General features: G+C 54.3%; 4 protein-coding genes across 11 annotated transcripts in view; 2 read left to right on the top strand and 2 right to left on the bottom strand.

The window, feature by feature from the left end:
* The window catches only part of SLC2A8 (solute carrier family 2 member 8), a gene marked incomplete at both ends in the record, with an annotated part of 12,112 nt that extends 5,850 nt beyond the window's left edge, over positions 1-6,262 (top strand). Inside the window, 6 exons of one of the 3 annotated variants that reach the window (XM_080709669.1) lie at positions 2,411-2,610; positions 3,325-3,390; positions 3,489-3,597; positions 4,154-4,324; positions 4,598-4,743; positions 6,125-6,262. In XM_080709669.1, the coding sequence (XP_080565795.1) occupies positions 2,411-2,610; positions 3,325-3,390; positions 3,489-3,597; positions 4,154-4,324; positions 4,598-4,743; positions 6,125-6,262 (830 nt within the window). Of the gene's footprint in view, positions 1-2,410; positions 2,611-3,246; positions 3,391-3,488; positions 3,598-4,153; positions 4,325-4,597; positions 4,744-6,124 lie in introns of all 3 variants that reach the window. The other 2 variants (XM_080709668.1, XM_080709670.1) reach the window with 2 other exon arrangements.
* Positions 6,263-25,467: 19,205 nt separating this feature from the next.
* RPL12 (ribosomal protein L12) lies at positions 25,468-29,334 on the bottom strand. Its single transcript, XM_080708688.1, has 7 exons — positions 29,248-29,334; positions 28,783-28,856; positions 27,082-27,180; positions 26,621-26,702; positions 26,029-26,115; positions 25,649-25,761; positions 25,468-25,511 (listed from the first exon to the last, which is right to left on the bottom strand). Exons 1-7 carry the CDS (start codon positions 29,282-29,284, stop codon positions 25,506-25,508), a joined length of 498 nt encoding a protein of 165 aa, XP_080564814.1. The 5' UTR covers positions 29,285-29,334; the 3' UTR covers positions 25,468-25,505.
* A 3,003-nt stretch (positions 29,335-32,337) lies between these two features.
* Positions 32,338-69,138, top strand: LRSAM1 (leucine rich repeat and sterile alpha motif containing 1; the record flags this gene model as incomplete). 6 transcript variants are annotated; one of them, XM_080708775.1, is made up of 24 exons in its annotated part: positions 32,338-32,409; positions 32,766-32,822; positions 34,355-34,399; positions 35,273-35,350; positions 37,628-37,696; positions 39,867-39,951; positions 41,243-41,364; positions 47,033-47,123; positions 48,341-48,471; positions 49,234-49,263; positions 49,613-49,735; positions 49,992-50,131; positions 51,535-51,579; positions 53,646-53,716; positions 55,296-55,395; positions 56,870-56,957; positions 59,542-59,616; positions 61,024-61,104; positions 62,468-62,563; positions 63,546-63,644; positions 64,988-65,119; positions 65,842-65,923; positions 66,498-66,643; positions 69,013-69,138. In XM_080708775.1, the coding sequence occupies 24 exons, from the start codon at positions 32,338-32,340 to the stop codon at positions 69,136-69,138; spliced, it is 2,184 nt and encodes a 727-aa protein (XP_080564901.1). The 6 variants fall into 6 exon arrangements, with proteins under 6 accessions (XP_080564901.1, XP_080564902.1, XP_080564903.1 ...); XM_080708776.1 differs by lacking the exon at positions 32,766-32,822; XM_080708777.1 differs by lacking the exon at positions 35,273-35,350.
* A 4,033-nt stretch (positions 69,139-73,171) lies between these two features.
* On the bottom strand, positions 73,172-133,457 carry NIBAN2 (niban apoptosis regulator 2; the record flags this gene model as incomplete). The annotated part of the gene is made up of 14 exons (XM_080709549.1): positions 73,172-73,752; positions 73,993-74,104; positions 74,289-74,396; positions 74,550-74,666; positions 75,579-75,734; positions 76,627-76,814; positions 79,462-79,624; positions 79,711-79,815; positions 80,308-80,423; positions 86,673-86,840; positions 88,277-88,382; positions 90,880-91,008; positions 96,202-96,332; positions 133,403-133,457. The coding sequence occupies 14 exons, from the start codon at positions 133,455-133,457 to the stop codon at positions 73,172-73,174; spliced, it is 2,235 nt and encodes a 744-aa protein (XP_080565675.1).
* Between the last annotated feature and the right edge of the window lie 6,216 nt (positions 133,458-139,673).

Here is a 139,673-nt window from a genome sequence, read left to right as displayed (position 1 = left end):
ACTGAGTTGCAGAGGGCCTCACTAAGTAGCTGCGGCTGCCCGTGAACCGCGATCCTCCGGTCTCAGCCTCCCAAATGCTGGGATTACAATCGTGTGCCACCACGCCTGGCCCAAAAAATTTTAAAAGTACCAAAAGAGAGCTTCTCCTGTGAAAAGTCTCCTCTGTCCCCATTACTTGGTGGCCCAGAGAGTCTGTGCGCCCCCACTCTCCCAGCCCGGCCCTGCACGCAGCGGCCCTCAGGGAGGTGGGCAGCCAGCACCTTATTCTTTGTCTCATGGCCGCCCACAGTGATGCACTCTTAGCAGGGCACAGTCTGAGAACCGCGTCTTGTCGTCTTGTGGACGTATAGAGTGCCACCTCCACAAACCTAGATGGCCTCAGTCCGCCTCAGGCATGCCTCCTAAGCCTTATGTGAGGAGACAAGGGAAACTCCAGGTCCGTGAGGCTCCCGCTCAAGTAACACAGTGCCCTGTTTTGTAGCAAACCTTTTTTTTTTTTTTTTTTTTCAGTACTAGGGATGGAACCCAGGGGCATTCTACCTCTGAGCTACACCCCCAGTGCTGTTTTTTATTCTTTATTTTGAAACAGGGTCTCACTGAGTTTCAAAGGGCCTCACTAGGTAGCGGAGGCTGTCTGCGAACTGCGATCCTCCTGCGTCGGCCTCCCAAGTACTGGAATTACAAGTGTGTGCCACCACGCTCAACTAGCAAACTTTTCTGGTTTTTTTTTTTTTATTTTTTTTTTAGGTACTTGAGGATGGAAGCCAGGGGCATTCTACCTCCAAGCTATATTCCCAGCCCTATTTTTGACTCTTTATTTTGAAATGGGGTCTCAATGAGTTGCAAAGGTCCTAAGTAGCTGAGGCTGTCTGTGAACCGCGATCCTCTGGTCTCAGCCTCCTGAATGCTGCCTCCCGAATGCTGGGATTACAAGAGTGTGCCACCACGCCCAACTAACAAACATTTTTACTTTCTTTCTTTCTTCCTTTCTTTATTTATTTATTTATTTATTTATTTATTTATTTATTTATTTATTGTGGTACTGTGGTTCCTGGAAACCCTCCTACCTCCAGGCTACACTCCCAGACCTATTTTTATTTGGAAACAGGGTCTCTTAAGCCAGCACGGCTGGTTTTGAACCTGCGCGATCCTCCTGCCTCCGCCTCCCAAGCGCAGGGATTACAAGCGTGCGCCACCATGCCCGGCTAGCAAACATTTTTAAAAGTAGCAGTACACTCTAAAATTGTGAGCCAGAGCCGGGCATGGTGACGCACACTTGTAATCCCAGCGTTTGGGAGGCTGAGACCAGAGGATTGCAGTTCATGGACAGCTTCACCTACTTAGTGAGGCCCTCCATAACTTAGACCCTATTTCAAAATAAAGAATAAAAAATAGGGCAGGGGGTATAGCTTAGAGGTAGAATGCCCCTGGGTTCTGTCTCCAGACCCACAAAAATAAAATAAAACTGTGAGCCAGGCATGATGGTGCACACCTGTAATCCTTGGATTTGAGAGCCCGAGATAGGAGGATCACAGACTCGAAGCCAGCCTCAGCATCTTAATGAGACCCTGCTTCAGAATGTAAAAATCTGGGGCTGGGATGTAGCTCAGTGGCAAAGCACTTGCCTTGCATGCATAATAACCTGGGTTCTATTCTTAGTACCGAAAAAAAAAATAAAAATAAAATGCAAAAATCTGGCTGGGAGCCGGGCATAGTGGTGCACGCTTGTAATCCCAGCATTCAGGAGGCTGAGACCTGGAGGATCGCGGTTCACAGACAGCCTCAGCTACTTAGTGAGACCCTCTGCAACTCAGTGAGACCTGGTTTCAAAATAAAGAATAAAAAATAAGGCAGGGGGTGTAGCTCAGAGGTCAAATGCCCCTGGATTTCACCCCCAGACCTAAAAAAAAAAAAAAAAATCTGCCTGGGAGTGTAGCTCAGGGATAGAATGCCCTTTGTTCAGTCCCAGGACCACAAAATATATAAATAAATAAAATTATGACAAAAAGTACATTATAGCAAACACACAACCAATAACAATCATTCCTCGAGTATTACGTACCGTAGGTAATTGTACGTGCTACACATCTGTACAACTGGCACCGCTACGGTACCAGGACTCCGAAGCGTCACTAGGCAGTAGGGATTTCTCCGCTCTGTTCTGTCCTCTATCACATATGCACTCTGTCATTGACCAGAACATGACTTGGACACGAGCCTGCACTTCACTGCACAGACGTAGCCTCGTGATGAACACACTGATGTTCCACCATGATTACCAGAGCCGCGCGTCTGTGTTTATAAATTGTGATTGCAATGACGGTGTCAATACCGAGCGTGGTGGAGGGGCAAGGGCGGCATTTTGAAGCGGGGGGTCGCCCGGCCTCGCTGATGGCTCCCCCACCCCCAGGCTGGGTCCTGGAGTGGCGCTGGCTGGCGGTGCTGGGCTGCGTGCCCCCTTCGCTCATGCTGCTGCTTATGTGCTACATGCCCGAGACCCCGCGCTTCCTCCTGACTCAGCACAAGCGCCAGGAGGCCATGGCCGCGCTGCAGTTCCTATGGGGCTCGGAGCAGGGCTGGGAAGAGCCCGCTGTGGGGCCCGAGCACCAGGTGAGAGCTGGCACCGCGGCGGGAGGGGAGCGGCAGCCAGAGCAGATAGCCTGGCCCGTCCCCGAGGACACGGCACCTGTGGGTGCTGGCCTGTCTTAGAGCGGGCTGGGTTTGGCTGGATCTTGAGCTCAGAGGCCACCAGGAAAGTCTCAGCCCTGATCCTTACTGTCCAAAGAAGACAAAGGCCACGCCTGGCGGGGAAGTAGAGAGGAGAGGACCGACTTAGCCAGGGGACTGCAGGGCAGGGGTGGGGGCAGATAGACCCCCGCTTCCCACTCGTGGGACTTGGAACAAGCCTGGTGGCGTCCTGGCACAAGCCTGGTGGCGCTGAGGAGTCGATGCAGTGGGCCGTCGGGGCCAGGCCCAGGGGAGCACTGGGTGCCTGGGAAGTGGCTGGGACTTAGAACCGAACGTTCTCTGCCCAAGTAGGGGAGTCTCCTCACGGCTCCCCAGCCAGTCAGGAGGAGCCGTGGGAGGGACCAGGTCACCTCACCGATGCAGAGGCTGCAGGGCTTGTCTGTACCCCTGACCCCGAGCCACAGGTGGGTGGGGACAGGAAGGCCTGGGACACTGCGCTCAGCTCATCGGCCCCTCAGGAGGGGGCGGGAGGGCATGGACGGCTATCTCCCTGCACAGGGCTTCCGGCTGGCCCTCCTGAGGCGCCCCGGCATCTACAAGCCCTTCCTCATCGGCGTTTGGCTGATGGCCTTCCAGCAGCTGTCGGGGGTCAACGCCATCATGTTCTATGCAGAGACCATCTTTGAAGAGGCCAAGTTCAAGGTAAGAGGCCTCCACCCGCCTGCCTCACCTGGACAGGCCTGGGGAGGGAGGCAGCCGTCCATGGTCAGCCCGCTGACCAGCCCAGCCCCTCTCCCCAGGACAGCAGCCTGGCCTCGGTCATCGTGGGCGTCATCCAGGTGCTGTTCACAGCCGTGGCGGCCCTCGTCATGGACAGAGCAGGGCGGAGGCTGCTTCTGACGGTGTCAGGTGAGGCCTGAGGGCGGCCCAGCCCCGTGCTCTGCACCCCAGGCTCCCACCCAGCCCTTGCGAAGGCCGCCCTGCTGGGAGGAGGGCCCTGAGCGCTGGTGAGGACTGAGCGTGGACTAGGCTGTGACGGCGGCTGCTCCCTGAGCTGCATGTTCTTTGGTGAACACTCAGGAGCCGCCCACACGCCCAGCTCAGGATGGAGAAACTGAGGCAGGTAGTTGGAGTGGCTCAGAAGCTTGTGGTCCCCAGGGCAAGTGGCCTTCCGTCTCTGAGCCTCCATCTCCCGGTGTGTGCAGTGGGGATAGCGGCGTCCCCGCACAGGGCTGGTGTGGGGTCGAGAGGCGATCCATACGTGTGAGGCCCTGGGCCTGAGCCTCGGCTCAGAGCCGGGTGCCCGCTGCCTGCTACGGAGGGAGCGGCTCGGAGACTCCTCCGAGCTTGCTGAGGGCCGAGGCGCCAGCAGGGCAGCGGGCGCGGTGCTGTTCCGTCTGGGCTCCGGGGGCCAAGGTGCCAGGGTGCTGAGCGGCCCGTCCCCTGCGCCCCGCCCTCGCCGCAGGTGTGGTCATGGTGTTCAGTACCAGCGCCTTCGGCACCTACTTCAAGCTGACGCAGGGCGTCCCCAGCAACTCGTCACACGTGGACCTCTGGGTGCCCGTCTCTGCAGAGCCCGAGGGCAGCGCGGGGCTGGCCTGGCTGGCCGTGGGCAGCATGTGCCTCTTCATTGCCGGTGAGGGGCCGCGGGAGGCTGGTTGGGGCACCGTCCTGCAGGCCCCGCGCTGCGTTGCCAGCCTTCCCCTCGCCCTCTGTCCTCAGACCTCCACCTCTGTGTCTGGCCTGACCACATGCCAGGCCCTGCTGCGTCCCTTCGCTTAATCCCCACGACAGCCCGAGAGGCCCATCCTCTCCCATCTCATAGAGGCAAGGCCCAGACCTTGCAGCAGGAGGGCGCAGCGCAGGCCCCGGGCCGGCCTCTGTGGTTGACGCCGACTTGCTCCCGCAGGCTTCGCCATAGGCTGGGGGCCCATCCCCTGGCTCCTCATGTCTGAGATCTTCCCTCTGCACGTCAAGGGTGTGGCCACCGGTGTCTGCGTCCTCACCAACTGGCTCATGGCTTTTCTGGTGACCAAGGAATTCAGCAGCCTCATGGTGAGTGCGGGCGGGCTTTCCCCTCTGTGCGGGCAGCGGCAAGCCCCTTTTACAGTTTGTACTTTTGTTGCAAAAGACTCAGAGTTAGCCGGGCACCGTGGTATCTCAGCACTTAGGAGGCTGAGACAGGAAGATAGCAGGTTGGAGACCAGTATCAGCAACTTAGCAAGACCTTGTTTCAAAGTGAAAAATTTTAAAAAGGTGCTGGGAGTGTAGCTCAGAGGTAGAATGTCCCTGGCTTCAATCCCTAGTACCAAAAAAATAGACTCTGGCCTTGTGCGCAGGCTGGAATGCTGGCCATCTTGACCAGGGGTCAGGCAAGGAGCCCAGGCAGTGGTCCCTCAAGAGTGCTCCTTCTGCCTTGGTGGGAGGACGGTTGATGAACACTGGGAGCACAGGCCAGGGACCCGGGGTCTATAGGAAGTTACGGGCCTGGGCTCCAAACCCACCCTGGGGCAGAGGGCTTACCATCGCTGAACCTGAGCCTACTTCCTTGGCTAGAAATGGAGGCAGGCAGTAGCCCGCTCCTCTTAAGGTTGATGGGGACGTTGATTCAGCTGCCGTCTTGCCGCCTTTTTGTGGTGGGCTAACAGGTGTGGTTCCTGCCTGCAGCTTTCCAGCCAGCGGGTCTGGAGCAGACAGGAAGCTCTGATCATGCATTCATTCATGCGTTCATTAGTTCTCCAGGCCTCCGGGCACACACCGCATCCAAGCCCATGCCAGCTACCAGAGGCAGTGGTGTCTGAGACGACAGGGTCCCTTTTATGCTGTGGGCAGGAGGGCAGGGCGGGCAGTGAGCGTGGCCACTCGGCTGGCCTGGAGTCGGCTGGAGCTTGGGCAGCGCTGCGGGAGCAGGAAGGGAGCTGGGGGAGCTGCTTGCTGGGCGTTGGGAGGGGATAGAGGAGAGGCGACAGGACCTGCTGGTGACTCGGGTGTGCTACCTGTCCAAGAGAAGTCAGCAGGTGCCAGAGGGCGAGGGGCTAAGAGGAAGGAGCCTTTGGCCTGCTTCTAACCGAAAGGGGGCTGCACACTCCCCTCTCTGCCCGTGCACCCCGAGGCCACACCCGATCACGCCCATCCCAGTGGCTGACAGCTCACCCATTCCACTGCACCCCGAAGCGAGGATCCCCTGGGCCCTGGGACCGGGAGTGTAGAAGGTGGGCCTGCGTACCCTGTGCCCAGGAGCAGGCCAGCCGTCACTTGGTAGTGTGCCTCTGGCCTTAGGGCAGTCACTCCACTGCCATGAGCCTCAGTTTCCCCAGCCACACCACACGGGCACCTTGCACCAGACTCGGCCAGCAGCTGGCTTGGGTGTCCTCTTCCGAGCTGGGTGGGGACACGAGGGCCGCCGGGCCGTGGCACGGGCCTCCTCTCTCCGCAGGAGGTCCTCCGGCCCTATGGCGCCTTCTGGCTCGCCTCTGCCTTCTGCACCCTCAGCGTCCTCTTCACCTTGTTCTGTGTCCCTGAAACGAAAGGCCAGACTTTGGAACAAATCACAGCCCGTTTTGAGGGGCGATGACGGCCCCTCTCCCCACTGGGCTGGCTGTGAGTTCAGAGCAGAGCTGCTGGGGACGCTAAGCTGGACCTGGGCCCGAGCCTGGAGCGCCTGACGCCCAGGCCGGAGCAGCAAGAAGACCACGCCTCGGAGCCCCGGCCCCCGGGCAGCCTCCTCCTGTGGGCTCTCCCAGCTCGGCTCCGGCCTCCAGGGTGTTTCTGCTGCTGCGCTGGGCCCAAGGCGCACCTCAGAGGTGCTCTGCAGTCCATGGCCGGCCCCCCTCAACATCCCTTTAGGACACCCAGGAGTGGGGGGAGGGCCCCATAGCTCCTGTGTTCTGTGGCGTGTGTCTGAAGGCTGCGTCGGGGCATCGCCTGCCCCTCTCACATGGCTGCGGTCTCAGGATGGAACTTTGTTTGCCAAATAAAGATCTGACTCAGAAATTAAGTCATACCCTCTCTGTGTGGACCTTTGAGGAGGGCGTGTGCCTGTCACTTCTGTGAGCCAGGCCCTCCGGGGCCCTGCCAGAACATTCCGTGGATTCGCCTTCGCGGGGTCAGCCATGCGCCTGGAGGTCTCTTCTCCCTCCTCTCCTGGGCTCAGTGTCCTGAGTCATTAGCCATCAGCTGAGTCTCAGCCAGCCCTGGCGGTGCCTGCTTATAATCTCAGTACTTGGGAAGCTGAGACAGGAGGATTGCAGGTTTGAGACAAACCTCACAATTTAGTGAAATCTTGTTTCAAAATTAAAAAGTTGCCAGGCGTGGTGGCGCACGCTTGTAATCCCCGTGCTTGGGAGGTGGAGACAGGAGGATCGCGCAGGTTCGAAGCCAGCCTCGCTAGCTTAGGAGACTCTGTTTCCACATAAAAAAGTATTAAAAAATAGGTCTGGGAGTGTAGCCCGTGGGAGTGTAGCCCAGAGGTAGAAGGGCTTCCAGGAACCCCAGTACCACCAAAAAAAAATTAAAAAGTTAAAGAGCTGAGATGTATCTCAGAGGTAGAATACCCCTGGATTCAATCCCCGGTACCACACACACACACACACACACACACACAAATCTTGAGTTTCAAAAAGTAAAAAGCCTCTTTCTCTTTAATTATAATGGAGCCAAAGTCTTTTACAATTAATTTTTATTATTCATTAAGCTATGAATGTTTATTATAAGAAAATTAGAAAATAAGCCAGGAGCCGGGCGTGGTGGCACAGGCTTGTAATCCCAGCATTTGGGAGGCTGAGACAGGAGAATCTGGGTTCATGGACAGCCTCAGCTACTTAGTGAGGCCCTCTGCAACTCAATGAGACCTGGTTTCAAAATAAAGAATAAAAAATAGGGCAGGGGCTGTAGCTCAGGAATGCCCCTGGGTTCCAGCCCCAGACGCGAAAAAAAAAGGAAAAAAAAAAAAAAGAAAAGAAAAAGCCAGGGGAGGTAGTGCACACTTGTAATCCCAGTTCTTGGGAGACAGGAGGGTCACAGGTTCATGGTCAGCCTCAGGTACTTAGGCTCTTCACAACTTAATGAGACCCTATTTCAAAAATAAAGGATTAAACTAGGCCTGGTAGTCCACACTTGTAAGTCCCAGTATGTGGGAGACTGAGACAGGAAGATAGCAAGCTTGAGGATAGCCTTGGCTACTTAATGAAGCCCTCTGCAACTTAGACCTTTTTGCAAAATAAGAAAAAATAGGGCTTTAGCTCAGAGGTAGAATGTTCCTGGATTCAATCCCCAGTACTGGAAAAAAAAAAGAAAAAGAAAAAGTAAATTCAAAAATATATTTATTTAATAATAAATTTTTTTATGGGACTGGGGATTGAACCCAGGGGCATTCTGCCTCTGAGCTATGCCCCCAGCCCTACTTTTATTTTGAAATGGGGTCTCACTACTTGCTGAGGCTGTCCTTGAACCTATAATCTTCCTGTGTCAGCTTCCCAAGTACTGGGTTACAGAGAGACACACAGTGCCTGACAATATGAATTGTTTGTGTATGTGAGGTACTAGGGCTTTTTCTACTCTCAGACCTATTTCATACTTTATTTGGAAACAGGGTCTCACTAGTTGTTGAGAGCCTCACTAAGTAGCTGAGGCTGGCTTCGAACCTGTGCGACCCTCCTGTCTCAGCCTCCCAAGTGCTGAGTGTGTGCCACCGTGCCAGGCTATAAGTTATTTTTAATCCGAGCACGATGATACCTGCTTGAAATCCCAGTACTTGGGAGGCTAAGACAGGAGGATCGTAAGTTCGCAGCCAGCATACGCTACTTAGTGAGGCCCTCTGCAACTTAACCCTGTTTCAAAAATAAAGAATAAAAATGATGTTGGGGGTGTATCTTGGAGGTAGAATGCCCCTGGGTTCAATTCTCCTGAACCCAGAAAATTAGTCTGTGACTTCTTGATCTCCAAAATGGCAGTCCTTAGCCAGGCATGGTAGTTCACGCTTGGAATCCCAGCATTGGGGAGGCTGAGACAGGAGGCTCACGGTTTGTGGACAGCCTCAGCTACTTGGTGAGGCCCTTTGCAACTCAGTGAGACCCTATTTCAAAATAAAGAATAAAATTTTTAAAAAGGGCTAGGGGTGTAGTTAGGTAGAATGCCCTTGGGCTCTATCCCATCTAACACACACACACACACACACACACACACACACACACACACACACACACACAATGTCTATCCTTCATTAAAAAAAAAAAAATTTAAGTGCTTGGGCAGGTGTGGTGGCACACACCTGTAATCCCAGTACTTGGAAGGCTAAGGAAGATTGCAGGTTCAAGCCAAGTCTCAGCAGCTTACTGAGATTCTGCACAACTTAGTGAGACCCTGTTTCAAAATAAAAAATAAAAAGGACTGAGGTGTAAATCAGAGATAGAATGCCCCTGGGTTCAGTCTCCAGTACCACACATACACAAAAAAGAATTTAATTTCCTTAAAAACATTATAGCCAGGCGTGGTGGCGCACGCTTGTAATCCCAGCATTCAGGAGGCTGACACAGGAGGATCGCAGTTCGCGGACACCTCAGCTACTACTTAAGCCCTTTGCAACTCAGTGAGACCCTGTTTCAAAATTAAAAATTTTTTAAATTGGCCGGGCGTGGTGGCGCACGCTTGTAATCCCCACGCTTGGGAGGCTGAGACAGGAGGATCGCACAGGTTCGAAGCCAGCCTCGGCTACTTAGTGAGGCTTTCAGCAACTTAGTGAGACCCTGTTTCCAAATAAAATATAAAAAAGGTCTGGGAGTATAGCCTGGAGGTAGAAAGCCTCTGGGTTTCACCCCCAGTACCACACAAAAATAAAATGAAATAAAAAATAAAAAATAAATAAAAAGGGCTGGGGGTGTAGCTCAGAGGTAGAATGCCCCTGGATTCCATTCCCATTACCACAAAAAATATAAAAGTGACAAGTCAGCGGGCGTGGTGGTGCACACTTGTAATCCCAGCATTCGGGAGGTGGAGACTGGAGGATGGTGGTTCGAGGACAACCTCAGCTACTTAGTGAGGCCCTTTGCAACTCAATGAGACCCTGTTTCAAAGAATAAAAAGACTAAAAACTAGGGCTGGGGGTGTCGCTTGAAGGTAGAATGCCCCCGGGTTCCATCCCCAGTACTCCAAAAAAATTTTAAAAATCAATGGAAGGCTGGGCATGGTGGTGCACACTTGTCATCCCAGCGCTTGGGAGGCGGGGACGGGAGGATCGCACAGGTTCGAAGCCAGCCTCGCTGGCTTAAGAGACCCTGTTTCCAAATTAAAAATATAAAAATATGTCTGGGAGTGTAGCCCAGAGGTAGAAGGGTTCCATTCCCAGTACCACCAAAAAAAAAAAAAAAAAGGCAGACTGGGTGCTTTAGGTTGCGTTGACCACACGCTTCCAGGGCAGACAGACTACAGACAAGGCCTGGCCAAGATGACTCCAGTCTTCTGAGAGCAAAACACACACACACACACACACACACACACACACACACACACACACCAAGATCCACGGATGCCGAAGTCCCTTCTACAAGCACTGAGCTACATCCCAGCCCTTTTCGTTTGTATTTGATGCAGGTCCTCACTAAGCTGCCCAGGCTGTGCCAGCCTTGCCCAGGACCTGCAGTTACAGGTGTGCTACCACATCCCGCAGGGGGCAGGGATGCGTGCCATTTTATTGTTTAGTAGTTTTCTATTTTCTTTCTTTTTGTTTTATTTTATTTTTGGGGGGACAGTACTGGGGATGAAACCCAGGGGCATTCTACTTCCAAGCTACACCCCCTGCCCTATTATTTATTCTTTATTTTGAAACAGGATCTCACTAAGTTGCAGAGAGCCTCACTAAGTAGCTGAGGCTATCCTCAAACCTGTGATCTTCCTGTCTCAGCCTCCCGAATGCTAGGATTACAAGCGCGCCACCACGCCCAGCATTTAGTTTCCATTGGGTATTTTCCATTGGACCTTTGGGCTATTTCCAATTTTTTGGTTATTATTTTTAAAAAGCACCACTGCTATAAACATTTGCAAACAAAATGTGGAGTGGAATTGCTGGGCCCTGTGGTCGGTTTGACTATGTTAGAAGCTGCCAGGCTCTTCCCAAGCAGGCGTGCCGTTCTGCCTTCCCACCAGCAATGGGGAGCCTTCTAGTGGTTCCACACTTGCATGTGCTATTATGAATAAAACTACTTACATATCTTTTTTCATGGTACTAGAGGTGGAATCCAGGGGTACTGTACCTCTGAGCTACACCTCCAGCCCTTCTGGACTGCACCCTCAGCCCTATTATTGTGTGTGTGTGTGTGTGTGTGTGTGTGTGTGTGTGTGTGTGTGAGAGAGAGAGAGAGAGAGACAGACAGACAGACAGACAGGCAGACAGACGGACTGGGGATTGAACGTAGAGGCATTCTACCTCCAAGCTACACCCCCATTTTATTTTATTTATTTATTTTGTCTCTCTATTTGCCGAGGCTGTGCTTTAACCTGCAATGCTCCTGTCTCAGCCTCCCAAGTACTAGGATTACAAGCGTGCGCCACCACACCCAGATCATTTTTTATTTTGAAACAGGATCTTAAGTTGTTCAGGGTCTTACTAAGTTGCTGAGGCCGGCCTTGAACCTGCTATCCTCCCATCTCAATCTCCCAAGTAGTAGAATTACAGGCATGCACCACCACGCCGGGCTCACTCTTTTCTTTTTCTTTGTGTGTGTGGTACTGGGAATCAAACCCAGGGGTGTTCCACCTCTGAGCTACAGCTACACCCTCAGTCCTGTGTGTTGTTTTGTTCTGTTTTGAAGTGGGGTCTTGCTAAGTTGCTGAGGCTGGCCTCAAACCTGTGATCCTCCTGTCTCAGCCTTCCAAGTACTGGGATCACCAGGCTGCTCTCATGAGCATCTTTACCAACCTTTCCTTCTCTTGCCTCTCCATTTCATAGATGGTACAGCGCCCTGGGTTCAGTCCCTGGTCACACACACACACACACACACACACACACACACACACACACACACACACGGTGGTGGAGGTGAGTTACCTACAGTGGAGGTGGAGGGGGGTTGGTGATGGTGACGTGGAGACCAGGCAGGTGATGAGGCTGGGGACAAAGATGGCGGAACTGAACAGACCCTGCCTACCTGAACAGAAGTCCTCACAGGAGGGCACCTGAGAGGTGGATCTCTGTGGCGGTGAGCACCTGCGGACTGCAGGCGATTGCGACTTCCCACTCAACTGCGCCCTGTGTCTGAGAGGAGCCGCTCTCCTCCAAGGCCCAGGAGCAGGACCTTAGGCTCGGGCACACAGTAGGTGTCTAATGCCTGGGCCAGCTGTTCTGCTTGGTACTCCAGGCCACAGCCGGCTGACCCCACCTCTGCTCGGGCCACCTACACTCAGCCACCCGCAGAAGGCGGGCCTCGTCCTGATGAGTCTTCCCGCTGGACTCTCCAGCCTCTACACACACCCCGGCAATGGCCCCGAGGACGGCCCAGCCCCAGCCTAGACTGAGAGGTGGTAAACGTGTGGCCAGGGACTATGTCTCTGCGGCTTAAAACGCCACCTTGGCCTCCTCCTTCCACTGTAATCCCAATGCCAGGAGCCAGGGCGGATGGGGGATGAGTGCCAGGGAGCTTAGTTCAAATTCTGGCTGCGCTACCCACGGCCTGCGAGGCCTGGAGGAGTCACTCAGCCTCCCTACAGCTCAGTTTATTCACCTATAAAATGGACATCCTGGTGCCGCTTCCCCGTGGGGTGGTTGTAAGGATGAAAAGAGATGACTAAGTATAGCACTTGGAACTGGGGGTGGCGGAGTAAGCACTCAATCCACGTTACCATTGTTGCTGGGAAAGCGTGGGGGAGCCCTAGGGAGGCCAGGGTGAGCCCCGGGGTGCCTCGTAAAGGGACACGAGCCTGGTAAGCATTCTCTGTACCCCTATTTCCCAGCTGCTCCCTCAGCAATCCCTTCCCACACCACCTTCTGATTGCTACCAGCACCCACCTACAGTGCCAGTGCACCCACATACTCTTTGTCCAGCCCCTTCGTCTCTCTCGGAACCTTCCGGTCAGTAAGTCCTTCAGAGGAGCGAGAGCCAGCCCCTGCAGGAGCCCAGGCCAACACTATCAGGAGCAGGACCGTGGAGGAGAGGGGCAGCAGAAGCTTCGCTCTACCCAGCCCCGGGTGGAAACCGCCGTGCCCACTGGTGCCCGTTACCACCATGGTCTTTCCACTCCTGGCCCCAGATTAACTTTCAGATAAATCCTCGCTTCTGCAGAGCTGAGGGCCTTACCGCCCTCCAGCGGCCACGGGAAGAACTGCACCTGGCGCATGAGACCCTCTGCTGCCTCCCAGTGGCCGTGGGTGGGATTGCAAGATCGCAGCCGGCAAACTGCTGCAGACTAGTGGCCATTATGGAACTAGCATCTCCTGGGCCTGGCGGAGGGCTCAGTCTCACTAGCTGAGATGGGACGCTGCCTTTGCTGCCTGTGCCCCAGCAGGTCCACTCTGCCTCTGGTCCCCGTCGGAGCAGAGGCTGATTGGTTACTACGGCACAGACTCTCGTCTTGCCTCTGGACAAAGCAAGCTTTGCAGGCGGTGAGGCAGGAACCTTCCTGTTTGCACTGGGTTCCGCTCCTCTCCCTCCGACCTCACTGACCACACCCAGGGCGCAGATTGCGGGCTCAGACTGCTTCTCAAATGCTGCTCAGATGACCCCAGGTGAGGCTCACTGAAAGACGAGAGGGTCTGGTGTGCACTGAGGGAACATCTGCAGAGGCTTCTACGAGGCCTTGATGGTAGCGGGGAAGAGCAGGGGACAAGAGGGGTGTCTAAGGGGCGGGGACAGCACGTGCAGGGTGGGCAGTCTCGTGACACTGCCTCCCCGTGTCCTCAGGGGATTCCCTGCTTTAGCTGGTACATGGATTGTAGCCCTGCTGCCACAATAGCTGACTAGAGGGGAAAGCATGGGGATAGTCAGCCATTTGCTGGACCCTGGTCATTGGCAAAATAATGCCACCCCCAAAGACGTCTGCGTTCTAGTCCCTAAACTTGATTATATGGCAAAGGGCAATTAAGGTTGAAGTTGGAATGTTGCTAATAAACTGACCTTAAAATAGATTCACCTCAGTTATTTGGATGAGCCTAATATAACCACAAGGGCCCTTAAAAGTGGGAGATACATGGTGGCACACGCCTGAAATCCCAGTACTTGAGAGGCTGAGACGGGAAGGTCATAGGTTTGAGGCCAGTCTCAGCAACTTAGCGAGGTCTTTGGCAACCTCGCAAGACCCTGTTTAAAAAAAAAAAACATAGGGCTTGGGCTGTAGCTCAGACGTAGAATGCCCCTGGGTTCATAAAACGCCCCTGGGTTCAATCTCCAGAACCAAAAAGAAAAGAAGAAAACGGAGAGGGTGACCAAAAAAAGAACCAGACAGATGGCTTGCTGCCTGAGGTTGTGGACTTGAAGACAGAAGACTCTCTGAGCCCCGGGAAAGGCAAAACAGAATCTCCTCCGGGCCTTCCTGGAGCCGCGTTACGATGTCGATACTTTGACTTGGGCTCAGTGAGACCCATTTCAGACTTCTTGAACTCCAAACTTGTAAGCTCAGAACTGCAGCCCAGGGTAGAGAAGGGCTTAAGAGATTTGTGAGTGTGGCTTGTCCGATGAAGAAAATCCCAGTAATATCCACTGAAAACCCACAGAATTAAGGAAGTCAGAGCCAGACGTGGTAGCGTGCGCTTGTAATCCCAGCATTTGGGAGGCTGAGGCAGGAGGATCACAGTTTGAGACCAGCCTCAGCTACTTAGTGAGGCCCTTTGCAACTCAGTGAAACCCTGTTTCAAAATAAAAAATAAAAAGTAGGGCTGTGAGGCTGGGCACGGTGGCCCACGCTTGTAATCCCGGCATTCGAGAGGCAGATACTGGAGGATCATGGTTCATAGCCAGCCTCAGCTACTTAGTGAGGCTCTGTTTCAAAATAAAGAATAAAAAATTAGGGCTGGGGATGTCGCTCAGAGGTAGAATGCCCCTGGGTTCCATCCCCAGTACTGCAAAAAAAAAAAAATTACACTGGCAAAACACCAGCTGTGACTGGACAGAGATAGAACAAAATGGAGGGAGGGAGGCCTCAGGGACCCCACACTTGCTTCTGCTCTCCAGACAACTGATTCCCCTTTTTAAATTCTATGTATTAATTTACTCATTATTCTTATAGTAGTGGGGATTAAACCCAGGGGCATTCTACCTCTGAACTACACCCCCATCCCTAATTTATTTTTTCTAATTTTTTTTTTTTTTTTTTTTTTTTTTGGTACTGGGGTTCCTGGAAGCCCTTCTACCTCCGGGCTACACTCCCAGACCTATTTTTACATTTTTATTTGGAAACAGGGTCTCCTAAGCCAGCGCGCGCGGCTGGCTTCGAACCTGTGCGATCCTCCTGTCTCTGCCTCCCAAGCGCGGGGATGACAAGCGTGCGCCACCACGCCTGGCTATTTTTTCTAATTTTGAAGCTAGGCCCGGTGGCACATGCTTGTAACCCCAGCACTTGGGAGGCTGAGACAGGAGGATCGCACAGGTTCGAAGCCAGCCTCAGCTACTTAGACTCTCAGCAACTTAGTGAGACCCTGTTTCCAAATAAAATATAAAATAGGTCTGGGAGTATAGTCCAGAGGTAGAAAGCCTCTGGGTTCCACCCCCAGTACCACCAAAAAAAAAAAAAATCTGGTATCACTAAATTGTGCGGCGCCTCACTAAATTGCCTAGACTGGGCCAGGAATCTGCGAGCATCCTGTCTCAGCCTCCCAAGTACTGGGATTACAGGCATGTGCCATCACGCCTGGCCATTTTCTTCCTCCTCCTCCTTCTCTATCTTTTTTTTTTTTTTTTTTCTCAAAAAATGACCCTGGAGCCCAGGGTCATTCTACCTTTGAGCTACACCTCCAGACCTATTTTTTATTCTGTGTGTGTGTGTGTGTGTGTGTGTGTGTGTGTGTGGTGCTGGGTATGGAACCCAGGGGCTTTCTACCTCCCAGCTCTACTCCCAGCCCTATATTTTATTCTTTATTTTGAAACAGGGTCTCACTAAGGTGCTGAGAGCTTCACTGTAGCTAAGGCTGGCTTCGAACCTGTGCAATCATCCTGTCTCAGCCTCCCGAGTGCTGGGATTACAAGCGTGCGCCACCACACCCAGGTTATTCTACCTCCGGGCTACACTCCAAGACATATATATAATTTTTTTTAATTTGAAAACAGGGTCTCTTAAGCCAGCACAGCTGGCTTCAAACCTGTGCAATCCTCCTGTCTCCACCCCCCAAACGTGGGGATTGAAAGTGGAAGTCCGGTGCATGCCGGGCGTGGGGGCGCACGCTTGTAATCCCCGCACTTGGGAGGCAGAGACAGGAGGATTGCGCAGGTTCGAAGCCAGCCGCGCGCGCTGGCTTAGGAGACCCTGTTTCCAAATAAAAATGTAAAAATAGGTCTGGGAGTGTAGCCCAGAGGTAGAAGGGCTTCCAGGAACCCCAGTACCACCACCAAAAAAAAAGAAAGAAAGTGGAAGTCCGGTGCAGAAAAAAACCAAGGCCAGCTGTCGGAGATAAGCAAGCAAGCAAGCAAGCAAAAGCTGTATTAAGACAGCCCAGTTCCCTTTTATATCAGGCAGCTGGGGATTTTTTGAAAATAGGAGGGGGCTTCCGCTCGCAGCGGAAGATCGCACAAAGTAGGGGGTGTTTACTGATTGGGTGGTTCATCCAGTGAGTGTGTTATCAGGGGACTGGTTGTTGGGCATCCCCTGGCCCCCTTTGGCTGGCTATGAGGTAGCCAGCACAATTTGGAAGAGAAGCTGAGAGGCGCATCTTTGGTGTGACTGGGTTGCCTACCCTAACAGGGATTACAAGCGTGTGCCACCACGCCCGGCTCTTCCCCTCTTCTTAATGACAAAACACCTCCACGGTGGAGTTGGTAATTCGAAAATCGCTTGACAAGTAAGTGCCAAGTGAAAAATTGTCCAAGAGGAAATCTCATCAGTGCTCTGGGGAAAGCCCATTGAAACACTCCTACCTGCACAGGGACGGCCCTGAATGCCCTAAATGAGGAATCGCCTCTTGAAATAATACTCATCAAACACTCGTAAATGTGCTTCTGCCCCTGATATTCAAATGATCTCTATTCTCACTTGCTGAAAGATTTGTTTTGTGTTTGCTGATTTTTATACTGGGTTCCAGGCCATGGACCCGTGGTTGCCCTGTTCAGACTGAAGGCCTTTTTTTTTTTTTTTTTTTGGTGGGTCGGGGGGATGGAACCCAGGGGCATTCGACCTCCAATCTACACCCCCTGCCCTATTTTGTATTCTTTATTTTGAAACAGGGTCTAAGTTGCGGAGGGCCTCTGTAAGTAGCTGAGGCTGTCTGCGAACCTGATCCTCCCGTCTCAGCCTCCCTAATGCTGGGATTACACGCGTGCGCCACCACGCCCGGCTGTGGTCCATTTTCTTTACTCTTCTCAAACTTTAAGTACTGTAGTCCTAGTATTTGAGAGGCTGTGCCAGGAGGGTCGCAGGTTCGAGGCCCGAGCTGGATAACTTGGTGAGTAGTGAGTCCCTGCTTCAAAATAAAAAATGGGCAGGGCGTGGTGGCACACGCTTGTAATCCTAGTATTTGGGAGGCTGAGACAAGAGGATGGCAGGTTCGAGGACAACCTCGGCAAGCATTGAGACTCATCAGCCTGATGAGACTGTTTCAAAATAAAAATAAGAATTGAGGGTGTAGCTCGGAGGCAGACACATCCCCCACACACCCCACTTTAAGTACGGCTCAAGAAGGCCATGGTGGTGGCTGATGTCCTGAACTGAAGCCTGCTAAAGGACAGGACCCAGCCACCCGAGACGCCAGCAAGTTCAGCGCCCAGCGCCGGCGTGCGCCTGCGCCTGCGCCACGCCCACCATTCCCAGGATCCTCGGCGGCCGGGTCGCTACAGGTCCCCGAGGCCCCTCGCCTGGATTCTGGCGGATACGAACGACGTGTCACCAAAAAAAAGTGATGGATAATAGATCCTGGGAGTACGGTGAGGAAGTGCGGGTCACAAGCCTGGCGATGGGGATTAAAAGGCTCTGCCGGGAACGGAGCCCGGAGACTTCCGGAAATGGAGCCCCGTGGGCGGGGCCAGCGCGCGGCCGGAAGTGACGCGCTCCGTGTGCGACGCCTCGCTCGACCGCCGCCCGGCCCGTGTGTCTGCGGCTACGGTGGCGCGCTCCCGCCCGGAGTTTCCTTGGAGCCGGCAGCGCCTTTCTCGCCCCCTTTCTGCTCGGGGCCTAACGGAGAGGAGCTGTGGCCAGACGGACGGAGTGCGAGGCCCGGCTGGCAGGCCGGGGCGGACGCCGCAGCTCGCACGGGGCCTCCGAGGGGAGGCTGGAGAAGGCTCCGGGGGGCCAGCGTCAGAGAAGCCCCGGGAGCGGGGCCGCCCGGCGCCCAGGGGCTGCTGAAGGCGGTGGCGCGCGCTGGAGGAGGATTGATGTGGGGAGCGATTTGCGAGTTTCTGGTTCCAGTTTGCTATTGCTGCAGTGTGGCCGGGACCAGCCCTTAGCAATTTAGCGAGGCCCTCAGCAACTTAGGGATATCCAAAGTAAAAAATAAAATAGGGCTGGGAAGAGCTTGAGAACCCCAGGTCTGGAAGGCTTCTGAGACGCCAGAGTAGAAGTGGGCTCCTGGGAAGGAAAAGCGGACCTCTCCAGGGGCCCCTTTATTGTCTCTTTCCAGCCCTTCTTGAAGTAGCAGGAATGCTTGAAATCCCAAGACAGTCTGAGGACAGGTTCCGCTCAGTAGGATTAAGTCCTGGAGGATAGGGGAATTCACGTTCTGAAAGCCTAGATTGTTGTTCAAGCTGTGGGGTACCAGCCGAGTCTCTTAACCTGTGTTTCTCCATGGCTGGACAAAGAAGCATTAACTACTTTGTTTACGTGTAAGAATTGTAATCAAATTTTAAAGCACTTCAATGCTGTACAGAGCCAGGTGCGTATAAAGTCTTAACCACCAAGGCCTGTGCCGTTCTCTAGATCAAGGGCTTCGGAATTTGGTCTTGCACTTGAAGAGTGAAGAGTAATTTCACATCCAGCATTTTTGTTGTCTTCACCCAAAGACCTGGGAAAGCAGGTTGGATGGATATCAGCCTCTCCCTGCTACAGATAAGGTACAGCCAGGCGCGTGGTAGCGCACGCTTGTAATCCTAGTACTTGGGAGGCTGAGACAGGAAGATCGCAGATTCTAGGCCAGCCTCAGCTTAGACCGTTTCAAAACAGAGAATAAAAAAGAGGGCTAGAGGTATAGCTCAGAGGTTAGACTGCCCCTAGGTTCAATCCCTAATTCCGCAAAAAAGAATGATAAGGTACAGTGGGGCTAGATACAGCTTAGTTATGGAAGGTCTATGTAAAGGCCAGTCCAGATCTTTTTCCTTCTTTTATTCAGATATGTCACATGCCACAATATTCATATGATACTTATATAAAGTGTACAACTTAATGAGTTTTAGTATTTTCAGAGTTGTACGACCATAACTCCTGTTTAGTTCCAGAATATTTCCATTATCTGGAAAAGAAACCCCATGTGCATTAGCAGTAACTCCCCATTCTGCCTTCCTTGAAAGTCCCTGACGACTGTTCACTTACTTTCTGTCCCCATGATGTCTCCTAGGACATTTCAAATAAATGGAGTCATACAATATGTGACCTTTTGTGTGTGGCCTGTATCACTCAGCAACTTAGCAAGGTCCTCCACAATTTAATTAGAGCCTATTTCAAATTTCCCTGGCACCACAAAATAATGCTGGGTTTGATAGCACACACACCTGTAGACACAGTACTTGGGAGGCTGAGACAGAAGGAATGAAAGTTTGAGGACAGCATTAGCAAGTAGTGAGAGTCTCATCAACCTAGGGTGACCCTATTTAAAATAAAATAAAGCCGGGCGTGGTGGCGCACGCTTGTAATCCCCGCACTTGGGAGGCTGAGATAGGAGGATCGCGCAGGTTCGAAGCCAGCCTCAGCTGGCTTAAGAGACCCTGTCTCCAAATAAAATATAAAATAGGTCTGGGAATGTAGCCCAGAGATAGAGGGCCCTGGGTTCCATCCCCAGTACCACACACACACAAAATTAAAAATATAAAATAAAAATAAAGTGGGACTGGCAGTATAGCTTGGAGGTAGAATGCCCCTGGATTCAATTCCCAGTACCAAAATTAAAAAATAACAAAGGAGCCAGGTGTGGTAGTACACGCTTGTAACCCCAGTACTTGAGAGGCTGAGACAGGAGGATCGCAGGTTTGTGGCTAGCCTCAGCTACTTAGTGAGGCCCTGTTTCAAATTAAAGAATAAAACAGGGCTGGGGTATAGCTTAGAGGTAGAATGTTCCTGGGTTTAATCCCCAGGACCACAAAAAATAAAAATTAAAAAACAAGGATTGAGGATGTAGCTCAGAGGTAGAGTGGCCCTAGATTCAATCCCCAATACCCCCCCCCCACACACACACACACAGAGCAGCAGCAGCAGCAGCTGGAGTTTAATTTAAAGAATGTTCTTTGATATATTGAGTTAGTTTTTGTATATGGTGTAAACTAGGTGTCCAACTTTATTCTTGTGCATATAAAAGAACCGCTGGAGCACCAAGTTGCTTTACCTCGAGCCGGGATCTAAGGTACCTAGGCTGACCAAGACTTGTGACCCTCCCCTCAGGCTCTCCCGTAGCTGAGATCACAGGGTCACGCCATACTTGGCACCTCTTTTCTTTGTGCTACCAGGGATTGAACCCAGGAGCATTCTACCTCCTAGCTACATCCCCAAGCCCTATTTTTTTACTCATTTTGAAACAGAGTCTCACTAAGTTACAGAGAGCCTAATAGGCTGAGGCAGGCTGTGAACCTATTCTCCCGCAGTAATCTGTGTCCTTATGCCACTACCAGTTTTACTATTGTCTTATAAAAGTTTTGATATTGTGAATTGTGAACTCGCTGACTTGGTTCTTTTTCAAAATTATTTTGGCTGGGTTTTTTGTCCCTTACATTTCTTGCTGTACTGGGAATTGAACCCAGGGGCATTCTACAGTCCTAGACCTATTTTTTTAAACTTTGAAACAGGGTTTGAGTTGCAGAGGGCCTAAGTAGGTGAGGCTGGCTGCGAACCTTCTATCTTCCTGTCTCAGCCTCCCAAGTACTGAGATTACAAGCGTGCACCACCACGCCTGGCTTCTATATGAATTTTAAGTTTTGAGATCAGTCTGTTGACTCCTATAAAAATGCCAGTTGGGATTCTGATGTAATTGCACTGTCGTGTCTTTCATTTTGTTTTTCATGGACTGAGATTTTTCTGTATGCAGTCACATAATCTGTAAACAGTTTTATGTCTTCCTTTCCAATGTCTTTCATTTCTTTTTCTTGCTTAATTGCCTTCGCTAGAACCTACAGTATAATACTACATAGAAGTGATGGCAGACATTTTTCCTTAGAAAAGGCTTTCAGCTTATTGCCATAACCATGAGGGTTAATGGCACATCTGATGGGAGTTGAGACATCCTACTTGTGTTTTTTTTTTTTCCCCAGGTCTGGGGCTGGAACTGAGGGGCATTCAGACCGGGTCTCACTGACTCACAGAGGGCCTCACTAGGTAGCTGAGGCTGTCCGCGAACTGTGATCCTCCAGTCTCAGCCTCCCAGGTTTATAAGTGTGCGCCACCACACCTGGCTTGTTGAACGTTTTGTGATGCTGGGGATCAAACCTAGGAACTTGGGTATGCAAAGCAAGCGCTTTGCCTGCTGCTGAGGTGCATTCCCAGCCCCGGTGTCCACTTCTTTTAGTGTGGTGCTAGGGATTGAACCTAGGGGCTTTCTACCTGAGCCTCTTTTTTGTGGAACAGGGTCTCCTACAATATACTGAACCTAATCTTAAACCTCAGCTTAAATTTATCTTAAACTCTCAGCTTCCCAAGTATTGGGACTAGGACTACAGGTGTGCACCACCACACCCAGCCTCCAGTTTTGGTTTCAGTGGTTTTCTCTATTATGATGTGCTGATTTTGTTCTGTTCAGCCAACCTTGTAGTTTAGGGATAAATCCCACTGGTCCTTCACAACCTCTTAAGCAAATGTCTTTAATTTGGGAGATAGCTGGGTGCTGCACATACCTGTAATTCCAGTAGATTGACCAGCCCAATTTTATCAAGACTTCGTTTGGTTCACATCACACCCCAAAACTAGTCACCGTCTTCGAGGAATATAGCCCTTTATAAACTTTATACTTACATGTCCCATTTTAGCCATTTCTATAATCCTGTGTTGGGGGGGGGGGTCTTGGGGATGGAACTCAGAGGTAGAAAGCCTCCCCCAGCCTAAGTATCTGAGGCTGGCTTCAAACCTCTACGATCCTGTCTCGGCCTCCCAAGTGCTGGGATCGCAAGCTGCAGCCATTTCTTTAATTCTCATAGCAGTAGCAGTTTTAGAAGCGATTGCCATCTCCATTTTTATGGGAAAATGGGATTTAAAGTCACGATTTGCATACTGCTGCTGAGGGGCAGATCTTGGATACTTAGCTGACAAATTTCCATCCTGGTGCAGGCCTCCAGGGTGAGCTGTGTGCCTGCTGGGCCCTTCAGTGAGCACAACACTAAGCGGTACTTAGTCTCTTTGGTGTCTCCCTCCTAAAGGTATGGCTGCTGAGCCCCAGGTAAGCTGGAGCTCACTCCCCAATTATGCTGAGCTGAGAACTTGGAAAATAAAATTACCATTAATCCTATTGTACATGCCTTTCTGTATTCAATGCAGATTTCCTTTGCTTTATAACTTTTTTCAGTTTTGCTCAGGAACTGTCTTGTACCCTTTTGATTATGTGATCATCTGCTTATTTTTCCCTTCTGATATTAGGGCTCAAACCAAGAGGCATGCCCGAGTCCTTTGACTTGGGAACAAGTCCCGAGGATAGCCAAGCTGTGATCCTGTCACAGCATGTGTCCTAGCCTTAGTTGACCTTCCTCAAAATCTGGAGTGGTTTTCTGCCATACTAGGGATGGGACCCAGGGGCACTGTGCCCGAGCTACATCCCCAGCCTTATTTTTGAAACAGGGTTGCAAAGGACCTAAGTAGCTGAGGCTGTCTGTGAATCTCCATCTTCCTGTCTCTGCCTCCCAAATGCTGCATGGGCCACACCAGCTTGTAGTTCTAGGTTTTCCCAACCATCCCATTGATACTGTCGGCCCGACCAGGGGCCTGTGTTTGAGGGCAGCGCCAGTGCCCCATCACTGAATTATCAGTGCAGTCAGATGGCAGGCTATGGGCTGTGGTGACCGTCTGTTCAACCTCAAACTGTTCAGTTCTTTGGCTTTATCTCATTACCCATAACTTCCCCTTTGATGGATTTGGATTGGAAGGGCATCACATGGCAGTGAGTAGAAAGAAATCCACAGGAAGTCATTTTAGGATGTAGCTTTCAGGAGCCATTTAACAGAGGTCCCACCCCCAAGCTGGGCATAGGAGGGAGCAGCTGGTGAAGGTGGGTGTTTGGGGGTCCTGGGCAGAACGGCCACTGCAGGGGTGTTCGTAGCTTCACCAATGGCTTGTGTGCCTCACAGCTGCCCCTATGCCCAGCCATACCTTTTAATGCATTTTACCCAGGAGAAGATACCAGAAGTCTAGAAACCTGGTCCTGTTGGGTAGAGACCATTCCACTTATATCCTGGCACCAGGGTTGCAGATTCTAGACTAAGCCTCAGCAACTTAGACCCTTTGGAGATAGAATAACTATTTTTAAAGGTTCAACCCCGAGCCCCTAAGGACCTCATGGCTGGTGGGCATCTTATTTTCTACCTGCCTGCCCTAAATCCTCCCCCAAATTGACTAATAGAAACTTTTTTCCTTGACGAGGACTTCCTGCTGCCCAGCCTAGAATGAGCTCATGGTTGGAGCCCAGGGATACTGAAGGGAAGGGGCTTGAGCAGTACCTGTCCAGGTACCTACTGGCAGGTGCCTACTGCCTACTAGGAACCCTGAAGGTCATGTTTCAAAGTTTCACAGCTTAAGCTGCATGAAGCTGGGATTTGAGGTTCCATTGGATTCTAGGATCCCCATCTCACCTTCTTAAGGTGTGGGGTACATGCGGTAGACATTACCTGCCCCTGGAAGGATATTCCACCTCTTTGGGAGAATGTCATCTTTGCTGCCTTGCAAAGATGGGGTTTGCCTCCCTGAGGATCTTGGGTACCCACTTTTACCCATTTAGTCACCTAGTGCATTGTGTGGCAGACTTACTAAAGATTCCAACAAGTGGCTGAAAAATCATGGTGCTGGGCATTGGTCATGAGCTCCTTAGGGGCTGGGAGTTGAACCTAGGCACACACCCAGCCCTATTTCAAATTAGGGTGTCACTAAGTCACAGAGGGTCTGACCTCCCAAGTACCACCCCATGCACTTGGCTGTATTAGGTTGTAAGGGTAGGCGGTGGGTAGGCCTCCTTCCCCTTGGAAGTTTAAGGACAATGCACATTCTGGGTAAGAAGCATTTCTCTCCAACTTTTTTCCTATTTTTTTCCAGGCTGGAATTGAATCTCCAACAGAGCTGGCCCTTTGAGATCATGCCATATGCTGCTCAGAGCACAGGAGTGGGAAGAGCTTCACCTGGGGAGTGATGCCTAGCAAACCCGAGGCCGTCCCAGGAGAACCCAAACACCTAGCCCTCCTCTTAAAGCCCTATGAGCACAATGTGTGGGAAGGCTTCTAATAGAGGTCCTCCCTTAGCAAAGGAGCCACACTGGTGAGGCCCTGGGAGTGTAGTGACCGTGAGACGGCCTTCAGGTGGAGCTCAGCATTCCTTAGACTCCACGGGCTCCGTGCAGGACAGTGACTGGGAACAGGGTAGACTCACAACTCATCACTGTCCAAGACAGGTGGCTGGGCAGAGCCCTCGTACATGTGGGGACAGTCACTGCAGCCCAGGGCCACATGCAAGAACACCTTACCTAGTCACTGGTAGCTGCTTGTCTCCAGTAAGCATCTATCCAGGAAGTCTAACCAGAGAGCTCTCTGGGCCAAGCACTTGGTTGGGTGTACTCCACAACAGGTATTATTAGCAAATGCCCATGAGGACCAACCAAAAACACTAATCAGAGAAATACAGGTATCCAGTAGCAATGAATGCAGGTGAATGGATTCCTGAGGTGAACTTCAAATACTACATGGGGCAGGGGGTACTTCCCTAATGCTGGAAGAGGAAAATACAGATTCAACCAGAAGACCCTGCTAATGAACTCACCCGTGACTACACCCCAGTCTATGGGAGACCAGAACAAGAGTAAAGAAACTAGAGCCACTTAGTGGGTGGACAGGAGGTCATGAGTCCCACAAAGGCTTGCACAGGGTCAAAGATCATAGAAAGGAAGCCTTGGGACTAGGAAAATAGTAAGTTTAGCCAAGTACTACTAACTAGAGACAGGCTAGTACATACATTTCACATTTGAGGGCTCTGCTAATGGTCAGAATTCTTTGCCACATCTGTGGGTTTCCAACCCTGGCTCTGCAGAGACTGGGATGTGGGCCCCCAATCCACCCATAGATTAAGTTGGTACCAGATGGATCTATGCTATAACTACAAGTTTTCTGGCTAAAATGTTTGGGTATTTACATAAAGCACCTTTTCCTTTCCAGGTAGCTTTTCTGAGCTTGTCCCACATAGGGGAGAATTTGTTACCCAGAAAAATGCAGTACTTCACGGGCTCTGCCACCGTGGCCCCACTGCTCCCCACAAGGAAGAGACCCACTGGTTTCCAGATGATCCTTTATTGATAGATTTTCCTTTGTATCTTAACTCTGTGGAGAGGAAAAAAGCAGCAGCTCCATCAGTAAAAGGGCATTAAAAGACCCGCCCACTCATAGTCCAAGAACACATTAGCTGCCTCCCACCAGCTTTCACCCCTAGAACCAAGTCAATCGGCCAAGCCACTTACCGCTGGGCACTCCACTGCGCCGCTGTTGATGTCATCTATGATGTCATGAGGGTGGCGACCGTCAACATTGCAGCCCACCGACTGGGCAGTCCCCAGGATCTCTTTGATGGTGCCTACAATAAGGTGGCATAATAAGGGTCCTTGGTCCCCACAACCCAGACTGGAAATACTCGAGTTTCCCAGGAAGAGGAACTAGTGCTCATGTTCCCATAGTATAAAAACGTGCAGCTCAGTCTAGCAGCATATTAATGCAACATCCCCATGGGTCTGAGCCGTTCTCAACACACTGTACCCCGACCTTGGGCCAAGTGCCCTTCAGGTGCAAGAGCACCAAGCACTCAGAATACCCTGGCTATGGTGGGTATGGGGCTTGCTCTTACCAGAAAGCTCTCTGGCTAAAGAGCGGTGTCGCATCTGTCGGGCAATGTTGACGATCTCATCAAAAGTTATATTTCCACTGTGTTTAACTGCAAGAAACAGTAAAAGGCATCACAACTGAGGCCCATGACAGTATGGGACTCAACAGAATGGCCCTTACCCGATTCTGGGCTGTTCCCATGCTTTCGGCACAGAGTTGTCCACATGAAGAGCAGCCCTGTTTCCTTAGCTGGGGTTACTCTCAGCTCACCACTGGATTGCACCGGCCAACAGAGAATGGTCAGGCGCAGTGGCGGGTGGCTATGGCAGAACCACATCTTCCCCACTGGACACTGCAGACTTTCTCCTTAAGTGTGCACCGCCGGGGCTAAGTGTCTGAAGTGCATCATTCAGCTCAGGGGGCTGTGACTGCACTGTTCTTAGCTGCCTGCCCTGCTGTCATGCATGCACCAAGCAGGATCTGCCCTCCACACATCAACCGTGCCCCGGTACATACAGGGCACTTTGAGTCAATCCTCATGCCAGCCCCAGGTTTCAGTAAGGGGAAAATAGGCAGCCATGTACCAATCCTCAACCACTAAGAAACCAACTTACTGTTTTTCTGCTTCTTCCTGTCTCTGGGCGGCTCCTTGAGGGCTTTGATGATCAGGGCAGAGGCAGAAGGCACCACTTCAATCTGTGGAAGACATTCTGGCTGTCAATAACTCCTACCACCACTGCAGGACTACCACACTCCTGGCTGGGGTTACACTCATGTCAGTGACAATGGTCCGCCCAAGTCTTCCTAGACCCACCCTGGAGGGTAGGGGTACTGAACCAGGGTCAATGGAACCCAGAACTATACCTGGCCTTTTTTATTTTGAAACAGAGTCTCCCGTAATGAGTGGCTGGGGCTGTCCTATAAACTACAATCCTCATGTCTCAGCCTCCCAAATACAAGTCTTACAGAAGGGCTTCACCACACCCAGCTATGTCCATGCTCTGACAAAGCCTTCACAAAGACAAAACTATACAGTTCAACACATAGGAAGCCCCACAGAACAAGTCCTAAGTACCTGGGCTTGTCTGTTCTGAATGGTCAGCTTCACTGTGATCCTCAGCCCCTTCCAATCACCGGTCGCTTTGGCAATGTCATCACCAACCTTTTTTGGAGACTGTAGAAACAAAGTATGTAAGCACACTGTTCCCCAATTTGCACAGTAGCCTGTCCCACTCACTTGCTAATAGCCCAAATTTTCCTTATCCAGCCTTTTGTAAGGTGGGATTGAAACTCGGGCATTCTACCTCTAAGCTACACTCCCAGGTTCTTTTGAAATGGGGCCTCTCAACTTGTGGAGCCTGACCCAAGTTCTGGGATTACTGGTGTGTAGCACCATGCCAAGCCCCAGCCCACTTACACAGGTTCTCACTAAGCTGCAGCTGGCCTCGCTAAGTTGCTGAGGCTGTCTGCAAACCTGTGCCTTCCTGTGTCCGCTTCCCCAAGTCCTGAGGTAACAGGCACCAAGTTCTTATTCAGCCTCAATGAGGCAGGCTTCCCAGCTCAGAAGGGGCACATGCAAGGGACCTGAGGTGCCTGCCCCAGGAAGGCTTGACTATCACCTCAAGTTGCAGGCTTCAAGCCGCAATGCATCTAAGTACCTTATATATCAACCCTCAAGGACCTGTAGGAAAGAGGATTTTCAACCCTGGGTATGTTAAAAATGTCAAATGAACTAAGGGACGAAGACACTGGTTAGACCAAAAGGAAGCTGCATTGGGGAAGGGGATCGCTGTCCAAGGAACACAGGACTTAATGGCATTCACTGGACGGCGTAAGAGGCAGGTGAGGCTAATAACCAGTAAGGTCAAATAGGGTGACCACCAGGTTTATGGAGTTGGAAATGCAAGCCTCTCTGCTCACTGCGCCGGTAGAGTGCTTTGGTATTAATTTCCAAACTGTATAGTCAGGACCTGGGCGCGTCGCAGCACTCAGGCAGAAAGGGAAGGCAGCTGTGACCATGGAGGGTTCCCTCGCCCTGTGCCCCTAACGACTAACCTGTAGTAAACGCAGAGCCTTTAGCCCTAAAAATATAGGGAATCAGTGTCCGTTTTCCTCCTCCCCTGTGACCTGGCCTGGGTATATATAGGAAAGGTAAACGTGTGCTGCTTCTAAACATCCCTAGATGAGCAACCAATACTGCCCAATAGAGGCAAAGGCCAGGTAGATTGTTGACCCCCCGCATTTAGTGTCTGGAAACAAGGAGGCACCATCTGGTCAAGAAATAAGTTACTAGCCCATTGCCTTGGTGACAATGATAAGCTACCAATACGATATTTAAATGCTGGGGTCCCGGAAAGCAGTCCGAGTTCTATTTTCAGGCTCTCCAGCATTCTTGCTAGCACACTTTCCTATTTCCTACTGATTTTGTAATAAAAATTTGTTAAAGCCGCACCAAGCTGCCTATTCGTTTTTTCTGTTCAACAAACTTTAGTTGAAGAGCCCTCTGCACCATTTATCCATAACACTAGGACTCCTACCCACACCCCACTTCACCCCACCAGCCCCAAGCGAGTAAACTAGGCTCGACGTAACTACGCACACCTGGCCTCTTCCTCCCAGCTCGGTAACACCAAAGGCAGCAGTTAGGGGACAACAGCCACGCGCCCCACTTCCCCCCATGACTTTCCCGTGTTACTAGAACCACTTCAGAAGCTCCAGCCCTAGCTTAACTTTCCTCCCACAGTAAGGAAAGGTCCTTCGGCGGGGGATGACTTACCAGACCCAGGGGGCCGATCTTGGGGGCCAGGGCAGACGTGGCGCCGACCTCGCCACCGGTGCACCTCAGGTACACTGGGAGAAAGAAGGATTAGAGCCTCCGCGGAGGGGTCCCGAGCCGCAGCCCCCTCCCCGCGTCCTGCAGAGGCTGCTCGCCCGACCTGCGCCCCTTCTCCAGCCAGCACCGAGCGCCTCGGGCCAGGCAGGCGCCCGCTTCCCCTGGGGCGTGGGCAGCGCCGAGCCGCTGCCGCGGGGTGCAGAGCTCCGGGTGCAGCCTTACCCTAAAGCGGACTGCAAGGCCGCTACAGATCGTCCGGTCCTCCCTCCCATTTACACGTGGGGAAGCCGAGGCCCAGAAAGGGAAGGGCCGGCCAGGGCCGCAGAGGCAGATGGCCTCTAGGAAGCGGCCCGGCACGGGAGAGGCGCGGGCTCCATCCGCGGCCCCGGCCGCGGCGAGGGCACGCACCGACTTTGATTTCGTTGGGGTCGAACTTGGGCGGCATGGCGGAGGCGGCTGGTGTCGGATGAACCCGGATTCGGGACGACCGAAGAAAGTTGCACCGTGACCTCCTCCGAGCCGAAAGACCGGAAGGGGCGCCGCCGCGCCGGATATAGACAGGAAACCTCGGGTCTCGCGAGAACTTGTGGCTCCGCCCAGTCTCTGAGCGACGCCCTTGCCGCCATGTTTCTCATGGGCAGGCGCCCTAGGCTGACGGCTGGAGAGCCGGGTACCCGCGGTGAGCTGGGGCCAGGGATTCGGAACGGGGGTCCGGGGCACACAGCCCAGGGACATTCGGAGAAGAGGGGGCTGCTCCTGAGATCCTGGGCCCGGCTGTTCCCCATGATCTAAGGTCACTCCCGGGTCCCCGGCACCCAGTCCCAGGGCCCCGCCCCTCCCTGAGGGATCCGCACCCCCATTCGGGGACCCCAGTACCACGGCGACCCTAGACCCCTTCTAGCCCCTCCGTGGTGTGTACGTCCAAGCAATCTGTTCAGGTCTAAGTCTAGTCCAGTTAGTAATTCTGCTACCCGCGGTTCCGAGTCTCGCACTTCGTCACCCTGGTCTGCATGACTGGTCTGCATGACTTTCTGCATGACTTTCTGAGATTCTGAGCTCTGGTCCCCAGCTCCTGCGTTCGGAGACGACTCCGGCTCCGAGCTGGGTGGCTACGACCCTGCGTCCATGAACAAGTGTTCCGAGTGATCAGCCTGCCTTCGGGTCCACCGGGGGTCGGAACAACGGGGACTTCAACCGCGAAACCAGGTCGGCCACTGCCCGACTCAGCCGAGGAAGGATGGGTGTGGTTCCCCCCTCGGACTGGAGGTCGGGAGGGAAAAGATGAGGGCTCCGGGTCGGGAAGCAGATCGGAAAGTGCTGATCTGGGTCGGATCGGAAGCCTTGTTCACTGGGAGGAGGTTGGGAGGACTGGGGGTCCTCCCCACCCACCCCTCGGGAAGGGGGTGAGCAAGGGCTTCTCCTTAGGGAGCAGAAGGGAGAGCGCTGGTCATCATGAGCGGTGAGAGGGGGCTGTTTAGACCATTCCCCATCGCGGTGAGAGAGGGCTGGTTAGACCATCCCCCATCCCTGCAGGTGGGTGAGTGACCAGAGGGCTCTGAGCTGGCTCCGCAGGTCTGGCAGCCTCTCCAGACAGCCCACGCCCAGGGGCGGAGACCCGGGAGCTCTGCCCCGCCCTCTGGGGACCCGGTGGCTGCTTCGCTGACCCTTTTCTCCCTTCCCCCAGTGGACGCTCTGAACCAATGTTTGTCATTGGTGTGGCGCTCTGTGACTTATACTTACCGAGCAGTCATATTGTGCTAGATGGCTTCAATATATGAAATCATTAGATCCTCAGACCCCTAGGCCAGTGCTGGTAGCATTATTACTCACTTTATAGTTGGGGACACTGAGTCTACGGGTGGTGAGCCAAAGTGAAGCAGTTGGTGGGTGGCAGACCTGGATTCAAACCCAGCAAGACTTCATCTCAAAGCCCAGGCTGGGAATTATACAATTCCCCGAATGCTTGCTTCCTCGCCCGTGGCTGGCCCTTAGTGAGCCTTGAGCTAGACTGTGAGGCCCTGGGCAGGCAGTGAGCACCTGGCTTCCAATTCAAGACCATGTAGTGTGTGTGTGTGTGTGTGTGTGTGTGTGTGTGTGTGTGTGTGTGTGTTTATCTGAGAGTCGAGGAGTTGGGCCAGCTGCACAGGACCAGGATTTGAAAGGACAGGGCTCCAGGCCAGGTTTGCTGAGATTCAGGCTCTATAACCAGATCACTAACCTTAAAGAGCTTGAGTTTTGCTAAGCAAGATGGTGCATGCATGCCTGGAATCCCAGTACTTGGGAGGCTGAGACTGGAAGATCACAGGTTCGCAGCCAGTCTCTGCAACTTAGTGAGACCCTGTTTCCAAATAAAAAATAAAATAGGGCTGTGGTTATAGCTCAGAGGTAGAATGCCTCTGAGTTCGATCCCCAGTGCTTCCCCCCAACATACTGGTTTCTCCACTATAAGCTGGCGTGTTGGGAGAGTCAGATTGATAACGGGGAGGGTAGCGGGGTGCCTGCAGGTTGTTGTTTGGTTGGTTTTTGTTATTGTTTTTTTTTTTTTCGCGGAGTGTTTTATTTGTTTTGCAGTCCTGGGGATCGAACCCAGGGCACTCTATCACTGAGCTACATCCCAAGCCCTCTTTTACTTTGTACTTTGAGACAGGATCTCAGTAAGTAGCCCTGGCTGGCCTTGAACTTGTGGTCCTCCCGCCTCAGCCTCCACAGTAGCTTGGGGTTACAGGCATGCATCACCACGCCCAGCGAGGATTGCCTTTGATCTTTGTTTTACTCATAGCTGTCTTTGGTTATGATGTGGCTGAGCTCCCCGAGCCACGTCTGACTCTAGTTTGGTCCTGCTAATGCTACTGAACAGATCTGGGAGGCCTGAAGTAACCTATCAGCTAGCTGTTAGAGTCTTCAAAGGGCATCCTTGGAAAGCACCTAAAAAATTCCCTGAGAAGCCGGGCGTGGTGGCGCACGCTTGTAATCCCAGCATTCGGGAGGCTGAGACCTGGAGGATCACGGTTCGCGGACAGCCTCAGCTACTTAGTGAGGCCCTCTGCAACTCAGTGAGACCCGGTTTCAAAATAAAGAATAAAAAATAGGGCAGGGGGTGTAGCTCAGAGGTCAAATGCCCCTGGGTTCCATCCCCAGACCCGCCAAAAAAAAAAAAAAAATTACCTGAGGTGGAGGAGAGATGGGGCCAAGTTGCAGAAAGGGGTGATGCCAGCCTCTCACAATGGGTCAGCAACAAATGCAGGTGTAAACCAGGTCCCCGGCCTGCCTCTGTACTCGCTCCACCCCACCTGCTGCTCATTTTTTTATCCCCAGAGTACCTGGTGGATGAGGTAGACCCAGCCATGCCCACATGGAGCTCATGGCCCAGCAGCCCAGCGCATGCTGCATGTTGCCGGGCTGCCTGTCCTGGGTGTCAGGCCTGTGGCACACGCCCCAGCCCCTAACTTCTCTCCTATGCCCCAGTGTCCTGAAGATTGCTCCGGAAAACAGGGGAAGATGCCACTCTTCTTCCGGAAGCGGAAACCCAGCGAGGAAGCGCGGAAGCGCCTGGAGTACCAGATGTGTGTGGTGAGGGAAAGTGGATTTCCTCAGGCTCCTCCCCAGCTCCTCCTCTGCCCCATGAAGGGGGCTCTGCGGGGCCCAGACATGCCGTGCTCCCTCCAGTCTTCCTCCCCGGGCCCCTGCCATAGGCACTCCCCTGCCAGGGCTCAGCGCACTTGGCATTACTTGTTGGTTTTTCTCCCCTGCTGGACCTCAAGTTCTAGGAGGGCAGGGGTCATTGTGCCCCCAACAGCAGGGACTAGTGGAACCGGACAGCAGTCATGGTCCCTTGTAGCTCTTTGATTCTATGTTTCTTTACTTATCATGTCTACTCCACAAGGGGGTTTTGTTTAAACACTTTAAAAAATTATTTTTCTCCTTAGGCAAAAGAAGCTGGGGCGGATGACATTCTGGACATCTCAAAATGTGAGCTCTCAGAGGTAAACCGAGGGTAACATATGGGCCGTGACTTTGATCTGTATTGTTTTTTGATCATGTGTACTCTAAAAAAGGCAGCTCTGGAGAGATGTGATGGTCCATGCCTGTAATCCCAGTGTTTGGGAGACTGAGACAGGAGGATCACAAGTTCAAAGCCAGCCTCAGTGATTTAGCAAGATCCTGTTTCAAGATACAAAATAAACTGGGCATGGTGACACACACTTGTAATCCCAGCATTTAGGAGGCCGAGACAGGAGGATCATGGTTCGCGGACAGCCTCAGGTACTTAGAGAGGCCCTTTGCAACTCGCTGAATAAAAACTAGGGCAGGGGGTGTAGCTCGGAGGTCGAATGCCCCTGGGTTCCATCCCCAGACCCGCAAAAATAAATAAATAAATAAAAAATAATAAATAAGGGCCGGGCGTGGTGGCGCACGCTTGTAATCCCCGCGCTTGGGAGGCAGAGACAGGAGGATCGCGCAGGTTCGAAGCTAGCCGCGCACGCTGGCTTAGGAGACCCTGTTTCCAAATAAAAATGTAAAAATAGGTCTGGGAGTTTAGCCCGGAGATAGAAGGGCTTCCAGGAACCCCAGTACCACCCAAAAAAAAAATAATAATAATAATAATAATAATAAATAAATAAATAAATAAAAAGTGTAGCTTGGAGAGAGATGCCTCTGGGTTTCACCCCTAGTACCACAAAAATAAAAAAATAAAAAATAAAATAAAAAGAGCCAGGTATGGTGGCACATGCCTGTAATCCCAGCATTCAGGAGGCTGAAATAGGAGGATTGAAATTTGTGGACAGCCTCAGCTACTTAGTGAGGCTGTCTGCAACTTAGTGAGACACTGTTTCCAAAGAAAAAATTAAATAGGGCTGGGGTGTAGCTCAAAGGTAGAATGCTCCTGGGTTCAATCCCCAGTACAAAAAGAAAAAAAGAAAGAGAAAGAGACCAACAGCACTAATCAAGAGATGTTTTCTTGGATTCCATATTTGTCCAAAAACACTTGAGCTAATCCTTCAGATGAGCATTATCCAAGAATCAAGGAGCCCAGTTAGAACCTGTAGCCACAGATTCCTGGGGCCTTGGGAAGAGTCAGGCATCAGCGCTTGGTGTGCTGCCAGCTGATTGGAGGGGGCTGGCCACGCCCCCAGCGACGCCCCACCCCATTCCTGTAGACAGCTACCCTGCAGCTCTGTGCCTCCTTGCACCCTCCGCGGGTCTTCCTCCTCACTACAAATGTATTTATTTATTTATTTATTTATTTAATTTTTTATTTTTATGTTTGTGGTACTGGGGATGGGACCCAGCCGAGCTACACCCTCAGCCCTATTTTTTAGTCTTTATTTCGAAACAGGGCCTCACTGAGTTGCAAAGGGCCTCACTAAGTAGCTGCGGCTGTCCGCGAACCATGATCCTCCTGTTTTAGCCTCCCGAATGCTGGGATCACAAGCGGGCGCCACCACGTCTGGCCTCGCTACGAATTTTAAACTGGCAGGAGAGCAGGCACTTACTCTTCTTTATCTTATCTTAGATTCCATTCGGGGCTTTTGCAACGTGCAAAGTTCTACAGAAGAAGGTGAGCTGGTCTGCATTCTCAGAGACTTGCCTGCCCACGCCTCAGCTGGCTGGTGTGAAAGCACACGGGACTCTAGGCTGTCCGGAGAGCAGCCTTTGGGGGGTGGACAGCCCCTGGGCACCTCAAGGCTTGCGCAACTTCCTCCAACTCTGACATCTCTGTGTCTTCATCTGAGAAATGCAGGCATTCATCTTTCCACTTTCTCAGAGGTGTTATGAAAATTAAATGAATGAAACAGAGACAGAGAAAGGTCAGAGGATAATGGCTGAGCGTAATACATGCTCGTTAGCCCTGGGCTAAGGACTTTATGTCCATTTGCTTATTTGTTACAGCAGCTCCCAGGGGCAGGTTCTTTGTTCTTCTCTATTTTCCATGAAGACTCTGAAGCTGAGGAAGGTTAAAATTAGAAGAGCCGGCTGGGCACACTTGTAATCCCTGTCCTTGGGAGGCTGAGACAGGAGGACCGCAGGTTCAAAGCCAGCCTTGGCAATTTAGCAAAACCCTCAGCAACTTAGTGAGACCCTGTTTCCAAAGGAAAAATAAAATAGTGCTGGGCATGTAGCTCAGAGGTAGGATGTCCCTGGGTTCAATCGCTAATATGGAAAGAAAGAAAGAAAGAAAGAAAGAGAATTCAGGAGAGCCAATCCTTTCTCGGGATGGAAGGTAGGATTAGACCTCTAAGGCCCCTCCCACCCATGAAGTTCCAGATCTGAAGGCCATCTGGTTCTCATTCAGAAGGTCCCTGATTCTAACAGTGAGTGGCCCCTGTTGTGCGTCCGGGCCAGCAGGGACACCAGCCGCGGCAGGTGCCTTGAGCCTCCCCGCCTGCTGCTCTTCTGCCACCTGACGTCTTCTCCATCTTTGCCTCCGCAGGTACTGATCGTGCACACGAACCACCTCACTTCCCTCCTTCCCAAGTCCTGCAGCCTCCTGAGCCTCGCTACCATCAAGGTACTGGGGCGCCTCCCCATCTGTCAGGGACTGTGGGGTGCTGCAGGTGGCACTGGGCTTCCCTACCCCCCTCGGGTCTCCTCCACTAAAATGTATGCCCGAGGGCCCGACTGTAAAAAATGGCCGGTCTGGGATCTGATCCACGCGACGCGCTGTGCATGGGGCGGAGTGACGAAGGTAACCACACTAGGCGGTTTGTGTGCTAGGGAGAAAACTAAGTCCTAAATATGTAGCATATAAACTAGCAGACAGGGTGGAGGCTGATGGTCCCAAGTAAGCAGTAACAGGAGAAGCCAGGCATGGTGGGGCACACCTGTAATCCCAGTATTTGGGGGGCTGGGACAGAGGATCACAGGATCCAGGCCAGCCTTGGCAACTTAGCGAGACCCTGTTTCAAAATAAAGAATAAAATAGGGCATGGTGGCGCACACTTGTGATCCCCGCACTTGGGAGGCAGAGACAGGAGGAGCGCGCAGGTTCAAAGTCAGCCGCGCTGGCTTAAGAGACCCTATTCCCACATAAAAAAGTATAAAATAGGTCTGGGAGTGTAGCCCGGAGGTAGAAGGGTTCCATCCCCAGTACCACCAAAAATAATAATAATAATAATAATAATAATAATAATAATAATGAATAAAATAGGGCTGGGGGTTTAGCTAAGAGGTAGAACGCCCCTGGGTTGAATCCTCAATATGAAGAAGAAAGAAGAAGAAAAGGAGAAGGAGGCGCAGGAGGGGGAGGAGGAGGAGGAGGGGAAGGAGGAGGACAGAGGGACCCAGGGCATGGTGTGATCAGTGTTTGAAAATCCCTCCTGACCATGGGCACCTGACGGGGCTGGGACGTAGTCACAGTATACGCAAGATGCCACCCCAGGATTATTCCGCACACGCTAAGAGGGAAGGCTGCCGCGTGGACATCAAGTCCTTTTGATGATGAACTAGCTCTGGTCTGTGGATAGTTTTTAACTGGTCTCTGTTGTTTGGGTTCAACGTGCTTTTTTGTTTTTTGGTTTTTCGGTGCTGAGGATTGAACCCAGGGCCTTGCACGTGCTAAGCACATGCCGTCCCACTCAGCTATTCTCCCAGCTCCTGTATTATTTCTGTATTCAGAAAACAGAACACTTAAGCCTGACAGAGTAGTGCACACTTGTAATCCCACTACTTGGAAGACTAAGGCAGGAAGATCACAACTTTGAGACTGGCCTGGCAGCTTAGCAAGATTGTCCAAAAAAGTGTGTGTATGTGTGTGTGTGTGTACATATATCCTTTACATTTATGTTATGTATGTATATTGTATATATACATAAACATATGTATATACATAGCCTAGCCTGTCTTTGCTCATTTTATTTGTTAAATTAACAAATTACAGTTAAAGCATAGGAAAGGGGTGCTATGCTCAGTAGTAGAACACTTGCCTAGCATACACAAGGCCATAGGTTTGATTCCTGTCACTGTGGAAGGGAGGGAGGGAGAGGAAAACATAATTTCACACTCTACAGAGCCACTATCTATTTCTCTATATAGATGTATTTATATATACACTATATCATATATAATTTTATATACTTTGTATATTATATTTTTTTGGGGGGATGCTAGGGCTTGAACCCACGGCTGTGTGTGTGTGTGTGTGTGTGTGTGTCTGTGGTACCAGGGATGGAACCCAGAGGCCTTCTATCTCTGAGCTATACCTTCAGCCCTATTTTATTTTATTTTTTATTTGGAAACAAGGTCTCACTAAGCTGCTGAAAGCCTCACTAAGTTGCTGAGGCTGGCTTTGAACCTGTGTGATCCTCCTGTCTCAGCCTCCCAAGCACTGGGATAACAAGTGTGCTCCACCATACCTGGCTTCTTTATTTTTTTTTTAAACAGGGTCTCACTGAGTTGCAAAGGGCCTCACTAAGTAGTAGCTGAGGCTGTCCACGAACCGCGATCCTCCTGTCTCAGACTCCCAAATGCTGGGATTGCAAGCATGCGCCATCACGCCCAGCACATTTTCCTTTTTATCATGGCCATGCATACTGTTTTAGGCATGTATTTTTGCTTAACAGTAAAAATAACTATTTGATAGACAAATAAAAGAGGGAAATGATATAATAATTTAAAAAAGAAAATGAGATGGGAATGCTGGACCCTTAGTGGGAGAGGAAGGGTTGGTTGGCCCTGGTGGTTTCAACACCAGAGATGTAAGGTGGCTCCCATCACCCCCTGGCCTCCGAGCCCAGAATTGCAGGGGCTTTCTCAGTCAGTGGCTAATGGGGTCTTCCTTCTTCTGCAGGTTCTGGACCTCCACAGCAATCAGCTGACGGCACTTCCCGATGACTTGGGGCAGCTGACAGCCCTGCAGGTAAGACCACAGGAAGCAGAAGCCCACCATGAGCAGGCTGCCCTGGGTGCCAGGACCGCCCGCCCCGCTCGGGGCGGGGGCATCTCTCTATCATTAACTTTATTCTGAGCTTCCAAGGCTTTACAGACGAAAATCACCCAGTGAGTGCTCATCTTACTAGTGCCGGCCCCACAGTCTGACTCACCTCTCACTGCTAGCGGTCCCTGCACTGGCCGAATGCCCACTGTGCCAGCTGGGCAAGCCTGCCCCTGGCATTATGCCCATGCCTCCCCGCCACCCCTTAAGGCCAGCATCAGTGCTGCCCTTGTTTTACAGAGAAACAAGTAGCTCCCGTTGCCCTGGGGTTAAAAAAAAAAACACTCACTGGGTCCCAGAAGACCCCATATAGGCTGGACATGCGGCTCAGTAGAACCTGCTTAGCACCTACAATGCCACGGGTCCCATCCCCAGCCCTGCAAAAACAAAAAAAAAGTAGATCCCGTGAGATGGATCCCAGTCTCTTCCCAGCCTCCTCTCCTGTTCTCTCCCCTTTGCTGGCTGTGATCACCTCCTAAAACCCTCTGTCATCTGTCCCCACCCTGGCAGGCCTCCCTTCTGCGGCACTGGCCCTTCCTGGGGCTGTTTGTGAGCGCCTCCTTCACCTCTGAGCCTGGTGTCTCTGTGAATCCTGCCCTGGCCTCCCTCAGTAGATCTCCTTTGCTCTCCCCTCTGGCTTGCAGCCTGTCATCATTAATTATGCATTCCCTGCCTGGCGGACTGCCCCAGCCCCCTGAAAGGCCACCTCTCTGGGGGCAGCCCCTCCACCCGGCTCACTGCCTGATCCAGGAGGAAAGGAAAGAACAGTTTCAGTAAACAACCCACAATGCCGAGGCTGTTAAACATTCCACAGAAGAGAAAGCTGAGGTGCAGAGATGGCCGAAACTTGTCCGCGGTCATACGGTGAAAGCGTGTGGTTGTATGGTAGTAACTGTCGGCCCTTGGAGCCACAGCACGCACCTTGGGATAGGATCACAGGGGACTTTTTATTTTTGCAGTCCTGGGAAGGCTCTTTTTAGATATTTATATGTTTTTGTAGAAATGCTGCCTTTGAGCCGGGCGTGGTGGCTCACACTTGTAATCCCAGCATTCGGGAGGCTGAGGCAGGAGGATCGTGGTTCACAGACAGCCTCAGCTACTTAGACCCTTTGTAACTAAGTGAGACCCTGTTTCAAAATAAAGAATAAAAAAATAGGGCTGGGGGTAGCCGGGCGTGGTGGCGCACGCTTGTAATCCCCGCGCTTGGGAGGCGGAGACAGGAAGATTGCGCTGGTTCGGAGCCAGCCCCGCTGGCTTAAGAGACCCTGTTTTCAAATAAAAAAACATAAAATAGGTCTGGGAGTGTAGCCCGGAGGGAGAAGGGTTTCCAGGAACCCCAGCACCACCAAAAAAAAAAAAAAAAATAGGGCTGGGGGTGTAACTTGGAGGTAGAATGCCCCTGGGTTCCATCCCCAGTACTGAAAAAAAGAAAAGAAAAGAAAAGAAAAGAAAAGAAAAGAAAAAGAAATGCTGCCCTTGTTGTTTTGTAACTTTTGGGTACCTGACAATCAAACATAGCCCTCCTTTGGTTCATCAAATATTTATGTGCCACATCCTTTTTAATAGCTACTTAGCTTCCGATTGTATCCATTTTTAATGCCTACTCAGGCCACCCTGTTGGCCTGGCTCTCCTCTCTGCCCTCCCTGGAGGGAGCATGGCCTTGGGCGTCCACTGAGCCCAGTCCCGGCTCCAGCAGCTTTGGCCCGAGCCTCCCACAGACCACAGCAGCCTTCTGTGGCTTGGCGCCCTGTCCCCTTTCCTCCATCCCAGGATAAGCAGAGCCTCCCTTGTGCTGCCTCCCATGCCCGACTCCCTCAGCCCGTCTCCCTCGCTGCTCAGGGCAGATCCTGGTCATTCCCAAGTCAGCGGAAGCGACGGCGCGTCAGCCCGAGCGGCCTTGGTCTCAGCCTTGCCCTCTGGCCCCTCTGGCTTCATCACTCTGAACTCCAGTCTTCTCGTATCACCGATGGGATCATGGTGACCTAGACCTCCCTCGCCGGCTGCCAGAGGAGTGTGCTGTGCCTGGGTGATGCTACCCCCACGTAGGGTGAGGGCTGCAGAGGCAGGCACTGCCATCTTTCTCCTCCTCTTTAGGTACTAAATGTGGAAAGCAATCAACTGGCATATCTCCCCCGCTCCATTGGGAACCTGGTCCAGCTCCAGACCCTCAATGTGAAAGGTAGGGGCCTGGAAGCCCTGTCCACGCTGTCCCAGCCAGGATCCACAGGAGCTCTGCCTGGGAGCCATTGAGCCTGAGGGTGACACTGTAAGCCAGACTGGCCTCCCGCTAGGTCCAGCCGTCTCCATGGAAACCAGACACAGGGTGCCTGGGTGCCCCGTGACTCCTCCGAGCCTGGGCCTTGTGGGAGGAGGGCAGTGGTGGGACCGCCATGCTGAGAGTCAGGCCTTCGTGCCAGGAGCCACAGCGGTCTCTGAGCGGCATGGCACCCCTGTTCAGCCGGCATCCAGTCCCCGGGCGAGTCTGCGGGGAAGCAGAGGCCGCGGGTCCCCACGTCACACATGCAGGAAGCGAGACGCCAAGAGCCGTGACTTGCTCCTGAGCACCCGTAACGCAGTGACGAGCCGGCTGGGCGTGGTGGTGCGGTGGCCATGCCCGTGAGCCCAGTGCTTGGGAGGCTGAGACAGCAGGTTCGCGGCCAGCCTCAGCTACTTAGTACGGCCCTCGGCAACTTAGCAAGACCCTGTTTCAAAATTAAGAATAAAAAGGGCTGGGAGTGTAGCTCAGGGGTAGAATGTCCCTGGGTTCAATTCCATTGGGAGGGAAGGAGGGAGGGAGGGAAGGAAGGAAGGAAGGAAGGAAGGGAGGGAGGGCCAAGATCCTCGTGCAGCCTTCCTACCCTCACAGAGCACCTGCCTCACTGCACCCCAGCGCCTTCGCTCCCTCCGTTCTCCTCAGCACTTCCTGCAAAGAATGCCTCAGCTTATCTATTGTATGGCAGCTTCTCTGTATGACTGAGGATGAAAATATCAGCGCCTCATTTAGTTTTGTATTCTTGGTTTTGGGTATTGGGATTAAACTCGGGGGCACTGTACCTCCGAGCTGCACCCCCAGCCCTTTTTCAATTTTCATTTTGAAACAGGGTCTCACTAAGTTGCTAAAGGTCTCGTTTAGTTGCTGAGGCTGCCCTCGAACCTGGGATCCTCCTGTTTCAGCCTCCCAAGTACTGGGATTACAGGCGTGCGTCACTTGCCGTGTGACAGGCACTGTGCGGAGGACCCCGTCTGCGTCACCTCATAGAACCCATCGTTATTCCTGTGAGGCCAGATAGAATCATCACCCCATCTTTGCGATGAGGCAGCGGGGCCCAAGGAGGTAGTCAGTTGTTCAGAGTCACTGGGCTAGTAAGTGTAAAGAACCTTCCCGGCCCCGCCCCCGCTGTGTCCTGGGCGGTCAGGCAGGGCCAAGGGCAGGGCCTTGGGTGCTGAGCTCTGCCACCCGGGCCCTGCAGACAACAAGCTGAAGGAGCTGCCGGACACCCTGGGGGAGCTTCGAAGCCTGCGCACTCTGGACATCAGCGAGAATGAGGTCCAGAGGCTTCCACAAATGCTGGCTCACGTCCGGACCCTGGAGGTGAGCGGAGGCCCTTCTCGTGGGGCGCCCCTGGCCCAGCCACAGAGCCCCAGGTGTGGCCCTTCGGAGCCCGCAGAGGCCAACGTGTGAGCATTTGTAACGACCTGACCTCTGCAGCCCCTGCAGAGGCAGGAAAGCATGCAGAGGGAAGGAGCGGGAGCTGCGTCCAGAGGCGGAGGCTTTACGAGAGCGCTGGCAAAGGAATGAGATTTTTGAGACCTGGATGACAGGCGGAGGGGCAGGACGGGCGAGGCAGGAGGAGGGCCGCGTCAGAGAAGAGCGGCGTGGCCGCAGGTTGCCGGGCCTGGGATCCAGGTGTTCAGGGAGGGCAGAGGGGCTGGAGGTGGGGTGGGGGTCTGGGCCTTAGCATGGCTATGCAGAAACTAAGCATCGTGGGACCACTGGGTAGCAGGGGAGGGAGGGCAAACACCTCCTGGACTCTGCATCAGCTTGGGCTGCCATAACCAAGACCCACGTGCCCGGCAGCTTGCACAAAAGTTCTGTTCCGCGATCTGGAGGCTGAAGTCCGAGATGAAGCAGCGATGGGTGGGCTCCTCCCGAGGCCTCTCCTCCGGGTGACTTCACGTCATCCTCCCCCTGATGTCTGCACATCTGCACATCCCTCTGTCCTCCAGCCACCCTGGTCAGGCCCCGCCTGTCTCCAAGTACAGTCCCGTTCTGAGGTACAGGGCTGAGGACTTCAGCGTGTGGAATCTGGGAACACAGTTCAGCCGCCATGGAGCTGGCGCTCGCAGCCGCCACACGATGGCTCCCCCGCCCCCGCCACTTCCTACATGAGGCGCTTGGCCTGTGTTGGCTCCCCGGCTCCCTCGCAGAAACCCCGCGAGGGAGGTGCTGTCGCGCCACCTTGCGGATGGAGAGACTGAGGCATGATGGGAAGTGAGGCTGTGCGGGACCGTGCAGTGAGTCAGAGGGATGGACATAAGTCAGGCCAGCTGACTCCAACACCTGTGCTCCTCTGCCCAACCGGGCACCTGGGTCAGAGACCAAGTGACCCCAGTCTGGCCACAGACTGCGCTGCGCAGTCCTTGGCGGTCAGTGGGTGGTGGGCCGCCCTCTCCAGCCACTCTGTGGGCGGTGGACCAGACAGCAAAGGGCGGTGGCCGGCCTTGGGGCTGGGTCCTACCAGGTGGGGCCTTGGGAAGCGCAGGGTGGTCAGGGCCGGCTGCGGGCGGGGGTCCCAGGCTCCTGCTCTGGTGTGTCCACGAGAACCTTCTGTGATGGCCACGTTCCACGAGTGCTGTCCAACTCGGTGGCCACCGGCTACGCAGGGCTCTTGAGCACTTGAGATGCAGCCAGTGCAACAAAGAAGTAAACGGTTTTATTGACGGTCCATAGATATTTAAAAAGCCCCGTGTGCCGAGCAGCTGCCTATTAGACTAACACTGCTCAGAGCACGCGTCACTAAAGCATTCAGTAAGACCTCAGGGGAGCTGAGGAGGATACCGAGCTGCAGCGCAGTGGTGGAGCGCTTCCCATGTCTGTTTCATCCCCAGCACTGAACAAAACAAAACAAAACAAAAAACTCTAGCAGGGATCCGTTTTATCTATTAACTTACTTACTTACTTATTGTGGTACTGGGGGTTGAACCTAGGGACATTCTACTTCTACGCTATACACCCAGTTCTTTCTTTTTATTTTTTTTTATTTTTGTGCTGCTAGGGATGGAACCCAGGGGCATTCTTCCTCCGAGCTATACCCCCCAGCCCTGTTTTTTATTCTTTATTCTGAAACTGGGTCTCACTGAGTTGCAGAGGGCCTCACTAAGTAGCTGAGGCTGTCCATGAACCGCGATCCTCTGGTCTCAGCCTCCCGAATGCTGGGATGACAAGCGTGCGCCACCACGCCCGTCTAAAAAATAATTAATTAATTAACTAATTTATGTGTGTGTTTTATTGGGGTTTGAACCCAGGGGCATTCTACCTCTGAGCTACACCCCTAGTCCTATTTTATCTTTTTTTTTTTTTTTTTTTTTGCAGCACCAGGGATTGAACCTAGGGGCATTCTACCTCCAAGCTACACCCCCAGCCCTATTTTTTTCTTCTTTATTTGAAACAGAGTCTCACTAAGTTGCAGAGGGTCTCACTAAGTAGCTGAGGCTGTTCGCGAACTGAGATCCTCTTGTCTTAACCTCCCAAATACTGGGATTACAAGCGTATACCACATGCCCAGCTCTATTTTATCTTTTGTTTTGTGGTACCAGGAATGGAACCCAGGGGCTTTCTACCTCTGGGCTACACTCCCAGACCTATCTTATATTTTATTTGGAAACAGGGTCTCACTAAGTTGCTGAGAGCCTCACTAAGTAGCTGACGCTGGGTTCGAACCTGTGCGATCTTCCTAAGTGCTGGTATTACAAGGGTGTGCCACCACGCCCGGCTCTATCCTTTTTTTTTTTTTTTTTTTTTTTTTTTTGGTGGTACTGGGGGTGGAACCCAGAGGCTTTCTACCTCCGGGCTATACTCCCAGACCTATTTTATACTTTATTTGGAAACAGGGTCTCACTACGTTGCTGAGAGCCTCACTAAGTAGCTGAGGCTGGCTTTGAACCTGCGCGATCCTCCTGTCTCAGCCTTTCAAGCGCAGGGATTACAAGCGTGCGCCACCACGCCCGGCTGCCCAGCTCTATCTTTTGTTTTGAAACAGGGTCTTGCCTCAGTTGCTGAGGCTGGCTGTGAACCTGTGATCCTCCTATCTCAGCCATCCTCAGCCATCCAAGTACTGGGATGGCAGGCATATACCACCATGCCTGGTTTTATTTTTTATTTCCAAACAGGGTCTTATTAAGTTGCTAAGGGCCTTGCTAAATTGCTAAGGCTGCCTTCAAACTTGTGAGCCCCTGGATTCAATCCCCAGTAACACGCACACACACACACACACACACACACACACACACACACACATCTTTGGAGCTTCGTGGTGACACCTTAAATAGACCTATTTGTATAGCATGAGAAACCAGGGAGAAGCTGGGTATGGTGGCGTACACTTGTTTTTTTTGTTTTTTGGTTGTTTTTTTTTTGGTGGTACTGGGGGTGAAACCCAGAGGCTTTCTACCTCCAGGCTACTCCCAGACCAATTTTCTATTTTATTTGGAAACAGGGTCTCACTCAGTTGCTGAGAGCCTCACTAAGTAGCTGAGGCTGGCTTCGAACCCGTGCGATCCTCCTGTCTCAGCCTCCCAAGCGCGGGGATTACAAGCGTGCGCCACCACGCCTGGCGGTGGCGTACACTTGTAATCCCAGCATGCGGGAGGCTGAGACAGGAGGCTCGTAGTTTGCAGACAGCCTCAGCTACTTAATGAGGTCCTTTGTAACTCAGTGAGACCCTGTTTCAAAATAAAGAATAAAAGAATAGTGCTAAGGGTATAGCTTGAAGGTAGAATGTCCCAGGGTTCCATCCCCAGTCCTAGTATAGCAAAAAAAAAAAAAAAAAAAAAAAAAAAAAAAAAAAATTAAAGACAGAGAGAGACACCAGTGAGGCCAGACTGTGTACTAGGCATATTCAGGTGCTGTCACCGGTCATCCACCACGCAGCCCACCAGGTCGGTGACACTGCCTGTGAGACTGAAGGAGCCATGGCTCCGTGACCTGTCCAAGGACACACAGCTGAGCTGTGCTGGGCTAGAGTTTTAAAACTAGAGTTTTAAACCCTGGGTTCCATCTCCAGTATCGAAAAAAAAAAAAAAATAGGTCTGGGGGTCTAGCTCAGAGGCAGAATGCCCTTGGGTTCTACACATACACAAAATAAAAGTCATGCTAGAAGCTAAGATGGGAGGGTTATAGGTTCATGCCCAACCTCAGCAACATAGTGAGGCCCTCTACAATTTAGAGAAACCCTGTTTCAAATTAAAAAAAAAAAAATAGTCCAGAGGTAGAATGCCTCTGTATTCAATCTCCAGAACCATTTAAAAAAAAAAAAAAAGTTAGCCAGGCGTGGTGGTACATGCTTGTAATCCCAGCATTCGGGAGGCTGAGACAGGAGGATCGCGGTTCGCAGACAGCCTCAGCTACTTAGTGAGGCCCTTTGCAACTCAGTGAGACCCTAAAATAAAGAATAAAAAAAGGCTAGGGATGTTACTTGGAGGGAGAATGCCCCTGGGTGCCATCCCCAGTACTGAAGAAGAAAAAAAGTTATGCTGGGCCAGACATGGTGGTACATGCCTGTAATCCCAGTACTTGGGGAAGATGATACAGGAGGGTCACAGGTCTGACAAGCCTCAGAAACCTAGTGAGACCCTGCTCTAAAACATAACAGGGATATAGGGATATAGCTGAGAGGAGGAATGCTCCTATGCTCCTGGGTTCAATCCCCAGGAGAGACAGAGACAGAGAGAGACAGAGAGAGACAGACAGAGAGAGAGAGAGGGAGTGTGTGTGTGTATGTGCGAGTGAGATGCTGGCCAGGTGCAGTGGCACATGCCTGTGATTCCAACTAGGAGGCTAGACCAGAAGGTTGGAAATTTGAGTCCTTGTTTTGAAACAAAAAAGGCTGGGATATAGCTCAGTGGTAGAGGACCCCTGGGTTCAATCGTCAGTGCTGGAAAAGGAAAAAAAAAAGGTCATGCTATATGTTCTTAAAATTTCTAGCTGGCATGGCGGCACACATTGGAAGGGTAAGACAGGAGGAGGCTCAAGGGTGCATCAGCAACTTAGCGAGACCCTGTTTCAAAATAAAAACTAAAACTGAAAAGTGAAAAAGGGCTGGGCATGTAACTCAGCAGTAGTCACCCCTGTACTCCAGTACCACATTTTTTTTTTTTTTTTTTTTTTTTTTTGGTGGTACTGGGGTTCCTGGAAGCCCTTCTACCTCCTGGCTACGCTCCCAGACCTATTTTATATTTTTGAAACAGGGTCTCCTAAGCCAGCGCGGCTGGCTTCGAACCTGCACGATCCTCCTGTCTCCGCCTCCCAAGCGCGGGGATTACAAGCGTGCGCCACCACGCCCGGCTCCAGTACCACATTTTTTCAAATATTAAAAACATCTCATATAGCCGGGCGTGGTGGCGCACGCTTGTAATCCCCGCGCTTGGGAGGCGGAGACAGGAGGATCGCGTAGGTTCGAAGCCAGCCGTGTGCGCTGGCTTAGGAGACCCTGTTTCCAAATAAAAATGTAAAAATAGGTCTGGGAGTGTAGCCCGGAGGTAGAAGGGCTTCCAGGAACCCCAGTACCACCAAAAAAAAAAAAAAAAATAGGACTGGGGGTGTAGCCCGGAGGTAGAAGGGCTTCCAGGAACCCCAGTACCACACACACACAAAAAATCTCATATAGACAGTATACCGTAATCTCATCTTTAGAGGAAAGAAACCGCTTTGAGCTTGCAATATATTCCTCCCAATTTTTCCTATGCTCTGCTGTTGTGAGGTTGGTGGTGCTTTTGCACAAAGCTGGGATCCTATCAACGCTGCTGTCCTTGAACTCCGCTGCTTCTCTCGTGCGGATTTGTCCAAAGACAGTGAGCGCCCGCTGCAGCCCAGCTGCTGGGGACGGGGCCATAGCTAGACGGCTCATGTTCCCTGCTCCCTGGACAACACCCCCTGGGCAGAGGAGGCAGTGAGCCCACAAATTAATAACAAATCAGGTGGCCCCCTCTCCTGTGGAGCAGTGCCGGGACCCACACAGTAAAGAAGGCCCCTGTTTCTCCAGACGCTGAACCTCGATGCCTCGTCCATGGTCTACCCGCCGCGGGAGGTGTGCGGTGCGGGCACCGCGGCCATTCAGCAGTTCCTCTGCAAAGGTAAGCAGAGGCCGCCCGCCTCCAGGGGTCCCCCACGTCCACCCAGGCTGGGGGGCAGCAAGGACCAGGTGGCCACGGGCCCTGCCTGCCCGGAGCTCAGGGTCTGGTGAGGGGAACAGGCACAAGGAATGATCACACCGGGAAATGTAGTCACAGACAGGGCTTAGGGGAGGGTGTAGACGGTGCGGCTGGGTTAGGTTGGGGCAGGATATGTTACTGACCCAAGGTTAGTAACTATAATATGTAAAGAGCAGCAACAAATCAGCAAAATAACAGGCAAGAATTGCAGCAGAAAATGAGTACAAGGTATGAACTCTTTCAAATTATACAGAAGGAAAATATCCAGGGCCAAGGTCTCACACACGCAGGCAGTCATCGGTGAAGCTGGATGCTGGACTAGGTTTCTTGCCACTCTCAAGCATTTTCTTTTTCTTTTTTTCCCTTTTTTTCCAATATTGGAGATTGAACCCAGGAACATTCTACCCCCAGCCCTATTTTTTATTTTTTATTTTTTTGTGGTACTGGGGATGGGACCCAGGGGATTTCTACCTCCGGGATATACTCCCAGACCTATTTTATACTTTATTTGGAAACAGGGTCTCACTAAGTTGCTGAGAGCCTCACTAAGGAGCTGAGGCTGGCTTTGAACCTGTGCGATCCTCCTGTCTCAGCCTCCCAGGTACAGGATTACAAACGTGCACCACCACACCTGGCTCTCTCGGGCATTTTTTTTTGTCTTTCTGTCTGTCTGTCTGTTTGTTTTTGTGGTGCTGGGGAACCCAGGGACATTCTACCTCTCTGAGTTACAGTCCCAGCCCAATTTTTTTTGTTCTTTATTTTGAAAGAGGGTCTCACTAAGTTGCAGAGGGCCTCACTTAAATAGCCGAGTCTGGCCTTGAACCTGTGATCCTCCTTGTCTCAGCCTCCCAGGTACTGGACTTACAAGCAGGTGCCACCACACCCGGCTCTCAGGCTTTTTCTACCACCTCATTCTCCCTCGGGTGGAAAGAGACCAACAACTTGCCCATTTATTCATGCAGCTGACACCGAGCGCCAGCCACATTCCAGCCCCAGGATAGGGCTAGTGAAGAGTGCAGGGCCCCCACCTAGGGAGAAACGGAGCCAGGCAGGGAAGGCTGGTGGGAGGGAGGAGAGCGAGGCAGGCCGGAGCAGGCGGCTCCGGGTCCCTCCTGGCCAGCTCGGTCCCTCTCTTGCAGAGTCAGGGCTGGAGTACTACCCCCCTTCTCAGTACCTACTGCCAGTTCTGGAGCAAGATGGAGCCGAGAACTCCCGGGACAACCCCGATGGGCCCTCAGACAGATTCTCCAGGGAGGAGGTCGAGTGGCAGGTAAAGCAAGATGGCCTGCTGGTGTGCATGTGTGCGCACAGACGTGTGTGTGCGCGTGTGTTGGGGGCTGCTGGTATGAAGTGTTCAGAGCTGCAGCCCTCAGGTTCCTCCATCAAACCAGGGCTCACCTCCAATCAGACCAACAGCCGTGGCTTCCCTCAGCAGGCCTCTACGGCAGCCTCAGGGCAGTAGCCCAGCAAACACCCGCTGTCCAGGGCTCCCCTCCATTTCCTGAACAGACCACACCCTTCCCCATCAGGCCTTCAAACAAGCAGTTCCCTGTCTAGAATTCTCCCCCACTCACTAATCTAACTTGGAGGCTGAGCTAGGAGCAGGTTTGTGGCCAGCTACTTGGTGAGGCCCTCTGCAACTTAGTATGACCCTGTTTCAAAATAAGGAATTAAAAATAGAGGCGAGGGTGTAGCTTAGAGGTAGAATTGCCCCTGGGTTCAATCCCCAGTACCAAAAGAAAAAAGACAAAAAAGAACTGGGACATTTTAAATTTTTTATTTGGAAACAGGGTCTCACCAAGTTGCAGAGAGCCTCACTAAGTAGCTGAGGCTGGCCGAGAACCTGTGATCCTCCTGTCTCAGCCTCCCAAGCGCTGGGATTATAGGCATGCACCCCCACACCCGCCGTGCCCTCCCTTTGATGCAGCAGTCCGGGGCGGGCCAGGGGCCATGTGCGCCCCCGGGGTCCTGGCGCGTGTACCAGTGATAGCTGTAGCTGTCCTTTCCCGACCACTGTCTTTTCTCCCCCCAGAATAGATTCTCCGACTATGAGAAGCGGAAGGTAAGGAAATGTCTTTTCTCCTGTCTTTTGATCTCAGCCCTTAAAATGTTTGAGGAAACGGCTCCTCCAGCCTCTGAACTCAAGGTTAAAGGCACGCTCTCCTCTTCCGTGCATCTCCTGGTGCTTTCTTGCGCTCCCCCAGTCGGGCGGCAGCGTGCCCATTTGACAGACGAGGGGGCAGAGAAGTGGAGGCCAGCCCTGGGCTCTAAGCCGCCAGCCTCTGGCGGACAGCCCGGCTAGCTCAGCGCTGACCCGCAGCCTGCGCTACTTGGCATTGAGGGCCGGATGCCCCTTTCCCATGTCCTGGTGCCTACGGGGCCGGTGGTCACCAGGATCTCGGTCCCCGCAGGAGCAGAAGATGCGGGAGAAGCTGGAGTTTGAGCGGCGCCTGGACCTCGGGCAGCGCGAGCAGGCCCAGCTGCTTCAGCAGAGTAGCTGTCAGAAGGACGAGATCCTGCAGACGGTCAAGGAGGTTTGTGCGCGGCTGAGCACCAGCCGGTCAAGCAGAGGCCCCTCCGAGGCGGGAAGGCAGGGGACGAAGCTCTCAGGCTAGCCCCTGGCACCCGGCCAGGCACCCAGGGCAGCCTCCTCCTGCCCAGCGGGCACTCTGAGGCCCAGCAGGGAGGGACCAGCGTGAGGTGGGGCGGGAAGAGCGTCCCTCTAGTAAGGGCACAGAGCACTCCACCCCCGCGGGCCCCAGGCAGCTCAGGACCCGCCTCTCGCCACAGGAGCAGTCCCGGCTGGAGCAGGGCCTGAGCCAGCACCAGCGCTACCTGGATGCTGAGCGGCAGCGGCTGCGGGAGCAGCTGAAGCAGACGGAGCAGAGCATCGCCAGCCGGATCCAGAAACTCCTGCAGGAGAACCAGAGGTCAGCGGCCCCCGGCCCTGGGCCTGCCCCAGGGATGGATGGCCCCTGAGGGCTGGGGACAGAGGCCACTCCTCACGGTCTGCGCTCCGGCCCAAGCAGGAGTTTAACAGGACAGTTCAGATCACTTCCCGTCCCGATATTTTGAGTTCCAAGAAACCTGTTGTTAGAAATCAGGTATTCATCGCCAGGTGTGGTGGCGCACGCTTGTAATCCCCGCGCTTGGGAGGTGGAGACAGGAGGATCGCGCAAGGATCGAAGCCAGCCGTGCTGGCGTAAGAGACCCTGTTTCAAAAATATAAAATAGGTCTGGGAGTATAGCCCGGAGGAAGAAGGGCTTCCAGGAACCCCAGTACCACCAAAAAAAAAAAAAAAAAAAGAAATCAGGTATTCATCTTTTAGTGACACTTAGCATAATAAATTCTGTTCTAGGTAGGAGTTACTAAGAGTAGCTCGTGTGTGTATGTGTGTGTGTGCACACATATGTGCGTCCACTGCTCTAGGGATTAAACCTGGGGCATTCTTCCTCCAAGCAACAGCCTTTATTTATTTATTTATTTATTTATTTTGTCTGGAAACAGGGTCTCACTAGGGTCCTGAGAGTCTTGCTATGTTGCTGAGGCTGTCCTCAAACCTGCAATCCTCCTGTCTCAGCCTCCCAAGTACTGGGATTACAGGCCTGCACCACCATGCCGGGCTCGGAGCAGGTCTTGATGGGGCTCGGGAAAACGTAGAGGGCTCGTGAAGCTTGAGAATGCCTGGTTAGGAGGTCCATTGCAGGAAGATTCTAGAAACAGGCTTTAGCCTCCAGGCGTCTTTATCTCTGCCCCTGGTTCACTTGTTCCTAATCTGTCAGTTACAGAGGGACCCAGCGAGTCCAGGAATGTGACTGTTTGTTGGGGGCGTCTTAGGTACTAAGCATTTTCTGTGTATTTTCTCATTTACTCTATTTATTTACTTATTTATTTATTTTTGAGGGTCTGGGGATGGAACCCAGGGGCATTGTATCACCGAGCTACACCCCCAGCCCGATTTTTTATTCATTTTGAAACCAGGTCTCACCGAGTTGCGGAGGGCCTCACTAAGTAGCTGAGGCTGTCCGCAAACCGCGATCCTCCGGCCTCAGCCTCCCAAGTACTGGGATTACAAGCGTGCGCCACCACGCCCAGCTTTCATTTACTCTTTAAAAACAGCCCGAGAAGCTTTTTTGTTTTTATTCCCACTCCGGCAGGTGAGGAACGCTGGAGCTTGGAGGAGCTTCGCTGGCCTGAGCACAGAGCTCCCGGGGGCAGGCTGCAGTGGCCAGCCAGGCACTGCGCCCTCACTCAGCCAGCGCGGGGAGGCAGGGAAGCCCTGCTGGGGACAGGCCTGGTGACCACGGGGACCTTCTCTGGTCTTCTCCACAGGCAAAAGAAAAGTTCAGAGATTTTGAAGTCGCTGGAAAATGAAAGGTAAGTGTCTTTCTAGAAGGTGCAGCTTAGAGGAGAGAATGTCTTGGGAGTCGCCAGGAAAGTCACCCCTAGAGCTTATCCAGTCCCCCCTACCAGGGAGGCTGCAGCAGAAGAGTTCAAGGTCAAGGCCAGCCTGGGCAGCAGACGGAGCTACAGCAAACCATCTACGTGCTTGCAGCTGAATCCCACCCACAGGGAGAGGAGGGGAGGGAGCCTTCTATGCCACTCCAGCCAGCTGGGCGCGCAGAAAAGCTCACACGGGCCACTGTGCCCAAACACATGCATAATTACCTTTGCAAAATTGTATTTATTACATCACAGGTGTATTTCCATGCCAGGAGCGTTATTTGTAATTGCTGGAGAATAGTTCACATGTGATTATACCATAATATACTTAATTAGGCCTCTGTCCATGAACCTTTAAGTTGGTGCTGGTTTTTCGTAATTTTAACAATGCGATGATGAACAGACCCCGTGTGCCTGTGCACTTACATGGCTGTTGGACCTTTTTGTTTTGCGGCGCTGGCGGTGGAACCTAGGGCCTTGCACGTGCTAAGCAAGTTCTGTGCTACTGAGCTACGTCCCCAGCCCCTTTATTTTATTTTGAGACACCGTCTCATCAAGTTGTCTAAAATGGCTTTGAGGTGGGGATTCTCCTGCCTCAGCCTCCTGAGTAGCTGCGATTACTGGTGTGCAATACCATGCCCAGCCTTATGTGGCTAATTGTGCGTGTGTGTTACTGGGGATTGAACCCAGAGACATTTTCTCTGAGATAACTCCCAGCCCTATTTTTTATTTTTTTAATTTTAATTTTTTTTTTATTCTTTATTTTGAAACAGGGTCTCACAGAGTTGCAGAGGGCCTCACTAAGTAGCTGAGGCTGGCTGTGAACCCAGATCCTCCCATCTCAGCCTCCAAAGTACTGGGATTACAAGTGTGCACCACCACGCCCAGTTCCATTTTTTTTTTTGTGTGTGTGTGTGTGTGTGTGGTGTTGGGGATTGAACCCAGAGGCATTCTACCTCTAAGCTACACCCCCAGACCAATTTTTTATTCTTTATTTTTAAACAGTATCTCACTAAATTGTAGAGGGCCTCACTAAGTAGCTGATGCTGGCCATGAACCCAGTCCTTCGGTCTCAGCATCCCAAGTACTGGGATTACAATCGTGCGCCATCATGCCTGACCCCTATTTTTATTTTTATTTCGAAACAGGGTCTCATTAGGTTGATGGGTCTCACTACTTGCTGAGGTTGTCACAGACCTGTGATCCTCCTATCTCAGCCTCCCAAATTGCTGGGATTACACCCAGCTACTTGCACCACCACACCTGGATGTTAAATGGTTAATTTTTGTGTGTATGTGTGTGTGGTACTGGGGATTGAACCCAGGAGCATTCTACTGCTAAACCTCATCTTCAGCCCTATTTATTTTTATTTTTATTTTTTTATTTTCAAACGGGGTCTAGCTAAGTTGCTCAAGGATTTACTAAATCACTGAGGCTGGACTCGAACCTACTATCCTCCTGTCTCAGCCTCTCAAGTACTGAGATTACAGGTGTGGACCACCCACCCAGAGTTGTGTGGCTAATTTTTGAGGGAAATGTGCAAAGGACACTTAGGTGGGTACCGGTATACCTTCTAAAAAATACATTGCAAGTTCTGCACTCTCGGCAGCACACGTAGGTGCCCGTTCCTCCGCCACGGTTGCCAGCAGCAACCACTTCTGCTTCCTCAGTCTCACCAAACTGACAGGTGAAGGGCTCTGACCTCCTTTGCCAGGGATGTTGAGCATCTTCCTGGGTGTGTCGGTCGCTTAGGCGGAAGCCTGGCACCTTGCATCCTTGGGCTGTGTTTCTAAAGAGATGTTCGTCTTTGTATGCAAAGCACTGTAGCTACCAGGCAGAAGGTTAACGGGCCCAGGGATGTGTGCAGTGCTGCAGATGCCCGGGTTGGCGGCTTAGGGGGGCTTCCTGGAGGAGGTAGTGTCCATCGGATGGGATTCTCCCCGCTGGAAATGTTATGTTGTTCAAATCAATGGATGGCTTTTTTTTTTTTTTTTTTCTAGAATACGAATGGAACAGTTGATGTCAATAACCCAAGAGGAGGCGGAGAACCTGCGGCAACGGGAGATCGCCTGTGAGTTGCAGGACGGGGGACGAGGCTGCCTGGGGCGATGCCCTCTCCCTCTCCGGGTCACATGTGCGAGGCCTGAGCGTTAGTCCTCAAAAGGGGCAGGCCCAGAGCACGGGCTCTGGGGTCAGGCTGGGCCTACATTCAGAATCCAGCTCAAGCCGGCTGTGGTGGCGCACACCTGGAATCTCAGTACTTGGGAGGCTGAGACAAGAGGGTCACAGGTTCGAGGACAACCTCAGCAACTTGTGAGGCTGTCAGCAACCTAAGTGAGTCCTTGTCTGAAAACAAAAAATAAAACGGGCTGGAGTGTATGTAGCTCAGAGGGAGAATGCCCCTAGGTTTAATCCCCAGTACCATATACACACACCAAAAGAAAAAGAAAGAAAGAAAGAAAGATAGATAGATAGATAGATAGATAGATAGATTGTGAGTCAGGCATTGTGGCATATGCCTATAATCCCAGTACTTGGGAGGCTGAGACAGGAGGATCGCAGGCTCAAGGCCAGCCTCAGCTACCTAGTGAGGCCCTCTGTAACTTAGTGAGAACCTGTTTCAAAATAAAAATAAAATAGAGCTAGCCGGGCATGGTGGTGCACACTTGTAATCCCAGCATTTGGGAGGCTGAGACCGGAGGATCGCGGTTCGCGGACAGCCTCAGCTACCTAGTGAGGCCCTTTGCAATACAGTGAGACCCTGTTTCAAAATAAAGAATAAAAAATTGGGCAGGGGTGTAGCTCGGAGGTCAAATCCCTCTGGGTTCCATCCCCAGACCCGCAAAAAAAAAAAAAAAGAAAGAAAGAAAGAAAGAAATAGAGCTGAGGGTAGAGCTCAGAAATAGAACGCTCTTGGGTTCAACCCCACCTGTCTCAAATTCTTAAAAAGGGGATGGGCGAGCTGGGGACCCACTCAGTGTTGAAGCTTTCCTGGGTTCAATCTCTAGTACCACAAAAATGGGAAAAAATGTACTTCTAAAAATCATTCTTAGGGAATAACCAGTGCTTATGTTTGAGCAAGAGTATTTATTGGGTTATCATTTGATAACTGTTTTTTGTACTAGAATCGATCTCAGGGACATTCTACCTCCAAGCTACACCCCAGCCTCATTTTATTTTTTTATTTTTTTTATTTTCATTTATTTATTTATTTTTGGTGGTACCGGGGTTCCTGGAAACCCTTCTACCTCGGGGCTTCACTCCCAAGACCTATTTTTTATACTTTTTAATTTGGAAACAGGGTCTCTTAAGCCAGCGCGGCTGGCTCCGAACCTGCGCGATCCTCCTGTCTCCGCCTCCCAAGCGCGGGGATGACAAGCGTGCGCCACCACGCCCGGCTTATTTTTTTATTTTGAAACAGGCTCTCACTAAGTTGCCGAGATTCTCATTTAGTTGCTGAAGCTGGCCTCGAACCTGCGATCCTCCCGTCTCAGCCTCCCAAGTACTGAGATTACAAGGGCGTACCACCACGCCCAGCAAAAAGAAAACATTTTAAGTGCAGCGTCCGGGCCCGTCCTCACCCTGCTGCCCCCAGCTGCGGTACCCTGGGGGCGGCTGCCCCTTCTCAGCGCCCCCTCATCTGTCCCCAGCCGCCATGCAGCAGATGCTGACGGAGAGCTGTAAGAACCGGCTCATCCAGATGGCCTACGAGTCCCAGAGGCAGAGCCTAGTCCAGCAGGCCTGTTCCAGGTAAGGTAAGGAAGAGGATTCCCAGGTGAGGGCTTCAGGAGAGCTGGCCTGGCCCTGGGTTGAGGCCGGAGCCCTGCCCTGCGCCGCCCCGGCCTCGGCCTCGGCCATGCCAGCGGGCCCTCCTGGTCTTACTCACTGGACTTCGTGGCTGGGCGTGGGGCTGCGGTACAGCGATGGTGACCGTTCCCATCTCTCACGTGCCCCCGTAAGCCAGGCACCGGGCTGGGTGGTGTGTTACATCAGCTTATCTACGAGGGACTGTTTTTCATTAGTCCTGTTCTACAATTAAAGCTCAGGTTCCAAGAGCATAACCTACCCTGAGAAGCACAGCCAGCGAGTGGCAGGGCCAGCGCCCAGACGGGCGGGCGCGCGCTCTCGTCAGCCTCCAGGCTCCGCTAGCCTGTGAGCGGGATGTGCCGGAGGGTGGGTGCTGGGCCACCGAGTTCACAGTGCGCTTCCTGAAGGTTCCAGGGCCTGAGCTCAGCCAACGCTCAGCAGCCCGGGAAGTCCAGTGGTCCTGGCCATCCTGACACACAGGCTGCGCTCCCAGGCACCTGGCCCTGCAGATGCAGGAATCCCTCCCTTCTGTCCAGATGTGTGACGCTGCTCAGGAGCACAGCCCTGGGGCTCAGCAGGTCCAGGTTCAGGACCTGCTTCTGCTAAGCAGCTAACCATGAAGTCGTGGCCCAGACCTATTTTATATATTTTTTTAATGTGGAAATAGGGTCTCACTAAGTTGCTGAGAGCCTAAGTAGCTGAGGTTGGCTTTGAATCTGTGCGATCTTCCTGCCTCAGCCTTCCAAGTACTGAGATTACAAGCGTGCGCCACCACGCCCGGCTTATTCTTTATTTTGAAACCGGGTCTCACTGAGTTGCAGAGGGCCTCACTAAGTAGCTGAGGCTGTCCGCGAACCGCGATCCTCCGGTCTCAGCCTCCCGAATGCTGGGATGACAAGCGTGCACCTCCACGCCTGGTTTTTGTTGGAGGATTTGGTGAACATAAAGTCTGCTACTTCAAGACCTAAGAAATAATAGGCATTCATTTGAAACGAACTCGAAACCATGCCTCTGGAAGCATGGGCACAGGCGAGGTTGCAGGCTTGGTGCCCATATCCGCGCTCTGTTCTGGAGGGCGGGGAGCAGTCGCAGCCAGGGCGAGGCTGCCAGGGAGGACATTGCTCTTAGCCTAGTGGCTTGCTAGGAAGTGGTTGGACAGAGACCTGGCATCCACTCCAGAGGAGCATTCTAGAGGGGACTGGGTGACAGGACTGGGAGGTCTCTCTGCCAGCTCCTACTGCACCACCTTCTAGGGTTACAGGGTTCAGATGCTCTGTGTCTGCCCAGCCGGGGGCCTGGCCCACACGGGCTCCATCAGCACTGTCAGTTGAGTCGATGGTTGTCTTTACCGCCTCCTTGCCTGGCACGAGGTAGGTGCTCCGGGAATCAGGGAGAACGAATGTACCGTCTCTCGCAGCATGGCCGAAATGGACGAGCGGTTCCAGCAGATCCTGTCGTGGCAGCAGATGGATCAGAACAAAGCCATCAGCCAGATTCTGCAAGAGGTGAGCCCTTGTCCCAGGGCACGAAGACGGAGCCAGGAGGGGTACCTAGGGAATTCTAGCTGGGCGTGGTGGCACACCCTTGTAATCCCAGGCCTTGGGAGACTGAGACAGGAGGATCGCGGTTCGCAGACAGCCTCAGCTACTTAGTGAGGCTCTCAGCAACTTAGTAAGACCCTGTTTCAAAATAACAAGCCGGGTGTGGTGGCACACACTTGTAATCCCAGCATTCGGGAGGATGAGACCGGAGGATCACGGTTCGTGGACAGCCTCAGCTACTTAGTGAGGCCCTCTGCAACTCAGTGAGACCCGGTTTCAAAATAAAGAATAAAAACTAGGGCAGGGGGTGTATCTCGGAGGTCGAATGCCCCTGGGTTCCATCCATTTATCACATCAAGGTCAGAGGGCCAGGGAGATGCTATGGGGGCGGTCATCTAATCTAGAAAAGCTCCCCTGCTCCCTGGGGTGCCACCCCATCCTGTGAAGAGGGCGTGTCCCAAGGACTCAAGGGGTGAGCGGTGATGGAGGCAGAGTCCAAAGGAGAGGGCGGTGGGACCTCTGCCTCCTCTCTCCCCGGCCTGCCGCACGGCTCTGCCCCGTCTCTCCTTAGCAGCCTAGCAGGTGCGGCCAGAGCCCTGGAGGACCCCACTGTGGTCACGAGGTGCTGTTGAGAGACACCGCAGCGCCCTTGCCTTTCCTTGAGCTCTTGTCACCCCTGCCCCCTTTCTCTCTACCCCTAGTCAGTCTCTTACTCTCTCTCTATTTCTCTCTCTCTCTCTCTCTCTCCCTCTCTCTCTCTTCTCTCTCTCTCTCTCTGCAGTACTGGGGATGGAACCCAGGGGCATTCGACCTCCGAGCTACACCCCCAGCCTAATTTTTTTATTCTTTATTTCGGAATGGGGCCTCACTGAGTTGCAAAGAGCCTCACTAAGTAGCTGAGGCTGTCCGCGAACCGCGATCCTCCTGTCTCAGCCTCCCGAATGCTGGGATTCCAAGCGTGCCCACCACAGCCAGCTCTCTACCATTAGTCTCTTTATTCTCCTAAAGTAGCACGACTGTCCTGGGGCCCAGTCTGAGAACTGCGTTTCTCGGGGAGGGCACTGCCTCTGGCTGGGGAGCGGCTCGGCGGCTGGGGAGGTTGGGCGCAGGCCTGTGCACTGCGCTTTCCCCCTGTGTGAGATGGGCAGCAGAAGCCGCCCGCCCGCCCGCCCGCGCTGTTGAAGAGATTCTGTGTGTGAGGCAGGAAGCGCGCTGAGCGTGGGGCCAGCCCACAGCGAGCCGTAATAGAATTATTTTTACATTTTCAACAGGTGAGGTGAAAAGTTATTTCATGCTCCCCCCAAGAAGCATAAAAAAATCTATATTAAGTATATTAAGGGTTTTTTTTTTCTTCATGTTTTGGTATTGGGGATTGAACCCAAGAGCATTCTACCTCTGAGCTATACCCCCAGCCCTTTTTATCTTGAAACCAAGTCTCGCTAAGTTGCTGAGGCTGGCCTTGAACCTGCAGTCCTCCTGTCTCAGCCTCCCAAATACTGGGATGATAAGTGTGTGCCGCAGCCGGGCGTGGTGGCGCACGCTTGTAATCCCAGCATTCGGGAGGCTGAGACCTGGAGGATCGCGGTTCACAGACAGCCTCAGCTACTTAGTGAGGCCCTCTGCAACTCAGTGAGACCCTGTTTCAAAATAAAGAAAAAATGGGCAGGGGGTGTAGCTCAGAGGTCAAATGTCCCTGGGTTCCATCCCCAGACACACACAAAAAAAGTGTGTGCCATTGTGCCCAGTTTATTAAAGAATGTGTGTGTATGTGTGTGTGTGTGTGTGTGTGTGTGTGTGTGTGCGTGTGTGCATGTGTGTATTTTACTGGGGATTGAACCCAGAGGCATTCTACGTATGAGCTACATTCCAGCTTTATTTATTTATTTATTTATTTATTTATTGGTGGTACTGGGGGTGGAACCCAGAGGCTTTCTACCTCCGGGCTATACTCCCAGACCTTTTTTATATTTTATTTGGAAACAGGGTCTCACTAAGTTCCTGAGAGCCTCACTAAGTAACTGAGGCTGGCTTCGAACCCGTGTGATCCTCCTGTCTCAGCCTCCCAAGCGTGGGGATTACAAGCGTGCGCCACCACGCACGGCTTTATTTTTTATTTTGAAACGGGGTCTCACTAAGTTGCAGAGGGCCTCACGAGCTTGCTGAACCTGCAGTCCTCAAATACTGGGATTACAGGTGTGCGCCACCAAGCCCAGTTTGTTAAAGAGTTTTTTGGTGTTTGTTTGTTTGCAGTACTGGCAATTGAACCCAGGGGCATCTACCTCTGAGCTCCACCCCCAGCCCTATTTTTTTATTCTTTATTTTGAAACAGGGACTCACAGAGTTGCAGAGGGCCTCACTAAGTAGCTGAGGCTGTCCGCGAACCTGCGATGCTCCTGACTCAGCCTCCCAAGGACCGGGATTACAGGCGTGTGCCACCACGCCCGGCTTGTTAAGGAGTTTTGGATGCACGTTTTGTTTTCTCAATGGCCCACAGGAGAAAACAAGAATGCGCAGCCCGTGCTGAGGGCCTGTCCGTGGTGTCTTACAGAGTGCGATGCAGAAGGCCGCCTTTGAAGCCCTCCAGGTGAAGAAAGACCTGGCGCACCGGCAGATCAGGAAGCAGGTGAGGACCCGGCCCCCAGCGCGTCCTCCCCGCCCAGACACTGCAGGGGCGGCCCAGCGGCCACAGCTTGCAACATGAGGTTTGACTCCTTCTCAAGAGGGCTCTCTTTGGGAATCTCCTTTTCCTTGCAGGCCAACCAGCCTTGGGACTGTTGGTGGGTACCTCGAGCGCCCCAAAGGGGCCCTCACCCCAAGGCCGGGCCACAGTCCTGCCCGGCAGATGTTTGCAGCACCCCTGGGCTGGGGAAGGCCACACTGAGGGGACAGCTTGTGCAGACTCTGGGCTGACTGTGCCCGGCAGGACTGGCCCCCATAATCAGGCTGACCAAGCTCCGCAGGACTGGCCGCTGAGACCCAGCACCCCCATAATCAGGCTGACCAAGCTCCAGGCTGCTGGGGAAGATTGGACTTCCTTCCAGGGTGGGCAGGGACACCTAAGACACCCCCCCCCCCAGGGTCCTGGCATCTGCTGATCCCTCTGCTGTGGCCCCAGCACATCTGCCGGGTGGGCCGGGCTGGAGGTGAAGGGAGCTTCAGGCTATGGGAACGCCCATCATCCTATTCAACACACTTTGAATTTCACATTTTTGCATGGTTTTTTTTTTTTTTTTCCTTTCTATTCTTTTCTTGTTTGGCCAAACCAACTTACCTTTTTTTTTTTTTTTTTTTTTAATTTCCCTCTTTTATTTCAATCCCACATCGCTGGACATGAAGCTCACTCCTCTGACCAGGGGTTAGTGGGGTCAGAAGGCCTCAGGGACAGGTGAGGTCACCGGCTGAGGAGTCTGATGCCAGATGTACCTGAGGTGGGGTGACCCCAGAGATTGTCCATGTGAGAGCTTTCCCAGGCCAGCCATTCCTCTTCCATCCCCGAGCTGGGACATCATAGGGAAAGTGCCCTCACTTACTTGCTCTGTGTCGTTGGGCGAGTTACTTAACCTCTCTGGGCCTCAGTTTTCTTGTCTGTAAGTGGAGGGGATGATACCTCCCAAGAGCCAGAGGAGAACCGTCTAAATGATGCAGAGAGAGCTCAGCGCCAGCCCCGCACACAGCAGGTGCTCAATAAATACCCAGCACTACGATCATTGTTATTATCATTCAGCTCCCAACCCCCGTGACCACTGCAGGGAGGAAGCGGGAGAACCTGAGGGGTAGAAGGCTTCGTGCGACAGGCCTGTGCTGGGCTCGTGGTCAGCAGACTTGACCGGCTGAGCATCTCAGAGCCCTGATTCTCTTTACACCCATCTTAGCGAGATGCCCAGACCTAGAGGCCCCACTCACTCCAGAGCTCCCCAGCCTCCCCCAGAAAGGACTCTGAGCCGCCACCTGGCCATCGGTGGTCAGCAGCACACAACGGAACCATGGTGAATGCAAATAAAAAAACCACCCTGTCTCGTCTTCTGTTTAGATTAGGTTAATAGAAACTGAGTTATTGCAGCTGACACAGCTGGAGTTAAAGAGGAAATCCCTGGACACAGAGGCACTGCAGGTACGTCGGGCTTCCTGCCTGCCGCCCCCTCCCCACCCGACCAGACGTCCCGCAGCCCTCCAGTGCTCAGGAGCAGGGCCTCTCCAGTGGACAGGGTGCAGGTCTCCTCTGCCGTGGACCCCCAGGAAGTCCCCGGCCCCGGGGGCCCCGCGCGGCCTGGCTGGCGGTCAGGAGGGCTTCAGTGCCAAGGCCCACCCAGGCTACATGTCCATCTCTGCGTTTCTGTCGGGAGCGGGTCGCTGCTGAGCTGTCTTTACGCCATGCCTCTGGGCCGCAGGCTCCTCTCCCTGGGCTGCCAGGAACTTTTTGGTGCCCCAAGGCTTTCTGGAGGAGAGGGCAAGCCATCTTTGTGTCGCTCCCTGGAAGCAGCGTCTCTGTGGACTCCGGCCTGGGTGTCCCACTCGGGCAGAGCTAGGGTGGAAGGGCAGCCGGGAGGCAGACCCCGCTCTGGGCTAGACAGCTGGGACCTGGCTGTCGTCTCAGCATAGATAGTTTTGCTGTGTGATCTCGGCAGCTAGAGAGGAGGGCTTGCTTGCCCTTCCCCTCCTCCGGACCGCAGAGGTGCTGGTCGAGACGCGTGAGGACCAGGCCCATGCAGGGCTTTTGACCAGAGCCTTGCGTATGTCACCGTCCCCGTCTGTGCCCAGTAGAGGAGTCGCAAGTGGTCTCACGGGCCTCTCCATGTAGCTAGAACACTAGGGCCTGGAGTTGTGCTCTCCGGCTGCCCCCAGAGGGGGCTGTGTGACAGAGCAGGTCGCAGGCTCCCTGTCCCACCCCAAGACATCCAGTGCCATCAAGGAAGGGCCAGGGCACAGCTGTAGGGAGCCCCAGGGCAGCCTTCAGAGCGAGGGGCTCAGTTAATCTGAGAAACCACCGCCACTGGGCTTGGCGGGCGCCCTGTCCCTGCCTGTTCGAGCCGGGGTAAGAGGATGAGTGCACATGCCGCACGCGGGCTCTGGTTTGCATGCGCCGCCACGTCTGCGTGGGGTCCCACACGGGCCCCGCCGCCATCTGCTTCCGTCCATGTGCTCTGTGGTCAGCCAGGCCCGCGGCTTGCCATTCTTTTGTTTGATGTTTTGTTTCACGCCATCGTCATCAATCTCTAGGATCCCATGTCTGACTTCAGCCCAGGAAAGGAGATGCAGACTGCAGGGGGAAGCAGGGTAGGGTGCCCGGGCAGAGGGGCCTCTTGGTTTTGCCCCCCCCCCAACTCCGCCCAGGGTCACAGGGCAGAGCCTTGAGTTGAGCAGCCCACTGAGATCCGTGTGAGCAGGCCCGGCTGCACGCCTCCCTCCCAGCCCAGCCTGCGGCGGGCTCTGGTGCCCGGCGCTCACGGCGGCCCCGCTGCGGTGTTCTGTTCCAGGAAATGATCTCAGAGCAGCGCTGGGCACTCAGCTCCCTGCTCCAGCAGCTGCTCAAAGAAAAGAAGCAGCGGGAGGAAGAGCTCCGGGAAATCCTGGTACGTGTCGACTTTGCGCTCAATGTCGCACGTGGATTCGCATCCCTCAGATGCGCTTGTGGCGGCGTTTGAAATACTTTTGTTTTTCAAGTAACAGGCATTAATAAAGGAAAAATGGAAGCAGGCACCTTGGCACCTGCCCGGATGCCAGTACTTGGGAGGCTGAGGCAGGGTGATCTCAGGCTGGAGGCCAGCCTCAGCAACTTAGCAGGACCCTGTGTCCAGATAAAAAGCCAGATGTAGTAACACAGGCCCGTGATCCCAGTATTTGAAAGGCTGAGACAGGAGGATCATAGATTTGAGGACAGCGTCAGCAATGTAGTGAGATTCTTAGCAATCGAATAAGACCCTGTTTCCAAACAGAAAGTAAAAAGGCTGGGGGCGAGGGCTACAGCTTGAAGGTAAAATGCCCCTGGGTTCCATCCCTAGGATTACTGCTCCCCGGTGTCCCTCCCAGAACAGCACCCGGTGCAGACCGCGCTCCTGAACCTTTAACGAAGGGCCGCGTGACGGGATCGGCGCCACTGGCCTGTTTGTGACCCTTCGGCCTCGTCCACACTGAAGCCCTCCAGAAGCCTGAGGCGCCCTGAGCGTCGCTTGGTGCCTGCCTGGCACCCATCCCTGAGCTTTGTGGTGGACAGAGATGGCCCATGAGGCCTTGCTCTCCCACAAGCGGGGTTAGGGACAGAATGCAGGACCAGGTGGCAGGAGCCCACGCTCAGGCCCGCCTGGCCAGGAGCTCAGCATCAGGCAGCCCCGTGACCTCCCTGAAGCCATTTTCACAGCCGGTGCACCTTGGCGCGGCGATGGCTCCTGCCTCCTTGGCCTCCGTGCTGAGCTGGGACAGCGAGCGGCGGCAGAGCCCTTTGTAAAACACCAAGTGCCGCGCGCCTGCTCGGGGGCACCGTGGACGAGCGTGCCTGCCATTCCAGTGTTTATCCACTGATTCGCGACTAACGTCGCCCGCTTCCGTTCTTGGCAGACGGAGTTAGAAGCCAAAAGCGAAACCAAGCAGGAAAATTACTGGCTCATTCAGTATCAGCGGCTCTTGAACCAGAAACCCTTGTCCTTGAAGCTGCAGGTAAGGAGGCGGCGCCCTCTCCCCGGGCGGGGCTGCCGGGTCCTTCCGTGCTGTGCCTGCCGCCAGCCGCTCGGGGTTAAGAGTTCAGGTTTCTGGTGGCCCTAGTGTGTCAGGTCCTGCAGGGGCAGGAGTGAGTGAGCATTTCAGTGCTGGCCCTGGCTGTGTGAGCAGAGACCTGCAGGGACAGGACAGGTGTGGCTCCTAGGTCCTTCCCTCCTCTCTCTCTCTCTCTCTCTCTCTTGCACAGACATACACATACTTTTAAAATTTATAATAAGCTAGGCGTGGTGGCGCACGCTTGTAATCCCCGCGCTTGGGAGGCTGAGACAGGAGGATCGCACAGGTTCGAAGCCAGCCTCAGCTACTTAGTGAGGCTCTCAGCAACTCAGTGAGACCCTGTTTCCAAATAAAGTATAAAATAGGTCTGGGAGTGTAGCCCAGAGGTAGAAAAGCCCCTGGGTTCCACCCCCAGTACCAAGATTCTCAGCAATCAATAAATACAATTTATAATAAAAATAGAGCCATCCTAGCCGGGCGTAGCCGCGCACACTTGTCATCCCAGCATTCGGGAGGCCGAGACCGGAGGATCGTGGTTCGCGGACAGCCTCAGCTACTTAGTGAGGCCATCCGCAACTTAGTGAGACCCTGTTTCAAAATAAAGAATAAAAAGTAGGGCAGGGGTTGTAGCTCAGAGATCAAATGCCCCTGGGTCACATCCCCAGACCTCCCCAAAAATAAAAAATAAAAAAATAGAGCCATCCTGTACCTTCCTGTGACAGACAGCGCTCTGTACACAGAGCCTCCTCTTGTATCCAGACTCCTGCATGGTGTCTAGTAGGTGAGCGGACCCTGGTTTATTTACATACTTCCCTCTGGGCGGCTATTCAAGTCGCTTATTGTAGACTTTACAAAGAGGATGGCAGTGGACTCCCTCTTGCACCTATCTTTATGCACTCACACAAGTGTTTTTGCAGGAAATCATTGCAAAAATACATTCCCAAGCCAGGCGTGGTGGTGCACGCTTGTCATCCCAGCATTCGGGAGGCTGAGACAGGAGGATCGTGGTTCCTGGACAGCCTCAGCTACTTAGTGAGGCCCTTTGCAACTCAGTGAGACCCTGCTTCAAAATAAAGAATAAAAAATAGTGCTGGGGGTGTAGCTTGAAGGTAAAATAATGTCCCTGGGTTCCATCCCCAGTACTGCAAAAAAAAAAAAAAAAAAAAAAAAAAAACATTCCCTGTGCACACTGCATTCAGACCCTCATGTCCCTGGAGGAGGAGCGGGGTCACTGCTGCTGGGCTCTGTGCGGGTCTCCCTCAGCCTTCCTGGGGTCTGTGTCGCAGGAAGAAGGCATGGAGCGCCAGCTGGTGGCCCTCCTGGTGGAACTGTCAGCCGAGCACTACCTGCCTATCTTCGCCCACCACCGCATCTCCCTGGACACGCTGAGCCGGATGAGCCCCGGGGACCTGGCCAAGGTGGGACGCAGCAGCCCCCGGGGAGGTGAGGGAGGCCGGCTAGCCATGGGTCCTGGCCGGCCAAGGGTGACTTGCTTTTTATCCAACGGCTCAGAGCCTCCTTGCTCCCGGATGGCCAGGACACCTGCCCCATCCACCCCAGCTTCCTGTGCCATCAGACTCCTTCAGATGGGGAAATCGGGACCCAGGACTTGACCCCAGGTGGTCTGGCCCCAGAGTCAATGCTCTCTGCCTCTCTGTGGTCCTGTCTCTCCAGGACACATGCAGATGCCCAGGCACAGAGGCCAGGCAGCTCTGTAGGGTCCTGGCGCCGCGCTGCTGGGGCCCTGGGAGTCGGGGACCTTGGCCTCCGGCGCTGCTGCTCAGCCGCTGAGCTGGCCTCTTGCCCCTGACACGGGCACCGTGACAGAGGGGGCCCTGGGGTGACCGAGCCTGCGCGGGGGACACCTTCGGCACAGTCACCAGTGTACAGAATTCTAAGTTCCCTAGCGATCTCCCATGCCGCTTTCCTTTGGAGCCGTATGCCTCCCTCTGCACGCCGGTCATGGCGCCTCGGCCTGCACTGCCCACCTCCACAGCTGGGCCCGCGCTGCTTGTGCTGACCCTGGGCCCAGGCTGCCACATCCCAGGCTGCCTTAGGCACCTTCGGGTGGCAGCTCCACACTACAGAGTGGGCCCCTGCCCAGCGCCCGCCACAGCATCTCTCCCTCTGACCACCACAGCTGGGCGTCTCAGAAGCTGGCCTGCAGCACGAGATCCTACGGCGGGTCCAGGAGCTACTGGACGGGTCTAGGATTCAGCCAGGTACTGACTTCAGAGCCTTTGCGGGGCTGCTCTGAACAGGCCCGGGCTACGGGTGGGACCCGGGCGGGGGCCGCAGGCGCCGGGGCAGTGCAAGGCATGCTGGGCCTCTGCTGGGAGAGGGGGCTTCCCTGGGGACTTCTCATTCTGCCTCCTGCCCCCGGGTCACCTGATGGGCAGTGACCCACCCTGCAGCCTGGCATCCCAGTGGAGAAGCCCCACCCCTAAGCAAGGGCTCCTGTTTGTGGCCCCACCGCCAGGTGGCCTGTGGCCCGGGCAGGAGATGTCCCCTCTGAGTCTCAAATTTCTCCTTTCTGAAAGCGACAAGCCCGCTGCAGAGTGGCTCCGAAGGATCCAGGGGCCCCCGACACCCCGCCCGCATGGAGAGATGGCAGGGCGGAGACCGGGCTCAGAGAGGAGACATGAGAGGGTGTAGGCGAGGGAGGGCTCTGAGATCAGAGCGGCCCCACCGCGCCCAGCTCACTCACTTGGGGGCTGATGGGGCGCAGAGGAGCCCCTGGGGGTGGGGTCATGCAGGGACGGCCCCCTGGCTCAGCCTGTCTTCTGGTCTTCACAGAGCTGAAACCACCCAAGGATGAGGTTCCCAGGGCTCTGGAGCTCCCCACGGCCCCCCAGGAGCCTCCTGAGTCTGTGAGGCCGTCAGCTCCCCCCCCAGAGCTGGAGCTGCAGACTTCAGAGTGCGTGGTGTGCCTGGAGCGGGAGGTGAGTGCCGGTTGGGGGATACATCTGTAATCTCAGTACTTGGGAGGCTGAGACCGGAGAATCATAGGTTCAAGGCCAGCTTTAGCAACTCAGTGAGACCCTGTTTCAAAATAAAGAATAAAGCCGGGCGTGGTGGCGCACGCTTGTAATCCCAGCATTTGAGGTTCGAGGACAACCTCAGCTACAACTTAGTGAGGCCCTTTGCAACTCAGTGAGACCCTATTTCAAAATAAGGAATAAAAATTAGGGCTGGGGCTGTAGCTCAGAGGTACAATGCCCCTGAATTCCATCTCCAGTACTGAAAAAAAGAAGAAAGAAAGAAAGAAAGAAAGAAAGAAAGAAAGAAAGAAAGAGAAGGGAATAGAATAGAATAAGGGTGTAAGCTTAGAGGTAGAATGCCCCTGGGTTCTATCCTCTGATTTGCAAAAAAAAAAAAAAAAAGGCTGAGAACATAGCCTAGAGGTAGAATTCACACACACACACACTCTCTCTCTCTCTCTCTCTCTCTCTCTCTCACTCACTCACTCACTCACTCACTACAGAATTAAGACTTACTGCAAAAATATAAATCCTCCTCTGCCTCCCCCATGGGATCCCTTTATTTATTTATTTATTTATTATTTTTTTTATTGTACTGAGGATTGAACCCAGGGCGTTCTATCTCTGAGCTACACCTCCAGCCCTTTCTATTTTTGTTTGGACAGAGGCCCACTAGCGTGCTGAGACTCTCAGTATGTTGCTGAGACTATCCTTGAACCTCCCAAGTACTGGGATTACAGGCGCACACCCCCGTGCCCCGCTATGCCCTGGTCCTGTGGGCCCAAGGAGCGCCCTGGTGCAGGGGGACTGGCTAATTATAAATTGCATAAGCACCTGCTCTTGGGCCCTGTATGTGGCTTCGATCTTTCTGACATTACAGATGGCTTTGAATGGTCTGGCATGCATCTTGGCGATTTTACTAACGATACGTTCCTAACAAGAAGGAATGCTGAAGCCAAGCCTCGGCTCAGGACCCTTGAACCATGAGTCACTGTCAACTAGAGGTTCAGGGTCTGAGCAAGTGCGTACACAACGGAGAACCGTGAATAGGGCTGGGGCGTAGATCAGTGGTAGAGCCCTTGCCTAGCCTGGGTGAGGCCCTGGGTTTACCCAACACTGGAAAAAAAGATTAAATGGCCTTAGTGCCCAGCAGTAGGAGCTGGTCAAACAAACCGTGGTCCTGCCATGCAGAGTGTCTGGCACCGGTGGTGAGGCCAAGAAACACTCGTAGGAATGCACCCCAGAGAGCCGGGCCTGGTGACGCACAGCTCTAATCCCACTGCTTGGAAGGCTGAGATAGGACCACAAGATAGCCTCAGCAAGTAGTGAGACTTGCCGACCCTATTTCAAAATAAAAATAAAATAGGGCTGGGGAGTGTAGCTCGGAGGTCGAATGTTCCTGGGTTCAATCCCCAGTACCACACACACACACACACACACACACACACACACACACACACACACACACACACAGGATCCCAGTTGTATTTAAGAAGGAAAGGGAGCTGGGTATGGCGATCCGTGCCTCCTGTCCCAATGCTTGGGAGGCTGAGCTAGGAGGATCAAAGGATCGAGGCCAGTCTTGGCAACTTGGTGAGAAACTGTTTCAAAATAAAATAGGAGCCAGGCGTGGTGGTGCGCACATTTAGGAGGCTGAGGCCAAAAGATGGGGTTCATGGTCAGTCTCAGCTACTTAGGCCCATTGCAATTCAGTGAGAGCCTGTTTCAAAATAAAGAATTTAAAAATAGGGCTGGGAGTGTCACTTGGAGGTAGAATGCCTCCTGGGTTCCATCCCCAGTACTGAAAATAAATAAAAAATAAATAAAATAGGGCTAAGGGTGTAGCTCAGAGGTAGCATACCCGAGTTCAACCCCCCAGTAACCCCTCCCAAAAAATGGAAGAAGAGAATTGAAGTATTTATATATTATTTACAAAACATAGATAAGCACAAATATATATAATATATATATGTGGCCGGGCGTGGTGGCGCACGCTTGTAATCCCCGCGCTTGGGAGGCGGAGACAGGAGGATCGCGCAGGTTTGAAGCCAGCCGTGCGCGCTGGCTTAGGAGACCCTGTTTCCAAAAATGAAAATGTAAAAATAGGTCTGGGAGTGTAGCCCGGAGGTAGAAGGGCTTCCAGGAACCCCAGTACCACCAAAAAACAAAAAACAAACAAACAAACAAAATAATATATATATGTGGAATATATTTCTGTGGTGTCTGAATGGTTCATGATAACACCACACCCAGCCTTCCCAGGCAAGCGTGGGGTGGACCAAGCTGTGCCCTGCACACCCAGCGGCCCGCCATGCTTCCGTTCTCCCCAGGCCCAGATGGTCTTCCTCGCCTGTGGCCACGTCTGCTGCTGCCAGGAGTGCTGCCAGCCACTGCGCACCTGCCCACTGTGCCGCCAGGAAATCACCCAGCGCCTCCGGATCTACCACAGCAGCTGAGTGTGCCCCTGCCGCCGGCCTCCACCCCGGCTGCACTCAGCCTGGGCACTCACCCACTGCCGCGAGCCCCCGCCTTCCGCTCCCTGCACAGTGGGCCAGGGGCCTCTCCTGACCCAAGAAAGACAAAGCTGGTCTAAACACTGAAGGAGAGAGGGGGCGGCTTTGCTGGTGACCAGCCCCTGTGGAATGGGAACAGGGTGCAGGTCTGGAGAGGGCTGGAGAATAGCTGTCCTGGCCCCGCAGAGGCTGTACCACCTGCTAGCCACCTGACCCTGGACAGGCGCGCGGCCCTCCCGAGCACGGATCTCACCTGCGGGACCTGCCCAGCGGTCCCTGGCCAGGGAGGAGGGTGTCCTGAGGAAGGGGACAGGAGGCCCGTGTCCCTGGCCACCCCTCTGCTTCTCCCTGCGTCCGCCCCACGCACTCCCCACACCTGCACCCCTCGCCCCATGCAGCTCCATCTAAAGCAGGAACACCAATAAATCCATCTGTGAGCTCCCTCCGGAGTCCTCCCTGGGTCCACGGCGAGCCCAGCGGGGGAGACTGGGGCAGGGGCCTGGGCAGAGGGCGGCTCTGCTGGGATGGTGGGGGGAGCTGCTGCACCTGTCAGCAGGAGAGGAGGGAGAGCCAGCTCTGAACATGAAGTTCCCCAACCCCTTCTTCACAGGTGGGAGACCAGGGCCGAGGCAGCCCCTTTTCCAATCTCCGGTGGTGCTCTGCGGCCCGGCTGCACTGCACGCGTTATCATCCTGGCCAGGGGAGCGGAGGACTAGGGGGTTAGTGCTGGGTCCTTGTAACTGGGACGTGGTGGGCATGGGTTTGGAGCACAGAAGCATCCTGACTTGCACAAACCTGTGCCATCTTGCTGGTTGTCTGTTGCAGAACTCTAGGAGCCGTGCACACTTGTCTGGGGTGAAGGAGCACGTCTATTGCATGGTTTATGAGGTTTGGGAGCAGGTGGTTTATGCCAGGGCAGGCTTTCTTCTGGGTGAGTGGCAGCTCTGTGCCCAGCTCTGCCTCAGGCCCGGCCAGCCAATCCCAGACATGATGCGGCTCCAGCTGGCGGCCACCAGGGGGCGCCGAGTGCTCACGTGAAGGACTGCATTTAGGACAGGGCCTGGGGTGGCAGAAAGGGCCTCAGTTTCCCTGCCTCAGTGCAACCACCGGTCCTGGGTGAATGCTGTTCTTGGTAGGACGAGTTCTGCTTTCCAGGGCAGGAGCTGAGTGGCTGTCCCAGTCTTCTCCCTGGGGACTTAAGAGTCCCGACTCCCCCACCCCACCCTGGGCTCAGGGGCCATGAGGGGAGATGGGGAGGGAGGAGGCTGAGGCAGGCTGGGCCAATTTCTGGAGGACATGTTGTTGTTCTGGATTTTTGTTTCTAGCACCAGGGTTGGAGTCTGAGCCACTTTGCCAGTGAGCTACATCCCCAGCCCTTTTTACTTCCTATTTTGAGACAGGGTCTCACTAAGTTGCCCAGGCTGGTCTTGAACTTGCGTAATCAGGGCCCGAGGAGCAATGGCTTTTGCCACCCTTTTGCAGCTGAGAACTGAGAGCTCAGCTAGCAGCTTGGCCAAGGACAGCAAGGTGGGCCGAATCCCTGGGCTCCCCGCCTGTGTTTTACCCCTCAGCCATGTTGACCGAGGAGGATCAGAGCCAACCCCTGGGCCAGCAGGAGCAGGCTGCCCAGGGAAGGCAGAGTCCCCCAAAGTGATCAGATGCCACCGCACCCAACAGGGGCATGTTCTGACCCGTCGATGGGGCAACCACCCCTGCAAGCCACAAGGGGCGGGACATGACCTCAGCCTCCCGTGCATGGGGCTGCCGTGAAGCTCCTGGTACCCACGGAAAGCACACAGGAAGCACTTAATATGACCATGTGATCAGGTCTTGCAAGAGCTGGCTGTTTGCCCAGCAGGAGCCCAGCTGTGCCCCGCGCCTGCACAGGTCTGCCTGGAGGAGCTACCCAAGCCAGCACCAGGGCAGTCACCAGGAGCTCGGGGACCTTGGACAGGCCCCTTCTCTCTCCGCCTTGGTTTCTTCCATTGTAAAATGGGATAAGAACTCCAAATTAGCTGCATGCAGTGGTGCGTAATCCCAGTACTTGGGAAGCTGAGATAAGAGGATCTGAGATAAGAGAGAGGTTGGCAGATTGGGTGCCAACCTCAGCAATTTAATGAGACCCTGCTTCAAAGTAAGAAATAAAATAGGGCAAAGGAAGGAGCTCGGAGGTAGAATGTGCCTGGGTTTCATCCCTAGCACCCCCCAAAAAACAACAACAAAACCTCAGACCGTGGACCTTGTAGTACTTGGTCAAATGAGCCCAGAAGCTGGGTGTGGTGGCGCAACGCTAGTAATCCCAGTACTTGGGAGACTGAGACAGGAGGATTGCAGGTTCTTGCCCAGGCTCAGCTATTTAGTGAGGCTCTCGGCACTTAGTGAGACCCTGTTTCAAAATAAAATAATTTGGGGGGTGTAGCTCGGAGGTAGAATGCCCCTGAGTTCAATCCCCGGTACCGTTAAAAAAATAAAATAAAAAAAAATAAAGAGCCCAGAAACCTGGGGCGTGTGGAGGCTTCCCAGACACGGCCCTGGGCCTGGGTCTCCCACAGCCCACCCATAGCACCACACAAGGGAACCTGCTTTAAATAAAGTATTTATTGATTAGCAGAAGCTTAAAACAGTTTGCATAGCATCTTCAACACCATATTCTGAAAAGATGACTGAAACCCAAGGCACCAGAGGAGAGGATCGTACGAGGTTAGTAACGTGACTGGGACGAGGCTGGGCACCAGGGCCCCTGGGCACCAGCGCCATCCTGTGGGCCTAAAGCCCCCGCCCTGGGGGGGGCAGATCGGGAGCTGGAGGCTAAAGGGCTGGGGAGGACCGGTCCAGGGGCCTTGAAGATCCAGTCCCTGCCCAGCCCTGGGCCCCGCAGCAGGGGAGGGTATTCGGGAGGCCCTGGGTGGCGGCTGTCGAGCGGGGCTGCCTTGGCCTGACCCTCACACCCAGAAATAAGCTAAGAGGGGGACAAGCCCAAAGGGACTCACAAGACTTCTGAAGGGTCCTGGCATTTCTAGGTGAGCCGACTCGGGCCTCAGAGGCAGCAGAGGCCCAGCACAGCCTGCCTCCAAACCCGCCATAGTGTCTTGGGGGCCCACGACTCCTCCTCCCTCTGGGCACCCCAGCCAGCTTTCTGGTGGGCAGGGCGTCCTCAGGATTGAGGCCCCCTGAACCCTGCCTCCCCTGAACATGCCAAGGATGTATGTGGGCACACCAGGGACAGGGGAGAGGGACCAGGCACGCGGAAGAAGCCAGGCTGGGGCCCGAAGAGCCAGAGCGTGTGTACAGAACCCCACTCCAAATTCCAGCAACCCTCACTGCCATCCCGGCCTCGCAGACACCCCAGCCTCTCTCCAGAGGTCAGCTCCGCCTTCCCTCAGGGCTCCCCTCACAGACTAACACATTCCAGACTTTTCTCATTTCATCCCCAAGGCCTTCCCCCAAAACCCATCCTCCCTTCAGCATCCCCCAGCCTGGCTCCAGCCTGAAGACCCCCTTTTATGTCTCCCTCGGCCATGTCTACGCAGAAGCCAGCATCTGGGGCCCAGCAGGGAGGACAGGACGGGAGGAGAGAGCCATCTCCCTTCACTGCCCAGGCGCTAAGTTCCACGGGGATGTGGGGGTTTCGCTGCTCCCCAGGAGGACAGCAAGACCCACCCACCTGTGAGGGAAAGGGTAACAGCCGGAGTGTGGGTAGAGGGGCTCCCCAACCCCCTTCAGCTGTGCCCACCCCACCCCTACACAGAAGAAAACCTCGAAACCCACCACTGCATCTGAGGTCAGCCCCCCCAGAAGAGAAAACGGAGCTGACTCAGTAAAGTGACTTAGATGGGCCCAACCCAGGAGGTGCCACCGCCCTGTCCCGCCTCCACCCACAAGGCACAGATTGGCATGCCCTCCCCAGAGCCAAGCCTGCCAACACTCAGAGGGAGCGGCCCGGGGCTGTGTCCAAGAGAAGCCCGGGCCGGCCAGCCTAGAACTCCGTCTGCACCCCGGTGCTGTCCTCCGTGGTGGTGTGGAGGCCCCCGGGGCTGGACACCTGCTCCCCAGTCTCCTGGTCACTGGGCTTGGGGAGCTCAAGGTCCACAGCCTTGCCAGGCGAGAGATGCTGCAGGGGCGAGGCAGGTGGAGAGGTGGTCTGCGGGGCCGCCACGGGCTGGGGGCTCTCCTGGGCAGGGGCCCCATTGAGCAGGGGGCTGGCCGGCGGGGGACTCTCAGCCCGCAGATCCTGGGCCAGCAACCCGCGGAGCTCAGAGACACTGTCCGGGGACGCAGGTGATGGCGGCTCAGAGGCAGCCTGGAAGGGCAGCCCCGCCTCCTCGTCCTGGACCACGGATACCACCTGCTTGGCACGCCGGCGCTTCTCCGACAGGGTGGCTGCTTCGGGGGTGGCGGGGCTGCCCCGGCCCCCGCCATCGCCGCTGTCGCGGTACTCTTCTCCCCAGTCGATGGGCGAGCCCTCGGCCAGCAGGTGCAGGTTGGGGTCGCTGTTGTGCATGACCATGCTGTCGCGGTACAGGTTGTGTTTCCGCTGCACCGCAGCCTCCTTCACAGCTGCGGGACACGGGAGGGTCAGGACGCCCAGCCGGGGACCACGCCCACGAGGGCCCGGCTCACCCAGGCCTCTCTGCTGGCGTAGCGGGCCGTGACCCTCTCTAGCCCAGGCTGGTAACCGCCACAGCCCTCGCCTGGCTGTCCAGCAAGCCGTGGGGCGCAGAGAGAAAGCGCTTCCCTCCTGGACCACCAGCCTGCCGCCCCCAGGGCTGCCGTCTCCAGGGCTGCCGCCTCGCTCACCCTGCAGGATGTCCTTCATGACGGTCTGTAGCACCACCTCCTCGTAGGTGTTCCCCACCAGGAGGAACCTGGAGAAGTCCTCGAAGATCAGCTCCTGGAAACGGGGCAGCTCCTGCCGGAGGGAGGGCAGAGATGGCGAGTCAGGGCTGCTGGCCTTGGCAGGGAAAGAGGCTGAGGAGGCGGAGGCTGGGGAGGCGGAGGCTGGGGAAGCGGAGGCTGGGGAGGCGGAGGCTGGGGAGGCGGAGGCTGGGGAAGCGGAGGCTGGGGAGGCGGAGGCTGGGGAGGCAGAGGCTCACCGACTTGCAGGTGGGGGCCAGCTTTTTGAGCAGGAAGGGGATAGTGATCTGTAGCAGCGCCTCCCGGAAGAACCTCTTGCGCACAGAGCTGCTGTCGTAGTCGTACTTCTGTGGGGAAGGGGAATGAGGGCGGGGCTCGGGGGCAGGACCCCATCGGCCCGGAGGCTGGACTGAGTGCACAGTTCTCATCTGCACGCCAAGGCGGCAGGGCGGCCCCGGCCCAGGCAGCCATCGCTGGGCAGGCCCGGGGGGGGCACTCACCTTCAGCACCCGCTCCAGGATCCGCTGGATGGACTTGCACAGCTCCTCCTTGGTGGGCCCCTTCCCCAGTTCCTGGTGCAGGAGGGTCTCGAACGTGTACACGGCATTGTCCATTTGCTGCAGGGCGTGTCACGAGGCACATGAAGCCCCCAGGGTGCCCTCAGCCAGCCCCCCACCAGTCCACTGGCTCATGCGTGCCCAAGGCTCTACTGTGCTCTGGGCACAGAGCCTGGCACCGGGCCAGTCCCGCCTTGACAGCAGAAAGCGGCTTGGAGAACAAGGACAGCTTCCCAGAGGAAGGGGCCTCTAAGCTGAGACCGGACAGGGGAATCAGAATCAGCCAGGCGAAGCCAGGCATGGTGGTGCGCACTTGTAACCCCAGCACGTGGGAGGCTGAGACAGAAGGATCGCAGGTTTGAGGATAGCCTCAGCAAGTAATGAGACTCTCGGCAACCTAGAGAGGTCTTGCTTCAAAATAGAGAATAGAGCCGGGCGTGGCGGTGCACACTTATAATCCCAGCGCTTGGGAGGCTGAGACAGGAGGATCGCACAGGTTTGAAGCCAGCCTCAGCTACTTAGTGAGGCCCTCTGCAACTTAGTGAGACCCTGTTTCCAAATAAAATATGAAAAAGGTCTGGGAGTATAGCCCGGAGGTAGAAAGCCTCTGGGTTCCACCCCCAGTACCACAAACAAAACAAAACAAAAAAAACAGTCTGGGAGTATAGCCCGGAGGTAGAAAAGCCCCCTGGGTTCCACCCCTAGTACCACAAAAAAATAAATAAAAATAGAATATAGAAAATAGGGCTGGGGGTGTAGCTCAGAGACAGAATGGCCCTGGGTTCAATCTCCAGTATCACACACGCGCACGCACACACACACACATGCACACACAAAAATCAGCCAGGTGAGCAGAGGTGCCCCGAGTAGACAGGAAAGCTCAACTGAGGCGCAGCGGGGCGGGGGGCAGGAGACGCTCCCCGGGTGGGCGATGGGCCACGGGGGCGGCGGGGGACGGGGGCGGCGGCCCACCTCGCGCATGTGGATCTGGGCGCGCTGCTTGAACACGGACGTGCTGGACACATCGAAACGCTGCTGCAGCCCGTCCAGCCGCAGCGGCTCCATCTTCTCGTAGCAGCTCTGCATCTTCAGGGGGTGGTACGCCAGCTGCGACAGCTTCTCCATGTACTGCGGGGACACGCGGACGAGCGGCCCGCTGAGGACGCCTCGGGGGCCCAGGGCAGGAAGCGGGCGGGCCTGCGGGTCCAGGGGTGCGGCCCGCCCGCAGCGCAGGAGGCCCGCCGGCTCGGGTCTCACCCCTGCCGGGATGCCGGGAGACCTGGGGCAGGTCGCTACCCTCTCTGGGCCTCAGTACCTTCAGCCCCTAGATTGGGAAAACGGCTTTTCATGATCTCTAAGGGCCTTTCTGGTTCTCAAATTCTGGTTATTATTGTCTGTGGACTCCCAAATTTGGAATGTAGAGGAGGCTAAGATACAGGAGGGATTCTATGTGTACCTGACGAGGCCGCCAGCTACCTCGACAGGGTCACTGCGAAGGGAGGTTCGCCCTCAGACCCAGGCCGCAGGGCAGAGGGCGACGGGCTGTCCGCATTTGTAGCCTACGTGATAGCTGATTCTACCCCACCAATTATATTGCTCACACCTGAAGCCTGACTTGTCTTCCTTCCCTCCTCTCTCTGTTAAATTTTTTTCTTTTATTTACTTACTGTGATTCCGGGGATTGAACCCAGGGCCACTCTACCACTGAGCTACACATGCCCAGCTCTTTTTATTTTCTGAAACAAGGTCTCACTAAGTAGCTGAGGCTGGCCTTGAACCTGCGATCCTCCTGTCTCTGCCTCCCAAGTACTGGGATTATAACTGTGTGCCACCACGCCCAGCTAAATTCTTTTACACATTAGCAAGGCTCTTTGTGTTAGAAGGGCTGCTGGCACAGAGACAAGGCTCCCTTTCTCCTCTAACTGGCCCAGGACTGAGACACCTTTGCCCAGGGCCCCTGGCCCCCGTCTCCAGTGCTACCTAAGAGAGGGAAGCTCTGTTACCAGTCCCCAGGCCTCACCTCGCCCAGCTTGTCGATGCCGCCCTCGTTGATAACGTTCAGGTTCATGTCGGTGACCTCCTTGAAGAAGACGTCCCGCACCTCGGTGAAGCCCTGGCTTGTGGGCACCATCAGGGCCTCCAGGATGGACGGGATGTAGGGCTGGACGTGGTTCCGGACGCACACCTCTGCCTTGGGGAGGATGAAGCCTGCGCCAGAGGGAGCCGGTCAGCAGAGGCGGCGCCACCGCGGGAGGACCTTCCGGCCATCCCAGAACCGGATGCCAGAGGCCTGCTACTGTATGATTGTTTTTTAGAAAAGCCACAAACGGCAGCAATATTAGCTAGCTCAATGATTCCAGAAAGAGCTAATGAAGATAGTAAACCCACGCAGTAAAAAATGACAGGGAACTCTGAGACAGGGCCCTGTCCTATTTCTGACTCTGTGATGGCAAGAAATTAAGAAAACCACTAGTCTAGCTGGGTGTGGTGGCACATGTTTGTGATCCCAGCAACTTGGGAGGCTGAGGCAGGAAGACTGCAAGTTCAAGTCCAGCCTCAGCAATTTAGGAAGACCCTGTTTCAAAATAAAAAATAAAAGCCGGGCATGGTGGCGCACGCTTGTAATCCCCCGCGCTTGGAAGGTGGAGACAGGAGAATCACGTGGGTTCAAAGGCTGCCTCACTGGCTTAAGAGACCTCGTTTTCAAATAAAATATAAAATAGGTCTGGGAGTGTAGCCCGGAGGTACTGGGTTCCATCCCCAGTACCACCAATCAATCAATCAATCAATCAATCAATAGGGCTGGGAATTAGCTGGGCATGATGGTGTATGCCTGCAATCCCAGTACTTGGGAGGCTGAGAAAGGAAGATCGCAGGTTCAAGGACAGCCTCAGCAAGTAGTAAGACTTTCATCAACCTAGTGAGACCCTGTTTCAGAATAAAAAAGGACTGGGGTTAGCTGAGCGTGGTGGTGCACGCTTGTACTCCCAGCATTCGGGAGGCCGAGGCAGGAGGATCACGGTTCGCAGCTAATCCCTTTGCAACACAGTGAGACCCTGCTTCAAAATAAATAATAAAAACTGGGCTGGTGGCGTAGCTTGGAGATACAGTGCCCCTGGGTTCTACCCCCAGTACTGTAAAAAACAAAAAACAAAACAAAAACCAACACCATAAGTTATTCAATTGATTAAATTTAAAAGGGGGGCATGCCTCAGTGGTAGAACACCCCAGGGTGTAATTTCCTGGTCCACAAAAGAAAACTACTAGCGCGGACCCCTCTGTGGGAGACTGCGGCTTGGCTCCGCGTATTATGTGAGAAGCTGTCTTCCCTATGGGTTCTCGAGAACATTCTGACCAGAACATTTTTACCCAGGGGTGTCTTGGCATCCACCCAGACCCACGCCCAGCTAAAGTTGTTTGTTTCACAAAATAAATGTCAACTCTCGGAGTCTCATCCAGCTCCCGATTAATGCAACCAGCGGAGCGTGATCTGAGGGAAACTGAGGACCGGGACGTCGTGGGGACAAGCAGGCAGGAGCCCCCACCTGCCTGGGAAAGGCAGGCTTGCTGGGTCATCACTGAGTTAGAGTGAAGTCCACTAACACGCCACGTGGTGAAATCTGGGATTGACCAAGGACAGACAGGCTGGCAGCACCTTCTCACCAAACTTAAAACCTTCAAGATCTGGGTGTCTAGACACAACTGCCACAGAACAACTCACAGGGATTGGAGGGACCATAGCTCAGAAGATTATTATCATTACTGTTATTATTATTATTTGCGGTACTGAGGATTGAACCTAGGGGCATTCTACCTCTGAGATATACCCCCAGCCTTATGGTATTTTTTATTTCAAAACAGGGTCTCACTAGGTTAAGAGTCTCACTACTTGCCGAGATTGTCCTTGAACCTACAATCCTCTTGTCTCAACCTCCCAAAGTAGTGGGATTATAAGCTTGTGCCACTATGCCTGGGGATGGAACCCTGGGGCATTCTACCTCCGAGCTAAACCCCAGCCTTATTTTTCTTCTTTTCTTTTTTTTTTTTTTTTTCTTGCAGTACTGGGGGTGGAACCCAGGGGAATTCTACATCCGAGATACACCCCTAGCCCTATTTTTTATTCTTTATTTTGAAATAGGATCTCACTGAGTTGCAAAGAGCCTCACTAAGTAGTAGCTGAGGCTGTCCTCGAACCACGATCCTCCCGTCTCAGCCTCCTAAATGCTGAGATTACAAGCGTGCGCCCCCACAACTGGCTGTCCTGTTTTTCATTCTTTACTTTGAAACAGAGTCTCCTTAAGTTGCAGAGGGTTTAAGTAGCTGAGACTGGCCACAAACTGCAATCCTCCCGTCTCAGCCTCCAAGTGCTAGGATTACAAGCGTGCACCTCCACGCCTGGCTTTCCACTCTCATTTTTTTTTTTTTTTTTTGGCGGTACTGGTGAGGGAATCCAGGGGCATTCTACCTCCATGCTACACCCCAGCCCTATTTTTTTATTCCTTATTTTGAAATAGGGTCTCACAGAGTTACAGAGGGCCTCACTAAGTCGCCGAGGCTGTCCGTGAACCGCGATCCTCCTGTCTCAGCCTCCCAAATGCTGGTATTACAAGCGTGCGCCACCACACCTGGCTTCCATTCTGATTTTTTTTTTTTTTTTTTTTTTTTTTTGGTGGTACTGGGGGTGGAACCCAGAGGCTTTCTACCTCTGGGCTATACTCCCAGACCCATTTTATATTTTATTTGGAAACAGGGTCTAAGTTGCTGAAAGCCTCACGGAAGTCCTTCCTGGCTCCAGCGGCCTGCTGTCCAGCGCCTTCGGGCTCAGCGCTGCCGAGTGTGGCGCTGGCCCACCTACCTCGGATCTTGCTGGCCAGGTGCTCCTTGGAGGTGATGATCTGGTCCATGTCGGTGCGGATGATGGCCTCCATGGCTGGCCGGGCCAGCTGCAGCTTGGACAGCACCTCCTCGAAGCGCACCTTGGCCTGTTCGTACACCATGCGGTACACGGCGTCCGAGATCTGCAGGAGCAGGGCGGCGTAAGCGCCAGGGACCGGGCACCTGGCCAGCCCTCTGTGCTTCCCCTCTCCTGGCCCCAGGCCCCCACCTGGATCCACTGGCGCTGCCGCTCCTGGGGCTTTCCCTTCAGCCGCGGGGCGAGCTCTGCCTTCAGCTCAGGGCCCAGCTCCTCCATCACCAGGTTGCTCAGGATCTACGACCAAGCAGCAGGAGCCAGGGCCGGAGTTGGAGTGCGCCCAGCTGGCATGGTCGTTTCCCTACACACTCCCGCAGGCGCACTCTGCCTCCGCTGCCCCGGTCCCAAGAGCCCCCATCCCGTGGGCGGCAGACTTATCTGCATGGGGGGGGGAGGGGGCTGCAAGGTTTTCAGACTCGGGAGTCCCACCCCAGGGCCCTTGCACATGTGGCCTGGTGCCTGGAATCTTGCGCTCCCTCCCGCTTTGCCTACACGTGCACCGGTGTGAGTTGGTTGCACCCCGGCACTGAGCCTGGGCGGCGCTCAGTCAATGGGTAAAGGCAAGAGCAAGCAGCTCCGCTTGCTGGCATCGGTCCCGCCCACCCAAGTCTGAGGTCCTTGTCGCCTTCCACAGCCGCAGCTGCAGCGCCTAGGGTCCCGGCTGCTCCCAGCCCCACCCTCAGCCCCAGGGAAACTTCCGAGGCCCCCCAACCAGCCGTCCGGTCTCACCTGCACCTCGTTCCCACACAGCATCTCCCAGGTGCCGTACAGCTCCTTGGACTGGCGATACATGCGGATGGCGTCGGTGAACGCAGGGCCCTCCACCTTGGAGTCCTCGGGGATCCCTGCCAGAGGGAGGGGCCGGGAGGTCAGCGGATGGCCCAGTGCCTCTGCCGCCACCACCCTCATACAGCTCCCACGTCAGGAGTGGGACCCTTTCCCCAGGCCTCCTCCTTGTTGCCTAAATCCTTCAGGCCCCCAAGGGCCCCAAGGATCCACTTGACAGGAAAAGACAGGCTGGCTTAGAGGCTGGGCACTGGCTGAGAATTGGGCAGAGCCGGGCTGGGAGCACCCCTCCCGTGACAGGCCACGCAGAACGGCTCTCGGGACCCCAGAGTCCCCTGCCCCGGCCCTGGCTCCTCCCTTACTGCTCCAGCAGGGCCCTGCACACTTTCCCTGCAGTGGCCAGGTAGTAAACACGTTCAGCTGCGCAGGTCTGAGAGCCCGTGACTGTCACCCGGCACGGTCGTGGCCACAGATGATCCTCAGGTGACTCTGCGCGGCTCTGTCCCACACGCGATTCAGACGCAAACAGGCACCTGCTGAATGTGGCCTGGCAGGGTACACTTTGCTAAGCCTTGTTCTAGACACTGAATCCAGAAGGGCCTCAGTTTCCTCTTCTGAACATTGAACCTGGCCTGGTCTCACGCAGGCACTGGGGGGTCCTACACGACACTTAAACATTTTATTTTGGTGGCACTGGGGATGAAGCCCGGGCCTGATGCGTGTTCAGTGAGTATTCCGCCACGAAGCTATGTACCCTGGCTGCTTCTGTGAAGTTTTAATCTTTTACTAGGAGCATAATGGATGTGTGTGTGTGTGTGTGTGAGAGAGAGAGAGAGAGAGAGACAGACAGACAGACAGACAGACAGACAGACACTGGGGATTGAACCCAGGGCCTCGTGGTGTTTTTCTTCTTTCTTTCTTTGTTTGTATGTGTGTGTATGTGTAATACCGGGGGATTGAACCCAGAGTCATTCTACCTTAGCGTTACACCCCCAGCCTGATTTTCCTTCTTATTTGGAAACAAGGTCTCACTAGGTCGATGAGAGCCTCACTACTTCCTGAGGCCGTCTTCAAGCCTGTGATCCTCCTGTCTCAGCCTCCCAAGTACAGGGATTACAAGTGTGCGCCACCACGCCTGGCCCTCCCTGATATTTTCTTTCTTTCTTTCTTTTTGGTGGTACTGGGGTTCCTGAAAACCCTTCTACCTCCAGGCTACACTCCCAGACCTGTTTGTATACTTTTTTATTTGGAAACAGGGTCTCTTAAACCAGCGCGGCTGGCTTCGAACCTGCGCAATCCTCCTGTCTCCACCTCCCAAGCGCGGGGATTACAAGTATGCACCACCACACCCATCTCTTTTGCAGGTCTAGGGACGGAACCCAGGGGCATTCTACCTCCGAGCTACACCCCCTGCCCTATTTTTTATTCTTTATTTTGAAACAGGGTCTCACTGAGTTGCAAAGGGCCTCACTAAGTAGCTGAGGCTGTCCGCGAACTGCGATCCTCCTGTCTCAGCCTCCTGAATGCTGGGATTACAAGTGTGCGCCACCACGCCCGGCTCTCCCTGATATTTTCTCTCAGTAACTGAAGGGTTGGCTTTTGCTGCCCTGGCAGGTCCTGTATCTGTGTTCTGTGTGTCCATCTGAGCACCTGATACAAATATCAGGGGCTGGGCTGTGTTCAGCAGCAGCGTGCTTTACTTACATGTGTGAGACCCTAGGCTGAGTCCCAGCATCCCCAAGAAAAACAAAAGAAAAAAAGGAAGTGTTTATTATTGCTAACAACCAGATACAAATACTATTTTTGCATGTTTGGTGGTGGCGGTGGTCTTGGGGGCCTGTGTGGGAGGGGTGGACCCCCCCATCTCAGTGTCAAGGAGCAGGAAGTTTCAAAGTCTAACTTGGGGAAGAATGTGGTTAAGTGCTGGCAGGCGGGCTCCCCTGGCTGCAAGCCTCTGACCACAGTGTCCTCAGGGCCCGGGGAAGGGGAACCGGCATCTGTGCACCAGGATCCCACAGCCCACTGCTGTGACTGCAGGCTGAGTCACCCCCGCAGAGAAAAAGCCCCTCTCTGGCCTGGGGAGGACCCTCCTCCCCACACCCACTGACCACAGGCATCGGAGCCGGGGGAGGCTCAGCGCTGCGGACACTGAAACCCAACATCCCTTCCTGCATGGGAACCTGAGGGCTGTCCAATCCTGAATCTCAAGAACCTCACGTCAGGCAGGCATGGCGGAGCTGGGATGGGAGGGGTTGTGTTCCAGCAGGCGGTATACCCTGGGTCTGGGAGGAGCCCCCAACCAGGCTTTCAGGAGGGCTGGGTCTCCTGGACACCAGCTTTGCCTAGAAAATCCAGCCAGCCTCTCCCACTCAGAGAATTTGCATTCTGGGCGCGGCAGGTCAGGTGAACCAGGCAAGGGGCCCCTCCCTGGGAGGTTCCAGACCAGCCCCGGCCAGCCAAATCTAAGCCTCAGACGCTGGGGGCTTCCTCAACTCTGCTCGATCAGCCGGCGAAATTGCTAAATTTGAGGGTTCCTCCCTCCTGGTCTCTTCCCGGCAGCCTGGCTACTGTTAGCTAACTTGTGTCCTCCCCAAACAAATAGGTATATAGAAGCTCTAGCCCTTAGCGCCTCCGCACAGAACTGTATTTGGACGGAATCCTAAAGAGAGAAATTAAATTGAGGGGATTAGTCAGGTGTAGTGGCGCACCCTTGTAATCCCAATACTTGGGAGGCTGAGACAGGAGATCACAGGTTCAAAGCCAGCCTCGGCTATTTACTGAGGCCTTCTGCAACTCTGTGAGACCCTGTTTCAAAATAATGAAAAATAGGGCTGGAAGTGTAGGTCAGAGGTAGAACTTCTTGGGTTCTATCCCCAGCACCAACAAAGAAAAACTGTTAACCGGGCGTGGTGCCGCACACTTATAATCCCAGCATTTGGGAGCCTGGGACAGGAGGAACACGGTTTGAGGACAGCCTCGGCTACTTATTGAGGCCATTTGCAACTCAGACCCTGTTTCCAAATAAAGAATAAAAAATAGTGCTGGGGGTTTAGCTCAGAGGTGGAATCCGCCTGGGTTCCAACCCAAGTACTGTAAAAAAAAAAAAAAAAAAAGAAAAGAAAAGAAAAAACATAAAGCCAGGAGTGATGGTACAAAGCTGTAATCCCAGTACTTGGAAAGCTGAGACAGGATGATCACAGGTTCAAGGCCAGCCTCCGCAATTTAGCAAGACTCTTTCAAAATAAAAAATAAAAAGGGCTGGGAGTGTAGCTTGGAGGTAAAATGCTCCTGAGTTCAAGCGCCAGTACCAAAACCCACACCAAAAACATAACAAACAGGTGTGATTCACGCCTATAATCCTAGCAATTGGGGAGGCTAAGGCAGGAGGGTTGCAAGTTTAAGACCAGCAAGGCAATTTTATGAGACCCCTGTCTCAAATAAAATATAAAAAGGAGCCGGATATAGTGGTGCACGCTTGAAATCCCAGTACTTGGGAGGCTGAGACAGGAGGACCTGTGTTCGCATCCAGCCTGAGCTACTTAGTGAGGCTTCCGCAACTTAGTGAGAACCTGTTTCAAAATAAAGAATAATTAGGCTGGGGTGCAGCTTGGAGGTGGAATGCCCCTGGGTTCCATCCCTAGCACCATTAATTAATTAATTAAAATATAAAAAGGGCTGGGGGTATAATTCAGTGACAGAGTACTTGACTAGCATGTGCCAAGTCCTGGGTTCAAACCCCAGTACTGCAAAAAACAAACCCAGGGAACAGCCCTGCTGACCTGACCCAGACTTCCAGCCTTCAAAATTGGGAGAAAATTAAATTTCTGCGCTGTAAACTGCCCCGTCTGTGGTACTTTGTTACAGCAGTCATGAAGAACTGTGCTGTGTCAGTTCCTAAAGATTATCAGCCGTGGCTCATTTAACCTTCAAAACCCTGGATGGGGAGGCTGCTCTCCATCCCAAGGCTCAGAGAGGCAAAGTTACTAACTCAAGAACACACAGCTAAGCCGGGCGTGGTGGCGCACGCTTGTAACCCCGTGCTTGGGAGGCTGAGACAGGAGGATCGCGCAGGTTCGAAGCCAGCCTCAGCTACTTAGTGAGGCTCTCAGCAACTTAGTGAGACCCTGTTTCCAAAAATATATATAAAATGAATCTGGGAGTGTAGCCCAGAGGTAGAAAGCCTCTGGGTTCCACCCCCAGTACCACCAAAAAAAAAAAAAAAAAGAACACACAGCTAGAGAATGGCAGAGCCAGGAACCCTGGTCCCTGACACTAGCCAGATCCGAAGATTTTCTGAAAAAAGAAAGTGCATTCCTCAGCCCTGGGCAGCAGGGGGAGCCGAGAGGGACTTGAGGGAGACAGGCAGAGCCTTGGCCCGGGCACCCTGGCCCAGCAGGAGGACTCAGAGCCAGGCTAACCAGTGCCGCTGCCTCCTGCCACCTCCCGCTGCCCCAGGAATGCAGGATGTGAGGGGGGCCCAGGACGGCTGGCGGCCACCCAGCTCGGCCTGCTTCCCCAGCCGCCCCCACTTCCTGGCAGCCCCAGGAGTGAGCATTCCAGGCTCCACAGATTCCAGGCCCAGCCTCCAAGCCTCCAAGCAGAGAACTTTCTCACAGTCCTCAGGGTGGAGCGGAGGCCCACAGCTGGAACCCGCCCGCTCACCTCCCGCCCAGGGCCAGGGCCCGCCCAGCCAGAACGCCCCTTCCTTCCCCAGCCCCGCGACTCTCCCAGCCTCCCATCTTGCCCACAGCACCCCTGACCCAAGGGGCTCCTCAGGGCCTCCCAGAGGAGCTCTCTCTATGCACCAGGCTCAGGGCCAGGAGCTGTGCAGAACCAGCCCCTTCTCGCTCCCCAGTCATCTCCAGTGTGTTTATTGCCGTCCCTGCTGCACACCCGGGGGATGAATGGTGCCTGCCCGGTCCTGTCCCTACCCCTTCCCCACCGGGCCTGGGATCACCTGCCTGGCCAGGCCAGGTCGGCCACAGCCTTGGAAACCTGGAGAGGGCCACATCGTAGGGCCAGGGATGGGGGAGGCTGGAGGATGCCCTGGGGCCAGGCAGCCGGAGCCACAGCCCCAGGGACCTGGGAACAAGAGGCCCTTTGTGGGCGGCAGGGCAGGGCCAGCCCAGGTGGCAGGAGTTGGCCTGGCAGATTCCAGGCGGGGCAGAGGCGGTTCCAGGGAGGTGGGTGAGCTGAGTTCCACCCAAGTGCCCACACAGTCCCTCACCAGTGGGTGGAGCTCTGGGGGGGCAGGGGGCAAGGATGAGGGCAGGCAAGAGTCTCCTCTGCCTCCCCGAGGCCAGATCACCAGGAGGAACTGCAGGGTCCAGGAAAGGGTAGGATTGTTCCTTCCCCAAAGAAAGAAAGACCCCACTGCCCCACCCCCACCAGGGAGACAATCCTAAGCCTGTCTGATTTCATTCCTTAAGAGCCAGACAAGGCTCTTCCAGACTTGACCCCAGGGTCCCCTCCAGGTCACCCCCTCCCCAGTTCAGGGCCTGGGAGTTCCGCCTCGCCTCTGTCTCCAGCCCTCCTCCCCCTCCCCTTGACTATTCATCCAGCTGGTCTCAGCCCAACCATCACCTCCACAACGGAGCTTGCCCTGATGGAGCCCTCCCCAGCCACAGGGCCAGCGCCTCCCCCAACACATGCACAGGGCTCCTGCGGCTCTCAGCACAGCTGTGACTCAGCACCCTGGGCTCATCTGTTTAACATCTGCCTGCCCCCTCCAGACAGCCAGCTGCATGAGGACAGGGAGCACCCCTTGCCCACTCATTGTATGCTCAGAGTAGACACCAAAAGTGTTTGTTGAGTAAATGACTGAGCTAGAAGTTTCTGCTTGAGTGTGCCGAGTAGGGAGGAAGAGATGCTCCCAGGTGTCCCTGCATGTTGGTGGTAAAGGAGATGATAGAACAAGGAAAATCTTTCCAAAGCAGAGTGAACTATCATGGCGGACTTCACAAACCCCGTAAGACACATGAAACCTTATTACCCCATTTTACAGGGACTCCAAGAGGGAAGTCAGCCTCCTAGGGTCACACTGCTAGACTGTGGCAGAATCAGAATTGTGATTTTGTGATCCAAGGTCCAGGGCTCAAAAATCACACCCTTTTATGAACAATACCCTAATCTTTCCTGAGCAATACAGAGTGTTTTCACGGAGGAAGATTAAGAGTGATAAAACAGTTTCAAACAACACCTGAAGGGAAATGAAGACAGCTCATAGAGCAGGGCTGCCATGCCGTGTGTGGCCACCAGGTGTCGCCATTCAGCACACGAGCAAGCACCGCCTGCTTCCGGCAGCTCACCGTTGTTGCAGTGCCGGACACAGTCCTGCAGCACAGCCTGCCACTTGTCCTGCTCGGCCTCCGTCATCATGCAAAAGTAGTAGTGCCGTGCATAAGGATGCCAAAGGATGAGTGGGAACTGCGTGGGGCACTTGAGGATGGGGGCAGTGCCCGATTTTGACGTGGTGCCTGTGGAGAGAGAACTTGCTGGGTGCTGCCCTCTGAGGTGGCCCTGGATCAGAGGATGGGGAGAGAGCTGGTCCCTGGCAGGCCGCAGGCTCAGGCCTAGAGAAGCCTGGCCTGTCCGGGGGTGGCCAGCTGGTGACTGGAGAGGCAGCCGTCTTCTGTCCGTCCCCCAAAGCCAACTAGAGGGACCCAGAGTCCAGCATCTGTGTAGACCCTTTCTCTAGCACTAGAAGACATGGGGGAGCATTCTCTAGGGTAAGGTTCACGTGTATGCGTGTAGATACGCATATGCGTGCACCCGGTACTGGGGATTGAACCCAAGGGTGTTCTATCACTGAGTTTGATTCCAGTCCCATTTTTCAAAAATTTGAGGCAGGGTCTCACTAAGTTGCCTGGGCTGGCCTTGAACTTGCGACCCTCCTGCCTCAGCCTCCCCAGTTGCTGGGATCACAGTCATGGCTCAGGCAAGGTTCTAAAGCACGTCTAAGGCACAAACAACACAGCCCTTGGGTTCAAAGGCCAAGCATTACCATCTTGGGTTTCCCTTCAAATTTCAGCTGTGAGAGCCAAAGTGCAGTTTGAATGTCCCAGTGGGGAGGGAAAACAAAATAAATAAAAAGGAATTTTTCTCTTTCTGTTTGGTCCTCGTGGATACCTGAGATCCAGGGAGATAAGCCGTCCTGGGCGGTGACCTGCCAGTTAATATGACAATGACAGGCCTGTGCGCCCTGACTCCGGGGGCCTGGGCTGGCCTCGGTGCACACGGCACCTCTCAGGGGCTTCACTACACCCCAAGAGCTTAGCATCCATCTTTTGTAGATGCTGAGGAAGCCGAGGGTCAGAGGGGAAAAGTGATTCACCTCCCTGAATCCAGAAAAAATAGCCAGAGTGGGACCTGGAATCCCAAAGCGTGGGACTCTGGCCAGACCCCAACCTCCCAATGGGGCTCCAGTCCCAAGTCCCAGCTGGGGACACAACCCTCCCCCAGGCCGGGTGCCCCTGCCCCATGGTACCCAGGGATGGTCTGGGAGCACATGATTGGCGAGCAGAAAGAAAGGGGGATGCCTGGAACAGCAACTCCTCGCAAACACGGCACTGACCGGGCAATTTAGAGCATCTTTTCCCAGGAGGCTCTCAAGGACCCCGGAAGTGAGGAAGGCAGAAAGCAAGACCTCATTCCATCACTGTGGAGCATAAGGCTCAGGCCCCAGCGGGTTCGGGTGAGAGCCCATATTCTCCAGGTCCGTCCTCTGGTGTGCCTCGGGCATACCCCACCACTCAGGCCTACAAGGTTCCCACTTTGGGCCTCAGGTTCTGCTTGGTGCCTGGGGGGCTCTTTGCAAGGGTGGGGCCTGGAGCTCCATACTCAGGGCCCCCTGCCCCGGCTGACTCCTGAGGCCTGTGTGGGGCAGCCTGGCTGGGGGTGGGTGGTCCCTTACCTGGTAAGGAGTTGCCAACGAGTTCTAGGTACTGGTCCACGGAGGTGAGGATTTTGTAGCCTGCACTGTTGATGATGGCTCGGGGTGGGACCTGCCGCTCATAGGCCTGGGGAAGGAGCAAGGGGGTAAAAGGTGTGGCTTAGCCCAAGTCCCACTCTAACTGAGTCCAGGCAGGACCCAACTCAGCCCGCCCAAGGTGGAGAGGAGAAGACGGGAAAAGCAAAGAGAGGGCTAAAGTTCTATGGCGACTAGAGACAGGGAAGACCTGGCTTGGGGCTCCTACTTCATGGGGCTGGGTAAGGATGGAGTGAGATAAGCCATACAAAATGTCTGGCACGCTGCCTGGCACGGAATGAGGGCTCGGAGAGCTTTGCTGTGGTGCTTGTTACTACTGGTACTAGTAGTATCACTTCTGCTCCTATCCAGCAGCTCCTCTAGGTGGGTGTTTATTTCATGCTCTACCTGCAGGCTTCATTTCACAGAGTGCTCACAACCCTCGAGGCGGACCAGTCACAATGCACACAGCTGGGGACGGGACAGCCGCCTCTAGGACCCAGGAGTACGCGACCATTACCTTGAACTCACTCCTGTCCCCAATTCCTAAGTTCCAAGCATCACATAGGTCAGCCCATAGCTTTCCTATTGCAGTGTGTGTGTGTGTGTGTGTGTGTGTGTGTGTGTGTGTGTGTGTGTGTAGGGGGCACTGATGTAATAGCTCATACAGCAGGGCTGCCATGCTGCTCCCTGCCTCTAGGTGTCACTATTCAATACACTTCCTGAGAGCCGCTCAGAACCTTTATGGCAGTGTGGTGTGGTCCTTGACCTTCAACACCACCAAGAAGTGTTAGAACTACAAATTCCTTCCTTCCTTCCCTCCCTCCTTCCTTCCCTCTCTTCCTGGAATTGACCCAGGGGCATCCTACCTTCAGGTTATATCCCTAGCCGTTGTTATTAAAAAAACAACAACAAAAAAAAAAAAACCCAGATTCTCACTACGTTGCTGAGAGTCTTTGTGTGCGTGTGTGCGTGTGTGCGCGCGCGCGTGTGTGTGTGTGTGTGTGTGTGTGTGTGTAGTGCTGGGGATAGTCAAACCCAGGGGCATTCTACCTCTGAGCAGCATCCCCCAGCCCTGTTTTTTATTCTTTATTTTGAAACAGGGTCTCACTAAATTGCAGAGGGCCTCACTAAGTAGCCGAGGCTGGGCATGAACCCTGATTCTCCTGTCTCAACCTCCCAAGTACTGGGAATTACAAGTGTGCACCAGCATACCCGGCTTGCAGAGAGGCTTGCTAAGTTGCTGAGGCTGGTCTCAAACCTGTCTCAGTCTCCCAATACTAGGATAGGTGGATTACAGGCATGCACCACCAAACCCAGCTTAGAACTACAAATTCTTTTTTTGTGTGTGTGTGGTACTGGGGTTCCTGGAAGCCCTTTTACCTCCAGGCTACACTCCCAGACCTATTTTTACATTTTTATTTGGAAACAGGGTCTCCTAAGCCAGCACGTGCAGCTGGCTTCGAACCTGCGCGATCCTCCTGTCTCTGCCTCCCAAGCGTGGGGATTACAAGCGTGCGCCACCACGCCCGGCTTAGAACTACAAAATCTTAACCCTGTTGAGGACATGAATCAAACTCTGCAGCTAGGTCTGCAACTTTTTTTTTTCTTTTTTTTTTTTTTGCGGTAGTAGCTGACGCTATCCGTGAACCACGATCCTCCTGTCTCAACCTCCCGAATGCTGGGATTACAAATGTGCGCCACCGCAAACGGCTTTTTTTTTTTTTTAAAGAGTGCGCCAGGTGATCCTGATGCATGGTATTGATGCTATCATTTCAGAACCGCTCTCCTGGAGAATGAGGTTGGTCCTGTTTACATTACTCAAAAACACATCTGCCCTGAAACAGGAAAATAGGCCAGTCCTTGAGCTGCTCTGGAGAAATGTTTGGTGGATTTTATCAGGACTGAAGCTCAATCAGGTGGGGCTTCCCAAGGAAACAAAGATAAGGCCCAATCAGGTCCCAACCCTGCTCAGATATTATCTACCAGGGCCTGGCAGGGAGGGAGAAGAGGGGACCCCCACCCCCAGGGCAGTCGCAGCAGGCAAGCCTGGACACAAAACCGCTCTCTAACCACTGATAGGTGCATCTATCTACCAGACAGGTGTGTGGGTGAATGCCTGCAATCCCAGAACTTGGGAGGCTGAGACAGGAGGATTGCAGGTTCAAGGACAGCCTTAACAAGTAATGAGACTCTCAACAACCTAGAGAGACCCTCTTTCAAAATAAAAATTAAAAGTAGGGGTAGGGGGTGTAACGCGGAGGTGGAACGCCCCCGGGTTCAACCCAGGGGAGGCAGAAAGCCCAGCTAGGAAGGCGGCTGAGGTGGGCAGACGGCCTGGGGCCTGGCGGTGAGCGATTTGGAGGGACTCGAGTGATCAGAAGGGTGGGAAGGAGCAGGACACCTGGACACAGGACAAATGCCATTCAGAGAAGGAACCCAGAGGAATGCGAAGGTCTGCGGGGGTACCGGGCGCAGGCGTGAGGGTGAGGTCTGGAGCTTGGCTTTGGGGAGAGCGTGGGGGGGCAGCCGGCTGGGGAGGGGCTCACCACTTTGTTCTCATACAGCACCAGCCCGTAGTTGTGGGGCACGAGGCTGAAGCGGTTCCTCCACTTCTTGCTGTCCTCCTGGTACTGGAAGAGGTTCCCCGAGAAGATAATGCACTCGTCCAGCGGCACCTGTGGTGGGAAGGCGCAGGGAGTGAGACCCACTGTCCGGGGAGGGATGGGGGCCCTAACGGTGGGGGCCCTAAGGGCGGCGGCCCAGCCGGCAGGCCTGTGTGCTCTCCCGGCCTGCTGGGCGCTTCCCCAGCCCGGTCCCCTCTGAGGCCGGCCCGCCTCGCTCCTTGGCCGACGGGACAGCGAAGGGGCTCGCCCGGGGTCCCAGCAGGACAGAAGTGGTCCTAGGTCTCAAACCCAGGCCAAGCACCAGCTGGGCCCAGGGTCTCCCAAGACAGGCCACAGCCACTTGGGATGAGTCTGGGCTGCTTCCTGGTCCGCCCACCACTGGCACCTGGCGCAGAGTGGTCACTCCAGCCAGGGGACATGCCCGTAAGCTAGGACTTGGAAGGCCCCCGTGCCGGGTGAGCCCCTCTGCTTTGCTGAAGCAACAAGAGCTTGAACAGGTGTCTGCGGAGACTCTCGGCTCTGACCGCTGACCAGGCGGCCGCCCTCAGCTGGTGGAAATAGAGGACACAGGTGGCCTGTGTGAACCGCAGACTGGCCCCAGCTCTGGGCCTGCCTGGGCACTCGTTGGAGCCTTGGTTTTCTCATCTGTAAATGGGGACAGCAGCAGCGGCCCGGCACAATACTCAGGAGCCGCCCTGACCACGGTGTGTAGGGATGAATCTGCGTCCCTGTGACAGCCCCAGCTCCAAGGACGAGGGGGAGCGGCTGGGTCTTCAGACCAGGGGTGGTAGCCCAGGATGAAGCCATAGCCACCCAGGCACGCATTTCCTGAGCAGACAAACACCAGGAAGCTTCTGGAAGGGAGCTCCGGAAGCCATTATGGACCGAAGGAGAACTTGGGGGAGTTTGGGGCTCTCGGTTTTCTTGGCAAGTTGTGTTTGTTTTTCAATAACTATGTTGTCCTTTGCAAGCAGCAGTGTTGAGCGGATGTCATGACAGGAGAAATTATTATTTTAATTGTGCCCATACCTTCCTGGCTCCCCACTCCCTCCTGGTCCACTCAAGAGTGGCTACACTCTTGCTCTTTAGGGGAAAATGAACCACTCCTGGAAAGGAGAGCCCATTGTGCTCAAACAATAGGACCCTGCGGCTTCCTACCGGGCTTGAAAATATTTACAGGAAAAAAAGTGGCTCCCCCAACCGCCCCCCCCCCACATCGTGGGCTTTCCCAAGTCACAAAGCGGCAGTTCAGACGGCTATATTTAGACTGCCGGAGCCCAGCCCTCCCATCCCTGTCTTCTAACACCCTAGGAAGACCCCAGCCCCAGCCCAGCCCACCCCACCAGGACAGGGGCAGGGGCAGGGGCATCCCAGCAGGAAGCTGTAGAGAAGCAGCTGTGGCCCAGGCAGCCAGGCGTGGTGCCCACCACCGAGTCCACCCCCAGATTCTGGGGCAGCTTGCAGAGGCTGCAGGCTGCGGGTTGGGGTTTTATTTTTAAGACTTTCAAATGGCAGAGTCGTGTTTCGAGTGGAAGGCCTGTAGGAAGAGTGAGGAATCAACAAGCCAGACAAAGGATTTTAGACTCTGCGAAGCTTCAGACAGAGAGGACCTCCCCCGGGCAGCCATCAGAGGCCAGGCTTCCTCCCTCTCCATCCTCGGAGGACTGCACAGACTGTGAGCAGTCCGGCACAAAACAACCACTGTTTTTTTTTTTTAATTCTTATCACTGCTGTTTTTATTATTATTATTACTCTTTTCCTTTTGTTTCTCTTATCACTGTGATTGTTTCTAGTAAAAACAACCACTGTTATTCTGATGATCAATATTATTTGCGAGGGCTGGAAGAAGAGCATATGTCTAGCAGGAATAAGGCCCTGGATTCAATCTTTAGCACTGCAAAAAAAAAAGAAAAAGAAAAAAAAGAAAGAAAGAAAAAAGAAAAAGAGCTGGGTGTGGTAATGTACACCTGAAAGGCCATACTTGGGAGGCTGAGCTAGGAGGGTCTCAGGTTTGAGGCCAGTATGAGCAATTTAGGAAGACCCTGTTTCAAAATTTTAAAAAGGGAGTTGGGAGTGGTGGCCAATGCTTGTAATCCCAGCATTGGGGAGGCTGAGACCTGAGGATCGCGGTTCAGGGCCAGCCTCAGCTACTTAGTGAGGCCCTCTGCAACTCAGTGAGACCCTGTTTCAATATAAAGAAGAATAAAAAAAAATGAGCTGAGAGTGTAGCTAGGAGGTAGAATGCCCCTGGGTTCCATCCCCAGTACCACAAAAATTTAATTTAATTTAATTTAAAAAAGGACTGAGCCGGGCATGGTGGCGCACGCTTGTAATCCCCGCGCTTGGGAGGCGGAGACAGGAGGATCGCGCAGGTTCGAAGCCAGCCGCGCTGGCTAAAGAGACCCTGTTTCCAAATAAAAATATAAAAAATAGGTCTGGGAGTGTAGCCTGGAGGTAGAAGGGCTTCCAGGAACCCTTGTACCACCAAAAAAGAAGAAAGAAAGAAAGAAAGAAAGAAAGAAAGAAAGAAAGAAAGAAAGAAAGAAAGAACGAAATGAGGGTGTAGCTCAGATAGAATGCCCACAGTGCGACGGTCAGCTTTGTGAGTGATAACTGAAACCCCTCCTTTTCGGGGATCAGGAATGATTTCACTTGAAGCCCTCACTTCACGGGTCTCCTGCTGTGCTGTGCACAAGGCAGGGCTCACCCCAGGGAATTGTCCTTGGGGCCCTGGGCCCTGGGCGGCCTGTGATCTTTCCTTTGCTTTACCCTGGGCTCAAGGCTGCCTTTCCTACCACACAGGTGCACAGACTCAGGCCCGGCCACACCTGGGCACCTGCGCGCCCTACTCCCGGGTCCGGAGGTTGCCATGACTCCAGGGGAAGAGTCCAGAAGCAAAGGGCTTGCATATGAGAGACACAGGCCTGCCCCCCTCCCCTGGGAGGCTGGGCAGGGGCCGGGGGAGGCAGAAAAGGCCCTAGGCTGGGAATCTAAAGGTGGATCTGTTCCTCCATCTGGGCTGAGTCACTGGCTCAGCTCTGGTACACAGTGCCCTCAGTCTGATGTTTTCCTTAGCCGTCGGGCCTCAGCCGAGAGGGTCCTTCCTCCAGAAAGCCCTTGTGGGCCACCCGGACGAGTCAGACCTCCACTGTCCCCATCCACCCCGTCACCGTCCCAGCTTCCATTTGCTTCCATTTTATCACATAAACAGCTATTTGCTGTTTGCTGCCCTGAGCATTGGCAGGGGCATCGAGGGAGCATGGCCTGGGCGCCTGACCCAGCGGGGTCAACAGTCATCAGCAAGGACTTCCCTCCTGAAAGACCCCTGGTTGGGCGGATGTGGTGGTGCACGCCTTGAATCCCAGCCCTTGGGAGGCCAAGACAGGAGGATCGCAGGTTTGAGGTTGGTCTCAGCAACCTAGCAAGACCCTGCCTCAGAAAGGCTGGGAATGTAGCTCAGTGGTAGACTGCCCCTGGGTTCAGGTCACAAATAGCAGGTGCATGTACACACACACACACACACACCAGAAACCAAACCCTCCCAGCCAGGCCAGTGGCAGCTCCGAAGCCCCATGCTGCTCTGGCCCCATGCTGAACCTGCCCGTGTTTGGTCGTTCAGTTTGCGTGACAACAAACCTGAGCCTTTTGGACTTTGCCACCCGTGACATCCCCACCTTCTCTACAAGGCTGACCGACTTCTCTGGCCTGTGGCAATGCTTTTCTTTGGAAAAGCCATTTGACAGAAAAACCAAGGCTCGGCAAGGGAACGTCCCTTGTCTAAAGTTACCCAGCAGTCAGGATGCAAACCCCCTTAGCGAGTCCTCACTCACCGAATCCTCAACCCTGGGGAGGAGGCACCCATTTGTCAGGCAAGGAAACTGAGTCTCGGAGTTCAAGTCAAGTGTCCAGGCTGCCAGCTAACGGGACCATTTGAACTCGGGTCTTTCCCACCAGACTGCAGGGCCCGAGAGGGAAGGCCCTGCGTCTGGCTAAGGGGGGGGGGACTCTGTCCCTCCCCTGTGACACTCCCCAGAGTCTTGAAGCCTGGACACAGGATGACCCGGGCAGCCTGGAGGACTGTGGGACTGGTTGGGAGATGTGCCAACCCCAGCAAGGGCAGCTCCCGGCCTGCCGATCACAGGAATTCAGTCACAAGTAATCTGAGCTCCCGGGGCGCTGGGGTCACCCTGCTGACCTGGCTGGCACCCCACCTCAGGGGATCAGCTTAGCCAATCAGATCCCCCTCACTGGGTGTCCAGCGGCTTCTATGGCAGCAGTCACCAGTCAGAAGTAGCTACTGCAAGCCAGGCGTGTGCACACGTTTGTAATCCCAGCATTCAGGAGGCTGAGACAGGAGGATCGCGGTTCGCAAACAGCCTCAGCCTTAGTGAGGCCCTTTGCAACTCAGTGAGATCCTGTTTCAAAATAAAGAATAAAAAATTGGGCTAGGAGTGTAAGTAGCTAGGAGGTAGAATGCCCCTGGGTTCCATCCCTAGTACTGAAAAAAAAAAAAGTAAGAAGCAGCTACTGCAGGGCCAGGCCGCCCTCCTCCTCGAGCTCCCTGGGCCGCCTAACTGTCCATCCAGGAGGCAGAGGGCAGAGGTCACTAGCAAGGACTGGCCCCATCCCCCAGACATGTGACTCCTTCAAACAGCACTTCCCTGGGTTGATACACAGATCCCTACACCTTCCCCGAGGGATCAGGGGCTGGCCTCTCTCCCGAGTACTCAGACCCAAACCCGCAGCTTCCAGCCAGGGACTCACAGCCCCCCTGCGCCCCTGCCTACACCTCTCCCCCACCCTAAGCTCCTCGCCCAGGACAACCACAGGGCCCTTCCCAGAAGGCTTGGCCTGCCTCCTCTGGTCTACTCTGATCCCCAGGATGGAGCCAGGCAGCTTTCAACCCCTCACTACCTCCTGGGCGAATGCAATCCTTCCTCTAATGGCTGCACGGTCAAGGTCGGTGACCGACAGCGCCTTCCCTGATTCAGGCACAGCCGCCCTGTGAAGGGGTCTTCTCACCCCACTGACGGATGAGTAAGCTGAGGCTGCTCAAGGAGGAGCTGGCCTTGAGCCCAGGGCTGGCAGGACTCCAGAGCCCCGGCCCTGATGACGGAGGGGGCCCTGGGTGAGTGAGGGGGCCCTTAGAGATCATCAAGGCCACAGTGGGAAACTGAGGCCAGAGAAGAGAAGCCCAAGGCACCTGGCGAGGAGCCGAACCCGCATCCTCCCGGCGCCTCTCACCTTGCGCCAGAGCAGCTGTGCCTGCGGCGGCCCAGTGCCCTCGATCTCATGCCGCATGCTGTTGAAGAGGGCCACGCCATACTGGTCCTCATAGAAGCACAAGAACTCCGTCAGGATCTTCCCGGTTTTCTCTGAAAGGGAAGGGCAAAGAGGAGTGTGAGGTCATCATGGAGCTGTTCACACTGGCAAACTGGAGTCTGCACAAGTCAGGTCAGCACGTGGGGATGGACGAACCTCCAGACAGGGGGATGGGCAGTGGCCATGCCCAGGAGACACGAAACCCACCCGGCCCAGGCGAAGACCTCAGCAAACGCCAGCTGGGCAAGACTGCCCGTCTCTGTTCATGCCGGAGAGGATCCGCGGAGGGCAGCGCCAAGCCCAGAGCCAGCGTGTGGTGAACAGGGCCGGCAGAGGTAGCTGGTGGCTGCGTGTGTGTAATGCTAAGGGTGCTGTGCCTCGGATGCCCGGGAACCTACCCCACAGAACAACCCACAGAGGATGCAGAGGTGTGTGTGCACCCGGGCAATGGTCGGGACCCACTAAAGGGGCAGTGGTGGGATTGAACAGTAAGGGTCCACACAGGACCAAAAACAGACAGAACAAATCTATACGCAGATACACCAATGAGGGGAAGGCGCCAAAGAAAACAAGCTGAAGAATCACATGTTGAATATCATCTCATTATAAAAAAGTTATTCTAGGCCAGGCACGGTGGCGCACACTTGTAATCCCAGTACTTGGGAGGCTGAGACAGAAGGACCACAGGTTTGCGGCCAGCCTCAGCTACTCAATGAGGCCCTCAGCAACTTAGGAAGAGCCTGTTTCAAAATAGAGAATAAAAGAATTAGGGCTGGGGGTGTAGCCCAGAGGTAGAATGCCCCTGGGTTCGATCCCCAGCACCACCACAACAAAAAATATTCTACTCAGGCATAGTGGTGCACACCCATAATCCCAGTGCTAGGGAGGCTGAAGCAGGAGGATCACAAATCCGAGGCTAGCCTCAGTAACTCTGTGAGACCCTATTTCAAAATAAAAAAAAAATAGGGGCTGGAGGTGTAGGTTAGTGGTAGAGCACCCCTGGGTTCAGCCCAAACAAGACCACGCTGGGTGCAGGAGTGGGCAGGGCAAACTTCGTTTTCTGCTTTATTCTCTTTCTTTGTGCATCTGTCCAGATTCAGATTCGGGGTGTGGGGAGAGCAAATGAGGAATTTGCCTTGAATGCCTTTTTTTCTATTAAAGCCATACACAACCAGCACTCTCTTGGAGACACGGGGATTTGTTTTGAAGGAAGACACAGCCAAGGAAGGGTAGGAGCACCAGGCTGGTGGAGAAAAGAAAGATCGTGGCTGAAAGTAACATGGACGGCCACATAATCGCCGAGCCCACGCTGCCGCTGGCCAAGTGTTAACCCCAGGTCAAGTCCGCATGATCCCAAAGGGCGTTCATAAGGACCCTGGGGAGGGGGCGCCACTGTTGTCCCCCGTCAGAGACCAGGAGGCTGGGGGACCCAGTGTTCTCGCCTGAGCTCTGCCTCCACCCCCAGCAGCCATGGGCACCGGGGATGGGCAAGCCCGAGCCAGTGCATCTCCAGGGACCTCCTGGCCACGGCTCAGGGGAACCTCGACGGGCACTCGGGCGCCCACCCCTACGCAGGACATGATTTCCTAAGTGTCTGGAATCTGTATCCGAGAAGACTAGAACCTAGGTCTTCTGGCCCCGGGGGCTCTGGGCTGCCCGGCTGATGCAGCCCGGACATGGAGCCCAGGCCAGGAGAGGCTGCAGTTAGGGGAGCCTGAGGCTGGACCGCGGAGGGGAACGAGGCTGAGCCAGGCGCGGCCCAGGCAGCTGCATCCTCGAGTGGGGCCGGGGATGCGGCGGAAACTTCAGGAAGCCCTGAGGGAGTGAGAATCAGGATACCACACTGCGCAGCTGTCGGGGAGGAAGCAGAGGCCCAGGGGAGGCTGGGCTTTGGGTCCTGGGTCATGCCGGTGCACCCCAAGTCCTACAAAGCATCAGGCAGGGAGGGGCCAGGGTGCGGGCAGGAAGGCCAAGATGGAATTCATTCTGTATCTGCCACGTTGGGGTGCAGACAAGCTATCCAGGTGAGACTGGGGACCAGAGGGCATGGGGGCTGGGGAGGAGAAGCCCCCGGGGCACAGGGGCTGAGAGGAGAAGGATGGGCAGAAACGTGGGTGTGGGCGAGGGGGCACCTCTACTAAGGGGAACAGGAAAAGGGGAGACAGCCCTGTGCACCCTAAAACAAACCACTGCAGCCGTGACCCCAGTTTCACCCAATTGCAATTACAGACAGGGCTCGCTATCCAACTCAGGAACTATGCAGAGCCGGATGGGTATCTAGGTAAACCCTCTGTGACCTGAAACTCCAGAAGCAAACAGAAGGGAGAATTCAGGACCTCGCACCCCGCTCTGGGAACTCAGGAGCTGAGCGGGCTGGGCTGGGCAGGAGGGACGCACGCCTCGCTCCGCGGGTCTCCAGTCCCGCAGGAGGGGTCTGGCTTGCAGTTTCCATTGCATCCCTGAGCCAGCCTGGCGCAAGCAGGTGCTCAATTAAAGAAGGGAGCCAAGGCAGGTGGCTCGATCACCAAACAGCTACTGCGTAAGGACAGGCTCGGGGACCTCTGATGTGCCACGCGGCGGGCAGGGCTGGCCGCGTTCTGCAAGGGGTTAAGGACAGGGAGTTAGAGCGGAGACCGTGCCAGGGAACTGGGTATGCTCCGCATAAGTTTGGCAACCCAGGGGGACTGGGAGGGCGGACAGGGCCACGGGTGGTGTCTTGGCAGGGGTAGCCCCCACAAATTCTTGGGAGATGTCCTAAGTCAGCTGGGGAGGAACTGCCATGTGCTTAGTACAAAGAAAGCGCCCCAGAGACACATGGGTGAGGACTCAGGATGCCACGGGGCCCCAGAGGGGCCAGCAGCCCTCAGAGGGGTCCAGCAGGTCACGCAGGGAGAGGACCCAGGTGGGTACCTCAGTCACAGCCGGCCTTCCCCCCTCCCCTCACGCTGGGTCCTTCTCGGCCCCACCCTGTCCCCGGGGATCTCAGCAGGATTTCAGACAACTCGGTGGCCTGCCCGGGTATCTTGGGTGGTCCAGGAGCCTGGGGCATCCCTCTCCCTCCACACCCATGCTTCCTGTCCCGTGGCACCTGGAGACACCACATGCCATGGACTTGGCTCCTGAGACCAAGACCTCCAGGGGGACTTTGAATCAGAGTGTGTGTTCAAGCCACAGCGGCTGACCTCTTTCCTGGTCCCGGCTTGGACCACTGGCCAAGGGCCCCACAGAGCAGCCTTTCCCCTCAGAAGACGTTAATTGAGATAATACAATGGTTTTTGTGCCCCAGAGATGCTGGGGTGGCCGAGAGGGTGTGAGCCAGCCTCCTCTGCCCTCCTGCTAACTGTTCTCATCCTCCTTCCCGCTCTGACTCAGCCCCAGGTGCTGCTGGCTAAGAGGCCTCATGGAAGCTGACCTGCCCCCAGCTCCAGGTGAGAGTGCAGCCCCCCATCCCAGCTCCTCCATCAGCCGGCCCTGCGAGCTGCCCAGTTCTTTCTTAGAGCCTTGAGCTCCCACTCTGGGAAACGGGCATCACAGAATCCACTCACAGCCCGTGAGGTGCTCAGCCCGGGGCCCCTGCAAACATGACATTCATCTCAGTGCTCGGCTTATAACAGCAGTGGTGAGGCCGCCTGACATCTTTATTAGCAGGTAGAACTTTAATAGTTGGGAAAAATCCAATAAAGATTTTTATTTCCCTAAAAAGATCCAAGCCAAGAATCACAGAGTAATGACAATGATGAGGAGGTCTTCAATTGACCAGGAGCAGACAAAGGGCGCGTCCCCTGCAAAGTCAGGGTGGGAAGCCCAGGACCCAGGTTCCCACCTGCCCTGGGCTGGGCACCCCCCCAACCCCCCCACCCCACCCCACCCCCCATCTTCGTAGCCTCCGCCCGTGCCCAGGGCCATGCACTATCCCCTCATTAGTTTGGTTTGGTTTTGCAGTACTGGAGATAGAACCCAGAGGCCGTCTACCACTAAGCTACATTCCTAGCCCTTTTTATTTTATTTTGAGATTGGATCTCACTAAGTTGCCCAAGCTGGCCTCAAACTTGTGATCCTCCTGCCTCTGCCTCCTGAATCACTGGCCTTACAGGCATATGCCACAGCAGCCCACCATGAACCGTCCCTCTGTCCCTGTGCCAACAACATCCTCCAGAGTTAGGAAGACGTGAACCCAGATCTTCAACGCCACTCTAGAACTTGTTAGAGCTGAAAATCCTTTCCTTCCTTCCTTGGGATTGACCCGGGGCATTCTACCTTCAAGTTATACCCCCAGTCCTTTTTATTTTTTTTTTTTGGGGGGGGGTCTGGGGATGGAACCCAGGGGCATTCGACCTCCAAGCTATACCCCCTGCCATATTTTTTATTCCTTATTTTGAAACAGGGTCTCACTGAGTTGCAGAGGGCCTCACTAAGTAGCTGAAGCTGTCCGCGAACCACGATCCTCTGGTCTCAGCCTCCAGAATGCTCTTTTTGTTTTGAAACACGATCTTGCTATGTTGCTGACAGTCTTTCTAAGTTGCTGAGACTGGTCTCAAACCTGCAATCCTCCTGTCTCAGCCACCCAAGTATTGGGATTACAGGCAAACACCACCACACAGGACCAGGAGTGTTTTTTTTTGTTTTTTTTTTTTGTTTTTATTTTTGCAGTACTGAGGATGGAACCCAGGGGTATTCTACCTCTGAGCTATACCTCCACCAGCCCTATTTTTAAAATTTTGAAACAAAGTCTTGCTAGGCTGCTGAGTCTCACTACTTGCTGATGCTGTCCTCAAACCGGTGATCCTCCTGTCTCAGCCTCCCAAGTACTAGGATTATAGGCATGCACCACGACGCCTCGACAGAAGTGGGTTCGGAAATTTGCCTCCCACCAGAGCCTGTCTGGAGCTCCAACACCATGAGGCCTCGCATCCCAGCGGTCCCTCGTGCTGCCGTGCTACTTACAAGGCCCTGGTTTCTGGCTCCTCGCCCAGTCCCGAGGGCAGGCAGAGCAGGCTTTAGTATCCCTATTTAACAGATGCCGACACTGAGGCTCACAGAGGCAGTGACTTTTCCAGGGCTCCCAGTCCGCAGGAGCTAGAGCTGGGACAGAAGTCGGATCTCCAGCCTCCGCCGGCTCCGGCCTGCTCAGAGCTGGTGAGAACCTGGATCCTACTTGTCCATCCTCCCAGGCCTCAGTCGCCTATCTCTAAAATGGGTGGGCGGGTCTGTGTCAGCTCAGCTGACCCCAAATCACAACCACAATCTTGTCAGCGCTGCCCTGGCCTCAGGCTGGCCAGGATGCCAGGTCAGAGGAGGGCTGGAGTCAGCAGGCCCCTAGCCACAGGATGGGGAGGGGCAGCAGCTCTGGCTCCAACCACAGCTGTCACCTCCTGGCTGTGTGGCCTTGGCTAAAGTCTCTCCCTCTCAGAGCCTCTATTTCCCCATCTGCAAAATGTCACAGCTGTCCCTATATGGCAAGGAGGTGGCATGTCACTGATGGGGACTCTTCATTTATTTATTTTGTTTTTTGTGGCACTGGGGATGGAGCCCAGGGGCATTCTACCTCGGAGCTACACCCCAGTCCTATTTTTATTCTATTTATTTATTTATTTATTTATTTATTTACTGTGTGTGTGTGTGTGTGTGTGTGTGTGTGTGTGTGTGTGTGGTACTGAGGGTAGGAACCCAGGGCTCCTACCTCCGGGCTATACTCCCAGACCTATTTTATACTATTTTATACTTTTATTTGGAAATAAGGTCCCACTAAGTTGCTGAGAGCCTCACTAAGTAGCTGAGGGTGGCTTTGAACCTGTGCGATCTTCCCGTCTTGGCCTCACAAGCACTGAGATTACAAGTGTGCGCCACCACGCCCTACTTATTCTTTTTATTTTGAAACAGGGTCTCACTGAGTTGCGAAGGGCCACGCTTCTCAGTCCTCAAACTGTGATCCTCCTGTGTCAGCCTCCCGAATGCTGGGATTACAAGCCTGCACCACCATGCCCAACTTTGATGGGGACTCTTTAAAAGTGCCTCTGGCCCAAGGTTCCTCTAACCCAGAGAGCGGGCCCAAAATCGAGGCCAAGTCACCTCCAGCAGGGCCCAGCCCCACCGGCAGCAATCAAGTTTGGAGAAGGATACTAATCTCTGATCACGCTACCTCCCGTGCAGATAGCCCAGGCTGGACAAGAACTGGGGAGACCCATGAGTGGCCTGAAGGGCTTTGGAGCTGTGGGTGCTGCAGATGGGGTGCTGGGCCCATCGTGCAGATGGAGAAACTGAGGCCTGGAGGGAAGGTTTGCTGAGCTGAGGATGGGCTCAGGAGCGCGGGTCCTTGGGGATGGCACCTAGACAGCTCATTCCCCATCCCCTTGCCTTTTCATGGCCTCCGGGAGCCCAGCGCGTTCGGCCTGGGTCACCAGCCCCCAGAGAGACCCTCAACTCAACCCTGGGGCAGGTGGAAGGGGTACTGAGGGGAGCTTCAGACGAGGAGACTGAACCCCAGAGACCTGAGCGCCCGCCACGACTCTCAACAGTAGTAGAAGCAAGGTCTGTGCCCAGGTCCAGCACCTGGAGCCTGAGCCGGAATCCCCACCCACCCTGATGGCGGGGCACCCTCGCTTTGGCCACGCTGAGGGCAGCATGCCGGGCCCACCCCCCGCTCTCCCGGTCCCCCCAGTGGGCTCCGGAGACACACCACACCCACGAGGCCCAGCCAGGTGTCAGGGTTTCGGGGCTGAGGGGTTTGCCGACTGAAACCAGGCAGTGGGTGGGGCAGGCTAGGAACCTGCCCGCCTGGTTCCTGGAGCACTGGGGAGCTGGTCCAGGGTGGGGAGGTGGGGGAGGCAGCCCGGGACCTGGACCCCACCCACCCCGGAACCCAGGGAAGAGCCAAGGCGCTGTGGAGCCAGGGGCCAGGGACTCTGTCTCACTGGGTCGCAGAGTTGTCTAAAGAATCACAAGCCGGGCGTGGTGGCGCACGCTTGTCATCCCAGCATTTGGGAGGCTGAGACTGGAGGATTGTGGATCAAGGACAGCCTCAGCTACTTAGTGAGGCCCTCCACAACTCAGTGAGATGCCGTTTCAAAATCAAGAATAAAAAATTGGGCAGGGGGTGTAGCTCAGAGGTCAAATGCCTCTGGTTTCCATCCCCAGACCCCCCCCCAAAAAAAAGAATCACCATCTCCTTTACTCACTGGGAAGACCAGGAACTTGAGGTGACCAGAGAGGTGACGAACTCTGCCAGGGTCACACAGCATGTCCTAACAGAGCTGGCTGGGCATGCCGACCCCAGAGCCTCACCCGAGGCCTTATTAAGATGTCACAGAACCGCTGTTCCGTTCTCTGTCCCAGAGCGGGACCCCCACGTTAGCCCTCTCTACTGAAGGCATTTCTTTACAGAGGAAAACTCTACGGCTCAGAGAGCCCAAGCGACTCTCCAGGGACACACAGGCCCGGAGCATGAACCTAACGGGAACCAAAGTCCGGGCAAATCCACCTCACTCCCGGGAACCTCACTCCCGGGAGCCGGCACTGGCCTGTGGGCGGCCGCTGGGAGACGCAGGGCTCCTGCTCAGCACCCGTAATCAGGTGGGAAGCCGGGAGGAGGGGGCAGCAGGAGGGGCCCCGGCAGTCCCCACGAGGGGAGCATGGGCCAGCAGCCAGGAGCTGCCCAGAGCCAGAGCTGAGCGGGCGGGGGAGCACCTTACCATCCAGACAGTCAACTCTGTCCCACAGAGAGGGTGAGGACTGCGCACCCACCCAGTGACGAGCGGCGCCTGCTCAGCAGTGGCGGGTCCTGTGACCCCACATCTGGGCCAGGAGGAGCCAGGCCACCAGGAGAGCCTCTTCCTAGCTGAAGAGGGGCCTGGTGAGAGAGGCCAGCTCAACCCAGCCTGCACCAGCGCTGGGCCACTCCCCCCCCCCCTTGCCTGCCTTGGGATAAAGGCCCAGCTCCTTCGTTTGCCCCCAGGACTCTGATCTGTCTGGGCTCTTACACAGGCTGCCCCACATGTCTGGACAGCCCTCTCCTCTGCTGAGCTCGGGGGGGCCAGCTCTCCACCGCAACCCCCTTCCCCAGGAGGACCCCAGGATGGTGGGTGCCCCACTTCCCCCCACAGCCCTGGGCTGAGAGTCACCAGGCAGGGAGCCACCGCCCACTGAGCAAGGAAGCTCCGCTGGGGTCCCTGAGGCCCCTCCCCACAGCCAGCCAGGCTGGGAGGCCTTCATGGCTGATCTGGGGGCCAAGAGAGAATGGCCAAGGCTGTCCAGCCCCAGAAGGCAGCTGCCCATCTGGGGTCTCTTCCTGCCAGCCTCGGTGTCCTGAAGGCAGCTGCTGCTGGGTTGTCCCTTCCCCAAGGGGTGTGTGTGTGTGTGTGTGTGTGTGTGTGTGTGTTTTACTGGGGACTGAATATGCGCTACACTCCCAGTCCTTTTTGTTGTTGCTGTTTTAAAACAGGGTCTTTGCCGGGTATGGTGGCACATGCTTGTAATCCCAGTGCTTGGGAGGCTGAGATAGGAGGATCGCACAGGTTCAAAGCCAGCCTCAGCTACTTAGCGAGTCTCTCTGCAACTTAGTGAGACCTTGTTTCCAAATAAATTATAAAAAATAGGGATGGGGGTGTAGCCCGGAGGTAGAAAGCCTCAGGATTCCATCCCCAGTACTGCAAAAAAAAAAAAAAACAAAACAAAACAAAAAAAACAGGGTCTTTTTGTGTATGTGTGTGTGTGGTACTGAGAATTAAACCCAGGGACATCCTACTTCTGTGCTACATCCCCAGCCCTATTTTATTTTTTTAAATTTTGAAACAAGGTCACGCTAAGTGGCAGAGGCCCTGGCTAAACCTGTACCCCTCCTGTCTCAACCTCCCAAGTACTGGGATTATAAATGTGCACCACCTGCCTCGCTTATAACAGTCTGGCTAAGTTGCTGAGAGTTCCGCTCGGTTACTGAGGCTGGTCTTGAATCCGTGGTACTCCTGTCTCAGTCTAGGATCACCAGTATGTGCCACCATGCCTGATTCTGAGGCCAGTTTTTAACAAGAAAAACCCTCTTCCCATGAGCATAGCAACCACAGCGAGACAGCAAGGGACTCGTGTGTCCACAGATCACACCAGACTCTGGAAGCCGCCCAGGAAGGGAGGCGCTGCCCTCACCCCAGGGGACAGACAGCACAGAAAGGCACAGAGCAGTTTGGGAAGCGCCGCTGTGTGCAGCTGGCGGGGCAGCCTGCGGGCGAGGACCCGGGCTGTCCCAGCAGGCCAGCGGCACAGCTGGACACCAAGCCCTAGGGCTGCTTCAGTGTCAACCCACTGAGACTACAAGGTCAGGGTCCTGCCCAAGGCCAGCCATCTGTCACCTAAGCTGGACCCAGGCTTGCTGGACCTAGCTGGACTCCGATGACCCCAGGGGACTGTGGAGTCACTCATGAGCACCTTGGGTCAGGCCCCAGCCCCAGGGCCCACAAGCAGGCTACCTAGAATAGCATCCCAGATCCCAGGCCTTAGTCCCACTCCTCCCTCTCCAGGCCCCGCCTCAGGGCCCCTCCTCCAGGCACCTTTCCCAGCCTCTCCAGGTTGGGTGTCAGCCAGGCCTCCAGGCCCCGCTCTCCCGCCATCTCTCACCACAAGGTTCTGCGGCTCCCCATTTGCATGTCATTATAATAATAGCCTCAGCATGAGCTCAGCGCGTCACAGTTAGCCGGGTGCCAGGACTGAGGCAGCTCTGGTACCTGTTGACAATTACTGTCAGCACGACTTCCTTTAGCCCTCCTGGGGACGTGCTGTTAACCCCATCCTGGGTATGAGGACCCCGAGTCTGAGAGCCGTCGGGTGCCTCGCCCAGCGGCACACAGGCAAGAACAAACCTGGGGGATGGGCCCAGGTCGGCCTCAGGTCCTGCTTTCTCCCAGCACCAGAGTTGCACCCAAGGTGACAAGAGCTCAGAGTAGGTGTTGAGTCCGCTGGGACATCCCTCCACGCACTGGCCGCTCCCCAGGAAGAGAAGGTCATCTTGTTTATAACTTCCAGCACCCAGCTCCACGAGGACCTTGGAAGGGAGGGTTTCTCAGAGAGGCAGGTATGTTCCAGGGCCAGGCTTATAGCAAGAAGCAAAGCCTGAGCCCTTCTAGGGCTCTCTGGGCCTGGTTTCCTCATCTGTAAAGTGGGTTTAATGCGGCGGGGTGCCGTGGTGCACTCTGCAGGCTGAGGCAGGAGGATCACAAGTTTGAGACCAGCTGGGGCAACTTAATGAGACCTTGTCTCACAATGAAAAGGCCTGCGGGGCTGAAGTCTAGCTCAGTGGTTGTGTACCCCTGGGTTGGATTCCCAGTGTGGCAGATAATAATAATGCATGGCCAGGCAGGGTGGTTCACACTTGTAATCCCAGAACTTGGGAGGCTGAGACAGGAGGACTGCAGGATCACAGGCAGCCTCAGCACTTAGAGAGGCCCTCTGCAACTCAGAGACCCTGTTTCAAATAACAGAATAAAAAATAGGACTGGGGGTAGAGCTCAGAGATAGAATGCCCCTGCGTTCAAACCCCAGTGCCACAAAAATAAAATAACGAATGAGATAAAATGGGCATAATCTTACATTCCCCCTCCTACCCTGCACAGTGGCTCAGGAGACGTTGGTTTCTGTTGTTAACAAGTCAAAGTGCCGAGGGCCCATCGAAAGGCCGTGGTCACTCTTAACCTTCGGCACCGTTGAACTTACTTGGACACATTTGTTCACTGCGAGGCCAGCTACACTCTGGGTACAGGCCAGGGTGACCACTGGACCCAGGAAGGGCCCTCAGAGATCAAGTCCAAGATGTCCTTTGGACGAATGGGGAAACTGAGGCTGAGAGGTGGGGAAGCAGCTGGCCTACATCCCATTACTAATTATCAGCCCAACTCCCCTGACCCTCAGCAGGAGCGAGAAGTCAGTGGGATATTCCCACCCAGAGGAGAACCGGCCTCTGATCTTGGGACCTCCGACCTGGAATGCCCCCCACCCTCCACATCCACCTGGCCAGTTCTTCCCCCTCCCCCAGGTTGTCCCCAGACATGTCTCCTCATCTTCCATGAACACAGCCCCTGGCTTCTTCCTGGACTCATGGCTGCCACTCCTGTGTAGCCTGTGCGTGACTTCTTCAACCCCAACTCCCGTGGACCAAGACCGGCCAGCACCCCGGCACCCAGCTCCTGCTTGGCCCAGGTGGGTGCTCCACAGACATGGGCCACACGACCCTAGGGGGAGGTCATCCAGCTTTGTAAGCCAAGGTGGCCGTCCGGGAGGCTGCAGTGGGCCCCGAGAGGGATCTGAGGGACATGGCTGGCCAGGTCTCCTCAGCCCAAAGGCATCCGGGACAAGGGGGGGGGGCAGGAGGAGTCAGCAGGGATTTCCCACAAAGCTGCCTTTAAAACTCTTCTCAGCTAGCAAATATTTAACCAATGCTCAGCACAACAGGGCCGGAGAGGGCTGAGCTTTGAGAAGCAGGAGGGCCTGAGGGCTGGGGAGGGTGGCTGAGGCAGGGGCCCAGGAAAGTGTCCCCAAAAGGCAGGCTGAAGACCTTTACACCTCAGGCCTCAGTGGGAGGAAGAGTCCCATCTCCACACAAGCAGAAGGACACAAAGGCCCTCTCGTCCCCTCCTGGCCCACGGGCCTGCCCTTGTCTCCTGCCAACAGCCTCCAGTTAGCAGCCTGTTCTGGGAGCCCAAGGCCCAGACATCCCTGTACTCTGGGGAGGGTAGAGAAGGGGTATCGAGCCCCCCCAGAAGCCCCCCCCTACCCTGGGCCTGCCCGCATTCCGGGGGGCTCTTGTGCATCTTGGGCGCAGGTTCCTGCACACACCAGCCCCTGCCACGACCAAGCCACCCAGGCCCAAGAGGCCATGGAGAATGGGCCACACACTGCGGCCTGGAAGACCCCCAGGCTCCAAGACACCCCAGGAGGCCCAGCAGCCCCACAGGACACTCCCTCCTGCCTGGTCAACCGCTCTCCCCACCCACCCCCAGCCTGGCAGCCAGACTCCCGGGAACACGGCCCACCCACCTCCCTGAGCCCCGTCTCCTCCCCTGCGCACGGGAGATAATTACACGCTGTTGTCAGGATCGGTGCACACCCAGGGGTGGCTGGCCTGTGACAGTCATTCGTACACACTTCCCTTCCTTCCACCCACAGCCAGCCCTCCATCCCCGTTAACACGGTGCGTGTACGTGCGTGCATGCGTCTCGCTGGAGACTGCACGCAGGGCTTGGCACACGCCGGGCCAGTGCTTTACCATGGAGCCAGCCCCAGCCCTGTTGATTCTTCCTCATCCACATCCCTCACCTCTGCTTTGTCCTTGTAGCCCTGCTAACCTGGGACCTGGCCACAGGAGAGCGGCCCATGCCACCGTCCCTGGGGGCTCCCCACCTGCTCCCCCTCAGCCCGAGTCCAGGGCGCATGTCCATTGGCAGGTGCCCACCACGGGCACAGACCCCTTTCCTGGGCCAGTGTGAGAACCCTTCATCCACTACCCCTCAGTGTCCAGCCTCAAGTTGGACCTAGAAACGCCCCAGCCCTTCAGCCAGGATGCTACTGAGCGCCACATCAACACCCAGACCCTCCCCATCAGACAGGCTACGCCACCGGGAGGCAGAGCCACAGGACGGGACCCCTCCGCCCACATCCTCCATGGGCAGCTCAGGGCAGAGCAAGATGGCGGCCAGCGCCAGAGCTGAGGCCGGGACGAGCTCTCGGAGGCATGGGCGCACTGCCAGATAAGGCTTCCTGTCGTTCTCATTCGTTCACTCAGCAACCACAGGACCTGGGTACCCAAGAGGAAGCAGGGCAAACCCAGTCCCTGCCATCAAGGGCTCACCCCATCTAAGAAGGGGACAGACTGTCAACAAAATACTACAGGGTGAGCGCCGGGAAGAGAGAAGCCCAGGAGGTCACAGGCGCCCAGAGGAGGGCGAACAGCCCAGGGGGCAGCATCTGGGGACAGTTCAGAGGGTGGGCCCCCGACACGCAAAGAGGTGCTAGCCAGGGGAAGGAGAAGGCTGCAGGAGGACCCAGGAGAAGACAACAAACAACTTAGGCACACGGGAAAGCGTTAATCCCTCCCGTAGACACTCATCATAGCTGCGCACAGTGGTGCACACCTGTAATCCCAGTATTTGGGAGGCTGAGACGGGAGGATTACAGGTTCAAGGCCAGCGTCAGCAAGTTAGTGAAACTCTCAGCAATTTAGAAAGAAACTGCTTTAAAATAAAAAAATATAGCCCAGCATGGTTATTACAGCGCACGCTTGTAATCCCTGCACTTGGAAGGTGGAGACAGGAGGATCGTGCAAGTTCAAAGCCAGCCGCACTGGCTTAAGAGACCCTGTTTCCAAATAAAAAAGTATAAAAATGGGTCTGGGAGTGTATCCCGGAGGTAGAAGGGCTTCCAGGAACCCCAGTACCACCAAAAAATAAAAAATAAGTAAATAAATAAAAGATAAAGGGCCGGGGGGTTAGGTTGGAGGTAAAATGTGCCTGGGTTCAATCTCTAATACATATATATACATACACACACATACATACTCACACATATGTGTATGTATATGTACACACATATATAATCATCTATATAATATATACTTATCAGTCTCCTATGCTGAGGGCACTTCCAGGGGATGGTATAGTGTCAAAGTTCTCAAACGAGTTCTCAGTTTAAATACTAACTCTAGCCGAATGTGGTGGCGCACGCTTGTAATCCTAGCATTCGGGAGGCTGAGACAGGAGGATCGCAGTTCACTGACAGCCTCAGCTACTTAATGAGGCCCTTTGCAACCCAGTGAGACCCTGCTTCAAAATAAAAAATAAATATAGGGCTGGGGGTGTAGCTTGGCGGTAGACTGCCCCTGGGTTCCATCCTCAGTACTGAAAAAACAAAAACAAATACGAAGGTCCCCCTAGCCACCTGTGACACATGAGCCTAGGCCAGATTTCTCCCTGAACTTCAGTTTCCCCTGCTGTCAAATGGAAGGAGAGCAGCCCCACCTCCTTGAGCTGTCATAGCCCTGAATAAATCCACATAAAGAACTGCGTGTATCCACAGAGCCTGCGCAGATAGGGACCTGAGTTATCAGGGGTAACCAAGGAGCAGAGGGCGCTCCGTCTGTCCAAGCATTAGAGACGATGCCCGGGGTCAAGGTGGGCAGTGGTGGCTGCCTCAGGTGCTCAGGGCAGTTGTCTGGAATGTGTTTCCTGGCACAAAGTGGGGACCACAAAGGGCAACCGAACAGCAAGGACCAGGCCCCTGGACAGAGCAATCAGGAGGTAGAAAGGTGACCCGCTAGCTGGGCGCGGTGGCACATGCGTGTCATCTAAGCATTCGGGCGGCTGAGACAGGAGGATCGCAGTTCACAAACAGCCTCAGCTACTTAGTGAGGCCCTCTGCAATTAGGCGAGACCCTGTATCAAAATAAAGAATAAAAAAAATAGGGCTGGGGGAATGGTTGAGGTAGAATGCCCCTGGATGCCATCCCCAGCACCACAAAAGAAAAAAAGAAAGGCGACTCGCTTTGGGGCCTGTCTTTCTGGGCCTGCTTCTTCTGAGGTTAATCAGAAAAGGGAAGCGGGGCTTGATACCTCAATGAACACTGCTGAAAGCTACCACCCAAACAAACCACAGGCCATGAGCCTTAGCAGACAGCCCTCTGCCCTGCAGCTGGGGCGGCTCCTCCTCTCCTGCCTCCCCATGGCTGCAGCGTCAGTCACAGAGATGCTGGGGCATCATCGCCAGAGATGGCACCAGCTGGGAACCAAGGGCCCTGAGTCCACGCTCAGATGTCAGTGTGCCAGGCCAGTTCCTGCCGCCCACAGGCAGCCTTTCGGGGACGATAAGGCTCAAGGGACAGACAAGATGGGAAAGTTTTTTGTTTGCCCCAGGCCCCAACACCACAGGGCCAGAGACTGTGTGTCTTGCTCTGCCGGTATCTTACATTTGTACTTTTCTCTCTTCCTTTTTTCTTATCTTACCACATTCACTAAAATATCCAGATCCATGCTAATGAAAATACCTCTAGTAGGTGCTGTGGCGTGCACCTGTAATCCCACCTACTTGGTGCTGAGGCAGGATAATCTCTCAAACCCAGAAGTTCAAGGCCAGCTTGGGCACTATTGTGATATCTCCATCAAGAAAGAAAGAAAAGAAAAGAAAGAAAGAAAGGAAAAAGAGAGGGAGAAAGAAAAAGGAAGGAAAGAAGGAAAAAAGGAACTAACTTACTCTAGGGCTTCAACACTGTTTCAGGTTTGCATGGTGTTAGGGTTTGGGTTTGAAATGGCCCCCAAAAGCCCCATGTGTTGACACCGTGGCACCAGTGCAGCGAGGTGTAGTGGTGGGGAGTGGCTGGGGGGGTCACGGAGGGCAGGGGCTTGGGAACATTTATGTCTCCAGCCCTTTCCTCTCACCTTTCTACTTCAGCCACCACTGAGTTGAGCTCAGCTTTCTTTGGCCACACTGTCCCGCCATGATGCCCGCCTTGGAGTGGGCCGGCTCTGGACTGCACCTCTGAATCCATAGGCCAAATAAATGAAATAAGAAAATTAAATAAGTAAAGAGCCAAATTTCCTTCTCTATGTTGTTCATGTCAGGTATTTTAGTCACCGCAATGGAAAAGTGGACTAAAACACGCAGTATTCAGTGAAGTTGCAAAAGGTGGACTACCAGGTAACGGCTACAAAGGGAGAAGAGGGAAGACTTAGCTCCCAGCCCCAGAGCAGAGAGTTGAGAATTCCTGGGGAAAGCAGGTGCTGGGAGGCCCAGTTGCAGCCAGGACCTGGCCAGAGGGCAGTCTGTTCTCAAGTAGCCCATGGAAGACAGAAAGCGTGTAGTGAGGTGGTGGGGAATGCCTCAACTGACTCAGGGGCCCAGGAGGGGGCAGCTGACCTCGGGAGGTATGGGGCTCCCCACCACGGCAGGCATGCAAGCAGAGGCTGGAGAGGATTCTGCACCAGGAGGGAGGTTAGCAGTGAAGACACAAGCGGAAAAAGCTGGGCGTGGTGGCGCACGCTGTCATCCCTAAGGCTAAGACAAGATCACAGGTTTAAGGACAGCCTCAGTGATGTAGTGACACCCTGTTTCAAAAAACAGAAAGTACAGCCGGGCATGGTGGCGCACGCTTATAATCCCAGGATTCAGGAGGCTGAGACAGGAGGATCATGGTTCACAAACAACCTCAGCTACTTAGTGAGGCCCTTTGCAACTCTGTGAGACCCTGTTTCAAGATAAAAAATAAAAAATAGGGCTAGGGGAGTAGCTCAGAGGTAGAATGCCCCTGGGTTCCATCCCCAGTACTGGAAAAAAAATCCAGAAAGTAAAAAGGGCTGAGGTGTAGCTCACAGGTAGAATGCCCCTGGGTTTAGTTCCCAATATTACACACACATACACACAAGGTAAAAAGGTAGCACTTGGTAGACGTGAGACAAGAGGATTGCAGGTTTAAGGCCAGCAAGTGGTAATTTAGGGAGACCCTATTTCAGCTCTGCTCATCAGCAAGTACCCTCGAGCGGCAAAGCCCGGTTCACTAAGTCCAAGTCAGGTTCCTTCCCAAGCTGCCTCGAGTCCCAGGCTCCTCCCTGCCGCCCATCGCACACGCACGCACGCGCACGCACGCACGCACACACACTTTGCTACCTGCAGCTTGGGCTCCCAGGGTCCCAACAGCAAGCAGGGTGGGGGCGGGGCAGGGAGGGGACATTTGGGAAAGGGACAGGAAGAGGAGCCAGTATGAAAATCCACTCTTGTGCCTGCAGTGGGGCCCGCAGGAAACCCAATCCCAAGCTACGACGCCAGGTGCCCTTGTCATGAAGACGTTTTTACAGATAAAAGATGAAAAGTTTGGGGGCTTTTCCCTCTCGGGACCCCCTCCCCTTTTGGGGAGCTGTTCTCTCTCTCGCAGGTCGTGTTGGCCCTGAGAGAAGGCAGAGTGCAACTGAGGGCACGTGGCTCAGGCTACTCTTGGGTAGTGACCTGAAGGCCTCTGCTGGACATCAAGGCTGACCAGGGCCCCTAGGGGTCACCTGCACCTCTTTTTTTTTTTTTTTGGTGGTACTGGGGTTCCTGGAAGCCCTTCTACCTTAGGGCTATACTCCCAGATCTATTTTATACTTTTATATTTGGAAACAGGGTCTCTTAGGCCAGCGCGGCTGGCTTCAAACCTGCGCGATCCTCCTGTCTCCACCTCCCAAGCGCAGGGATTACAAGCGTGTGCCACCACGCCTGGCAACCTGTACCTCTTTTCTGGCAGATCGCGTGGACTCTGGGAGAAAGTAGTTTGCAACTGACGGCACTTGGCTCAGACGACACTCGGGTAGTGACCTAAAGGCAACTACTGGCCACCAGGAGACCCGACAGCCCGAGTGGTGTTCTGCCTCTTTTCCTATTCTCTGCTGGCAGATCGCATGGACTCTGGAAGAAAGCAGCCTGCAACTGAAAGCAATTCGGCTTGGGCTACTCTCAGGTATTGTCCTGAAGGCAGCTGCTGGACCCAGAGTTCCAGCCCCTTTGGGGGTGTTCAGCCACCTTTCCCCATTCCCTGCTGCTTCCAATAAACCTTTTACTCCCCTTCAAAAAAAAAAAAAAAGAAAGAAAAAGATGAAAAGTTTATTCAAATGGCAAGAGTCCCCTGGTCTGACCCTCTGGACTTGGCCAGTGATGGGTGCAGGCCCGGCCCCACCCTTGGGTCACGGCTGCAGGTCTCCTAGGGCTGCACGGGAGCCCTGGGGTCTGAGCCCCCTCACCCCACACTCTAGGCACCTGCATCACCCCAGCTGGTGCTTCATGGGAGAACTCAGACAACAGGCTCCGAGTTCTGTCTGCTTCCCAGGGCGGGGGTCATCTCTGAGGGTAAGGGGGGCAGCTCGCTGTCTCCCCAGCTTTCCACAGAGAAATGGGTGGTGGTGCAGGGCTGTGCACTGCGCATCGTACTGCCGCTGGATGACCTTTGCCCTTCGCCCTTCTTGAGTACCCTTCATCGGCCCAGTGAAGGGCTGGACACCAAGGTGCTAGACCCTGAGGCCCAGACACCCTCCCACTGTGACAGGAGGCAATGTCCCTTCCCAGCACAGGGGCAGGCCCAGGGAGCCCAGCCTTCATTCTCCATCAAAGTGGTCCCAAGTTTCACCTGTCATCATCCTAGGGTGACTGTCACCAGCCCCCAACTAGGTCAGCGGCCCTGTGAGTCATCAGCACAACTTGGCTTTAATAATTCATTGCTCTGCATACATTTCTGCCAAAAGGACAGGGACCCTGACTCATGTCTCATTCATGACGTGCCCCTAGAGCCTGACATAGAGCTATTTACCCTCTAAGATCACAACATAGCTCCGCCATTCAGTCTCCTGGGCATCATGAGGCACAGGAAAAAGCCAGGCTTGGTGGCCCATGCCCGTGATGCCAGTACTTGGGAGGCTGAGACAGGAGGATCACAGGTTCAATGACAGCCTCAGCAAGAAGTGAGACTCATTAACCTAGCGAGACCCTGTTTCAAAATAAAAATTAAAAATGGGGTTGGGGTATTTCTTGGAGGTAGAATGATCCTGTGTTCAATCTCTAGTATTAAAAAAAAAAATGAGGCTGGGCGTGGTGGCGCACGATTGTAATCCCCGCACCTGGGAGGCGGAGACAGGAGAATCACGCAGGTTCGAAGCCAGCCGCGCTGGCTTAAGAGACCCTGTTTCCAAATTTTAAAAAGTATATATAAAAAAAAGGTCTGGAAGTGTAGCCCGGAGATAGAAGGGTTTCCAGGAACCCCAGTACCATAAAAAAAAAAAAAAAAAAAAAAAAAAAAGAATGGTCAGATGTCTCCTGAAAAGTTAACCCTGGCTTGGGGACAGACCCTGTCCAGCCCTGGGATGGGGTGGGGGGAGTGTTATGTTAACCAAGGGCTCTCCAGTCCCAGTACCGCCCAGCAGGCAAGGCCCCTCCTGCACAGGGAAGCCCGAGATCACACATCAGCAGCAGAAAAGGTCACCAACGAAGGCTGTCACCTAAGCCCAGATCCTCAGTTTCCTCTTCCTGCTAAGATCCTGTCAAATGATACTGTGTAGCAGGGAGCTGGGAAATTGGAGCAGGCAGAGCCTGCAGTCAGCCTCCCCTGGCCCCTCTGAGCAGGAAGGGTCAAAAGGCCCAGGGCCACTCCGCCGGCAGGCACACCACTCTGCTTGGTGTTGCCGTGAGAATGGATCCCTGCCCTTCTAAGGGACAGATGAGTGGCACTTTGAAAACCAAGCTGAGACAGGAGGGTCACGAGTTCAAGGACAGCCTCAGCAAGCAGTGAGACTCTCATCAGCCTAGCAAGTCTCTATTTCCAAATAAAAATAAAATAAAACAGGGCTGAGGTGTAGCTCAGAGGTAAAATCTTCAGTGCCACACACAAAAAAAGAAAGAAAGAAAGAAAGAAAGAAAGAAAGAAAGAAAGAAAGAGCCACCTACCGAGTGTCGTGTGCACAGGAGGCACTGTAGACATGGCCAGAAAGAAATGCATGCTATTTCTGGGGAATGCTTGTCCTCCCAGAACCTGCTCTCTCTGCACTGGACCTTTGTAGAGCCTCAGCTACTACTTAGTGAGGCCCTATTTCAAAATAAAGAATAAAAAATAGGGCTGGGGGTGTAGCTCAGAGGTAGAATGCCTCTGAGTTCCACCCCCAGTACCATATATATATATATATATATATATATATATATATATATATATATATATATATATATATATTGGCTAGGGGAGTAGTTCAGAGGTAGAATACCCTTGGGTTCAATCTCCAGTGCCCCCCCCCCAAAAAAAAAAAGAAAAAGAAAGGTCAATCCAGCAGGGCTGTGCAGACCTAACCGTTGGTGGGTGCTGGAAGGTGGAAGCCACGGGTCTGTGAGGAGGTCAGGGCTCACTGAAGCCAGGCCACTAGGGTGCTTCCAAGAGGGAAGCAAGCCTTGACTCTGAAGGGGGCTGCACCCCAGGAAAGAGACCCCTTCTGGGTGTTATCTGCATTCTAGGTGTGGCGTTTCCCACAAAGCTCACAATACTCCTGGAGATAGTTATGGCCATCCCCACTTTACAGATGGGTAAGCAGAGGCACAGAGAGCGGAGGACCCAAAGAAGACAGGCAAGGGGAAGCCCTGAGCACTGCAGAAAAGGGTCCTTAGCGCTGGGGGTGCAGCTCAGCGGTAGCGTGCTCGCCTAGCAGTCACGCGGCCCCCAGCACTGCACACACAAAAGGGTCCTTGAGCTCAGACTTGCTGCTGGGCACCCAGCATCCACCGCACAGCCCCCAGGGGGCCTGAGGCCACACCCGGCCAGAACAGTGAGCAGAGACACCTACAGGCTGGGGCTGGAGGACTGAAGGCCCTTGAGCTCCCAATTAGACTCGAACCCATCCCTCCTGCCACCATCAGCGGCCAGCACCAAAAGAGATTCCATATTTGTGGAGTCAACCCACCATCTCTAGCTTGATCAATGGCTGCTGGACTGGACCACCATGATCCGATCCGACCATGGCCACAGGTACCTGCTGAAATATTTCTTGCTAGTCTCATCCATGGCAGCCAAGTAGTCTTCTTCCTAAATCCAATTAGTAAATGTTAATAAGAAAGGTCTCCCCACTCCCCGATGGTGTGTACGGCACCGCACGCTGTCCCCCTCCAGGCAGGCAGTATGGTCTGTGCTCTCTACCCCTCCACCTGTCCAGACCCCACCTCTGGTGGCCAGCATGCAGCCAACACGGCCAGTGTTGTCAGGAAGAGGAGGAGAAGGAGGGCAGGAGGAGGAGGAGAAGGAAGAGAAGGAGGAGGAGGAAAAAGAGGAGGAAGAGGAAACAGACAAGAAAAAAAAATCAGAAGCCAGGTACAGTGGCCCAATACTCAAACGGCTGAGACAGGATAATCATAGGTTCGAAACCAGCCTCAGCGACTTAAAAAAAAGCACTGGGAGTTTATATCACAGGTAGAATGGCCCTAGGTAAAATCCCCAGTACCATTTTTTTTTAAATCAGCAGAGAATGAAGTGTTTAAATAATCCATTATCCCACGATCCCCAAATAATGTCTATTTACATTTTGTCAAATAATCTTCACTTTTTCTATGCCTTTATAGAGGTATGTATTTTCAGACATCCTAGACATCATCATCCTTTTCAATGGCTACATATTATGCCATTGAACAATACCTATTGATACATTGTTTCCCAGTTCCCATTTTAAACAATGTCAGTCATGTAACTATTTGTGTATCATTAGGATACACTCCCCTAGCAGGTGGCCAGGTGGTTTCCCCCAGGGTTTGGGGGAGCTTCCTATTAGTGAAGGTGGGGGAAGGTAGAAGGACCCAAGGCGTTAACCACAGCAGTTTCTGCAGCCGTATTTCCATCCAGGAATGCTCCAGCAAAGGACTGCAGGGCTACGACCCCAGCTCTGCACGCAGGCAGCCAATCCCAATGAGGATCACTGCCACAGCCCTGCAACAAGACCGTGCCACTGTGCTGAGACGGGCAGCAGGACCTGAGACACCACGGGGAGGGGGCTTGCTCCCAACCCGAGCCCCTCCTCCCACCCACTCAGTGGACCTGGGGCCACCAGGCACCAGCCTCCCCACCTGTGACAGGGGAGAGGATAGCAGGCATTGCTGGGGAGATCCGGTGGGACTCTCTCGAGGAAGGTTAAGTCCTTTCTTCAAAGCAAGCTGCCCTCTGATGATTAAGTCATCAGTGACTGACTGGTGACTATTTGATTGTGTCTTGTGCTGAGCCAGGAACTCTGTATCGCCTCTAGCTGGGTGTCAAGCGCACAGTGGGCTCTCGGTCAGCGTGCCTCCCTGCACACAGCACATGTGAGGCCACGGAGGGCCAGGACCAGGGTTCAGGGTCCTGCCCCTGCCTGCACAGCAGGACCCATCCATAAACAGACAGGGCTCCAGGAGCCTAGGCAGAGGCAGCCGGTCCAGGGTGCCGCCCTCACCCCAGCCTTAGCCTCGGGCTCAAGGACAAGAACAAAGGCTCTCAGCCAGTGAGTCACACTGCAGGAATACAAGTGGGGAGAGAGGAAGCTGTGCGAGTGCAGGCCTGGCCTGCGGCCTCACATCCACACCGCTCTTCCCCTGGAAGAGGGGAAGTCTGAGCCCTCTTGCATCTGCTCTGACACCCCCACTCCTAACCCGCATTCCCCACACACTGCGCCGACCAGCGCTTTATCCAGAGGGGTCTGGGGTTCCTCTGCGGCAAGGACAGAGGGCCTGGCAATCCCATTCATTCATTCACTGCTAGGGCACTAAAACAATTCCTATAATGAATGTTCGTAATGGTCATCTATTAGGCGCATTTACTGTGTCTGCACACACAACATTTACAGCCAGGCCAGTTGTCATTATCATTCCATTTCATAGGGGCAAGCAGCTGCAGTATCTGGCCTGGGGCCCCGGCCAGTGCAGTGCGGGCTGAGCAGGTGCTCGTGTAGGTGACAGTCGAAAGCTACTGAGGGACACAAGGGCTCCCACCCCGCTGCTGCCAGCGCGGGGCCCAGGCAGAACCGGGCGAGAATCTGGTCTGTGAATACCACTAGGCTTGGCAGGGTCTGGAACTCGGCCTTGAGGGCCCAGGAGAGTCTGCAAGAGCCTGAAGGGAGTGACATGTTCAGTGGTGAGGTCAATTCACTTCCAGAGGCCCTCACCAATCCCCTCCATTGACCACGGGGGAAACTGAGGCTTGGGGGAGAGGCAGGAATCACCCACGGGCAGGCAGGTCAGAGGCTAGCTGGCCCTCCTGGCCACAGGGTGGGCTCTGAGAAGCCATCCAGGAGCTGCAGGAGGAGGGGAGGGGGTGTCGGCCCCTAACTGCACAGGAGTTGGCTGAGTGCCCGGCCCCCAGCCTGCAGGGCAGGACCCAGGCACCTCCTCGGATTGTGCCAAAGTCTGAAGGAAAACAGGAAAGCCGAGCCCCAGAGCCTGCCTCGGCCCAGCCTGGGCGCGGCCTCCCAGGGCCAGGCCCGTTCTAGGGTCACTAACAAAGTAACCTCTCTACTCGAAGGAAGGGCCACCTCCCCTGCCCAGAAAGGGAAGAGGAGCTAAGAGGACCCCAGCTGGCCTCCGGTCAGGGTGAGAAGAAGGCTTTTCTGCATCCAACTGCATGTCTCACATCACCCCCCCACCCCGTGCCGGGGGCCTAAGGGATGGATGGGCTCACCCCTACTTTACAGTTATCTATTTTTTATTTACTACCTTATTTACTTTTAAGGCACTGAGGATTGAACGCAGCAACATTCTGCCTCCAAGCTCTACCCCCCAGCCCTCATTTTTAAATGTTTTATTTTGAAACTGGGTCTCGCTAAAGATGCTGCGTGTCACTAAATCGCTGAGGTTGACCTTGAACCTGCAATCCTCCTGCCTCAAACTCCCAAATACTGAGATTACAGGTGTGTGCCGCCATGCCCGGCTTCTCCGCTCAGAGAAGAGACATCCCTTGACCAAAGTCACACTGTGAGCTGTGACTGCCCGGAAGCTGGACCTGGGCCCGGAGAGCAGTCCAGGAAGGTGCCAGCCCAGGGGGGCAGCCCCACCCGCGCAAGGAAGGGCTGCCCCGCCCCCTTCTCTTTTCCTGGCAGCCTTAAATGTGGGAGTGGGGATGGGAGGGGCGCAGGACTTGGGTATTTTTAACTGGACACAGCAGCTCACTGTCTGCAGTGGACAGGCCCAGCCCGTCTCTGGAGGCACACAGAGCCTGGCTTCTCCTGCCCAGGGCTTGTTTGTTTACTCAGTTTTTAAAATTATAACCTCTGTGTCCCAGCCCAGCCCCATCACCCCTTCCCTGACCAGGTCTCTGTGGTCTGGGCCTGTCCAAGCAGGAGGAGGCAGAGAAAGAGGAGAAAAGGGGGCTTCGCGCTGGGGTTAGGGGTCCACTTCTATAGCTTCTGAAATCTTGGGCAGGTCCTTTTCCCTCCTTTCCCCCCAGTGTGTGTGTGTGTGTGTGTGTGTGTGTGTGTGTGTGTGTGTGTGTGTGACACAGACAGACAGACCGGGGATTGAACTCAGGGACATTCTATCTCTGAGCTCTACCAGCCCTATTTTCATTTTTTCTTTTGAAACAAGGTTTCACTAAGTTGTTGAGACTGGCTCAAACCTGTAATCCTCCTGTCTCAGCTTCCCAAATACTGAGATTACAGGCTTGGTCCACTAAACTTGGCTGAGTATCCCGTGTGTGTGTTTGGGGGGGGGGGTTACTAGGGATTGAACTCAGAGGCATTCTACCTTTGAGCTAAACCCCCAGCCCAATTTATTCATAGGGTGTCGCTAGGTTGATGAAAGTCTAACTACTTGCTGAAGCTGTCCTCAAACCTGCAATCATCTTGTCTCAGGCTCCAAAATACTAGGATTATAGGTGTGTACCACCACACCCAGCTAAACATCTGGTTTTATTTATTTATTTTATTTATTTATTTATTTATTTGCTGTACTAGGGATTGAACTCAGGGGCATTCCCACCTTCAAGCTATACTCCCAGCCCTATTTTGCTTTTTTTTTTTTTTTTTAAAAAAAAAACAGGGTCTCACTAAGTTTCAGAGGACCTCACTAAATAGCTGAGGCTGGCCGCAAACCTGTGATCCTCCTGTCTCAGCCTCCCCAATTACAAGCATGCACCTCCAAGCCTAGCTTAAGCATCTGATTTTAAATTCAAGGAGCCAGGTTCCAGCGCTGGGGCTCCGAGGTCGGGGGATGACTGTCGCCCTAGTGGGCTGTGAGCAAAACTTCCTTGGGAGTCACAACTCCCACAGCCCAGCAGGGCCTCGGCTCCCCAAGGCCTAAAACTCTGTTCTCTTTTCTCCTGTTGCCTTCCAGAAAACACTACCCCTCCCCCTCAAAAAAAAATTACCAAAAGTAAAACAGAAATGTAACTGTCAGCTCTCTACCCTCTCCAAGTATCTTGCTCACCCTTAAAATCCCTGACAGGCTGGGACAAAGGACACGGCTTCCCCTAGAACTCAGCTAAGCTATAATTGCTATTAACAGAGCACCCTGCACAGGCCCAGGAAGCCTCCACCAATCCTCAAACACCCAGAGGCAGGGAGCACCCTTCTCATTACAATGAGAATAAAGCTCTGGGAAGTGACTTGCCCAAAGGCCAACCAACCAGCCTTCCTTGGTGAAGCTGCTGCCACCAGTCAAGGCCAGATATGCTGCCTGGGGCGGGGGAGAGCTGGGGGGGGTGGGGTGTTACTAGGGACTGGACCCTGCGATCCTCCTGTCTCAGCCTCCCAGGTACTGGGATAATGGGTGTGTACCCCTGAGCTACACCCCTAGCCCTATTTTATTTTATTTTATGTTTTGTGGGTCTGGGATGGAACCCAGAGGTATTTGACAACTGAGCTACACCCCTGCCCTATATTTTATTCTTTATTTTGAAATAAGGTCTCACTAAGTTGCAGAGGGCCTCACTAAGTAGCTGAGGCTGTCCACAAACCAGGATGCCCTGGTCTCAGCCTCCCAAATGCAGGGATCACAAGCGTGCGCCACCACGCCCGGCTCCTATTTTATTGTTTATATTGACACAGAGTCTCACTAAGTTGCTGAGGCTGATCCTCCTGTCTCAGCCTCCCAAGGACTGGGATCACAGGGCACCACTTGCCCCCAGCCCACGCTGCCTCTTGAGTAGGGCTGACAGAGTGCAGAAAGTCAACATGCACTCTGGTAGATCTTTTTTTCTGGGTGGGGGGGGGGGGCTCTGGGGATGGAACCCAGGGGCATTCGACCTCTGAGCTATATCCCCTCCCCTATTTTTTATTCTTTATCTTGAAATAGGGTCTCACTAAGTTGCGGGGGGCCTCACTAAGTAGTAGAGGCTGTCCACGAACCACGATCCTCCCGTCTCAGCCTCCCGGAATGCTGGGATTACAAGCGTGCGTCACCACACCCGGCTGAACATGCACTTTGGAAAACAAACATTTGCCGGGCGTGGTGGCGCACGCTTGTAATCCCCGCGCTTGCGCTTGGGAGGTGGAGACAGGAGGATCGCGCAGGTTTGAAGCCAGCCGGGGGCGCTGGCTTAGGAGACCCTGTTTCCAAATAAAAATGTAAAAATAGGTCTGGGAGTGTAGCCCGGAGGTAGAAGGGCTTCCAGGAACCCCAGTACCACCAAAAAAATAAATAAATAAAATAAACATTTACTGTCCAACACAAACCACAGCTCCGGCATCTCGACGGAACCTCGTTGGCCAGCCTGAGCCCGTGAAGTCGGGGCTCAGGTCCCTGCCTCACCCCCAGTGCCCACTCAGGCGGCTCATTCTTCAACAGCAAGATGGATTCATGGAGAAACAGTTGCCAGACCAGCTGTGTGGCTTCAACACAGCCCCAGGCCCAGGAGCTCCAGGTCAGAGGACGGAAGGGCACCAAGGACTGTCCTGGCGCCCAGCACAGAAAGCAACCTGCCGAGGAGGCGCAGACGGCCCCGCGGAGGAGGAAGGGCTCGCCGATGGTCACCTGGCACCCACCGCAAGGCGCCGGCCTCCCAGCCTGACCCAACAAAGGACTCTTGGCAATTGGGGTGGAAAAGTGAGACTCACACTTTATAAAGCGCAATTTATTCTTCTTCCTCCTGGATGCCCAGGTACCCGGCAGAGCCCCCACCCCTGAAAGTGGACCCTACACCTTGGCCCATGCTCTGGGCTGTTTTTTCTTCTGTTTGTTTGGGGGTGGAACTCGGGGACATTCTACCTCCAAGCTACGCCCCCAGCCCTACTTTTTATTTTTTATTTTGAAGCAGGGTCTCACTGAGTTGCAAAGGGCCTCACTAAGTAGCTGAGGCTGGCGGCAAACCGCGATCCCCCTGTCTCAGCCTCCCAAATGCTGGGATTCCAGGCATGCGCTACTACGCCTGGCTCTGCTCTGGACTTTGGTGTATGTAGAACTAGGGATTGAACCCAGGGGCATTCTGCCTCTGAGCTACACCCCAAACCCTTTTTATTCTTTGTTTAGAAACAGAGTCTCACAATCCTGGGAGTCTCACTATGTTGCCGAGGCTGTCCTCAAATCTGCAATCCTCCTACTTCAGCCTCCCAAGTGCTGGAATGACAGGCATCGACGGCCACCATGCCCAACTTAGTCTGTACTTTGGGACTCCCTGAGAGGAGGGATTCCCTCAGCCACGGTCCTACCGTGGACCTTAGGCAGCATTAATAGCTAATAATACCAGGAGCCAGTGGTGCCTGAAAAGCAAAGAGCTCAAGCCAAAGCTTCTCATGGAACCCCTGCAACAACCTAGCGGGACCGGGCTGCTCTCCCTCCCACTTTACAGACGAATCAAGGCCCAGAAAAGAAAAGAGAGGGTATCTGCCACGTGATGATGCAGCCATCTCCACACCAGGCCCTCGGACCCCGGGCCTCTCTCTCCTCCGCCTCATACTCAGGCTGTGTAGGAGGGAGGGAGCCTCGGGTCATGAGAGGGGCGGGAGCAGACGCTGCAGGACACTGGATTCGCCCCCTTTTAAAGGATCCATCAAGCTACCTGGGGTCAAAGGTGACAGAGGAGCCAGGCACAGTGGTGCACGCCCATAATCCCAGTACTTGGGAGGCTGAGACAGGACTGCAGGTTCTGTCTCAGCCTAGCGAGATGCTCGATGGCCTAGCAAGACCATTTCAAACAAAAAATAAAAAAGGGCTGGGGGTGTAGGTTTGATGTACACTGCCCCTGGGTTCAATCCCCCGTAGGAACAAAAAGAGAAAAATGTGACGGCCATCAGACAGCCCAACCTACATGCCACTACCCCGGAGGCCAGGCCACTCAGGCTCCCATAAATACCCGTCCCTGGCCGCACAGCACCCCACTGCGTGGCCCGGGCCCTCTCAGCGCTGACCAACCCCGGGATGACTTCCCCCTGAAGGTGCTCCAGCGCCCACCCAGGGCCCTTCACAGTCCTCTAGGGCCAGCACCTGTGGCTCCCCGCATGGTGCCCCCTCTCCCCACCCCAGCAGGGCCAGTCTCCCTCTTTCTTTACTTCTTTCTGGAGCAGGTGTCACTAAATAGCTGAGGTTGGCCATGAACCTGCGATCCTCCTGTTTCAGCCTCCCAAGCACAAGGGTTACAAGCGTGCACCGCCACACCCAGTCTTCCTCTTCTACCCCCCCCCCTTTGAGGACATCCCACGCTGAAGAGATAGAGCCAGCCAAGAGACACCTCACAGGCGGGGGCCATAAGAGCGTTTGTGCACCAGGAGTTTGTGTATCAGCATGTCCCCATCGGGGGGCCTGGTTCTATAACTGCCCCCAATTGCTGGGGATGGAACCCTGGGCCTTGTGAATGATGGCCAAGGGCTTTACAACTGCTGACTGACTCAATGATTGATTGATTGATTAAGTATGTCTGGGCCAGAGCTCATCTCCCTGAAGGGTCTCCCGGGTGTGCACCTCTATTTCCATATGGAAGTCACCTATATGTGCTTTTTTTTTTTTTTTTTTTTTTTTTTTGCATGGTACTGAGGATTGAACCCAGGGGCATTCTACCTCTACAAGCTACATCTATAGCCCTATTTTGTTTTTTATTTTGAAACAGGGACTCACTAAGTTGCGGAGGGCCTCACTAAGTAGCTGAGCCTGGCCACAACAATCCTCCTGTCTCACCCTCCCAAATACAGGGATTACAAGCGTGTGCCACCAATGCCCAGCTCCACATGTGCTTTAAGAAGGTACCTCAGGACTCCTGGGAAAGCCATTTTCAAAGACAGAGAATTCCCAAGAGCTGATATTGGCCGTGAGGTCACAGATGGGGAGACAAGTCACAGAGAGGCATGGTCACTGGTCTAGAGTCACACAGCAAATGGTCAACAGGATCAGGCTGGAAACTCCCAAGTCTAATTCTGGACTCGTAGCCAGGCAAGGGGTGGGCACATCCTCCCATCTATCTCTCTACCCTTCTGTCCTCCGTGTCCTGCCCGGTGCCAGGCACCAAGCGGCCCACGCTGGTGAGTGACCAACTCAGCCATGTAACCATCACCCCATCTCACAGCCCTGCAGGCATGTGCTGGATGGCCCAGGTGTCCAGGGCCATAGGCTGGTGCTCCCCAACTGAGGCATGTCCACATTCCAGAGCACTTGGCAGGGTGCTGGGTGTGCACAGGGTGCAGCACAGCCCTGGCACAGCTCCCTGGGATCAAGTTTGCTCAACAGTAACAACCATAAAAGCTGTCACTTGCCGTACCCCTCTCTCCCCCCAGCTGCCCTGGCTGCACCATGGTGCTTGACCCTCACACCCTGAGACGGTGGAACTGCTTGAGGCTCAGAGAGGGGCCCACTGGCCCCAAAGCGCCAGTCCACTTAGTGGCAGAGCCAGGACGCTGGGCCAAGCCATCTGCGGCACAGCTCCACCCCTGTGCTCCCTGCTTCTTGAAAACTCACCATCCACTCTGTCCCCATGCTGGCCCCTTTCACCTCTGCGGACCAGAGACAGTACATCTCTCAAAGGGGCCTAGTCCCCGGGGTGGAGCGGCCCCCTCACAGGCGGGCACTCCTGCTCTTCCAGTTTTAAAATCCATCAGATCAGAAGATTGCAGCCTCCCGTGACTCAGGCCCCATGACTACCAGGAGAGGAGCACGGCTCTGCTCCACCCTCCAGGCTTTGAAAGCGAGGCCTCTCTGCCCTCCTCCTTCCCTAAAACTCTGCCCAGCTTCAGAAACCCTCTTCCTCGGGCAGGGAAGTGGACGGGGGCGGGGCAGGGGAAGGAAAATCAGCCCCGGAATCTCCGCAAGCAACCACAGGACGATGCCTCATCCTGCTTCAAGAGAAGAGAGTGGCGTGGTGAGTCATGAGCTCTTGGGGGGCAGGGATGGAAGGAGAACAGGACCCGTCAAAGGGACCAGGGACCAGGAGCCTCAGACTGAGTAATGATGGGTGGGATCTATTTGTGCAACCTATGAGGCCTCTGACACATGCAATTCTGTTCCCACGGCTCCTCCCCCACCCCCAGGCTCCGTTGGCCGCTCTTAGGGGAGTCTTTCCTGCATTGTCCCCCTGCCTAATCTGGGGAGCAGGAGCTATATGGTCTTAGCGGGGTATGGTTTTATAACTATAAGGCCTCGGACTCCCTGGTCCTGGCCTGCAACAGAGGTGAGAATCTAGTGACCTAAGCCAGGCAAAAGATGGCCTGGTGCTGGGCGTGGTGGCACACAGCTGGATTCCAGGGCCTGGGAGGCTGAGACAAGGAGGATCACAAGTTCAAGGCTGCTTCAGCAACTTAGCAAGACCCTGTTTCAAAATAAAAAGGGCTGGGGGTGTAGCACAGAAGTAGAATGCCCCTCCGTTCAATCTCATATATATATATCCAAGGATAGAGTCTCTGTTGTCACTCGGAGCCTGCTGATCCCCCCCGCCCCAGCCCTCCCCGGTCCAACCACGATCCTCAGATAGGAAGTGGATCAGTCCCTGCGTGCGGCGGGCCCCAGAAGCAGCTACACTACATGGCCACACGCCCAGAGCCCATGGACATCTGTCCACGTCCCCAACTCATGGCAGCCCCTTCAGGCCCACTAGCCCCGAAAGGATGCTCTGAGGTGCCCAGGGCTCCCTTGAAATGCTCACCTCGTGGAAGCAGAATAGGAAGGGGGGCTACAAGATGTCTGTCTTCCTCAGGGACCCTGACCAGAGCCAAAGAGGAAACAGAGTGACTCCATCTGCCCCCACCAACATGACAGACACAACCTAATATCCAGCACTTGGGGGAGAGGCTAAGAAAATGACTGAGAATCCCCAGTATAACAAGATGCAGCCTTTGGGATCATTTCTGGAGAGGTTTTTAATGACCTGGGAGAGATGTTTATTGCAAGTCGTCTCATAAAAGACCCAAGACCCAGAGCTGAGTCACGGTCCCAGCCACCTACCACAGTAAACACGGAGGGCAGCACTCCAAGGGCAGAGGCTGGCAGGGCGGTGGGTGAGTGCCGCTGTCTTCCAGCATTGGTCCTCAGGCAGCAGGGAGGGAGGGCCATGGCCCAGTTTGGGTTTAGAAAGGTCTCTTCTGGCATGCTGTGAGGGAAGGCCTAGAGGGCGAGGGGGGCCCCAAAAGGGCCAGAGCTTAGACCCCCGCCCCCTGCCCCTAGCCCCAGCAGAGGGAGAGGAGGGGACTTCTAGACCAGAGGAGGCTGGCTGCAGGGGAGGGCAGCACGCAGGCCAACAAAAGTGGTTATGTAAGCCGGACACCAGAGCCGGGCAGGATCCCCAGGCACCTCACCCCCAGAGGCTGACCCAGACCTCAGCCCGGGGAGCAGCCCAGGCTCTGCTTCCGACACAAACTAGGAAGCCTCACCAAGGCAGGAGCAGCAGAAAGCAAGGCACCTCCATCCTTTATTCCTGGCCTCTGCAGCCGCTTTCCAAATGGGAGATGATTTTTTAAATCAATTTGGAGCTGGACGTGGTAGTACGTGCCTCTAAGTCTAGCTATTTGGGAGGCTGAGGCAGGAGGATCACAAGTTAGAGACCTGACTGGACAACGCAGAAATACCCAGTGTCAAAACCTAAAAAGGGGATTTAGACTTATAAGCGTGGTGGCGCACACCTGTAATCCCAGTACTTGGGAGGCTGAGACAGGAGGATCACAGGTTCAAAGACAGTCTTGGCAAGTAATGAGACTCTCATCAACCTAGTGAGACCCTGTTTCCAAATAAAAATAAAATAGAATGGGGGTGTAGTTGGAAGTAGAATGCCCCTGGATTTAATCCCCATTTCCACAAAAATAAATTCATTAATTAATTAAAAAATAAATAGGACTGGGAGTATAACTCAGAGGTAGAATGTCTCTTAGTTCAATCTCTAGTACTGCAAAAATAAATAAAATAATAAGTAAATTTGGAACAAGTTATTATTCATTTTGCTCAATAAATAAACAAAAGAGCCGGGCGTGGTGGTGCACACTTCTAATTCCAGCATTTGGGAGGCTGAAACAGGAGGATCGCGGTTCGCGGACAGCCTCAGCTACTTAGTGAGGCCCTTTACAACTCAGTGAGACCCTGTTTCAAAATAAAGAAGAAGAAATAGGCCTGGGCATGTAGCTGGGAGGTAGAATGCCTCTGGGTTTCATCCCCAGTACTGTAACAAATTAAATAAATAAATAAATAAAGTACCACCAGGTGTGGTGGTACACACCAGCAATCCTAGTGACTTGCAAAGGCTTATGTAGGAAGATGGCAAGTTCAAGACCAGCCTGGGCAACTAAGTATGACCCTGTCTCAAAAGAAAAATCAAAACTGGGTGTGGTGACAATACCTGTAATCCCAGTGCTCAGGAGGCTGAGGCGGGAGGATCACAGGTTCCAGGCTGGCCTCGGCAACCTAGCAAGGCCCTCGGCAACTTAGAGACCATTTCTAATGCAGGCCTCTCTGATACTGGCATCTGTCTCAGAATATGTACAAGGAGGTTCAAACAGCCTTGTGCACATCAGCAAAACACCGGAAAACAACCCACATGCCCACTACCAGGGACCTGGGTAAATAAACTGCCCAGGCACAGATCGGAACCACCAGCGAAAGAAGGAATCGGGCTGTGTGTTCTGCCGTGATGCCTGCAATTTACCCAATGGGGGTGGGGGGATCAAACCACAGAAACATCGAATAGGAGCTCTTTTTGCAAACAAAGCCCCATGAATGTGTGTACACTGAGAAGGTATGTTTGGAAATGGTCACAAGCCAAGCAAATGCTTTCTTCCCAGAGAGGAATTACAGGGAAGGGAGCCAGGGGTGGCTCTCCCTACTCGCCCTCCCTGGCTGTGGTGCCTGCCTTGCCTTTGCTGAGGGCTGGGGGAGGGGCGGCGCTGATGGTAAGTGCTTATTCTGGGGGGGTGGGTAAGCGTTCTCCAACTGGGTGGTGACACTTGCTCAACTCAGTCAATACGCTAAGAACCACTGAACGAACACTTTCAGGGGGTGGATTGTATAGTCAGTGAATTATATCTTAATAAACCTGCTATTTAGAAAAAAAGAACTAGCTGGAGGGGAAAGGTGAGACCCACAGATGGGCGGAGTCCAGGATCACAGGTGCTGAGAAAGCCTGCCAGCCCTCTGGGGGTAAACCTCGCACACCTTCCGGCGAGTGGAGGGGTGACCCGGCGAGTGGAGGGGTGACCCGGCGAGTGGAGGGGTGACCCGCAGTGGCTGGGTCCTCGAGGCTGTCCTGAGCACAGAAGGGGACCCCCTGCAGCCAGTGCCAGGCTTCCTACCAGGGGCACAGCCCGCAGCCTCTGCTCCCTTTACCTGTGGCATCCTGTTCTATATGGTTGGATTTTTTTTTGCAGTACTGGGTATGGAACCCAGGAGCATCCTACCTCCAAGTGACACCCCCCAGCCCTACCTATTTTTTTATTCTTTATTTTGAAACAGGGTCTCACTGAGTCGCAGAGGGCCTCACTAAGTAGCTGAGGCTGTCCGTGAACCGTGATCCTCCTGTCTCAGCCTCCCAAATGCCGGGATTATAAGCGTGCGCCACCACACTTGACATGGTTAGATCATTTCTACAGACGGCCTTAGAGGGCTCGGAACCATACAAGGGCCCAGACCCACCACCTCCTCTCCTCCTAGTCTGACCTTTTGGTCCAAATGGAAAAGGTGGGCCAGGCCAAGCCAGCCACCTGTTTGATACTAGATCACTCCACCTGTCATGAGTACACCATCACTAGCATCAGGACGGTCTTCACACAGCCCACATCACCGCACATATCCACAAGGCAGAAACACAGTAATCAGGATTCATAAAACCCAGGAAGATTCTCAAACCCAGGGAAGCAGCCACCCTGACCCCAAGGACTGGACAAACCTAAGAAACCACAGGTGCGACTGTCCCCTTCAAACTCTCGACACTAGCCACTGGCCCCGGGCACCGAAGAACCTCATTACAGAAGGCAAGGGCACTCTCCCCAACAGTGACAGCTGAGCCGGGCGTGGTGGCACACACCTGTAATCCCAGGACCTGGGAGGCTCAAACAGGTGGATCGCAGGTTCACAGTCAGCCTCAGTAACTTAGCCAGGCCCTCAGCAACTTAATGAGACCCTGTTTCAAAAATAAAGGTAATCCCAGCCGGGCGTGGTGGCGCACGCTTGTAATCCCAGCGCTTGGGAGACAGGAGGATCGCACGGGTTCAAAGCCAGCCTCAGCTACTTACTGAGGCTCTCAGCAACTTAGTGAGACCCTGTTTCCAAATAAAGTATAAAATAGGTCTGGGAGTATAGCCTGGAGGTAGAAAGCCCCTGGATTCCACCCCTAGTACCATAAATAAATAAATAAATAAATAAATAAATAAGATAAAAGTAATCCTGCCATGGTGGTGCACACTAATAATCCCAGTACCTGGGAGACTGAGACAGGAGGATCGCAGGTGTGAAGACAGCCTCAGCAAGTGGTGAGACTCTCATCAACCTAGGGAGACCCTGTGTTCAAATAAAAAATATAATCGAGCTAGGGAGTACAGCTCAAAGGCAGAATGCCTTTGGGTTCAATCCCTAGTACCACAAAAAATAAAAAATAAATAGGGCTGAGAGTATAGTGTGGAGGTAGAACGCCCCTGGGTTCAGAACCCAGCAACACATGCACACACACAAAGTAACAAGTATTTGCTGAGCACTTCCTATGCCCCAAGGCTGGGCTGAGCTTCTTAGCCCCACTATCTCCTTAAATCTTCCCCAGAAGTATCTAGCAGACAGCTACTATTATTATTCCCACTTTACAGATAAGAAAACTGAGATCCAAGTTGCTGATTCAAGGCCAAGCCAGCTTCCATTCAGTGGATGCTGTGTTGCGGCCTTGAGACAGAAGTCTGGAGATTTGTGGAGAAAATCTGCGATCGTTAGGCCCTGAGATGGAAAGGACTTCAGCTTTCAGGTGGCACACCCCCCACCCCGTTCTGTCCACAGCTAAGGGAACTGAGGTCCAGGGAGAGGGAGAGGCTTGCCTGAGGTCCCGGAGGCCAGGGCTCTCTCCTCTCCGATAGCTCCCTCCCTAAGTAGGAGTAATCATCCAGCTACCGGCTCCTCCGGACTGCCAGAGTAGGAACAAGCCCCTACTTGCCAGAGGCTTTGAAATCTCAGGATGAAAGGTGCCGGGCAGCGAAACAGCACCGTGGGCAGGAGCGCGCCTGACCTTTGCCAGGACTTGCAGGCTGGCATTCACCTGCTCACCTGCTCGGGGCGGGCACCAGGCTGCCGGCCAAGCCGCAGCACCCTAGCAGGACTGGGAGCTCAGGGCGCCATGGGAAGGGATGTTCCCCAAACTGACATTTCTACAGCAGCGGCCCCAGGTAGGGAGGACGCTGGAATTTTAATTGCCTGTTATGGAAGTGCCCACAGCTCCCTGGACCAGGTAAGGGGATGGAAGCAGGCTGAAGGTGAAGACGGGCCTTCGTTCCCCCCTCCGGCACATTTATTTCTAAGACAGCTCGCTTCCTCTGGAAGGGGCTGGGAGGTTCTCTGGCTCCTTCCCTCCCAGTCTCCCCACCTGTGCTCAGGAGCCCTTCAGGTGAGCCTGCCCCAGGAATGTGAGGCATCTGAAGAGGTTTATAATAGCACTCAAGAGTGGGGAAGAGGCAGAGAGAGCCACAAGCCTCTTCTCCCCGGCCTGGTATCCACAAAACAAGCCTCCTTCTCCAGCTCACTTGACCTTCTGTGCCCCAGTCTCCACCCCTGTAAGTGGAGGGGGCGGGGTGGGTGGGCTGGCAGTTCTCAACTCAGAGGTGATTAGAGGAAAAACCCCACTAAAGCACACACACCCCACCCAGGCCTGCTGAGGGGCCCCCACAGGAGGCCCTGAATGGAAGGACTGTTAAGAGCCCCAGGAGGTGGCCACCGAAGGGGAGGGGACAGGAAGACTCCGCCTCGCCTGGTCCCACCCAAGGAGGCCTCCCAGGACTTAACCCCCAGCTGGTCAGAGGCTAGAGAGGGTCTGATTCATTTTGACGTCACCCCCGCCCCTGTGCCCAGCCCCAAGCCTGGCATGAAGCAAAGCTCAGGCCACAGGCCGAGGACCACAGTCGCTGGCAGGACCTACCCCGCACCTCCCTAGTGCCCAGCCAGGGTGGGGCCCTGGGGACACAGAGTTAAGGGCATCTGGTCCTGGCCTCTGAGGGGTCTCTGCTGTCATGGCGACATGACATGGCCAAGAAACTCTACGGGACATCAAGACAAGTGCAGGCGGCCAAGGCACCCCAGGCCACCAGAAGGAGAGGCTGGGAACCAAGAGGGACCATCCCACCTGACTGCCACCCCAGTATGGCTGCCTTTGCGATATCAGGTGTCACTTAGGTCTCTCAGCAAGCCATCCTAAGAATATCAGGGACCTCATTTCGAAGAGGACAATACCAAGGTGTCGGGACATTAACAGACTTGTCCTGGATCGCACAACCGGGGAACGAGTGCCGGGATTCCACCCAGGGCTGGGATGCTTCCCTGAGGAAGGAGGTCGGCCAGAGTTGAGTGTCTCTGCCAGCTGCAGTCAGCCCAGCTCCCATTCTCCGAGAGAAACCCAGGAACCTCTGGCCCCCCTCTGAGGAGCGTCCACCCAGCAGCTCCAGGCTGAGCGCAGGGCTGGCAGCAGTAGGGGGCTGGGGGCTGGCCGAGAGAGGGCCCCCCAAGGCCTTGACCCCCACCCCACCCCACCCCCGCAGCTGCTTAGGGTGAGCTAAAGGAAAAGGACCCCACCCCCTCCAGGGCACGCCACCTATCCCTAACCCTCTCTCCGGGGTCAGTCCTGGACCCTAAAGGGCCCTTCCCCCGGAGGATTCGGCCACGTGTCCGGGGCTGGGGCCGGGCAGCTGGGGCCGAGCGGCCGGGGAGGAAGGTCGGGACGCTCGGACGGTGCTGGGCCGATTCCAGAGGGTGGGGAGGGCTTAGAACGCCGCTGGCCAGGATGGGGGGGCAGGCTGCGACCCTCGGACACCGGATCCGGGTAATGGGGGAATCCGACGGGAACCGGCTCCAGAGGGTTCCGGTCGGGAAGGCGGGGTCCAATTGCCCTCAAGATGGGGAAGGAAGAGCTCAGAGGGGGACGGGAAGGGACGCCCAGGGAGCCTCAAAGGACCAGGCTCGGACGCAGGACCCAGCAGCTCCCGCCCCGCCGCGGACCCCACGGCGGAGGACCCGGGCCCGCGGGGAGGCCGGCGGGGGCGTGCCCGGGGCGCGGCGCGGCCCTCACCTGCGATGTGCTGGCGCCGGGCGTCGTCCAGGTGCGTGGACAGCACGTCCCCCATGGCGAGGAGGAGCCGCGGCCCGATCGTCCGCCGCCCGCCGCTCCCCGCGCAGCTCAGACCGCCGCCGCCGGCGCCATGGAACCCGGCCCGCCCGCTCTCGACTCCGCCGCGCCGCCGCCCCTGGCCTCGGCCTCCGCTGCAGCCCGGGCCGCGTCCCTCCCGCCGCGCCCCGCCGCGCCCCGCCCCTCCCGGACAGGCCCCGCCCCTCCCGGACAGGCCCCGCCCCGGCTGGGCCGCGGTGGGCGGAGCCCCGGGCCGGGGACGCCGGGACCGCCCGAAACCCAGACAAAGAGGTCCCCGAAAGGGACACCCAAGAGAGGCGTGCAGGGCGCACGCCCGTAGCAAAGGGAGGTGGGGAGCTAAAAGAAGGGGCGCCCGGGGGGCTCCGGCCTGGGTGTCTCCCCTCCCCTCCCGAAGGGGGCGCCCAGGCCGACGGGCCGGAATTCAGCGTCCGGTCCCCTGCACCATGCGCTCCATCCCCCCAGCCGCCCGCCCTCGAAGTTCCCTGGCCTGGATCCGACCCGCCCCGAAGGTGTGCCAGCTGGTCTTGCAAAATAAATCGGTAGGGGTGGAGGGGCCGGGCTCCACTGCTGCCGGGCGGCCACCGCTCAGCTCCGGCGTAAGGGCCTTTCACTTGGGAGGCGGCTCCTGTCAGAAAAAGAAAAGTGATAGCCATGGGGATGAAATGCCAGGAGCCAGATGGACTTTGGGCGCCCCGATGGTGGGTCTCAGGCACTAGAGAAATGTGTTTCGGTTTCAGGGCCACCCAAAGGCACGTAGGAGACAGACGGACAGCCGGGATCCCCAAATTCTGACTGGGGCGGCAGAAGGCTCCTTGCGGCTGAGGCTCGGCTCCGCCCTGCGTCCTGTCAAGGGCCGGCCAGCTGTTAGTTGCTTTCTCCCAGATGACTGAACACTCACTCACCCCTTCCCTGTGCGTCCCACCCGATATTGGATGGACAGCTGTTCCTGCACCTGTGCCGCAGGGCAGCACCTGATCGAAGTTACCAGTGCCGCCCGAGGTGACGCGGGCACGCATTCATGCCCTCCGTCGCTCAGAACTAGGTGGTGAACATCTGTGGGGCAGGCGCTCTGAAAGAGGCTGGGAGTGAAAGACGAGGAATCCCAGGATCCCTGCGGTGCACGACCCGGCGGGCATTGCCTCTGTGGGCCTCAGTTCCCTCATCTGTCAACTGACAACAGCACTTGGTTGGGAGGATTAAAGGAGATGGTAAAATGCCTGGTTGAAGGCGGCCACGGCTTCATAAAGAGAACCGTCCTTCTGCTAAGTCACCCGCAGTCCCTGCCCTCAGGGAAACTTGAGCAAGGAGCAGAACGTTCTGTTTTGAGGCCAGTCACAGCGGGTAGTCCCAGAGCTAAAAGTTGAAAAGCAAGAACCGTGAGGGCAGATACCGAGGAGCAGCATTCCAGGGAGTGGGGACCACACGGCAGAGGCCTGGCCTCCGAGGAGCCGGATGCACCAGGTGGAGAGCAAGCCAAACTGGCGGGGATTACCAGTTTCCTGGTGCAGAGGTGGCCCAGAGAGAGGAAGCGACTCACCAGAGGCGCACAGTAAGGCCAGGGCTGCAGCTGACGCTCAGTGTTGCGTCCTCGGAACAGCCAGAGCAAGCGACACCCGTAACCTCAATTCAGTTTTCCTGCAGTCCCCAGAACAGGGGCTCCGAAGGCCTGCTCTGCCCAGGGAGGAGCTAGGGAAGCGGGCTGGCATCCAGCCCCCCAGGACAGATCACCCAGGCCTGAGACCTGGGCCAGATGGGGAAGAGGTAAGGAGGACCATAAGCACCTGTTCCTTAGCCTTCATGGTGCACCCAAGGCCCCAGCCCAGCGACCTTCCCTCTTGGCCCAGGAAACCTTTTGTCACAGAGCACTTAACAGTAAGCATCCATGGTGTCAAAAGTGGGGAGGCATTGTAAATTTTAGGGTGTTATCAAGCATGTGAATAGCTTCCACCAAGCCTTGGATCCAGTCCCTGACAATGTAAGATACATTCAAAACACTGGAACAATTATTGCCTGGGGGTGGGGTGGAAATGGACTACAGAAAGAATGGGGGGGCTGGGCGTGGTGGCGCACGCTTGTCATCCCAGCATTCAGGAGGCTGAGATATGAGAATCGCGATTTGCGGACAGCCTCAGCTACTTAGTGAGGCCTTCTTGTAACCCAGTGAGACCCTGTTTCAAAATAAAGAATGAGCCGGGCGCGGTGGTGCACGCTTGTAATCCCAGCATTCAGGAGGCTGAGACAGGAGGATCGCGATTCGTGGACAGCTTTAGCTACTTAGTGAGGCCCTTTGCAACTCAGTGAGACCCTATTTCAAAATAAAGAATAAAAAATAGGGCAGGGGGTGTAGCTCAGAGGTCGAATGCCCCTGGGTTCCATCCCCAGACCCGTAAAATAAATAAATAAATAAATAAATAATAAATAAATAAATAAAAGTACCAAAAACAAAAAAAAGATGGGTGCATTTTATTGTATGTCATTTATACTCCAACAAAGTTGTGGGGTTTTTTGGTGTGTGTGTGTGTGTGTGTGTGTGTGTGTGTGTGTGTGTAGTGCTGGAAATGGAACCCACGAATATTCTACCTTTGAGCTACAACCTCGGCCCTATTTTACTTTTTATTTGGAAACAGGGTTTCACAAAGTTGTTGAGTGCTTCACTAAGTTGCCAGTGTCAGCTTTGAATCCATGATCCACCTGTCGCAGCCTCCCAAATACTGGGATTGCTGGCATGTACCACCATGCCCACTTCCAATAAGTTTTTTGGTTTGCTTTGTTTTGTTTTATTAGTACTGGTGACTGAATCCAGGGGCATTCAACCTCTGAGCTACACTACTAGCCCTACTTGTCACTCCCAACAAAGGGAGTGACTGCCAAGGTGGGGTGGCACTAAGTTGCTGAGAGCCTCACTCAGTAGCTGAGGCTGGCTTTGAACCTGTGTGATCCTCCTGTCTCAGCCTCCCAAGTGCTGGGATTACAAGCGTGCGCCACCATGCCCGGCTCTTTATTCTTTATTTTGAAACAGGGTTTCACTAAGTAGCTGAGGTTGGATGCAAACCTGTGGTCCTCCTATCTCTGCCTCCCCAGTACTGGAATTAAGGGCATGTGCCACCAGGCCTGGCTTCAATTTTTTTTTTAAATGAAAATCAAATATAGTGAGCACTTACTAGTGTCTGGTGTCAATCTAAGTGTTGGGGATACATAAGTTTATGAGATAGTCAAGGTCCTTACTCTAAAAGAAGTTATATTTCCATGCTGGAGGAGAAGACCTCAAATAATTAAAGGTGTGTGTGGGGGGGGGGGGTTCTACACACCATGGGGGTGGAACCCAGGGGCCTTCTACTTCCAGGCTATACCCTCAGCCTTATTTTATTTTTTATTTGGAAACAGGGTCTCGCTAAGTTGCTGAGAGCCTCACTAAGTTGCCAAAGCTGACTTTGAACCTGCAATCTTCCTGTCTCAGCCTTCAAAGTAATGGAATTACCAGCGTGCACCACCATGCCCGGCTACCTAAAGGCTCGTGATGGTAAAGGGGCCAAGGTGACGGATGGCGACTGCCACCTAGGAAGGGCGTCTAGGAAGGCCTCCTGGATGAGATGGCACCCTGGGATGTGGTTAGCAAGAAGCTGATCCTTGGAGCTTCGGGTAAATCTGTTTACGAAGTATGCGCCTGATGCCACCCACGTGCCTCCTGATTTCTGGAGCAGGAATGGCCATGCCTGCTTTATGATTGAATAACAGAGGGTTTTTCAAAAATAATATTCCATTATATGCATCCTTATTTAAATTCTGGCATGGGGCATGGAGAGGGTGTGACAGGTAAGGGTGTCACTGGGAGCAAAGGCCACAGGTGAGTCTTTATAGGGCCTGGGGCCACTTGGCTCTTCTAAGACTTCCCCAACAAAGGGAGTGACTGCCGAGGAGAGGGGGCACCAGACGGCGAGGCAGCTGAACATTTTCTGCTTCACTCTGGGAAGATCAGTAAAGGTCTTTAAAAATTCTAAGTTCTTGCCAGGCGTGGTGGCGCACGCTTGTAATCCCTGCGCTTGGGAGGCTGAGACAGGAGGATCGCACAGGTTCAAAGCCAGCCTCAGCTACTTAGTGAGGCTCTCAGCTACTTAGTGAGACCCTGTTTCCAAATAAAATAGAAAATGGATCTGGGAGTGTAGCCTGGAGGTAGAAAGCCTCTGGGTTCCACCCCCAGTACCACCAAAAATAAAAAATAAAATAAATAAAATAAAAATAAAAATTCTAAGTTCTCAGTGGGGCCTAGTGAGACATGCCTATAATCCCAGTATTTAGGAGTCTGAAACGGGAGGATGGCAGGGTTGAGGCTAGTCTAGGGAACTTAGCAAGAATTTGTTTTGAAATAAAAAATTGCCAGGTGTGGTGGCCTATGCCTATAATTCCAGTACTTGGGAGGCTGAGAGAGAAGGATCACAGGTTCGAGACAGCCTCAGCAAGTAGTGAGACTCATTAACCTAGGGAGACTCTTTTTCAAAATTTAAAAAATAAAGCCAGGCGTGGTGGTGCATGCTTGTAATCCTAGGACTTGGGAGGCTGAGACAGGAGGATCGCAGTTTTCAGACAGCCACAGCTACAGCCTCAGCTACTTAGTGAGGCCCTCTGAAACTTAATGAGACCTTGTTTTAAAGATTAAAAATACAGCCGGGCATGGTGGTGCATGCTTGTAATCCCAGCACTTGGGAGGCTGAAACAGGAGGATCGCACAGGTTCGAAGCCAGCCTCAGCTACTTAGTGAGGCTCTTAGCAACTTAGTGAGACCCTGTTTCCAAATAAAATATAAAATAGGTCTGGGAGTATAGCCCAGAGGTAGAAAGCCTCTGGATTCCACCTCCAGTACCACCAAAAAAAAAAAAAAAGATTAAAAATAGCCGGGCGTGGTAGTGCACGCTTATAATCCCAGCATTCGGGAGGCTGAGACTGGAGGATCGCGGTTTGCAGACAGCCTCAGCTACTTAATGAGGCCCTCCGCAACTTAGTGAGACCCTATTTCAAAAATAAAGAATAGCCGGGCGTGGTGGCGCACGCTTGTAATCCCCACGCTTGGGAGGCTGAGACAGGAGGATCACATAGGTTTGAAACCACCCTCAGCTACTTAGTGAGGCTCTCAGCAACTTAGTGAGACCCTGTTTCCAGTAAAATATAAAATAGGTCTGGGAGTATAGCCTGGAGGTAAAAAGCCTCTGGGTTCCACCCCCAGTACCACCAAAAAAAAAAAAAAAAAAAGAATAAAAAATAGGGCTAGGGTGTAGCTTGGAGGTAAAATACCCCTGGGTTCTATCCCCAGTACTGCAAATAATAATTAATAATAATAATAATAATAATAATAATAATAATAAATAAAAAATAAAAAATAGGGCTTAGGGTATAGCTCAGAGATAGTATGCCCCTGAGTTCCATATTCAGTACCACAAAAAATATATTTTTAAATAAAATATAAATAAGGCTGGGGGTGTGGCTCAGAGGTAGCATGCCCCTGGTTTTAATCCCCAGTACCAAAAATAACAATAACAATAATAAAGAAAAAAATTTTTAAAGGGTTGGGGATATAGCTCAGAAGTAGAATGCCTCTGAGTTTAACCTCCAGTGAAAGAAAGGAAGAAAGAAAGAAAGAAGAAAGAAAAATGAAAGTTTTCGCTATTTACCCCCCCTACCCCAGTCCAGTGCTGGAATCAAACCCAGGGCCTTCAGCATGCTAATTAAGTGTTCAATCACTGATCTCACACTGAATTCTTCTTTCTTTCTTTCTTTCTTTCTTTCTTTCTTTCTTTCTTTCTTTCTTTCTTTCTTTGCAGTACTGAAAATTGAACCCAGGGGCATTCTACCTCTGAGCTATACCCAGCCTATTTTTTTTTTTTCTTTTGGTGGTACTGGGGTTCCTGGAAGCCCTTCTACCTCTGGGCTACACTCCCAGACCTATTTTATATATATATTTTTTTGAAACAGGGTCTCTTACGCCAGCGTGGCTGGCTTCGAACCTGCCCCGATCCTCCTGTCTCCGCCTCCCAAGCGCGGGGATTACAAGCGTGCGCCACCACGCCCGGCCTACCCAGCCTATTTTTTTTTTTTTTGCGGGTCTGGGGATGGAACTCAGGGGCATTTGACCTCCGAGCTATGTCCCCTGCCCTATTTTTTATTCTTTATTTTGAAACCGGGTTTCACTGAGTTGCAGAGG

This window comes from Muscardinus avellanarius (assembly GCF_963383645.1).
Source record: "Muscardinus avellanarius genome assembly, chromosome: 13".
NCBI classification, from domain to species: Eukaryota; Metazoa; Chordata; class Mammalia; order Rodentia; family Gliridae; genus Muscardinus; species Muscardinus avellanarius.
The sequence above is the reverse complement of the archived record's forward strand: the minus strand, read 5'-3'. Positions and strand labels throughout refer to the sequence as shown.

What these genes read in the sequence shown, in the direction of transcription:
- RPL12 (XM_080708688.1), bottom strand. Translation starts at nt 29,284, where the DNA reads ATGCCGCCCAAGTTCGACCCCAACGAAATCAAAGTCG. An exon ending in AGATCGGCCCCCTGGGTCTG is followed by an intron (nt 27,181 to 28,782) that starts GTAAGTCATCCC and finishes TTGTTTCTACAG; the next exon opens with TCTCCAAAAAAGGTTGGTGA. An exon ending in TTTAGCCAGAGAGCTTTCTG is followed by an intron (nt 25,762 to 26,028) that starts GTAAGAGCAAGC and finishes ACCTTATTGTAG; the next exon opens with GCACCATCAAAGAGATCCTG.